Below are 118,917 nucleotides of genomic sequence, written 5' to 3'. Positions count from 1 at the left end.
TAGTCTACATAACTTGTTTTAAAAACCACCCACAGCTCTAGTTTCGTCCGTTTGTGTTGAGTCTTTTAAAAATAGCTATCAATAATTGACGGTTCTCTGTGCAAGCAGTTCTGAATTGAAAGATAGACTCTCGCTAAATTATATTTATTTTTCATTCAATCTGTTGGAGGCCCTAAGGGACACGGAGTGTGTCTCTGCTGCTTCAGACACGTTTTAATAAAAGCAATCTGGGAAAAATATGACAATCTCATATACTGCCTCTGACAAAACGACAAGTGCACTGCACCCTCCCCATTAAAGCTTTAAGTGCTATTCATTGAATACATTACTACAAGGTGTCACAAAGAGTAGCATCAGCAGCAGGGAAATGTTCCACAAAACATCACACCCTTGAAGGTGCAGCCTTTCCTTCTCTTGAACGAATGCTCCCCTGCAATCAGTTGCCCAAGTGTGCAGTCCTGCTACCTGTGTTTGTCAGGATGCTCAGTAATCATCGGAAGATTGTGTTTTGGTAATGGCTCTGCATTATTCATGCAGTTTGTTCAACCCCAGGACCATGATTCTTGATTACCTCCCCCTGAGATGGGGGGGGGGGGGGGGGTACTAACCCACACAAATACTGGAGTTCTGCGGTTGCAGGATAATTGCCTTTTCCATGAAACTCATTTTAATTTTCCATCAACGGAGTCAGCTGCAAAGTCTACAATGGCTGTTTTCTTATTTAACAGAAGATGAGCCTGCAGCAAGCAGTCCATTGGGTCACGCGTCGAAATTGAAAAAACACATTTCTAAAACAGCATGTATTGTTGCATATCTGCTTATCAATTCATCTATTCAAATTACAAAGTGTAGAACAGAGGAAAGTGCCTTTTCCCTCACTGTAAATGGAGTCATAACATCCCAGTTTCTATAAAATCAAGTGAGGTGGCTACTTTTTTGCTTGCATTTCCTATGCTTTACTTTACCATGCGTTTACAGAGCGATAGTACAGTAAAATCAGGGGAATATAATCTGGCGTTTTTTATAAGTGTAGGAAAACATCAATCAGAGTTTGTTTTACTTCTCTTAATTAAGAGCCACCTTTGTAATAGCATGCATACGCTGAGCACTATAATTACAAACAGCTGTATGCATATGTGTACATCCCTACACAAGCTAGCTACTAATCACTGTCACAATAAACAACGCGAGACACTAGCCTTTAGAGATGGAGCAAGAAGGGTGGGCAGGGGAATTGCTTTTGAAATAAACCGGTCCTGAAATTTGCTATGCAGCCATTAAAGACTTGAATCACTAGAGAAATCTTTACTGAAGATGTCTGGGGACATTCTGAAGCTAGTGCAAAGGCAAAAACAATATATACCAATGTAACTGTATAATACTTGGAGAAAATGTCTCTTCTTCTCCTTAACAAAGTTGTTTCTTGCTGTGGTTTATTGCATTAGAAAGGTTGTAATCCTCTGAGTTACAGGTCTCTGTTGCACTGTCTGGTCCCATACAACGGTTGATGATCCTATTCCAAAGGACTCCTGTAAATACTGTGATCATGTATAATTGCTGGAGTGTCAGTTAATGATTGCCAAGGACACTAGATTTAGTCCTGCTAAGATCAGAGAGAATGGGAGGTGTTTTCTGTGGGGACTGAAAGAAAACGCATTGAGCTCTGCAAAACGAAGTTTTCAAATGTATTATTACTCCACGCAGGGGATGAATCCTGAGCAGCAGGGATATTACAGGAGACGGCTCGTACGTGTGTCACACGTTACACTGTATCGTTGCAAAACGTGTCCGATTGGCAGGAAGCTTGCTATAACCATTTAGCACATGCATTTCTGGGGATGTATAGGGGTGTCTGTCTGTCCTTACATTTGTCCATCTGTATATCATCATTTTTGCTGTTGCTATTTAAATTCTTGCTGTCCACTTCTGACACGGAAAATAATTTGAATGCATTTTATGCATGCCGCACAAAGTGGAGTGTAGCCTCTTCAATGTTTTGTCCTGAAGGTCAAAAGAAATCAGCCTGGATATGCACAAACATGTGCTGGCAACATTCAGTGGGAACTTTCCAAGGATGTGGCAATTCTGCCAGTCCTTCCTGTGATGCTCAAGGTCAGGAATCCCCTGCAGGGAAGTAACAGGCAGCAGGATCGCCATTCAGGGATGAAGGTTGTGAATAATTCCTGAAAAAAAGCTGAAATTTTCAAAGTAATGTTGATGGATTTGAATTGGATGGGTTTACAGCTGGGAATACTCTGTCACGCTGTCATTAGCCAGGATTCATGAGTCACTCAGGGTGATTATGTCTAATCCCTCAGCAACGCACTCCAAGCACCTTGTATTGTAAGCACTCCAGGGCGCTCCTGAGTCCTGGTAAGTGTTAGAGCTTCACCCTGGAAGGAGTCATGCCCTGAGTGCAGTATCTATCTCTGCAAATAACATTTGTCTCTGTTATATGTAAACAGTCACTCGCCCAGTACTGGTGTGCAAAGTTGCAGCATCTTCTGCAAAACCAGATTCAGAGTTCTACAGAATAGCACTTTAATCCTGATCTACTTCTGTCATGACCTGCTGGTTTATGGCAGAACCACTAACTTGTGTTAGCTGTTCAACTTAAGCAATGCTGGTGCAGATGAATGTCATCTTCTCCCTCTCTTTCCAGTGTGACCCTGTCTTGCTCTTTCCTTGTCCAGTGTGAAACAACAACAAGTCCTGTCACAGTCGTTTGCTTAAAGCGTTTTGCATTTGCCTTTTGCAGCGCCTCTTTCAACGGAAACAAATTACGCCAAACGTCACAGCGCAGTAAATTTCCATTTGATTGAATTAACAGGTTTGAGTTTGCAAAGGCTGTTGTTTCCCGGTTAAGGCAGTATCCAAGGAAACATACTTCAGCTGGTTTTTACTTCAAAGACTATACCATAGTCATGCAGCATGCTTATGGTATTTGTAAATGTACTATAAACATATGATTCCTGTGTAACAGCTGTGCTTAGAAAGCTGGGCTTAGCCTTTATAAATATGTACTGTGTCTCCCTATACACCCACGACAAGACTGATAGCTCTGTTTACCCAATCAGTCCTAATGTGGATGAATTGGGGTCTGATACCACAAAGACAGAGAGGCATATTAAACAAAAGTGGAAACACATGGATCTCAAAAGGAGAACCAGTCTAGCGTTCTGATTGCTCTTTCCATTAAAGAGGGAATGCCTTAAGATTAAAGCTTTCTGGGGAAAAAAACCGAAACATTAAAATGGGTGTCATGAACTTATCTGTTTTTTTTCTATTTATCATGTTAACCTCACCTTAACAGAATAGCACTGCTGGACCATATAAGAGGAAGACGTGCTTGACACACCAGCTCCCAAGCAAACACCCTAACCGCTGTGCACAAGTGCTGCAAGACGAGGTGGTGTTGCTGTGTTGTTTTTCTATTTTATATGTTGCTGTGCTTTGTGTAATATTATCTTTAACTCAGTGTAACGGCAAGCTTGTAGAAAGTTATTGATAAGGACACATGTGTGTGTGTGTGTGTGTGTGTGTGTCTGATACAGGATTGTGAGTGAGTTTCTATTAGGAAATTAGAAGGACCACAAGAGAAAAGGTACAGGAAGTTACCAAGCTGTACTGGAGAAGAGTAACTAAAAGAAAGAATTGTTGAGGAACGCTGTCACCACAGGTTAGGTATAACAGGCTTGTTTAGAGCTCTACTGCTAGACCAGAGGAGGAAGAGAAGACTATCGCACTCTGTGGCTCTCATATTGGTAATCATGCCTTTTTTGTATTGCATGCTGTTCTGGAAGTCTATTAAAGTATTAGTATTAAACTGACTAGTTGTTGTGTTGAGCGAATCACTCTGGGTTAATTCACAAGACTCACACCAGTGAGCAATTAACACAATGAGTCGAATCACAAATGCAGTATCTAGAGTGTCTAGCAATAAAACAGGTGTCCACTCAACATGGCACCACATCACCAACAAAAGAATGCGGCAACATTTACTCCTTAAAATGCCCTTCCTGTTTCTGCCAACACTACAAGAAACGAGCGTCAGAAGAAGCAAGGAGAAATGGAGAAGACAGGTTGTAAATTATTAACGCTGCACCAAAAAGTGGTCTGTCTGTGCCTTATCAATGCAGGGAGCCTGTCAGTTCACATCCACTGTGATACAGCCACTGGTTAGGGAGAACATTAACACACGAGCCAACAACGGCACGAAGGACTCCTGAGTTACGTGAATACAGGTTGATCTTTTGCGGCAGTGATGGTAAAGGACTCTCAGCTACAGGGCTTTAATGAGATGTGGTAGGGCAAGTGTTAGTGAGAACTGTTTCAGCTCTTATTCCCTTCCTGTGTTTATAGGATAACCTCCCCCCCCCACACACACACACTTCTCACAATCATTGCAATGCAGCAAGACTGAACACAGACTCCATGTTCAGACGCCAAGGGGATTTCAGACTTAGCTTCAGATGAGGAGCTGCTCTGGCCTCAGTCCCATCCTTTTAAATGTACTCTAGGTGTATTATACAGGGAGGATAAAGCAAGCTTACTGTCATGTTGTTCTTTCAAATGCAAAGTGGTATTATACACAAACAAAAGAGGCTTTTTGAAAGCAAAAAGTATCCCCCCCCCCCCCAAACTAATAGGAACTCTGCTCCAGGCGTTGTCTAATCAACATCAGCTTACTCTTTAAATCCCTCTCGCTGTAAGAAAGGGAGCAGGATTTTATACACTTACCTCTCAACGTTAATACAAAGCAATCTCCCAGCTGTGTGTAAAAACCAAAGACGCTTCTGACAGGTCTTTGAGTTCACAATGTACAGCAAAATATAAGCAGTGTCTAAATACGTATCTAAAAAATAAAATCCTGTTTAATTGTGCTAACAACAACAACAACAACAACAATAATAATAATAATAATAATAATAATAATAATAATAATAATAATAATAATAATAATAATAAATGAGTTATAACAGTTATTTATTGCCTGTCTTCTGCCTAAACGTTAAGGGTTTTCAGGGTATCAAACCTTTTGCTGTTTGAAGTCATGTTTAGCCCTTTATTTCATGCATATGATACATATAGTTAAAATGATATATTAATATGACCTAGTGTTTGTAACAATATTTCTTTTGAGTTGTGGGATCTTGTGTCTGAAGGAGTAATTACTGCTTGCCGAGGGGTTTTCAGTGCTGCTTATTATGATCATTTTTCATTTCTGCTATAAATCAGTTATACTTAAAATGCCTCCCCCTGTCCTGCGTTGAAAACAGTCATGTTCACCGTGGGATTCTTCCGCATTCATTCTGCTTTTATAAGAAAAGGCTTATCTCTGGAACAATGCAGATTGCTTATGTTTTCCTATAGTCTTGTCAGCAGCAATTATGCAGCAGAGAAGTCAATATTATGCAGATTTAAAAATCATTTATTCAGAGTCACTTCCGTTGTTGATTCGAAATGCAAGCCCTGGAATTACAATGCATTAAGCCACAACGCATCATGTGCTGTTTAGGTTCAAACAAAATAAGCTCTGGCATTGTGTGCCTGCTCAGGATGCATTTGCAGTGGTGTTAAACTCTGGCATTGTGTGCCTGCTCAGGATGCATTTGCAGTGGTGTTAAACTCTGGCATTGTGTGCCTGCTCAGGATGCATTTGCAGTGGTGTTAAACTCTGGCATTGTGTGCCTGCTCAGGATGCATTTGCAGTGGTGTTAAACTCTGGCATTGTGTGCCTGCTCAGGATGCATTTGCAGTGGTGTTAAACTCTGGCATTGTGTGCCTGCTCAGGATGCATTTGCAGTGGTGTTAAACTCCGGTTCTTTGAGAGCGCTGTTCCTGTCCAGGTACGCCTATATTATGTAATTGATCCCGAGCACCATATGTAATCCAGCCCCGGTCCTGGAGAGCTACTGGGTCTGCTGGTTTTCGTTTCAATTGAGTTCTCCGTTACTTAATTGCACCAATTATTGGCTTAATTAGTCAAGATTAACAGGTGTTTCAGATCTTTAGCCACAGATGTAAAGACACCTATATAACCTGTGGATAGGGGCTCTCCAAGACCAGGACTGGAGACCCCTGATCTAGACCATTCCATTGAGGAAGAAAGTCCACTAAGTACACTCAACTTCATATTAAATAACACATGTCCGAGTGCATGGGTGCTAAATAAAATATCTGTTCATTTAAATCCAATGTGGAACGGACTGTGAAATGAGGAAGACTTGGATCACTACCTGTTGGCTGTTCTGAAAATGCAGGCTTTGGGGTAAACCTAATGAAAGTGGTGAGTGAACGACTCTGCCACTAACCAGTGCTGACTGCCTGAGGAAACTTTTGTTTAGCTCTGTTACTGGTGCTCTCCCTTCCATTTAAACACCATCATGCTGAGTCAATTGGAATACCATGTTAATGACTGCATTCACATTTACTGACACTTGTATGCTAATACATAGTGTGGGACTTCAATAAACCAGGACACTGTAAGCTCCAGCAATCGAATCTTCATAAGATTAAGAATGGTATTTGAATGAAATAGCCTGGATGCCTGAATTATTTATTGAAAGTTCGTCTGTTGAAAACGTCTGATGAGCAGAGAGGAAAGGAAACGTCATGTGACGGGGGGCCCTGGTAGATTGAAAGGAAGAAGTTCATTGATCTTTCATCTGCAAGGCTGGGATGTGCAAGGCTCCAGATTCATCATGTTTGCAGTGACCTTGCTGCTATTCACACTACTCTTCTGACAGCTCTATTTTGCCATCTGTTTGTTATTATTTGCAGCATTTACCAGCTTTGTCAGGATGAAAACAAATGTGTAGGTTGGAGAGAAACGAACCCAGGGCATCTCTGCAGGGCTCTGCTACCTTGATACAACAGTTCAAGGTCAAATGCACGTGTGGTGTACTGGAAGCAGGTGCAGAGTGTATATGGATAAAGTTAGTCCAGTGTTTGAGTTAACTAGTTCATCTTCTTTATTCTCCAACCTTCCATAGTCTGGTCGATGGGCCTGTGGAAATCTTGAACGACAGTGCAAAAGAAAACCTAACACATTTACATGTAGCACTGCAGTATTTACTGTAGGACCCTATTAGCCTTCGCTGGTGAGTTCTTTAATGACATTTTGGAACCTCATTTAATTAATAAAGCTTTGTGCATAGTCCCATTGATGACACATTTCTGTCTCAACGTTGTTCAGTTTTGCTGGGGTTTAAAACACATGAAAAATAATCTTGTAACCACAGCAATGAAAGACCCGATTTTCTGTGACAATATAAGCGTGTTAATTGTGCACAGGTTGAGGGAATCCAAGCCTACATAAATGTCTGTTTTTGCTGTATTAAGGGCTAGTTTTACCCAGTAGTCTGTATCCAGATATATGATATCATTTTGAAAACACCTCTGTGTGTGCAAGCTTTGAAAGAAGATGATGAATCACAAAGATAGTTTCCCCCACAGGACCAAAAAAACAAGCATGTTCCCCTGAATCACGCTGACGGGTTTATAGTGAGGTTAAAAAAGCAGTTCTGTGAAGTGGTGCCAAAGGGATGAAACAACAACCTTCTCCTCTCGCCTTAAGGAAATAGCAAATCACTACAAATAGGGTGTTCTAGCTGGTCAAAGCGATAAGGTTAACTCTGATTCTGAGCTGTGACTAAGGAGTGGCAGTGGTGCTCATGTGTGGCCAATCTGATCCTCTGAACAGAGTCACCTCACAGAGCAAAAAAAAAATAACAATGCAGGTAATGGAGCAAACATTGACTTGTATTACTAGCACTGAAAACGTCAAGCAGTGTGTTTCCACAAAGAATTCTGTTTATTTATTTATGTTTCCATTACAATATCTGGTTACTAATATACTTGGTGTTCAGTGAGTAATGGCAAAGAGACAAAGAACAAAGTAGAATGGGAATGAGGGCTGCAGAAACGTTAATAAAGTTTACTGCTAACCTGGTCTGCCTGCTCTCAGCTGTAGGATTTCAAGAGTGCTTACTCCTTCCCAATGAATGTGGATGTGCTATGGACCCAGTTTTCAAACCTTTGTAACTCACATTGACTAAATCAAATAATAAATCCCTGAAAAAGCTAAATCAAATTTTTGACTGACGGTTAATTCACTGTAAGTTACCTTGTGCCTGTGAATTAGAGCGATTAACTGCAGTGTGTGGTCTGCACTGGACTTCTATCCACCCCAAACCCCCCTCCAATTTCTCTCTAATTTGCGGTTTGGATATTGTATTACATGTTTCAATCCTAAAGGCTGCCAAAATCAATTAACATTAATTATGCATTGCTGCTAAGCTCATTGTCAGCTGTCTCGCCACTTGTATACGTTTCATGCAGTTTCCCACTAGCTCACTGCCACTGGCAACCAGTGTGCTCTTTTTATGATTTATTGCACTTTGTCACTTTACTGTAGTTATTTTCATTTAAGCATGTAGCAGTGTGTGCATAGCAAGTGTGTGCATAGATATAGAGGCACCTTGCTTCACAAGATTTTTAATCTTTCTAACTTGGGCAGCGTGACTGGCTTCTATAAAGCAAGGCCGAGGAGGCTTGATGTACTTTACATACAGTAGTAATTACATTGCAGCTACCCTACTGCTAGAAGTATGTTTTCGAGTAATTTCGAACAGCATAAAAATGTTCATTTTGTAATTCCTCAGTTTTAAATAGTAACTCCAGTTTCATCAAAACAATTGACATGGATGTCTTTAAAAGGACAGGCAACAGGATGTAGTTTAATCGCTAATAGGAAATAAAGTGCACGTCACATTACCTCCCTTGCAGCTTGATTAGCAATCTCTTTCAAAGATGATTGAAAGGTCACACCAAGGAGAAGGAGAATGTTTGTTTTGTATTGTTTTTTCCATCAGTGGTCAGAGGTGAATATCAGCTGATCAATCATTGTTGTCCTCAACAAAGCACACTTTAATGAGCTTAATTGATCTTAATCTACAACCTTTATTTCAAGAAAAGGCAGTAAGATATCGTTGTGGGAAAGCAATAACGGTATTTATTTGGCGCCTTTCCCAAAGCTAACAGTTAAAACCCTGCAGGAGCTAGCTCTCCATAGTGAGAGGAAACAGCAGTCGCCTTGCTGCCAATGGCTAGTTATCTTCTGTTTAGGGCACATGCTATATATGTTGTGCAGAGTCCCTTACACATTGCTTTCCTGTTATTTTAAAAGAGGACTTCATAACTTAGAGTAAGCAGTTTCAAATGAAATGTTCTTACATGTAATTTTGTGTTCAGGTGCTTTGATGTCTCTGCAGTTCTAGCTGCATGCCAGAGACATTTAATGTAGGCTAGATGAGACAAAGTGTTTTTAAATTAGCGAGTGCCAGCACCATCTAATGCACAGCAGGATGTTGTCTGCAAAACTAAAGGAACCGTGTTTGCAAAGTAGCATATTGCAAAATGGCACCGGGTCTTACTTCTATAAAGAGACATTGGCTGAGCTAGCCTCGGTTACATACTGTACATCTTCGCCAGGAAACTTGCACCTAAGCAAAGGGGACAGAAAAACAGCAACAAAAGATATTATATATATATTTATATATATATATTATATATCTATATATATATATATATATATATACATATACATGTTCTGTGGAGCATAATCGTATTCATTTCGGTAAAAGGAAGGTTCCCACGGCTCCAGTTCTACTTTGACATGAATAACTTCCAGTTCAAACCGGGTGCAGTCAGCAGTTCTTCAAGACCTGTCATATACCGGGGTATAAATCTTCCTAATAGAGCAATTTAACAGGAATATTTGTTCAGCTGAGTAATAACTCCCATGCCGGTCATTTATAGGAAATATGATTTGCCATGCTTAGTCCTTTTGAATGAGTAGCCTTCCTAAACACTGTTAACGCTTTGTATGCAGTGTTCAAGGGCTACCAGCGTGTTTCCCTTGGCTGTCACACAGCATTTTTGGAAAGCACTACAAGCAGGACTCTACTGCAGTAATCAGCACAACAAAGACCTAGCTGGTTTTTTTTTTTGTTTTTTTAAATCAAAACCTGATGATATTTATAAATATAATTTAAAATTAATGATTTAACAACAAGAGCTGTTTTGGTCACATACAATACATTATCCATATTGTTTGGTGTATTTATGCTAAACAAAATGTTACACATTGTAAAAAAAAAAAAAAAAAAGATTCTGATAATTTCTTATTACAGATTATTATTCAAGCAACATCATTGTCTTCTACATGAATTGAAAAGCTCCCTCTAGCTTGAATTCAGCAAGGCATGAGCACCCTCATGGGATTAAACTGCGCCACTGCAAATGAAGTGTCACCATGAAGATAAAGCAAGGACGAAGGCATTATAGTTTATTAATTGTACTAATTTAAAATCATTTCTTCTCTACAACACAGGATACATTTATACATATATATGGTAAAACGGTGCTTATAATTCACATCGCGTCACAAATGCTGAATATGATTTAGTGACATGACTATTGCAACATCTTTATATATTCAGTAAATGTACTACTGTGTAAGAAATTATACCCACAAAACGCACTAGTACTGTAGAGTAACATAACAATCCTTTTACTAGATACCAATCTAATCATGTCAGAAAGTGAATGCATTATTTAAATGGTTAAAAGATTATAGCAAGGGTTATGGAAACAGGAACAGGGAACTAACATTAAGGCCAGGGCTCATTAGCATGCTTCTAATGAAGAAGCAGAGGTGCCGTCTGGATTCAGCAAGTCTATTCATTATTGCTTCCTTTCATCTTTACATGTTCAGCTATACAGGGTTTCACTGATTTTTTAAATTATTTTTTTTAGTTGAAAGATGTTTCAAAAGCACCTCAGTGCATTCAGTGAGATATGCAAGGTGAATAAACACTACAGTTCATAGAGTCCGGTAACCACTGCACATGCAGTGAGTGACCCTGTGCGGATGTCGGAGATGAACGGTTGCCTTTAGAAATTTTCCTTGTAGAATTTGAAGCCGGCTTGCTCGCAGTGAGCTTTAATCATCTTTGCAAGAACAGGAGAGCCACAGAAAAACACGTGAACCTTCCCCTTCCTTTCCTCAGCAACTTTCTGAAAAACCTGGCGTGGAAAAAAAGAGCACAGATTTAAAATAAGAAACTCTTCAGCTGTTATTACAGACGCCTGCCTCCTCCCTCACTTTGTGGATTTAATACTGTACATACTTCTATACCTATTGTACCTCCTCCAGTGCCAAACTGCCACATTTCACACATGTGCTGATCTTGGAGATATGGTCACTGGAATTGTGGAATAAGTGACTGTAAACAGAAACAGCAGTAAACCAGAACGAGGCAGCTGTTCCCAAAACGTTATTGATCCAGAGGAAATATCCTGCAAACCAATGCCGTTTTTTGATTGATACTGTAGACTACTGAATCAGGGACCCCTTGCCAGATAAACCCCACCCCCCCCCGGGTTTGATGAACTCTGCTAGTCCCCTACCTTGCTCCAGTCTGGACGTCCCGGCTGGGTTCTGGTCCTCAGTCCTGTGATGGAGTCTCGATTCTCTTTCTTTGCCAATAGGTCCAGAGCCATCTGTAAGCCAATGGCTTTCATGTCATTCTTACAGAGAGCTGACGTCATGTACATGTGCATCTCCAAGAAACGACCTGCCGTGTTAACAAGAGGCACAAAGAGCAAGTCAAGCAATGCAGACACAGTCAAAGATGCTGAAGGGCTCCACTGCATCCTCTTTAAATATTATCATTTAAATCCTCAACGATGCTGTCAATTCAATCTTTACTATCAGCTAAGCCCATTAGCGGGGTCAATATCTGCAATATTCCTGCCAGTGTTTTTGGCCGACCTGGGTGACTTATTGATCCTGTTTTTGACATCATTAAATACGGTTAAGAATACAATAGAAAAGAGTCACAATAAAGCAGGTTTGTGATGCTGGTGGTATTTAGATATGCCATTGTTTATATAATTAAGATGCATCCAACATGTTGTACAGAATGTCAGGCTATTACCAGGTGGATTTCGAAACTCAAGCCAGATTCTCCAACCCAGCTGAACTGCTCTGTTCCCAATATCTCTTAGGAGACTGTCACTAACCTTCAGGTTCCTCGTCAGCTTGGTCCATTTCCAATTTGGTCAGCAAACTCACAAACCACTCAAATGATTTCTGATCCCGGTTAATCCAGATGAAGTCAACCTAGAAACGGTCATAGAAGCCAGTATAATTTGGAGCAAACGGAAGGCAGTGGTGATAGGAGACTTCTTTCCAGTTTTAACAATGATCTTAATTAATAGCTGAGAGTAGCTGAGATGTGTATTTCAGCTCATAATAACCAAAACCCTGATCAAACTGCTATACAATGGAAATCCTATTACCATCCCTGAGTAGGTATGCATTACATATTGGCTAGTTTTCCATAAACCCTTGACCCCCTTGTTAGCAGTGAATTATATTTTTTTAAGCTACAGAATTTAAAGAATTAAGTCTTCTCTGATCAGCTCGAGTTTGATATTTGTGAAACTGCATTACACAGAAATCTTTCCTGCATTAAAGATTTTTTTTATTCCATCAAAACACACTCAAGCAATATACATCCTTCCCCATCCCACTCCCCGAACTGAAGACACTGTAATACAACCACATCCACAAGAGGGCAGTCTTTACATTGTGTGTTATTATTGCGTCACATGTAATTCACCTGCATTTCACATTTATTGATTGTTTTTCGGTTGGTGGGAACCTTCTCTACATTCACATACAAGTTTATTGACAGATTTACGCCTGCTTACCTTTCTGAGCTTCATTTCATTGTCCTTGAGATTCTCACACCAGGAATAGTTACAGTTTGGGCAGTTCAGTTTTCTCATTCGATACCTGAGTAAGACACAGAATAGTGAACAGGGAGATTTCTCTGTTTCTCTAATCTTACCATGCTGCATCTGAAAAACAAACTTTGAAACCAAACTCGAAAACTCACAACAAAGGGGCAAAAGTGATTTACAAAAGTGGTCTTCAATTAGCATCTTCTCTGCACCCAATACACCAGCTGAGTTTGAATATTTGGGGCTCTGCGTATGCATGCAGTAAACGAATGAATGGAAAACTTGGTGTTTTTTTACCTGTACATGATGCTTTGCAGGATAGAAGCAAAGGGGGTAATGCCTATCCCAGCTCCAATAAGCACAGCATGCTCAGAGGTGAAGATGCGTCTGGTGGGTGTCCCATACGGGCCGTCGACGTAACACTGGACAGCAAACAAAAACCATTCAGTAACGATAATAATAATTACAATACCCGCAATGCATGAGGAGTCAATCATCTTACCTTTATATTGCAGAATCTGTGATTCTCATTTAATTTGGTGGAGAGCTAAGATGAAAAAAAAATTCAAATCAATGCTGTCAAACAACTTCTATAAGATTCAGTCATTTTATAGCAATGATTCTGTTACACGCAAGAACAAGGGGAACACAGAGAAAGCATAAAAAGTGAGAACATCTCTTAATCTTACAAAACAGGAACAAAATCACTAAATTGTTCATTACTAGTTTTGAAACTTTTTTTTTTGCAAAAACATAGTATGTTCCAGTGAGCCCAACATGTGCTTAATTTACACCTCTCATCTGAGCACCCTCCCCCTGCTCTGAACTCCTCACCTCTCACCTGAGCACCCTCCCCCTGCTCTGCACTTCTCACCTCTCACCTGAGCACCCTCCCCCTGCTCTGCACTCCTCACCTCTCACCTGCGCACCCTCCCCCTGCTCTGCACTCCTCACCTCTCACCTGAGCACCCTCTCCCTGCTCTGTACACCTCACCTCTCTCACCTCTCTCACCTGAGCACCCTCCCCCTGCTTTGCACTCCCCACCTCTCACCTGAGCACCCTCCCTCTGCTCACCTCTCTCACCTGAGCATCCTCCCCCTGCTCTGCATACCTCACCTCTCTCAGCTCTCTCACCTGAGCACCCTCCCCCTGCTCTGCATACCTCATCTCTCTCACCTCTCTCACCTGAGCACCCTCCCCCTGCTCTGTCTGAATGATGCCCTCCACAGCCTCGCTCTGAGGAAGCCTGCCGTGCTTGTAGGAGGTCAGCTCAATCGTGTCGTCCTTATTGGTCGCCACTGACCCATTGAAGCCAGTCGAATTGAAAAGGTGTTCCTGTTGTGGAGTGAACAAATAAATACATGAAAACACAAACCTGGCACTGGATATTTCAAGGGGATCTGTAAAATCTTTATTAAACAGTAGTAGCTTTCAGTCTGTTGTCATTTGAGTGTGAACGAGGGTATGGGTTTGAAAAAGGCAGCACTAACCTGAGTGCATTTTTGATGTTGCCTGTTTCTCAGATTGGTGGTTAATCTCTTGGGCTTGTTGCTCATTGGCTCAGGCTGTCTGAAGTACTCGTATAGACTGTTGGTCCATTGGCCCATTGATCGAATATGAAGCCATAAAGAATCTTCAAATAAATGAACAACGTATTTATTAAAGTGAGCTGCACCATAAGGTATGTATTTTTCTGCACACTGTAAAGGAGTATTTTTACTGTACCGTGTTGCTCTGGAGCACTGCTGATGGTAAAAGGATGCCATTCATATTTGGCTATAACTGGAATGTTTATATAAACATAGTCACCAGGTTTGTAGTTAAAAAACACCGGTCTCCTAATTACCAGATGAGTCACCTAAAAAATAAGAGGGGAAAGAATCAGCCTTCTTTTCTGAACTGCTTTATAAATCCAATGTCCAGGCATACGAGGAACCCCTGTTAAAAATGATCATTTTCGAAATGCATCTCTTATTAGAACTAGCAATCCATTTGCAAATCTTCTGCTTTTTATACTTTAATTGGGGGAAATGCAAATACTTCAAACAACATTAATACTGATGAGAAACATTGTATATGGTAAAGGACATCCGATCTGCAGGCTTCTATGTACATTTATCTGGATACATGAGAAATATGAGCCTGGTGTTCTATTGCTGTTCTCTCCCTTCAGGTGAGGATATTTGTAAGTTTAATCAGAAGTATAAAACAGCAGGTACAGTGCAGATTGTTTGGCATACCTTTGATGGCAGCAGGTTGACTTCCACGATGTAAAGGCCACCCATGCGTGACACAGCTATACCCACAATCTTCTCCAGCAGAAACACGAACCCTGGGACACAAAACCACTTCCAGAAGTTCGGCCCGTGGATAACAAGCAGCGCCCACACCCAAATATAGCAGAGATGGGTCCAGTAGAAAATCTAATGCAAAGTATATATAAAGCATGAATATAGAAGAACATCACTAGCATCCCAATCCTGTACATTCAGACTGAGCTCCACAGTGAGCCGATGGAGTGATAGAGCAGTTCAGGTTAACTCATGCACCGGATAAACAAACTATTTCCTAGCCTGGCCTGCAGGCACAGTGACAAGGGAAGGCATCAGTGCCACCCTTCTAAAGTTTACTCTACATTTGCACGGTAATGTCGCAGTATGTCTGTGCTCTCTCATGCTTACACTATGCATTTACCACTTGTTTAGCCATGCTTTGTTTTTGTTTATTTTACCACGCTTTCCATAGATCCCACTGATGTATCGTGCCTGCCTCTGCCTTGCCATGATTTCACATGCTTTCATGCTTTATATATTACTACGCTTTGCAATGCTTTGGCAATTTTTATAATGTATTTGCTTGATTAGCTAAGCTTATGTATTCACCTCAAAGTGTCCACTCCTGCGGACAAATGTGCTGGAACAGATTAGCATCATACAGATGAGAAACTGCAGGATGAATCCAGTGATGGAGGCAGTGCCATACACCCAGCCTATCCCAGGCCTTGTTGTAAACAGATACTCCCACAGGTGAAAGCTGCTCACACTCTGAGTCAAGAGCACTTAATAGGAAAGGGGAACATTGCTTAAAAAAAAACAAACAACAACAAAAGCAACTTTCTTTCCAAAAGCTAAATAAAAACAGACTTGTACACAACTCATTAAAATTACATTAAATATGAGTCAACTATTTCCTATTGAATACATTTGAAGAAAGCAATATGAATTTGTTGTTTACTGTAAACTTTTTGGCTGGATGTAGAATCACTACAGTAACCACTACAATAATAATGGAACTCTCTTATTCAAATAATGCACTCAACCTCTGACCTCTGGTCTCAGGCTTTATTGACTCGGCCGTTACATTGTAATCTTGTAACGCACCACAGCAATGCCATTAACCCTTAATTGTATTTTTTTCGGATTCTTGTTGAACTTGTTTCTTTTTGTAGCGGAATGAAGAAAAAAAATACCACAGAAGTATATTACAGAGATTGAAGTTTCCTTACCAAAATTAATGATATGAGCTCCTGTGTGCACAACCGTCAGCCCAAACATAGCATAGCCCACCAGCTGGTGCAGAATCACATACTGATCCAAGGGAAAAACTCTCACAACCCACGTAGCTCTCAACCAAGTCAAGCATCTCCGCAGCATGAGGATCTGTGCAAATAGCAGGGTAATGCAATCATCACAAGCCGTGCCATACATGGGCAGCAATCAGGGAATCACTCTAAAGCAGGGCAGTGCAGAAATCAAAAGGGAATGAACTGGCCATTATCATTGTGCCAAAGGAAGTAAATAATGCCACTATATTTATATATATATATATATATATATATATATATATATATATATATATATATATATATATATATATATATATATATATATATATTTTTTTGAAATTGTTCTTATCCATTTATAGTACTGACTATGTGCTCTTATTGGAATGCACTCTTATAAGCAGACATTTTACATGTTTACTGCTCTGTCGAATTCACTCGTACATGTAATTATCTGCTGTATTCTAACTGCTGTTATTTGAATTTGATCTTACTGTCTACTGATTTTACTCTACTTTAAAACCTCTCTTATCTGTAGTGTGATATTATCTCCTAATGTGATATTGTGTAAGGTGATATTTTGCAATGTGATACTTTGTATTGTGATATTTTGTAACAACTGTAGGTCGACCTGGATAAGGGCATCTGCTAAGAAATAATAATAATAATAATAATAATAATAATAATAATAATAATAATAATAATAATAATAATAATAATAATAAATGAATGTACTGTTTGTTTGTTTAAATACAATGCCTGATATGTGTTAATTATTGTACACTTTAGTTGAATTTTAGTTTTAGCAGTACATGAAAGAATGGTGCACCCAGCCATGACTCTGCACAATAAATTCAAAGACAGTAATGTAATGTGGAAAACAACCCTCCCAGCTATATTCCTAATGGTATATTTGTGGTGATTATAGTGTGTAAAGGTTAAGACACATGTTACACACATGTACAAACACTGGGGTTTACTGATCAAAACAGTGGTTGTTAGACTATATTAATCCTGCTGGTGTCTTCTGCAGGGGTGATATACAGTACTGACTCTATTAACGTTAATGTTCATGTGACAGGGTCGCACCACGACCCAGGCTGTTACCGGCAGGAAAGAGACCCAGAAACAGAAGCTGCAGTTCAAGCGCTAAAGCACACATTTATTAACACAAAACAGGAACAAACAAACTGGAGAAAATCAAGATTCAAACAAAACCACACTGTATCCAAACACTGCTGTCAGACTGGGCATTCCCAATTCACTGGACAGTTACAAAGAGTTTAACCCAGAAGTTACACTCACCCAACTCCCTCTTCCAGAAGAAGGATTTCTCCTCCCTTAAATACACGTGGCTACTCCTTAATTAGCACTGAGTTGGCCACACCTGCGAATGGCCATACCTGTGATTGCTGGCAACCGTATACCCCCCCCCCCCCCCCCACACACACACACACACACACTATGTACAGCAGCAGGGCTTCTGCACTGCCACAATTAACAATACAAAACATAATGAGATGGGGTCTTTCAAAAATCAGGTTTATACATTTCCGGCCGGCAGTATTAAGATCTGGCACAGTTTAGATCATTAAAACAGAGCCCATTGTCTTGGTAAGGAACAGGCTGATCACTCACGACTATAAAAGTGCAGTTGAAGTTCAGGCACTGTCCGCAGCCCTTTGCCACCATGACCCAAAACCCGGAGGTGGTGTGTCTGAGTGCTGCGAAGGTGAACAGCAAGATGTTCAAGCAGATGTAGCAGCACATGAACAGCAGCTTGCGGAAGTTGTTCTGCCAGTACGCCTGGGTCAGGTATCGGGGCGTGTGTCTTCTCTTCTTGTGGATGTCAGGAGGCTTCAACCAGTTAGCAGCACTGTGGAAAGAACCATTCAAACGATCAAGGGAAAGGACAAGAACAGCTCATGTAGATCAAACTCATTTAAGACCCCACCCACCGCTATCAAAAGGGGATATTACACAGCAACGACACAGCTGCTACATGTGCATTATTTGATTAAGAATATATTTAAAAAAAAAAGGAAATGTAGGTTTGAACTTATTGTAAGATATATCCTGAAGGATAGCCAGGTTTAAACACTCCATCAGCCTTACCTTATTGTCAGGTTTTCCATGACCTCAGGAAAATTCTCCAGTTCTTCTTTCAGCTCTTCAAAAGTAATGGAGCCACTGTTATCTTTGTCAGCAGACTCAAAGAGCGCGAGTGTCAGATCGTCAAGTTTCTCCTCAGGCAGAGAGATGGCACTCTCCCTCAGGCATGACTTCAGAACAGTGCGCAGCTCATCCGGGTCGATCGAGCCACTGCCTGAAGTAACATTAACAACACTACAATGAAAGTGAACAGCTGCATTCTTTCAATAAACCGTATTTATTTCAGTTCAATTCACACAGCACTGATGATCTGTTAACTCAATCAAAATACAGAATGCTTCACATTTGCTCTCTTTGTTTCATTCCAAAGATGCATTTTAACAGCTGCAAAATGAATTGGGCCCATACACAACCCTAGGGAAAAAAAAGCAACTCATTACAATAATCACTCACTGGCCACCAGAGGTCACTAGAAATAATGCAAGTGAACCATTAACATACGTTATTTGACATTGCACTTAAAATTCGTCTTTTGTTTTAATGGCATACAAAAGAAATGGAAAGACAACTCTGCAACAAAAGACCCTGCTCTAGCAATCTGCAGTAATTAAAGGCATATTCCCCTGGACACTTTCAAACACTAAAAGGCAGTGACCGAGGGCCTACTGCAGTTAGTATATACAGAATAAACTTGTCTTTTTCTTGTCATGTTCAGGGTGCTGCAATACCCACACTGAACCCCTATGTAGTAACAAACAGCTTGGAATGTTCATTTTAAGGATAATTTAAGCCTGTATTATCCCAGATAACAGTGCAGAATGCATTTGGTACAGTATCTCTTTGAAATGAGCTCTTTATCATGCCCTAAAACTTGAAGACCCTTACCGTCTACATCGTAGACCTGGAAGAGAAATCTCAGTTTGTCTGTTTCATTTCCATGGATAAGAAGGTTCAGGGCCTTTAGTAATTCGTCCAGACTTATCGACCCACTCCCATCTGAATCGAACAATGCAAAAAACCTTTCTGCAAAGAAGGACTGAGGAAAGACAACACAATGTAAACACAACACCAAGAAAAGACATCCTGTCAAAAGGTTCGTCAGAGAACTTTACTAAGATTCTTTAAGTAGTGCATATTATAGGTATGGGTGACTATTACACTTTACTCCTCCTGTTCATGCACTGAAAGAATTAAAAAATGTGTGAGCATTACTGATCCAGAGATGTAAAAAAAAAAACGAAACAATGTTTAAGCTGATACCTTTTAATGGGCCAATATAAACGTTGCAAATATCCATGCTTTAAAGATCATATAGGTCCTGTCTACAGGTAAAAGTGACTATACTAATGAGATCCTCCCAGTATCATTATCAGAGGTACCATGCCACCCCCATGAGTAAGTCCTCTGACCCTTAACAATTTTGCTGGTTAAACTGCAAAAGAGTAAGGGTAAGGTTTTTTTGCCTATCCAGCTGAATGCAACAGCTAACTAAACAACTGTGTAAAAGGTTTTGTTTTCGTTGATCACGAGCAGCTGTTTGCAGTTCATTAACAGAACAGTCCCCTCTTTGTTATTGTGAATAGTCAGCAGTGTATTGCTATTCACACACACACTGAATGACAAACACTGAAGCTGATGCCAAGTTGATTCTAGGCATTTTGTTTTATTTTTTTCTGCAAAGAGATTATTATTGAACGAGACGAATGGAGATTAAGTAAGTTACAACTTGCCTCTTTTACTTTAAGTGCTGTTTTGAATTCCTCCAGGTCGATTTCTTTATCCTCTCCAGCAATGCTTTCAAACTGCTTAGTGATCCACTCCAGCCACCTGGCATCTTCATCCACACTCATTGTGTTAGAGGTATTGACACAGAATCACCGGCACAGTTAGCTTCAGTTGTCCAGAATCAGAAAGTTTGTAGAGAGCAAGGTCCCAACTTCACACACAGACAGACAGACACACACCTCAGCGTGTAAGATGTTGTTGTAAGGGACTGTTTTAACTGATATGTAAAGCTCTTTGAGATACTGTGGTAAGAAATATCCACTGCTAAATTGTTATTTTTAATCTAGATTTACTTGAAAGCAGTGGTGAATCCAGACCTACATTCAAACCTGCCATTTGTATTTGTCCATCATCACATGTTAGCACTGACAACCTTCACAATAGGCCTGCTGCATCCAATACAAAAACCGTCTCATCACGCTGAGATTGCTATATATACATATTTTAATTTGCAACCATCAGAAACACATGTGGGATCTTTTATTATCACACAGCTATTCTAAACATCCTCCTAAGAAGAAATTGTCTTTAGATGCCTTGAACTGTGATTACATCGGTCTGATGTTGCCATGGGGATGTCAGGACCAGAAACCAGAAACTATGATGTAAAATAATTTAATGTCACTAATTAACTCAGTTAATTAAATACTTAAATACATGTCCTCCACTTGTCAACTAAATACAATGTATTTGTGGGTTTGTGTGTAACTCTGTCAGGCTAAATAAGCAGTGGTTATATTTTGCAACTAGCTTTAATACAATTGGAGAAAAGAACATCCTGTTCATTTTTTTTTTGTTAGCTTCTCATTTCGAATCATTAACGTAATTTTTTTTTCCTTTAAAAAATTTAATTAATGAATTACAGACTAAGGTAAATACTTAAAAAAATGTGCCCTGTTGCGTCTTCTAAAAGTGGGAATAAGACATTGGTAAAGAATATCCCTAATGTTTCCTATTGAATTACTTTCATATTTCCAGAAATAATATTGTACAAGTTATTAATCAACAATCACAAAGCAATGTGATTATATCTGCACATGTGTAAAACTGAAACCCACCAGTCTTTTCTCAAACAGCATTTTATTACCAGAATGTAATTTGTAAACTCAACTTTCTCATGCAAACCACGTTTAAAGATATGTACTCTATTGGCCATTCGTCATCAGTGTCATGACTGGCCTCAGTTTCTGTTTAATAGAGTAAGTAAATCATGAACTTACCTGAGGCTTTGGTGCCGGGCGTATTCCTTTTTTTGTTCCTACAAGATCTCTCTTTTTCTAGCTGAAACTGGCTTTGCTTGCTGAGGTTCTGCCTTCCTGGCCTCACAAACACATAGATGAATTATCAATGTTCCCACCTGTCTTGTTAAAAAGGGATTACAATGATCACCTTTTATTTCATTTTTTCCTTTTCAATATAAAAATGACTGTGTCACTGCAATATCTTATATATATATATATATATATATATATATATATATATATATATATATATATATATGGGAATTACCTATTATCCTGTAACTGTAAACTTTAATTGCAAACTGTATGATTATTAACTTACACTGTAGGAAATGATGCACAGAAATTGCAAAAAGTCAGACAGTGATAATACTTGCATTGCATTGCTGGCTTATATATATATCTACATTTTAGTATTTAGTCTGGATGTACAGAACATTTCATTTACTTTAATCTAAACTTGTCTCCATAGAAAAGAAAAAAAAACACATAACAGATCTAAAAAAAAAAATGAAATGAACTTACCTGTCATTCTTTACCTTCTTATATTTCTTAATTTGCAAACCATTGCTTTGTAATTATTGGTAATTATTGTTTTATAAATGCTATTATTTTATTATTATTTTAGTGCCTTGTTGTTTTATGAAAGAACATTCTGCTTCAATTAGCAACAGAATAATGAGCTTAGTAAGGCATCACTAAGACTGTAGCCATCACAGAACATGTGTTGATGACACGCTGCAACCAATAGCACAGTTAAAGTGCTATTTTGCAAAGACCTTCAGTTGGGTTTCTAAAGCAAGCGTTTTTGTAATAAAAAATAAAAAAATCTTTGGGGAGTGTGAGAGGGAGTATTTGATTGGCTTCCTTACCTGCGATATGCTAATCATTGTCATTTCTTACCTGACCAATAACCCTTCAAATTATATTTGTTATGGCTGCTTCTCTCTTGTAATTTATTCAGAAATTTTTATTTTCAAGTTTTTGGTCAATGGGATAAAGCAGGTACCTGCATCGGTGGTTCAGTTTTCAAAAAAGGTTGCTGATTTCCATTGAGGAGTACCATAACGATGCAATGGAACCGCTGGGAGTGGGCAACGCCAGTTTGCACAGGGTATGCCAGGTGTGCGGTTCTTTAACTGAAAGACATTACATGACATAGGAAACCACATACATTACACAAATGTAAACTTGCTGGAAAATACATTTGAAATCCTCACTGAGATAGGTGAGCGCTGCTCTTCCAATGCAAACACTTTTATTTTACATTCAATGGAGATCCTAGATCATGAGCATTTCACAGAATATGTACTGATAAAAAAAAAAAGGAGTCAGTGATGAGTGTTATTTCAAGACGAGAATGGTTCAAATTGACCATCTTAACAAAAACTCAAAGGTCTTGAAAAAGTTATGCTGTCCATAAATCAACCATGTTATGTTGCAGCACTTGTGGTGTACACTTGGTAGCATGTAGAAACACATCTTTGAATGTTATCCAGAAAGAAATTAGCAAACCAGTATTCTGATACAAGAATAAACTGTTCTCATTTAACCAATTAAATGGTCAAATATCCAAGACTAGACTCACAACCTTGGTTAAGTATAGATTCCCCAAGCAGCACAATAATAAAAAAGGAAGACAACTCATTTTCATAAAACCTTTGCTTTGGGCAGAATTGTGTTCGGTCCATCAAAAACCAACACAGAACTTCTGCTCGAGCGATTTCAGTTACTGCATTGCGAGCGTTCGGTACAACAAGCACGTGACAGGAGTTAAATCAAACGGGTTTTAGTGCGTGCATGTACAGAAAGAAGCCCGCCAAAATGACTGCATTGTAAGTATGTTATATATATATATATATATATATATATATATATATATATATATATATATATATATATATATATATATATATATATATTATATATATTTGTAGGTGCCATACCTTGGCTGATCTTAAAAACAAATGATCCCTTATGCCGTTTTTTAGACGAGGCTTATTTGTCCAGGCAGCAGAGTTAACAATGTGACCAAAACGATGAACGTTCAAATTGGGTTGCTTTAAATTGTAACTACTGGATTGTAATAATTAATACAACAATCAAGTCTGTATTGGTAGTTGTTATGAGAGTCATCATATACTGGGAGTATCTGCATTGAACAGTAGATGGCGCTAGAGTGCTATAAAGACGTGAATGAAAACGAGGGAAGGGGTTCTGCTTGCAAGATGTCTATGGACGCTTAAATGTTTTTTTTTTTTTTTTTTTTTTTGTCTAAGTTCAGTTATGCATTACTTTCGTCACAGCAATATACAGTCCCTTTGCAGTCCCGCCCTGCAAGCGGATAGGCCGCTATACGGTCTGGGCGTGTGAGATGGGGTTTGATACCTTATCTCGTATCTGTGGTTAGTCCACGGTGACGACAGTCCAATGGGTAGTGACCGCCCCGACGCTGTCATGTTTGAATGAGCTGCAGCACAGCGGCGGAGAGGCGGTTGTTAAAGAGCCCCTCAAGTCTTAACACGGGTCTGCTTTGCTGCTAAATTAAAATTCAAGCTTGCGCGACCAAGATGGACATGAAGAAAAGGATTCATCTAGAGCTCCGGAATCGAACACCGGCAGACGTGAGAATTTAACGAAGCTGTTTAGTTGTCTGTATATCTAAATGGAAGCTATGATTGCTGCCCTTGGTTTGACTACAGCCTGGGTGCGAAATGTGGGTGCCAGGAGGCGCACGCGTAGAGCCCGTTGAACCGATCTTGAATGGGTTTATAAATACAGAAGCTGATCAATAAGTTTTTATAAATATGGAGAGTCACTGTAATTTACAGTGCAGAAGCAAGGTCGACTTGCTTTTAAAAATACGTTTCGGAATATCTTCTATTGCGTAATAGTTTACTCGCTGTGTTATGTATATTCTGGCCAAAACTGGAGTCTCGACACATTTGAATGTTGTCCAGACAGTGCGTTCTTGCATTGGTTCGTGTACTTTTAACAGTGCGATTATTTCAAGTTTAGGGCTGGATAAATCTTGTACAGACTGATTATTTATTATTGTTTTGCAATTTACAGTACGTGGGAAGTATTTGGCGTTTTTGTAAATAGTAATTGAACAACGACTGTAATTTACCGACGAGGAGAGAGCGCATTCCCTGCTCTGTAGTTGTGCTGTGGAAATATCTTACGCCATACTGATACTAGAGGCTGCACACAGGATCATGTCCTTTGCGTTGTTGCTTCGTTTTCTAAGAATGTATCAGCTGTATTGTGGATTTATCAGGACAGAAATGACATGGTAATCCATCCAAGGGAATGAACGCTGTGAACAGGGAATATACACGTATAGAACGTGGAAGTCGCTTTTTATTTTGGCAGTAATTCATTATTTGTTTTAAAAATATGTATGTATATAGTCGCGCATGTCGTGTCCTAGTTTAAATATTATGCAAACAAGACACGTTTAAGGCTGTGTGTTAGATGTTAAGCTTTTTGATCGTTTAAAAAAGTCACTTAAAGCTGTGAACTTGTAGTTTTTCGTCCATGCTGCTTGGTGTTGCTATTTTTTTCCCTGCAGGGCCCTTGTTTTAAAGTGGCTGTTTTTTGCTTTCTCTACATCAAACCTAATTTATGCAGAATTGGAATGAATATTAGATTACAGCAAAATAATTAGTAATGCAACGCACATAGTGATTTGATATACAAACAAGTTTTGTGACTATTTTTATATGCCAGGCTTTCTTTACCACGTTGACTTTTTTGTGATCAAGTCTACATGCATTCTCTGCAGGCTTCATTTTAGAGTTTTGTTTTTGTTAGTGTAAGTGTTATTATGGATGTTCCCATTTTATAAAGGTGCACTATTCTGGCATGAGAAAGTAAATACATACATATAAAAAATGTGTCACTCTGTGTCAGAAGTTGGAAACAACAAGTATTTGACACAATTTCAGCTTGCCAAAGTAAACTTCATTGAGATTTACTTTTGAGCAGACTCTTACAGATTCATCTCTAGCTTTTGCTTTGCTCTACATGAACCAATTATCACATTTGTTGGCTTTATACCTTCAATTAAATTAATTCTGATCACACATGCAACCTCTCCTAGAGGGTATTTTTAAAAAAGTATTTTACACAATACTTTTATGATGTATGTTGAAACAGTTTAACTGTCCAAAATCATTCTTGTCATATTGAACAGGTTATTGGCAATAGAACAGCCCACACAATGAACAGCAGTGCGGTTTAGAAAGACATTTTTCTTGCTGTTTCATGCAGAATGAAATAAGTAGCAAGACTGGATCAATTCTGTCTACAAGGGTGGGGGCATTTTGTTTTAACATCTCCTGTTTTGTCTTCCAGGTTAAAGAACTTGTTTTAGACAACTGTCGTTCAAATGAAGGTAAAATCGAGGGCCTTACAGATGAGTTTGAGGGACTGGAGTTCTTAAGCACAATCAATGTAGGCCTGACATCAGTGGGAAACTTGCCGAAGTTAAACAAACTTAAAAAGGTATGATGGGATGGTGCTTTAATTGTCATAATTGGTCTAAATGTTTTTAGCTGTCAAGTACACCATTCATCCTGTGTCTGTTTGTTTTGCAGCTTGAGCTCAGTGACAACAGAATCTCAGGAGGACTGGAAGTATTGGCAGAAAAATGCCCAAATCTCACACATCTCAACCTCAGCGGCAACAAAATAAAAGATCTCAGCACAATAGAACCTCTGGTGAGTTCTTTGTCCCTCTTATTGTGTTTAATGTTTATTATCCCACAGTGTGTTCTTAATTATACATTTTTACTGTTTCAGCACGCACGGGTATTTTGCATGTTGAATAAAGTCACAGCAACATATTTAACCTTCGAGGTAGTCTCTGAGCAGACATGATCAAAGTGGAGCTACTGTTATGAGGCAGAATGAAATTGACCACTTGGGGTGTGTGTGTGTGTGTGTGTGTGTGTGTGTGTATATATATATATATATATATATATATATATATATATATATATATATATATATATATATATATAGTATGTGCACCACCCAAGTTCACAACTCTTTCATATAAGTGCTGACCCAAAACGGCATAGAATATAAAAGAAAACAGTTTCTGTTTAGTCATCAACTACGTTGAGTAAAACACAAACCAAAGCCCACTTGTTTGTTGTTTGCAGAGACTGGGTGGGGCGCACACTCAGAGTGGCTCAATTGTATCCTTGGTTCATTTTAGACTTGATGTTCATTGTGAACAGTAACACATCCTGGGATAGAGATATATAGTGTGTGTTATACACTTTTTAGAAGGTTAAATATTTAAATTAGATGAAGAAATTACAGAAGAAAACCCCCAACTGAGTGGCCGTGTCGAGGCAGCAGTTAACTGTAATGCATGTTCTTGGAGGTACATATGTTACTAATGTAACCTGTCTCTTCTGCTTTACTTTTAGAAAAAGTTAGAAAACCTTAAGAGTTTAGACCTTTTCAACTGCAAGGTGACAAACGTAAACGACTACAGAGAAAATGTTTTCAAGCTCCTTCCTCAGCTCACATACCTGGATGGCTATGACAAGGAGGATGGAGAAGCACCAGACTCGGATACAGAAGCATGGAAGGATGAGGATGACGATGGTGTGTAGCTTCAGATGAAGGTTCTTGCCCTGGCTGTAGATCAGGTGGAATGTTCTGTGTTCACTTTTGTTTTTCCTCTTTTGCAGAGGTAAAACTGTGTGAGGAACAACCAAACTCAGCTAACAAGGTGAGGTTGCTGAAGACAGTTTACTGTCAAAAGTCATACACCATGGCAAGACTGAGCACAGCAACAAGACACAAGGTAGTTATACTGCATCAGCAAGGTCTCTCCCAGGCAGAAATTTCAAGGCAGACAGGGGTTTCCAGATGTGCTGTTCAAGCTCTTTTGAAGAAGCACAAAGAAACGGGCAACGTTGAGGACCGTAGACGCAGTGGTCGGCCAAGGAAACTTACTGCGGCAGATGAAAGACACATCAAGCTTACTTCCCTTCGCAATCGGAAGATGTCCAGCAGTGCCATCAGCTCACAATTGGCAGAAAACAGTGGGACCCTGGTACACCCATCTACTGTCCGGAGAAGTCTGGTCAGAAATGGCCTTAATGGAAGACTTGTGGCCAAAAAGCCATAACACTGACGTGGAAACAAGGCCAAGCGACTCAACTATGCACGAAAACACAGGAACTGGGGTGCAGAAAAATGGCAGCAGGTGCTCTGTACTGATGTTTCAAAATTTGAAATATTTGGCTGTAGCAGAAGGCAGTTTGTTCGCCGAAGGGCTGGAGAGCGGTACACGAATGAGTGTCTGCAGGCAACAGTGAAGCATGGTGGAGGTTCCTTGCAAGTTTGGGGCTGCATTTTTGCAAATGGAGTTGGGGATTTGGTCAGAATTAATGGTCTCTTCAATGCTGAGAAGTACAGGCAGATACTTATCCATCATGCAATGCCATCAGGGAGGCATCTGATTGGCCAGACATTTATTCTGCAGCATGACAATGACCCCAAACATACAGCGAAAGTCATTCAGAACTATCTTCAGCGTAAAGAAGAACAAGGAGTCCTGGAGGTGATGGTATGGCCCCCACAGAGCCCTGATCTCAACATCGAGTCTGTCTGGGATTACATGAAGAGAGAGAAGCAACTGAGGCTGCCTAAATCCACAGAAGAACTGTGGTTAGTTCTCCAAGATGTTTGGGCCAACCTACCTGCCGAGTTCCTTCAAAAACTGTGTGCAAGTGTACCTAGAAGAATTGATGCTGTTTTGAAGGCAAAGGGTGGTCACACCAAATATTGATTTGATATAGATTTTTCTTCAGTTCACTCACTTTGCATTTTGTTAATTGATAAATATAAACTATTAACATGTCTATTTTTGAAAGCATTCTTGCTTTGCAGCATTTTTTCACACCTGCCGAAAACTTTTGCACAGTACTGTGTGTGTGTGTGTGTAATATAATATATATATATATATATATATATATATATATATATATATATATATATATATATATATATATATATATAAATAAATGTGTATGTATGTAACCCAATGCAGTTTCCAGATCTTTACATTTCAATATTTAGTCTGGATGTACAGAACATTTAATTTACTTTAATCTTGTCTCCATAGAAAAGAAAAAAAAACACATAACAGATCTGAAAAAAAAAAATGAAATGAACTTACCTGTCATTCTTTATCTTCTTATATTTCTTAATTTGCAAACCATTGCTTTGTAATTATTGGTAATTATTGTTTTATAAATGCTATTATTTTATTATTATTTTAGTGCCTTGTTGTTTTATGAAAGAACATTCTGCTTCAATTAGCAATAGAATAATGAGCTTAGTAAGGCATCACTAAGACTGTAGCCATCACAGAACATGTGTTGCTGACACGCTGCAACCGATAGCACAGTTAAAGTGCTATTTTGCAAAGACCTTCAGTTGGGTTTCTAAAGCAAGTGTTTTTGTAATAAAAAATAAAAAAATCTTTGGGGAGTGTGAGAGGGAGTATTTGATTGGCTTCCTTACCTGCGATATGCTAATCAATGTCATTTCTTACCTGACCAATAACCCTTCAAATTATATTTGTTATGGCTGCTTCTCTCTTGTAATTTATTCAGAAATTTTTATTTTCAAGTTTTTGGTCAATGGGATAAAGCAGGTACCTGCATCGGTGGTTCAGTTTTCAAAAAAGGTTGCTGATTTCCATTGAGGAGTACCATAACGATGCAATGGAACCGCTGGGAGTGGGCAACGCCAGTTTGCACAGGGTATGCGAGGTGTGCGATTCTTTAACTGAAAGACATTACATGACATAGGAAACCACATACATTACATAAATGTAAACTTGCTGGAAAATACATTTGAAATCCTCACTGAGATAGGTGAGCGCTGCTCTTCCAATGCAAACACTTTTATTTTACATTCAATGGAGATCCTAGATCATGAGCATTTCACAGAATATGTACTGATAAAAAAAAAAAGGAGTCAGTGATGAGTGTTATTTCAAGACGAGAATGGTTCAAATTGACCATCTTAACAAAAACTCAAAGGTCTTGAAAAAGTTATGCTGTCCATAAATCAACCATGTTATGTTGCAGCACTTGTGGTGTACACTTGGTAGCATGTAGAAACACATCTTTGAATGTTATCCAGAAAGAAATTAGCAAACCAGTATTCTGATACAAGAATAAACTGTTCTCATTTAACCAATTAAATGGTCAAATATCCAAGACTAGACTCACAACCTTGGTTAAGTATAGATTCCCCAAGCAGCACAATAATAAAAAAGGAAGACAACTCACTTTCATAAAACCTTTGCTTTGGGCAGAATTGTGTTCGGTCCATCAAAAACCAACACAGAACTTCTGCTCGAGCGATTTCAGTTACTGCATTGCGAGCGTTCGGTACAACAAGCACGTGACAGGAGTTAAATCAAACGGGTTTTAGTGCGTGCATGTACAGAAAGAAGCCCGCCAAAATGACTGCATTGTAAGTATGTTTTATATATATATATATATATATATATATATATATATATATATATATATATATATATATATATATATATATATATATATATTTGTAGGTGCCATACCTTGGCTGATCTTAAAAACAAATGATCCCTTATGCCGTTTTTTAGACGAGGTTTATTTGTCCAGGCAGCAGAGTTAACAATGTGACCAAAACGGTGAACGTTCAAATTGGGTTGCTTTAAATTGTAACTACTGGATTGTAATAATTAATACAACAATCAAGTCTGTATTGGTAGTTGTTATGAGAGTCATCATATACTGGGAGTATCTGCATTGAACAGTAGATGGCGCTAGAGTGCTATAAAGACGTGAATGAAAACGAGGGAAGGGGTTCTGCTTGCAAGATGTCTATGGACGCTTAAATGTTCGTTTTTTTTTGTCTCCCCTAAGTTCAGTTATGCACTACTTTCGTCACAGCAATATACAGCCTATCAACTCTCAGTATAGATAACTGCACCCTTTTATACAAGTAATTACTTTAAATTAGTAGCATCTAACCATTATACAATATGCTTTAGATATCTTAATGGTGCACTGTCACATTTATTTTCTTTTTAGTAGGCCACGGTTTGTTGAACAGGCTTGATTTGTGATTAGTGCATTGGATAAGAAGATTTATAGAAATATTAGCTGCACAGCAGAGAATGCTACTTACAAGTTTTCATTTTAAAAAATGTACAAATTTGCAACGAGACAACATGCAATTGCAGTAGCCTTTATAGTACAAGCGAGGTAGGACCAATAGCCAATCCCAAACTAAAGTGTGCATCCATTTCACGTTAATTAAACTGAATGGAAACCGGTATAACCCTTTCAAGTCTATTTCTAAACGCCCTTTATTCATACTAAGTTTAATGCGTTAAGCAATTCCAATATTACTTGGGAGTACAAATCCATATAACGGTAGCACTCCAAATGTGAGAAACAACTTACAAAAAAAATAAAAATACAATAAAAGGTGTAGCATTCTCACTCCCAGTATTTGACATGAATATGGTACGTCACTCTGGGTTATAGAAAATGTTGTGCATGCAATATAAAGGGGTGACTGGCTTGCCGTTCTCTTCGGGCATACGATTACTGAGTGATAGTGGTAAGCAGTATCAGCGTTGCGCACGCCATGCACGCAGTCGCTCCGTTTTGTGTTTCAGCAGCTGCAGTGCAGGGCCGCCAGAGTGACACACCCAGCGGAAAAACATGGTCGTGACCACGCTAGGAGATCCAAAAAATGGCTCCAATTTACTCTCAAAGGCGGGCTGAAAACACAGTCCACCGCGAAATCAACAACCGAAGACTCCTTTTCACAGCATCTGCTGGAACTTTGTTGAAATGTCACGAAGTTAATTCAAAAACTGTATGACGTTATTAAAACAAGAGACGCCATGCAATGCGTTTTCAAGCCAGGCAAGGGAGCAACCGAGTGCAGTGCATTTGAAAACAGTAACTGTTACGCACTCGCGCTTCTTCACATTCTCCGTGCCTTTAAAAGCGGCAGCGGAGCTCAGCAGAGAAATGACCCGAGTAATAGGTAATGTCAATTCATTTTTTTTCGTACATTAAATTAAAATAATGACTATTTTACTGTTTAAACTGTACTTTATTGCGGACAAGATGGCGCTGGTTTGGTCAGGTGACCTTGTTTTTCTTTGTCCTGTTTTTTTGCCAACAGTTGGAATGCAGCTTCAATGAGAAGCGGAAGCGGAATCTTTTGCGTCGTGTTCTTATTGGTTGGTTTCATTTTTAAATGTTTTTTGGCAGTGTGGTGGCTTGTGATTGGCACAGCTTCGTGTCACACATGCAGTTTTGAAGTTACTTCCGAGAAGAAAGTGAAGTGTTTTTGAGACTTGTAAAGCCCGGCTGTAGGTTGTTGTTTTTGCCAAATGCTGACGTTTACGAAGGGATAGTATGACACGCCTGTGAGCAACATAGCAACAATGTAGGGAAAATGAATAATTCCCCCAAATTATTATTATTACAGTTGTAACTTTTTAATTATATGTGCGTTATGGCATTTACATGGTTTCAGATATTTTTTTTGAGCAACTATTAAAGATACACAGGTTTTGTAATATTTCTGTTTACTGTCATTCTAATTAATACTGCTAAATTGGAAAAGCGCAAGAAATACACAAAAGGCATAATTTACTGTAACAAATTGCAAAGTAATGATTGCTTTAATGATTTGACTGCATGCAGATGTTTCAGTATTGTGCTGGACTGATTCATTAACTGACTGAAGTGATGCTGAATAAAATGCATGTCAAGCAATTTTGTGTTCCATCTGTATAGTCCTGTTCACGAATTATAAAATGTATGCAACATGGCAGTCCGACTAAATCGACCGAATTACGAATATACCTGCGTGTGGAATAAAAAAAAAAAAAAAAAAAAAACTACCAGATGGAGTAAGAACACTGAATTGAATGAAATGGGTCGTTCAAAAGCGACACATTTACAGTGTAGTCTTACCACAAAGGTCTTGCTGTTCGTTTCTCGAAACTCCACGTCAAATTGAAAAATTTGAAGTTGCTATTTTTTTCACTGGAGTAAGGTTTCAAGGAGAAACGGATCTGGTTTGTTGGAGTACAGGGTCAAGGTTGTTCAGTAACGCTACAGACATTTTGAATGTTATTACACACGATGTTTTTGTTGCTTTTATTGGATTCTCTTCCACACAGACATGGGGCTTGGCTGATGTGTGTTGTGCAAGAGGTACTGGCCGCTAAATTGTCATTTTTTGGGTTGTTTGCATCCCATCCCAAAATGCGTGCACAGATGCAGTCGTGCATTTTTGTATTGAGGTTCGGTTGTACGAGACACCGGCAGTAGCCCCTAAGCGTACAAAGCTGATCAGTTTTGGGGAATTTGGTTACCAAATATATAACCGAAGAGAGCGGAGCAGGATAAGTTGTGCAAAAAACACAAACCAGTTTTATTTTAAAAACCATACCCTGCATCTCCACTGCACCTAGGCTGCTTTTTATCTAAATGTTTGTTATTGTTTTGTAGTTGTGAAGCACATTTTTGCTCGGTATATTATTTGCAATAAGTTTACTACGACTGAAACAACCACATGGTGTGAACTCTTTTTTTTTTTTTTTACAGCCTTCCAAAGTGCCATAGATTTTACATGGCGTTACTTCAGCATGAAACCGCTACAACTGATGTGTGAGAAGCATGTTACAGCAGAAGCGTGTCAATGGCATAACGTGTACACAGCAATATAAATAATGTGTGTTATTAGTTTCCTTCAGGAAATATCCCTGTGGGTGTACTTCCATTTGAGAATCATTATTGCTGGCACAACACAGCTCGTATAAGAAGGGAACATTTTGAATAGTCCAGCGTGCAAGGATATTTGGTGGCACGCGTTTGCCTAATTTAGGTGACAAACCTGCCATACCATTATTTTGTAGATTAGATGCAGGTTGTAAAGTACATTGTATTACTTAATATTCCAACAAAAATAACGTGGATGAGATTATTGATGAGAGACCGACCAAAATAATAACACCGTGCGTAATAATAAGCTGACGTCGAAGCACAGGCATTCTGTTGTTCAAGTAAAGTAAAATATTACCTCACGACGACTGTCGTGGATATGAAAGTGTAGTGAAAAAGAAACGTTTCATATAATACCATTACAATTCTGTCCTTCATATTTAATATTTCTTTATACAATAATTATAATAGTCACACCTTTAAACAGGCCAAAGCAATGGCGCTTAAATATGCACTCCTCTCACTTGCTCAACCTAACCGGTTATCTTTGCAGTCCCGCCCTGCAAGCGGATAGGCCGCTATACGGTCTGGGCGTGTGAGATGGGGTTTGATACCTTATCTCGTATCTGTGGTTAGTCCACGGTGACGACAGTCCAATGGGTAGTGACCGCCCCGACGCTGTCATGTTTGAATGAGCTGCAGCACAGCGGCGGAAAGGCGGTTGTTAAAGAGCCCCTCAAGTCTTAACACGGGTCTGCTTTGCTGCTAAATTAAAATTCAAGCTTGCGCGACCAAGATGGACATGAAGAAAAGGATTCATCTAGAGCTCCGGAATCGAACACCGGCAGACGTGAGAATTTAACGAAGCTGTTTAGTTGTCTGTATATCTAAATGGAAGCTATGATTGCTGCCCTTGGTTTGACTACAGCCTGGGTGCGAAATGTGGGTGCCAGGAGGCGCACGCGTAGAGCCCGTTGAACCGATCTTGAATGGGTTTATAAATACAGAAGCTGATCAATAAGTTTTTATAAATATGGAGAGTCACTGTAATTTACGTCTGCTTTGAAAACTTTAATGGTGTCACACTGTTGCACTCTTTGCGTGATAGTGGTCGTGAGCTTGATCTCCATTGCTAGCTGTGCACACAGAATCAGGAGCCATATTTGTAACTTTGTAGTGTTCACGAACGCGCCCTTTTTCTAACCAGACAACACTGCAGATTGGTGGAATATTTTCACTATTATTTTTTAATGAATAACATTTTCTTTAAATCCGCTTGAGCTCTCTGTATTTAATTATATTTGTTAAATAAAAAAAGCGGTGGCACCAGTGTATAAAATGTAGAACTTAGACGGGACAGAGCCAGTCTACGACCATGGCATGAGATCTGCAGTAGAATTTAAGGAGGCATGTTGCAATGTTTTTTTTTTTTTTTTTTTTTTTTTTTTTTTTTTTTTTTTTTTAAATGTCTGCAAACATTGCTTTTTTTACGTTATAGTGCAAGGAAACCGTTAATTCCGTTAATTACGTAAGTTTGTTTTGTGATTCTGCCTTTATGAACCTCCTTAAGTCTTTCGGTTATGTTGTATTACAGTACTTTCATACAGACAAGCAATTTCATATTTAGACTATGCCCGTTCTCATTCCTTTTTAAGAAACATCGAATGCTAGTTTTATCCCCCCACCTTCTCTTTTTTATTACTTTTATTTAGGGCATATAAAACATGTATGGAAGCATATGATCATTTTAAAATCTTAGATGCAACAACTAAGTAAATATTATACAGACGTGAGGGATTTGTGTAGAAAGTAATGGAGCGCTTAGAGTAAATCTTTATTGTACAAATACTGCTAGTTTATTTGTATTGAATTATTTTCAGACTCGGCTGTGTTATCCGAGGCAGCGACTGTAGCGCTGGTGTTGCCTCGCTTTGTTATTGCAATTGCAGTCGATGTAAGGCTTGTTTTCAAGCGGCATGTTCTAAAACTTAAGAAATCGCAGATTTGTTTTTCTGATTTCGTGAGGTTTTTTTAATCGACCAAATAAATAAGTTGTTGTAAGTTTGCGTCTTGCTGGACAGATCAGAGCAAGCCCTATTTAAGAGGACAAGCCGCCATTTTATTAAACTGAAAAAGGAAAGCTACATTCAAATGAATTCAACTAATTAACTACTGATTAAAAACATTGGGTGCAGGTTATTGTCATGACGTCTATTGCGATTGTAACCCCTTTGATGTTGTAATTGCTTCTAAATTGCCACAATAACGCCTTTTGAATAGGTAATAAATTACAAGAATGGCATGTTCGCTCTTTAATAAAGTGTCATTATTTTGGTGTCCCGGATCCCCGGGGTTGCGTTTGGTGTTGCTGTAGGGTACCCAGTGCAACACTGCTGTGTAGTCGGCCATTTTGTCTGTGTGGCGTTGTCATTGGGGTGAATAAAGAGCTACAGATTTATCATTGAGTCTGGAGTTTAGTTTCACATTGGTGGGGGTTATTTAAACATGTCGTATTTTTCGTTCCAGGTGTGAAATGGAGTGCAGAAGCAAGGTCGACTTGCTTTTAAAAATACGTTTCGGAATATCTTCTATTGCGTAATAGTTTACTCGCTGTGTTATGTATATTCTGGCCAAAACTGGAGTCTCGACACATTTGAATGTTGTCCAGACAGTGCGTTCTTGCATTGGTTCGTGTACTTTTAACAGTGCGATTATTTCAAGTTTAGGGCTGGATAAATCTTGTACAGACTGATTATTATTGTTTTGCAATTTACAGTACGTGGGAAGTATTTGGCGTTTTTGTAAATAGTAATTGAACAACGACTGTAATTTACCGACGAGGAGAGAGCGCATTCCCTGCTCTGTAGTTGTGCTGTGGAAATATCTTACGCCATACTGATACTAGAGGCTGCACACAGGATCATGTCCTTTGCGTTGTTGCTTCGTTTTCTAAGAATGTATCAGCTGTATTGTGGATTTATCAGGACAGAAATGACATGGTAATCCATCCAAGGGAATGAACGCTGTGAACAGGGAATATACACGAATAGAACGTGGAAGTCGCTTTTTATTTTGGCAGTAATTCATTATTTGTTTTAAAAATATGTATGTATATAGTCGCGCATGTCGTGTCCTAGTTTAAATATTATGCAAACAAGACACGTTTAAGTCTGTGTGTTAGATGTTAAGCTTTTTGATCGTTTAAAAAAGTCACTTAAAGCTGTGAACTTGTAGTTTTTCGTCCATGCTGCTTGGTGTTGCTATTTTTTTCCCTGCAGGGCCCTTGTTTTAAAGTGGCTGTTTTTTGCTTTCTCTACATCAAACCTAATTTATGCAGAATTGGAATGAATATTAGATTACAGCAAAATAATTAGTAATGCAACGCACATAGTGATTTGATATACAAACAAGTTTTGTGACTATTTTTATATGCCAGGCATTCTTTACCACGTTGACTTTTTTGTGATCAAGTCCACATGCATTCTCTGCAGGCTTCATTTTGGAGTTTTGTTTTTGTTACAGTGTAAGTGTTATAATGAATGTTCCCATTTTATAAAGGTGCACTATTCTGGCATGAGAAAGTAAATACATACATATAAAAAATGATGATGAATGTAATTAATTGTTAACCCTGTTCATTTCAAATTGCCTGAAAACAAAATATCTGTGGGTGGAGTTTAAGATAATTGATAGGGGAATAGATTTTGAAGGCATAAAAAAAGCTGTCTTGGTATTTAGTTTGTTAGGCAGAACAGCAAGAATTAGGAGAACTCTGGTAAGAGTGTTTATTCATTTTATGTTTTGCTATATTTCAAAACCTTTTTGTTTGGATGACTCCATAAGGTTAGGCTAATACAAAAGTAGTCAAACGCTTGCTTTCCAATTCGTTGTTCCAACCTTGTCCTTAATTATTACATTGAACCAATAGAATGTGCAGGCAGGTCATTTTAAAGTACTTGAGCTAATCATGTGACCAGGTAAACCTGGAGTGGAGTGGCCCTCTTGGGAACAGAGTCACCAACCCGTTCATTTTTTTGTTTCCTTGAAATGAGTTTATTGTACAATATTTATGCTGTGAAATGATTACATATATAGTGATATTTCTATCTGATATATTGCAAGATTATTGGTCACTGAAACAGTGAGCACTGATACAAGCATACTTGAAATAGGAGGTCAATAAGATAGGTTTGCATGAGTGTTAATGCATCATTCTGGCATGGTTCCATTTGAAGATATCAGTCTGTACTTTAGACATCAGTGGTTTTAAAGGAGCTATATAAAACATAATGCAAGCAACACTCTGTGTCAGAAGTTGGAAACAACAAGTATTTGACACAATTTCAGCTTGCCAAAGTAAACTTCATTGAGATTTACTTTTGAGCAGACTCTTACAGATTCATCTCTAGCTTTTGCTTTGCTCTACATGAACCAATTATCACATTTGTTGGCTTTATACCTTCAATTAAATTAATTCTGATCACACATGCAACCTCTCCTAGAGGGTATTTTTAAAAAAGTATTTTACACAATTTCAGCTTGCCAAAGTAAACTTCATTGAGATTTACTTTTGAGCAGACAAATGGGGACATTTTGTTTTAACATCTCCTATTTTGTCTTCCAGGTGAAAGAACTTGTTTTAGACAACTGTCGTTCAAATGAAGGTAAAATCGAGGGCCTTACAGATGAGTTTGAGGGACTGGAGTTCTTAAGCACAATCAATGTAGGCCTGACATCAGTGGGAAACTTGCCGAAGTTAAACAAACTTAAAAAGGTATGATGGGATGGTGCTTTAATTGTCATAATTGGTCTAAATGTTTTTAGCTGTCAAGTACACCATTCATCCTGTGTCTGTTTGTTTTGCAGCTTGAGCTCAGTGACAACAGAATCTCAGGAGGACTGGAAGTATTGGCAGAAAAATGCCCAAATCTCACACATCTCAACCTCAGCGGCAACAAAATAAAAGATCTCAGCACAATAGAACCTCTGGTGAGTTCTTTGTCCCTCTTATTGTGTTTAATGTTTATTATCCCACAATGTGTTCTTAATTATACATTTTTACTGTTTCAGCACGCACGGGTATTTTGCATGTTGAATAAAGTCACAGTAACATATTTAACCTTCGAGGTAGTCTCTGAGCAGACATGATCAAAGTGGAGCTACTGTTATGAGGCAGAATGAAATTGACCACTTGGGGGGTGTATGTATGTATGTATGTATGTATGTGTATGTATGTATGTGTGTGTGTGTGTGTGTGTATGTGTGTGTATATATATGTATATATATATATATATATATATATATATATATATATATATATATATATATATATATATATATATATGTACCTACATGTGGAAAGATCTACTTGGAAACAGTGAGTCTATTGGATATTGTCCTTTCAGGGGAAATAAATTGCCCATGTGCACCCCTAGTGGAGAATTATTTGGCCTCATTGTGAAAATTTAAGAACAACACATATATATGTGTGCACAGCCCAAGTTCACAACTCTTTCATATAAGTGCTGACCCAAAACGGCATAGAATATAAAAGAAAACAGTCTCTGTTTAGTCATCAACCATATTGAGTAAAACACAAACCAAAGCCCACTTGTTTGTTGTTTGCAGAGACTGGGTGGGGCGCACACTCAGAGTGGCTCAATTGTATCCTTGGTTCATTTTAGACTTGATGTTCATTGTGAACAGTAACACATCCTGGGATAGAGAGAGAGATAGTGTGTGTGTTGTACACTTTAGAAGGTTAAATATTGAAATTAGATGAAAGTGGGTCAAAATTACAGAAGAAAACCCCCAGCTGAGTGGCCGTGTGGAGGCAGCAGTTAACTGTAATGCATGTTCTTGGAGGTACATATGTTACTAATGTAACCTGTCTCTTCTGCTTTACTTTTAGAAAAAGTTAGAAAACCTTAAGAGTTTAGACCTTTTCAACTGCGAGGTGACAAACTTAAACGACTACAGAGAAAATGTTTTCAAGCTCCTTCCTCAGCTCACATACCTGGATGGCTATGACAAGGAGGATAAAGAAGCACCAGACTCTGATACAGAAGCATGGAAGGATGAGGATGACGATGACGATGACGATGGTGTGTAGCTTCAGATGAAGGTTCTTGCCCTGGCTGTAGATCAGGTGGAGTGTTCTGTGTTCACTTTTGTTTGTCCTCTTGTGCAGAGGTAGAGGAGGAGGAGGAGGAAGAGGAGGAATATGACGAAGAGGCAGTTGCGGGAGAAGATGAGGAGGAAGAGGACGAAGAGGAAGGGGAGGAGGAAGAAGAAATCAGTGAGGAAGAAGTAGGTGTTCCTTACTCAAGTATCTGCCTGTATCCAGCATGGTTATTTGTGGGATCCCTCGGTTGCCATGAATATTGATTTGACGTTATCACCTCAGTAATATTGCACACAAGTTGGTAAGTTGCATCACATTCAGATATATGCTTCAGGTCACGCAGCCCTGTGGAGGTAGTTGTACAGTATTGTTGCTTATCTTGTGTGTGTGTGTGTGTTTTTTTTTTTTTTTTCATATGCACTGTGCCAAGTCTAACTTCATTATCACATTTTACAAACAGGATAAAGTGTTAAGTAATCATATTAAATGTAAAAGTTTTACTCAAGACAGGTTTTTTTTTTTAACCACGATGTTTAGGTAGTTTTCCTAATCTTGTAAATACGCATCCAAGTTTGTTTTTGTAGACATCTGGTAATCTGGTTTCCTTGAGGGGGAATTTGTAGGTATATTAGCAGCCTTGGCCACGCCTCGCTGTTGGGCATGTACAAAACACATGGACATAAGAGATAAACAGTTAACTAGTTATCGCTGAGCTTCGTCATTAATAAAACAAAATTCAGACTTAATACTTGAAGCAGTAAGTTTAAATAACTTTTATACAATACAGGACATAATGTATAGGCTGTGAGATGAGTATTTTTGAAAAAGCTTACAGTTCTCATTTGGGTTTGCATATCCACAAGGTAATTTCATGGCTGGCCGAACTGCTCACGGAAGCCTTTGGAATTAAATGTGGCGTATGTTGGACTAGCGAAATGAACTGATGAAAATTCTGGCTGTTTGTTTCCTTGTAGGAGGAAGAGGAGGAAGAGCCCGTAGACGGTGAAGTAGACGATGAAGATGAAGATGGTAAAACACATGTCCTCCGTTTTATACGTGTGAAATGTGATGAAATGTGCTCTGTTTTATATGTGTGAAATGTGATGAAATGTGCTCTGTTTTATACGTGTGTTGGTGTGTGGCATGCTACCTACTGATGCTGCTGTTAGTGTTAAACAGAGGTACGAGGAGGCCGTTCTAAACAGGTTCCCACTATTGCAGGAGTACCAAAATGCATAAACTATTGCCAAGAGTTATTGATTGTGCACGTTTCTATCAGTATTCATCTCCTGGATACAGAAAGTGCTACACAGTAAAATAATGTTCAGTTTGCTTTCTGTTTAATTATTTTAAAGGTAGCTGGTATAGGATGGGTTATGCCATATATGTAACTGAAAATATATCATCTGAATATATTCTTGTTTTTTTTTTTTTTTTTTTTTTTTTTTTTTTAGAAGAAGAAGAAAAAGGTGAGAAGAGAAAAAGAGACCCCGATGACGAAGGTGAAGAAGATGATTGAATCAGTGCCCGGATAGCAGTTCCTATTGTGATTCGATTCTTTTTACCTTGTATTTTTCCCCCCACATTTTTCTTGGTTGGAATGTGAGATGTTTATTGGGTGGGTGAGAGGGAAATAGGGAGAAAAAAAGAGAAAAATAATACTGCCGCTACCTTTGTGTGTTAATTTTTCCCAAATCCAGATATTGCATAAAATCTGCTGAAGACTGTAGTAGTAATATTTTCTTGGAAGTTGGAGTGGTCAGTTCAGCCATTGTAAAGTTTTTCTTTGCTGTAGTTTTATGCCTAAATACATATGCCGATTGCTGATGACTTGTGTAAATAACCATACCAAAACGTCTCTATTTTAATGTAAAATGCTGGTTTTCAAAATACCCAACATAGTTTCTTTTTACATATTGTGTTCATCATCAGTAAATTCTATGTACTGTTTAGGCATGGAAAGGAATCTCGTTATCCAAATCTCCATAGGAACATGCACAGAAATCAATTTTTTGTAGTTTGTGAAAGTAATGTCTGCCATTATCAGAAACAAGCAGATGCATTTTCTCTGCTTGGGTAGTTTAGATACTTGTGTTTTTTGTAAATAGTGACCAAAACTTTTTTTTTTTTTTTTAGCAATTCTAGGCTGAAATTTGTAATTTTTTTGAAAATGGCAGACATCACTTAATTTGCAAGTGTAATAATGAAATATAATAAAAAATATTAAGTTAAACCATTTTGAAAATACCTGTGTACTATTTTGGCCTATAAAATACAATTTGAAGTAGGTAGAATCTGTTTTTTTTTTTGTGTGTGTTTTTTGTTTTACATATATAAACGGAGAGTATAGAGGCAGATCTGAGCATGAGTTTGTGTTTGTTCTTGTTTTCATAAATTCAATGGTATATTACTAATGCAGAATTGTATTTTCTTATCTAGATAGTAGTCAGTGACTGACTGAAAAATGCCTCATGAATGTATAGTTTTACTTTCATATTCTTTATGAAGTTTGAGTGACTTGTATTACCTGTAAAAAGATAAGCCTTTGCAACAGTTTTCTGAAGAGCCAAACTTTTAGTTTTGACTGTTTTGTTTTGTCATTTCAAGATTTCAATAAATCTTTTTTTTTTGTGTGTGTGTTCTACACCTTATGGCTCATTTGCATCAGTAGGCCTCTAAAATATTCTCTCTTTGATTCTAGGTAGACAATTTTAAACTAGAAAATGCTACGATGCACAAGAGTTAGAGTGCAAGTACATCCTGGAAGAGTTATTAAAAGGTTCATTTTGAGTGAATATATATATATATATATATATATATATATACACACATACACATACACACCATGGTGATCACAGGTTTTCTGATCACAGAATGACTACAGGCAAGTTCATTAATAATGGATCATAGCTTACATCTGCACAGTAATACAAATCTGCCATGTGGTCATTAGATTGTGCACATTTGATTCAAACAAATACTGGATGCTTAAGTCTACACCACTAGTGTAAATCATTGTACTCAGTCTTCTAGTCATGCCATAACTGCAGAATGTACCAGTGTAGTTGTACTATGATGCAATATAATCCTCTCCAAGCACAAGAATGAAACCTGGAAAGTAGAAATCTGGAGTGTGTAAGGATGGAAATGCAACTTACATACTAGCTTTGATTTCTTAATGGGTCATTTTTACAAGTCCGTACAAAGCTAACTGCAAGAAGGCAGCATAAAGCACAAGGAAAACATGTTTAGTATTTAGTGCTTTAAAAATTTAATAACGTTTTGTGTGTGTTTCACAAGCAGACCTGTGATGTTGCACAGGGGAACAACCAACTGTACTGCTGAATGAATGGCAAACAGCTGTTGTAGAATAAGCAGGAGGGTTCTGCTTAACATTAACAAAATGTTATGTTCTATTGTTCTATTAACAAAACCAACGCAACAACCTCCAGAACAGAACGTCTGCCCTTGGTCCTGTCCAGTGCAAGTATTCTTTTTCTGAAGTTATTTCTGAGATGATTGAAGTAAATAATGGTTTAAGAACAGTCCCTCACACTTTGAAAATTGCAATAAAATTTAATTTTTAAAAGTACGAACTGTTGACAATCGGCTGCCAAGTGGTAATAAAATCAGAAAGTCCAGAAAAATAACATCAAATGCTTCCACTGATGACAAACAGATGAAAGCAAAGCTAAGATTCCTATAATATACTCATAACTCTACAAATCCTCTTACTGTATTAAAACATTCATAGTAACTCAATAGGAACCCATTTAAATCCCAGGACTGTGTGTATATTACAGCACCCTTGTTTGCATGATGTGTCTATTAATTTTTTTTTTTTTTTTTTTTAAAAAGATAGTAAAAGATCAATATACATTGTAAAATAGTAAGTAATTTAGGTAACAGCCGACCAGAATTTAAATAAAACATTACACAGTCACTAGTACACAGTTTATTAGGAAATTCCTTAAGTATAATGGCAATTTTTTTTTTTTTTTTTAATTAAAATATTTTACTTTGTCCTTCCAGCATTTGTTGTAGTGAGCTACACTTCCAGTTTTGTTATAGTGTCGCGCCCTCTAGTGTCACACCAGTGTATAGCAAGAATATTAAAAGCAATAAAACGAGATTCCCTGCAAACAGGCTACCACATCTCTGGCTTGACAACGAAATACCTCTCCGGTTATAAGCGAGGGGTAGCCACAGCCTCAAGCATTCATTTCTTAGTTAAAGGAGGGGAACTCAATTCATTAAAACCTCTCCAGTGCTTTCCTGAGTGTCACACCTGCTCACAGCCTCACTCAACTGGGGTCTCCCCCCTGCAGTGTTTCAATCTTCCTGGACGGGTGGTTTTTGGGGGTACGAGCCTGTCTACCATATTTTGAGATACTATTTAAAAAAATAAAAGAACCCTTGTCTTTCTCACTTCCAGCAGCACACTAACTTTGCATCTGATTTTTACTTGTACTTTAACTTCATGTTTGGATTGTGTATGTAAAAGCATCATATACTATGTATTAAGAATTTACACCAAGTAGCTAGGAATGGTGCAATTGTTTATGACTCGAACCACATACTGTAATTCGGATGGTAAAAACATTTATTAATAGTGTAAAATGCACACTTTGATTAGTCATTTATTTATTCATCCACAAGCTGAACCAGGATTCTCCTCCCTTACATAAATTTAAAGAGCTGGCTCGCGATGTTAGTAGGTGTTGAGAAAGTTCCAGCCGACACAAAATGCATCCATTCTAAAATACGCATTTCCACAGAGAGGTGTTGCCATTCCCTGATCAACAGCTGTAAGCATTTAGAATAGTGGGATTCAAATACTTAAGGAATGCATTAATAACATGAACAGCAGAAAACATTTTTAAAAAGTTATAGCACTTGAAACCACTAATGCAAACATAGTGGGGGGGCACTGTTTCTCTATGAAGTGAATTCTGGGTGTTCGGCACACCCCAACACAGCAGCAGGAGGGTTACAGATCTCCCTGAAACTGAACTGGGACACCTGAACTGAAATTAAATTAAGGGTTATTTATTAATACGATTCTAAAAAAATTTAAAAGGAGCTTTTGTTAAAATCCAGTTTGAATACAGAGCCATGCCACAGGTCACTTGGCCACCCTGTCACCTTGCTTCAAACACAGAACAGCATCTAGGAGATTGTCGAGCCGCGGTGCACACAAACACACACAAACTGCGACTTTAATCTCACACCTGTATCAATGCAGGACCCGCTCACTGAAAAAGGAACGTCTTGTTGTTTCATATAGTCTTTAGAAAGCAGCTAGAGAGATTTAACTGCCACTTTAAAACATACCATGGTAATAATAATCATGATGATAATAAAATCAGAGCAGTGACCAGGGTAACAAATCGAATGAGATGTGCTGCAAGGTACCAAGGTTTAGAAAGGGGGTATACTGCAGCTGGAAGCCCAGGCTGTGAGTCTAATGAAATCACAGCTTGTTTGTTTAAAATAGACTCAACCTATACTGAGCTGGAGCAGCACTTGGAAAGAGAGAGAACTGTAATAGTCTTATATAATGACTGTGGCTCTTCCTCATGTTTCCATAGTTTTAGTAGGAGGTGGACTGCAGAGAAGCTGATATCGGAGGCTAGTGGAATTGCTGGGCAGCAAACAGATACCCTCGACTCATTCAGACAGCACTGCTCCAGTGAAGAGAGAGAGGCAGGTGTGCATGAAGCTGGTTGGCAGGTCTGGCTCGTGTTCAGTGAGAGGTCCAGCTCGGGATTGCTGCTCAGCGTATTGTGCCATGTCCAGTGAGGTCACATGGTTTTGGGACTGTTCTTCAGGTTGTTCAGCTCCAGTTCCAGCTGTCGGATTTTAATGTCCTTTTGCGAGAGCTCGTCCTTCAGCCGTCGGAGCTCATCCTGCTGTCGGAAGAACACACGCAGGAGCTGGAGGGGGGAGTAAGGAAACACAGACCAAAAGGGATTCAAGAGGAGGGCAAGCAACACACTTTAAAATGGGTGTTCAGGAGGCCTCAAGTCAGGGGCAGCTAAAGCTGAGCCTTCCACTCCTGGTCTTTGTTCCAACCCTGTTCTAAATTGTTTCATTAAACCTCCAGCCAGACCCTGAAGTAATTAATCATTTCATTTTTCCTGTTAAATCTGGAGTGAAAAGGTACTACCCAGTTATAGCAAGAGCTTGTTCACTTTCGTTACAAATCAGCAACCTCAAAACACAAGCTCCTGTTTCTACAAAGTAGGACTTTTTGTCTGGCAGAGCCAAGTGTATAAAGCACTGTAGTTTGTTTCACTCTGGGCATCCGTACAGGAAGACGAGTAGTCCGAGCAGGTCATACTCACCTCATTCTCTGTCCTCGGTGGCACGTTTTCCAGCAGGTCGATTCCGTTCACCACCACGCTCCTCTTTTCTTTAACAGGCGCTTTGAAAACTAAGTTGGACGGCTTCTTGTAGCCCTCCTTCAGCGACACCAATACAGGATCTGCACAAGTCAAAAAGCACACTGGGTCACGTTGCTGTTTAAGAATATGCTTTTATATTTACAGCTTTTATATATATATAAAAAAAAAAAAAAAAAAAAAGTCACACCCTTTCATATTGATACCCAGTTTACAAGTATCTTGCAAGCCAAATTAAGGAGCTTTAACCAATTAGAACTAGTCTCCTATTCATTAAATAGATTCAGCTCCTGTTCCACAGCACCCCCTCCTGGGAGCCGCAAAGCACTGCACCTTAGTTTCCTGTTGGCTGCATGCAGGACTAGAGTTTTCTTTTTGTTGCATTTCCTAATGAAAATCTCCATTGAATTGCATGCAATTTTTTATGCACTGGAAGATATATAAATAGACATATGAATATAGTACAGTATTTTATATTATGCATCAGCCTGCCGGGCAATGCAGCCGAAACAGATCAATCTATATTTTATGATCTAAGGATATAATTCTCACTTTTGGCTTTTAAATCAGCATCCCTGGTTTTGTTTTCAGTGGATGTATACAGACAGTGGCAATACAGGGTATAGGCACCGCTGCTCTGTGATCTGCAAGTGCGGTTACAAAATGACGATTCACATTGATAATCAGGGAAATATTCTCGTCTACCTCTGTTGATCCCGCTCAGCCATTCACCAGCTGAGAGGGCTGGCTCCATGCCTGGCGTCATCGGGTAGATGTCCTCTTGGTAAGTTTCCGACTAAAAAGAAACCAGAAACAAAGAATCACACAGCGCCCATCAAGTGGTCGTCAAAAAAATGAATTGCATTGCAGGGATGGATCATTCACTTGTGCAGTCTTCGATGTGAATACACCCACAAATGCCCTCGATCAAAGGCTGTCAGATTGGTGCTCTCTTACCCATCATGACTGAAACTCACCATCACTTTAGAACGCGGGCTGGATTATCAAAGCTCTTTACTCCAAAAATCAATTGCTTTTTTCCCCCTCCCAGAAACAGAAATAAATGTATCAAACCAAACCAGAAATAAAACTATTCAAACATGAATTATGGTTTTGAACAGGCTCCATTTTTAAAAATATATTTCAAAATGTGTTTGTTTTAGGATTGGAGTTCCCTCAACCCACCTTTCCAAAACAAATTGCACTAATGATGTAGAGTAAATAATGGATCCCTAACACGTTTTAAAACCACCATACCTGCTTATGAAAATGAATAAAGAAAAAATACTATTGCATATAAATAAAAAAAATGAAGTCAGGCTTGTTTATCCTCAGATCCCACAGACCCCAATATCAGCAGCGGGAGATAGTAGCAGACCTTGCCTCTATTTCTATCTGAAAAAAGCTGCCAGATCAATACACTTAAAAGGGTTGTGTTGCTTTAAATCTCTTATTCTTAAATGATAATACAGAAGACAATACTAGGAGTGACAATACTGTAAGTGGTGGGAGCAAAGAGAATGGAGAGCTCTCTTTCTCAACCTTAAATCAGTGGGTAGCGTGTAATTTGGAGTGCTTATTCTAATATAAACTCACATTCTGTCTGTTTACTGACAGCTGCAAGGCTACTTGAGCCTTCTGGAGTCTGGATAAGAAGAAAACTGCTTGCTTTTTCTCTCTCTCTCTCTCTCTCTCTCTCTCTCTCTCTCTCTCTCTCTCTCTCTCTCTCTCTCTTCACAATAATCAGGTGTTCAGGATCTGAATATATAACAAAGCCCCGACTCCCAGTGGAATAAATCATTTCATAAGCTATGCAAGATAGCAAGATATTGATCAAAGCATGAAGCCCCTCGTTAGTCCAGTTCCTGCATGGGGTAGTCCATTTGCTTAGGAACAACATGAGACATAGCAGTAATGGGGTGCATTTCATTAGGAGCACACTTACAATAACATGTAGAATGTATGTGCTGTGCTACTCTTACAGGAAGCCCATTCTAAAGGGCTGCCTTGCTGAACTTGCCTGGCGATTTGGACTTTGCTAAGACTGGCACTCCTCCTCAACACACTTTCATTATAAATGCTATTAAAAAAACAAACATTCATTAAAACAGTCCTGTAAATAGTGAGCATATGGCTGGTTTCACAGACCCTGATTAGCACTGGTCAATGTTACCATAGGTAAGACAGTCCAGGATTAACCAGTGAAACCAGCCTTTCATAACCTTTTTGAAAGGTGCCAATAGAAAAGAACCACGTAGCCCATTATTTATACATATTTAAGACACAACACAAGGGACCATTAAGCCCATTCCCAGCACACCTGTGTGGACTCACCCTTCTTGGCACGATCATGGAGATGGGCTCGATGAGCCCCTTCAGAGTGAAGAGTTTGTAGAAGCGGAACACCTCACAGGCCGACACATCCAGCCCGTGCTTCGGCATTACACCTGCATAGGGGAAACTCCTATAAGAACCTTCAATATGAGGGCCAATTACAGCAGCTTCCAAACTGAGCCTTCCTCTGCAGCAAGCGGACACCCCCAGGTCAGGATCATCTGTGCTGATTGGGCTAATGCACCATTCCAGCTGAAACAGCAGCTTCAATTTGACTGCAGCAATCAACATCAATTCAAATGCTGTTTCTTGAATTGTTGGCTAATCAGCACCAATGACCCTCTCCTGGGTGTGAGCATCTGCTTGCTATGAGGGAGCTCTGGCTGCAGAATCAGGTTCTCTATCTGTGCATTGTCAAAATATAATAATAGCATATCTGTCACAGCTAAAGACACACAACACTTAATAGAACTTTAAATGTAAAACATCTAGAGGAATGATCTAAATGCAGATGGGAACTATTCATTTATTGTACAGAGCAGTTTTTATTTTGTTAGATAATGTAAAATAGAGCCCTGTGCACTTAGATCTGTCATATTGCTAATAATCCATTTCCATGCTCTGATTAGCATACTTTCTACCACTCTCCCTGTGGTTTGAACACATTTCCTTGAGCACTTATTGAATATAAAATATCATTGATTAACAGACACCACAAGGGCTCAATCGAAATTGTTTTCCACTGGCCCTGCCGCTGACAGACTTTCACAGATCCAAGATGCAGAACATTGAGTGTACTTGGGGCTAATAGAAAGGTGAGTGCAGAACAAACCCAGTCCCTTCTGTGGCGCGGGGGACCTGAACTCCAGCAGGTACTGCAGGTAGGGCTTCTCCGTGCCCATCTCGTAATAGCGGATATTCCCATCGCCCTGACAAACAAATTCAAAAAACAAAAGTGAAGCTCACGGTTTATTTTTGTATGAATCTCCATCAGACCTATGAGTTTGAACTGCAGGGCTAAACAGTGTCTGTAATTTTTCACTATAACACCCTAGCAGTTTCACCCATTCCAGGTTTTACAGCGAACTGGATTAGCCACAGTGTATAGGCAACAAGGTCAGGTGTGTTCTATTAAACGCAAAGTAAAACCAGGAATGGATTATACTGCTGTGCAATGGGATTCCTAGTTCCATCCCTGTATACATTTAAAATGTTTGATTGTGTATTTCAAAAAACACTTTGTTCTGTTGTAGTAAGATAAATATGAGTTTATATCATAGTAGATATATTAGTATCAATAAAAATGACATGGTTGGGAGGTAAATATAAAAATGCATTTTTGTATATAGTGATAAGTGTTTTTTATTACTGGGTGATTCTAGTAATGACAGCACTCTAGAGCTCCCTGGCACTCTGGCACAGAGCGATATTCAATGGTCTGTAGTTGAGTTTGTTGTTGACAATCTGTCTTTAACGAGGTTCCCGGCTTTACCTTTCCAGCCAGGTACAGCATGTGTGTGTCAGCGTCATAAAAGGGGAAGAGCAGCCCTGACAGACCGTCAATCTCCTCCTCGATCATCGGCGTGGTCAGGTCCTCCTGCATGAGGGGGTGAGGCAGAGAGAGGAGGGATGATTGGAAGAGCACAGCAGCGCAGAGAGAGCAGTACAGACTCAAAGAGCCTCCTAATTCAGGATTTCACTCTCCAGATGACATACAGAGAGATGACAGAGCCCTTTGTTCCTTTTGTTCTCAGTCCTACTGTTTGCTCAGTTAAATTCCCTTGAAGTTCTGTGATCACACCTCCGGCTATTCAGTCCTGGGCCTCTCATCTCAAGCAAAGGCAACCAGCCGAGCTCAGCTTCAGACAGAAAGAGGAACACTCCTATTGCATAGCTGTTTCATCCACTATGAGTTTAATAAGACACACCTGAGCCTGTTACTCACTAATCAAGCTTGTATTAAACTTTTGCTGCCCAGTGTCCAATATCTGTGACATGGAGATGCAACAGGATTCTTATTTCCATCCCTGCTTTGCAATACTATTCCCCACGCCATACCACCTGTGACTGATTTACCATGGCACTCCACACTATACTTTTACAACAGTTCACAATATTCAGTTTACAGTAAGGTCCGCTCACCTGGTCCCAGAGTGCGATCTGCCTGGTGTTCCACCTGGACACTCCTGTGGTCAGCAGCCTCTTCATATTCCCCAGGAACACCACACGGTTCACTCTGTGGTTCTTGCAGTTTGCTTCCTGACGAAAAAAAAACAAAACAATACAAAGCACAGAACGCGACTGATGAGTGAATGCAATAGCGCTATACATATCCCCTACCATGCTGTGGCTGTGGCTAATGTCACGAAGTCTTATTTAAATGTACACTCAGAAATCGGCAATGGTCACTTCGATGGGAATATGGAAGTGTTTTGATGTAGAGGAGCCTCTGGATGCAGGAATGTGATAACTATCGTATCCCTCACACATTGAAAATGGAATCAGTTTTTTCTTTGCAGTGTAACACACAGACCAGTGTTGGAGAAGCTGGTACCTGCAGCACTCTCCCAGAGCGGGGCTCTATCACCCTGAGCTTCTTGTCCTTGCAGCTGGTGGCCACTAAGCTGCCGTCGGTGTTGAAAGACATGCAGAGGATGACATCAGAGTGGCAGTCGATCATCTTCACAGGCTCGCCGATATCCAGGTTCCAGATGAGGATCTGATGCAGGAAGAGAAGTACAGTGCAGTGCTATAGAGGGGCAGGGTCACACAGTCACAGCTCTGTGAGCTGCACGGGTCACTGCCCGATTTCAGTTTTAGAAAAAGGAATAAAACGGTTTAGAAGCAAGTCGGTCTTAACCCTTTACTGCCCAGGGTATTTTGCCATACCTATGTATTGTTTATTTTCCCAATGTAAAAATATATTGGACACTGGACAGCAAAGGGTTAAACCATGTAGTAAAAACAAAAAACAATTGGGCCTTTTGGCTCAAAGGGCCCATTCGCAAAACTTTAAAAAACGGTTTTAATAAGCAATGTTTTTTTTTAGGATTGATTTTATAAATGCGTTTATAAACAGGTTAAACCGAGAATACACTTTTAAAAAACAGTTTGAAAAAGAAGAAAAACAGTCCTTAACAAAACATTCCTTTAAACAGTCTTATTTTCTTTTGGGACCATTTACTCCAAACTTAAAGGCATATAACATCAATACCAGGAAGCACATTTTCCTGCAATCCTAATTTCTGGAGTTAGTTTAGGGTGGCATAAGAAAATCCAAATCACAGTCTGTAGCATAGCCGCTTTTTAAAAATATATTCTACTAAATCTGCGCTGATGAGCTCGGTTATTACAACAACAAGTCCTTATGTGCTTGAAGTTATGAATCATTACGTGAGAAAATTGTTAATTTGCCTCACTGAATACGATGACCTCACCATCCTTTTCCAGTGTTAACTTTTCCAAGTCATTAATCATATACACAGCGGTTACAATGTCATCTGTCTATTTTGCACTGTTGCTGGAAGCTGGGCCCAGAACCTTCATGATTTCTGTATTATTGTTTGCATTGGTTTGGGCCAAGTGCTTTCTCAATTTATCCAACTTTTTGGCTAATAAGCTCCTCCAGGAAGACCAGGGACTGTTCAAAATACACGTATCAGTGATGAAATGAAGTTGCACACCCAGCCAGTGCTGTTACCTTGTAGTCGTACCCAGCGCTGAACAGGATGTTGTTGCCGGTAGGATGCCACTCGATGAGGCCCACGCGCCGGCTGTGTCCGTACAGCTCAAGAACCGCCTCTGCCATGTTCCGCTTCAGCCCCCCCTCTGGGATCTCCCATATCCTCACCTTGGAAAAGACAACCAGAACCCAGTGAGCCGGGGACTGTATTCTGCTCACTCATTATCACAGACTGGGCCTGTTGCTAACGGTCATGACGGAGCAGCCAAGCCATACGTTACCAGTTTGAGCAGTCAGGCAGGCAGGTGTGCCGAATAACAGAACACGCTTTTAACTGAAACGGATAGCTGTGGTCACGCCTCTGATGTTGTAGGGCACACACACACATGCACACACATACCCACGCACAACAGGTTTCAGATAGCTTGTTTTGTTTTGTCGCACCAAGCTGCCTCTCACAATGCCAGCACACAGAGCGAGGGTGCAAAGAGCATTCACACCCCTTTACAGCTCCAGCAGCACAGATCCCATTCATAAAGAAGGGATATGTGCTAGCGCTTTGTTGAGCCTCTCGTGAAGTATTCTTGTTGGGTTTTGGAACCATGCCTCGATGGTGAAAGTTTGAACTGTGGCCCTGCAGAGTGCCTCCTGCCTGGGGAAAGCCTCTGCATGGCTCGCCCAGGGCGGTGGAGAGCCAGTTTTGACTGTGTTCTGTACATACTGAAGCTTCTAAATGGACTGATTTTAAAAGAAGCCTTTGGAAGCCATTGTGGGGTTATGGTCATATTTTATAATAGGGGTATAATAATATAGTGGATGAAGTGTGGTAAAGTGTGATAGTTCGTCACTGGCAAACTTGTTCTTAATGTATCTGAATGATCAGCTCTACTGGACGGGCACTAGTTCCAGTGCCTTTCTCATGCTTCACTATTCCCCTGACTGTATTTCTCTTAAGAAGCCTATCGTTTTTAAATACCACCCTTTATGAAGCTGTAGTTTCCTTCCAATAACGCAACACAAAGTGAGGTCAGACATTCCTAAGAAGAATCAAGTCACTGAGGCTGACTGGGAAACAAAGCGCTGTTGTGGCCAGCTGTGCCGGTTATACAATACCCATGCTATATAAAGAAAGCTGCAGCAGCAGCAGCACAAGAAAATGACATCATGAAGAATGCACATAAACTGGATCCCGCCAGTCAGCAATGAGAGGCGTAGATGCATCTCACTGCTGCACTCTCGTCTCTTAATGCAAATGCTCTCAGATTATAGAACAGTGCAAACCAAAGCTTCACAAAATATTCAAACTTGATTTTCATACCCAAGCACAGGAAAGATCAGGGGTGAGTATGACACAACAAGGCTTGAAATAGAGTGGAACAGCTGGCTGTGTGTTCGTGTCGACAGTGCAGGAGACAGAGCGCTATTACTGTATCTGGCCCTGCGTTTGAATCAACACATGCAACTCTCTTCAGTACAGCTCTAACCTGTAGCATGGTCATCCAGATCAGCACAAATAAGAGCTTTATTCATTGTGATCCCAGTCGTTATCGTCTGTAACAGGACTCCATTTGGCATCCTTTATACTTTAACCTCTATATTGTCAATAGCCTGTTCAGATCTTCCAAAAGTTATAAATGAATAACTTCCCTGTTTCAATTTCAATTATTTTTAGCACGCTGGTTTCAGCTGGAGCACAGTGAGTTCTCTTTTCAAAGGCATGTTCTCTGTATCTGGGTTAAGAGCTTGTAAACTCACGACGGAGACTTCATCCCATTGCTAAAGACTGGCAGAGGTGCATGCTGCAGTATCTAAACATGGGCATTTCATTTTATTATATTTATATATATATATATATATATTATATATATAATATATATTCATATATAGATATATATATATATATATATATATATATATATATATAGAGAGAGAGAGATAGAGAGAGAGAGAGAGAGAGAGAGAGAGAGAGAGAGAGAGAGAGAGAGAGAGAGAGAGAGAGAGAGAGAGAATATCCATCCATTATTGGCCAATATTCCTCATCTTATTTCTTATTGCTGGAAGGGTTACACACAGTAGTATCATGGTCTTAATATTGAATCTCCTACCAGTTTAATATCCTATTGGCTGTGTGCTGTTTTGTTCTCTTGTTTCTGCTTAGATCACTATTCACCAGGCTTACTTAACTAACCTAAAACGTGTGTTTTTTCCACCGCTGGGTCTGCTTGTGAAAGCTGTGTTTGTGAAGTGAGGTGGTTTGGATAATGACCACTAGGAGTATGCAGCTACTCACCGAAGTGTCCTCTGAACAGGAAGCGATGATGTTGTCCGTGAAGGGGTTCCACTTGATATCCAGGACGTTCCCCTGATGGCCGCACACTTTCGGGTAATGAGGATCAATCCGTCCAGTCTGAGTGAAACACAGAGACACCCACTCAGCGTCACGCAGCTCAGAGAGTGTGGACAGCGCACATGAACACCCAGGTATTTCAATCTATATTTACATGGCTCACAGCAGCAGAGTGAATGTTACCATTGTCTCTGGAGTTAAAACAAACCAAGATCCTTATTCAGAAAGAACACTCAAGTGTTAATGGTCACTTAAGTGTGCTTTCTCAATATGCAATCTGCACTTAAGTGAGCACTCAATGGTTGCTTCTGAATGTGGCCTGCTCGTGATACTCCGGTATTGAGTTAATATCGATTTCAATCAGCCCTTTAATAAAAGCATGTGTGCTCTACTCAGCTCAGTCGAAGCTTCTGCTTCTAGTTTAGGGTTTATAAAGGGAAATATTACCAAGATTCTTACAATTGTAGCATACTTCAGTTATAACAAATGATACCGTACCACAGCCAGTATACCATGAATCATTCACTGCAAATAAAATTAAGACAAAATGTGGGGAAAAAAATTTGGAAATGTTAAATAAGGTTGGGGAAGAAAACACTGAGCTAATAAAGGAACTCTAGGAATCAGAGCCATGCTTACCACAGTGAGGAGCTGTGATATCTTCTGTAGGTCAGTCACGCAAACTAAGTCATGATATGATGAATATTTGATAGCAATTCACCCACTGGCCTCGAGTGTAGCCCTGCTGTCCACATTAAGTGTCTGGAAGAAACCTTCCACAGCACACTGCTGTCAGCGCAAGCACAGCAATGATCTTCCCCTGTGCTTCTGTCAGCCTGTAGCCTGCTCTCGATTCACAGCGCTGCGCCTTCCTAGCATTGTGATTGCTGCATGAGAAAACTGTCTGTAATTGAACAGCACTATGCTATTGATTTTTTTTAATGGCGAGCTGTCTGTTTGTGTCTGCCAGGTTTAATATTCCCCATTTAAAAGCACTAAAGAGGATATTCTGCTTCTAAAATATAAATGATGTACAGGCTCACAACAGCTACTCAGGGACAGAGCTGAGTTTCACAGATTCTTGTTGCTGCAGTACATTGCTGTATAGTACTTTGTAGTGGTAATTACTGACAGACTGCAGTGGGCCCGAGATGAATGCTAAGCCCACTGAGTAATTGTGCAGAGCGATAAATTAGTTCTTGACAAGTGTTTTTATAACTAGGGAAGCCGGAAAGTTGTAGCTCTTATTAAAACAGTCAGTTTTCAGTTTATCATTTCCTTTTCTTCTTCATTAAGTATGTTTAGTGGTTGACAAGTTTCCTGTTGGATCCTGGTTCTCCTTGGATATAGAGCTGTTTTCTGTTTTTGAATTCTCACCCTGTATAGGTAGACAGAGAGATACTTTGGGAACCTGTTCTGTGCCTCCTCCCTGGTAAAGTCCCAGGTCCCAGGCCCAGTCTGTGCTGTCTCTACCTCTGATTAAAAACACAATCATCGCACATCGACTGCAGGTGTGAGGAGCCACAGGAGGACTGTCAGCATCGCCACAGGATATCACCTTAGCAACCACTTCATTAACAGCCTGCCACTCTACAGAGAAGGTTTGAATTGCAATCTGAAGTGCTTAGGGAGAAGGGTGGCACAAACGCTATCAAAGATATTGAGGCAGAAACCTGTGGCACCAGGAACTCGCCAAGATCTGCAGCTACAAGTGGGATGCACTGCATAGAAGTTATTCTCTAACTAAATGGAAATGTTTTGAACTTTTGAATTCTCACTATACAGCACCATTACTATTTAGCAGGTAGATACTGATATAGTCAACGGATGGAAAAACTCACACATTAAAAAATGGCTTCTGTTTCAGGAACTAATTACCCTAAACAATAAATGCATGAAAAGCACAAATATCTTCAAAAGCATGCACATCTTCATGCCTAAATTTCCTAGTACTGGCTCCCCTGCACACTCGCTGAGCTCGTACCCCACTGGCTCCCCTGCACACTCGCTGAGCTCCAACCCCACTGGCTCCCCTGCACACTCGCTGAGCTCCAACCCCACTGGCTCCCCTGCACACTCGCTGAGCTCCAACCCCACTGGCTCCCCTGCACACTCGCTGAGCTCCAACCCCACTGGCTCCCCTGCACACTCGCTGAGCTCCAACCCCACTGGCTCCCCTGCACACTCGCTGAGCTCCAACCCCACTGGCTCCCCTGCACACTCGCTGAGCTCCAACCCCACTGGCTCCCCTGCACACTCGCTGAGCTCCAACCCCACTGGCTCCCCTGCACACTCGCTGAGCTCCAACCCCACTGGCTCCCCTGCACACTCGCTGAGCTCCAACCCCACTGGCTCCCCTGCACACTCGCTGAGCTCCAACCCCACTGGCTCCCCTGCACACTCGCTGAGCTCCAACCCCACTGGCTCCCCTGCACACTCACTGAGCTCCAACCCCACTGGCTCCCCTGCACACTCGTTGAGCTCCAACCCCACTGGCTCCCCTGCACACTCGCTGAGCTCCAACCCCATTTACAAGTTGATCATACAGCAGGGGACAGCAGGATTCACATGATTTAACATCCACGCAACAGCATAGCAATACTGTAGCAATGACCACGATAAGAACAAATTAAAACAGCGACATTGCTTCTTCCTTAGCCTCACTAAATCTGAGAATGTGCCTCTTTGTTTTTTAAAAACATATTTTCACAATTGAAGCATTTAGATGACGAATCATACTGTATATGTGCATTCCAAGCATTTTTTTTGTTATTTTAAAGAATGTAATTGCTTGAAACAATGTAGTGTTGTGTCAGATACCCACATTCCTACAGGCATTGCCCCTGTATGTTTTTTGGTCTTAATGATTCAGCCGCAGTGTATACAGACAGACACTGTGTAAGCACACAATACGTGTCTATTCAAGAGCCTGTGTCTGTTAGAGAAAGCAGACAGGGAATGGCTTCAAGGTAAAGCAGTCAGCTCCGATAGACTCATTTCCTCCAAGGATGCATCGCAGCTTCTTGCTGGAGGACAGGAATAGACTCTTAGCAATGCTTGTGTGAGGAGCAGCCTGTCCTGGGGGTTGGATCGTGGTGCCCCCTGCATATTAAACGTTAACAAGAAGGTTTGTTTTTGTTTTTTAATGATTTTTGTATTTGTGTCTGTGCCTGTGTTCTGGTGATTATTATGTGCAAGGTGAACTTACAATTACAATTGCATCATGCGTTGGGTACAGGAGCTCACACACTGGCTGCCTGCTCATTTAAATACATTAGCAGCCTGCAGTCCTCTTTGCTGTTTCACATACATACCCTAGAGGGAGCTACATGCCACACAGAGCACTCAACTTTTAGATTGGGATGAACAAACACAAACAAAACAAATAGTCCAGCGCCTGTATAAACAAAACAAATAAATAAACAATGCATCATATTTTCATCAGGTAGATATTTTTAAAGCTGCATATTTTTTTGTGTTGACTGGTTGTTTTTGATCGATACAGCAGGTTTTCAGGGTTGAAAATAAGACTCCTGTTGCATAGCAGCTTCACCCATTCCAGGTTTTACCACAAGCTTGTTTCGCTGCAGGGTGTCTAGGTAACAAGCTCAGGTGTGTCTTATTAAACTCAGGGAGCTGGAGGATGTATCGGTGGAAGTGTTGTCCATGCACAGAGAGTGTTGGATCCTATGTCACTGAAGGGAGTGGCGGTCATTCCTTATTGCAGAATAGAATTTGTGATTTTCTGGTCTCCACCGAGCAGGGGTGTCGTATTTAATGTTTGTTTAGTCTGTTTGTCTTTTAAAATAACTTATTCAAATTAGACAAACAGACAGATAAAACTAGACTAGATTAATATGATTATGGATTATATAGAGGGGTATTTTAAAACTATGATGGCTGGTGATTGACTAACACGATTTCAAGAAGACCTTTTTTTTTTTTAATTCTCATGCCCTTTTTATAAGATTATAATAGCATTAATAGGGTCCTCAGTAGGCATTACCAGCAAGCATTTCGGTAATCTTGCATTGTGTCAGTTATTAATGATTAATTGCAGTCAATGATTAATCACATTAAGCTAGAGAAGTGAAAGCAAAGACTGACATTGCCTGTCTACACAGTATGAATCTGTAGCTTATTTATATATATATATATATATATATTATATATATATATATAATATATATATATATATATAGAGAGAGAGAGAGAGAGAGAGAGAGAGAGAGAGAGAGAGAGAGAGAGAGATGTTCGATTTTGTGCAAGGCCTCATCTGGTATCTGACCAGTAGGGGTCACTGCGGTGCAGTAAAGTGTACCTACCCCAGCCAGTTTTCCTCCCTAGACCGCTGGATTCCGAATGCCAATGCAGATCATCTTATGGGTTCCCAGGTAAGATACAGTAGTAGAGCCTGCTGGGAATTTTAACTAGCAAGCTCCTGATCACACGGCTCACCCCGCACTCTACGGCCAGCGCTTACCTAGGTGAGCTACGTGGATGTATGCTTGTTTTAATAGTGTCAATACTTATGTGTTTGGTTTTATTTCCCACTGATTTCTTGGTGTGTGACGTGAGTAACTATCACCGTTAATCTTGAGGAAAATATTTTTTTAAAATCCATAATCCCTTTTCAAGACCTGGGGGTTTTGTCCGCTCCACAGGACAATGGTCAGCCTTGTATTCAGTTGTTTTATAGTGAAAGGGCAGCGAAACTCAACACAAAGACCCATTTTTCTTCTAATTTTCAGCGATAAAGAAGATGACCTTTTGTAAATAAATTAAGTCTTGCATTTACTACTTAGGTTTTCTATCAGTTTCTGGATCTGGTTGTAAGTTGGATGAAGAGAGAAAACGCTGATGCTGCATTAGTTTAGTTTGGTGCAAATGTCAATATGCGCAGTCCTAGGAATGTGAAAGAGTGTAAAAATGGACTGCACTGTGGCACAAGGATAAGCACTGGAGTACATGAGCTTAAAGCTACCAGGATCTCTGTCGAAAGCAGAGGAGCGCTTACACAGTATCTGCAAATATTCGTTCTGTGAGAACTCAGCCCTGCTGCCACAGCTGGTTATAATACAAATCATAACCATTAAAAAAAGATAAATAAATCATTATTGTGAAGGATAATTATTTACAAATGGATTTGTCATTAATAGAAACAAAAAGGATGTTTAAAAAAGCACAATTTTTCAGAAATGCTTAACGTTGGGTAGGGTAGGGTAAGGTAGGATAATCGCTCTATCAGCATGACTGCCACTGCAGATACGTTTCAGGCTGGATTTTAATTACCGTGACGATGTGAAACAGACTCAGCAGACATTACATTCTGTCCTGCTATTTCACATTGGTCGGCTGTGAAATGAATCCGTCTTATCTCACTCCCTAGCAATGCTATTTGGCAACACGAAATGACCGATTTCTGGTCTCTCTTCAAGGGACCATGTGGCCTGTGGAAAACGAGAAGCCGTGAATCTAACAGTCTCCATCTTAGAACCATTCCTTCATTCATTCAGAGGCTAGAGCTTTTAACATGGGACTACTCTGAAGAATTACTAGTAGCTGCTGAATCCAAGGATTTGCAACAAATATAATAACAGTAATTCCTTTTTTTGCCAGGATGTTCTATACTATTTCACTGGCACACAGTCTAGTGTCAGTACATACAGTGCTGCTTACACATGCAGCTGTGCTCGGGTCACAGGTCATACCAAGTCAGGGAACAATGTACCATCAAACAACACAAACTCCTCAGGGAAATATGAGGCAAAATCCTTGTTTTTACAGATTCCTTCAACTACCCTCAAAATATTATTTTGTATTTGAATGTCTTTAAGCTACAATATTCACTTTGTTTTAGTTTGGCTTGCTAGTCATTGAAATTCTTTGTTTTTATTTAAAAAAAAAAAAAAATGTAAATTTAAAAACCTCTGCAGACCAAGGGTAAAATAAAAGGAAACCGCACTTAACTTAAAGAGGGCAAGTTAGGTGAGTTTCAACAGCTTGTACGCTAGACGATGGGGTTGCGTTCTTCCTTGAAGGTAAAGGAGTCCACCTGTAAGAGCCTCCTACTGTGTCAACTCTCTGTTTTTGCTCCACTATTTATTCCACTTTGCCAGCACTCATCATGTCAGGCTTCAACGGTATAGAAACATTTACTTACGAATTCTTGGAAAAGCACAGGTGTGTGGTGAAGCAAAGCAAAACAAACAAGACAGAAGAAAAAACATTTCACATTTCATTGGATGGGGGTTCTCAGTCAACATGTCTAACGTCAGGGGGGCTTGAGTCAAGAAAGTGTGGGAAGCCCTGGTATCGGTGGCAGGAGAATACAGTGATGGCATTTCCTCATATTAATCCCCCTCACTGATGTGGTCACAAGACAGCACAAGGGTATCTCAAAGCAGAGCTAGTGTTACATGAAATGGGATTATTGTTAGAAACTAACATGTATAATTAAACATTTATTTACATGCAATCATTTAGCTATTAGCAGCACAGTGCAAAGATGAGACACATGGAGTAATCGTTTACAAATGAAGGGAGGTGTTTGGTCCTACTGATCCAAAAAGAAGACTACATTCTAACAGTTGATAACATTTCATTTTTTTTTGCATTTAAAAGATGGTTGGAAAGCAGGCATACATTTTGAACTTGCTAAAATACAGTTCAAAAGCTCATTGACTCAAAAACGAAGCAACGCTTGTTAACTGATCATCCAGCTTCTGAAGCAGGGCTAGCTGAATCTGGCTACACGGTGACTGCGAGTGGCAGGGTATTGAGCAGCAGAGCGGGCCGTGGTGTCATTGAGGGGAAGGGCTCAGCAGTGTGCACAGCCTCACCCCAGGACCTGCCTTCAATGTCACTGTTTAATATTGAATGTAATACAGGACTCAAAGCACAATCCCCTTCACTGACTGAGCTGCATACATCCCACTGTATACACTTGAAACTCATATTGGTTTCTGCAGTGTGGCCAGTGGATTTAAGCTGATACCAGCAGAGGTCCAATTTGCAGTATTAAATCCCCGGATTAATGTGCATTGCTCTCTGGTAATGGCGAAACCTGGGCTGCATTTCAAAAGCCCTGCAAGGATAAGAAAATGCACTGCCAGCAGCAATTTACAAGCGATCAGATACTGTAGGTCTCCCTGAAAGACACCGCTGGTTAACTTTGAACATTGCTCAGCTTCCTTCGGACTTTCTGACCTGCATTAGTACAAGTCCATTGGAAATCACATGCATTGCAACACAATGGGGTCTATTCAACTGACCTAAGCAGGGGCTGGTTTTCTCAAAGTCACTTTCTTTTAATAATCTTCATGTTTAGATCAAATGAAAGGGTCCCAATGCATGCACCAGATCTTTATATATGTATAGACTTGATAAACACTGCAGTGCAAATCTGCAAATTCCCTTACATTTTGGCTAGATTTGACTTGTTTTTTTTTAAGACCCTTTTTATAAAAGATGACTGTTTGTAGCATGACGAGTTCTTGTGAAGCAGCGCCCCCCATGCATTTTTAAAGAAGGTGCAGTAGGGGTTTAAAAACTCGCAGGATAACTGACTGAGCTGGACTTTGCTGAAGTATGAGAGTGAAGGGAGTTCTGAGTATCCAATTGGTGCTTCCATTCTGTTTTCTATTTCTTCTGAGCTTAAACCCTCCCCCCCTGGTTTGGCAAGGGGGGGGGGGGGGGGGGTAGTTTTTTAACCAACTATTTTCCCACAATTAACTGAGTCACGGAGTTCAAGAACCGTCCCAGAAAAAACATCAAGAGATGTGCGTGAAGCCGTAATACTGTGACTAGACTAACCCCCCTTGAAGTTGCTACAGCTTACCACTTACCTGTTGGGGACAGTTGGATCTGAATTCTCTGCACACCACTGCAGAAAACCACCAGCACCAAGGAGACAGGGTGCAGTGCACCATCTTGACTAGCAGTTATCTAAACTAAGATCACAATTCAACACAGTTGCTTCTCCACAGTTCTCATTGTAAACAATACCGCCCCCCACAGTAGACCCAGAAATAGTTACCAAGAGGTTGGTCTTTTCCCAGAAACTCACTGAAAAAAGGCTATTTGCTTTTCTTTTCTTTTTGTTCTCTCAAGGATTTCGACTAGAAGAATATTACTGTTCAAGCCCTGCTCTGTGTGCCCTTTCGTGCCAGCAGTAGCAGCAGCAGCAGCAGGTTGGTTGCTAGGGGATGATGAATTCTTACTTGTTCCACCGGGATGACTAGAAAGGAGCCTCCGCCAGCGCTCTCCGTTACTATGGCGAGGAACTTGGCATTGACGGCGCAGAAGTGGTTGTCGTGGACATTCTTGGTGATGGGAATGCCTTCGAAGCAGTGCTCCCTGTTGGCCACTTTCCCATAGACGTTTCGAAACTTGGAGCTCCGGTACTGCGGACACCAAGACATCTGTCAAGCAAAACACAGACAAGACAAAACACTTTAAGTAGGATACCCCAGTGAACACACACACACACACACACACACACACACACACACACACACACACACACACACACACACACACACACACACACACACACAGTAAACTTTATAAATAGGATACCCTTAATGAACACACACACACACACACACACACACACTCACACACATACACACACACACACGACACAGTAAACTTTATAAATAGGATACCCTTAATGAACACACACACACACACACACACACACACACACACACACACACACACACACGACACAGTAAACTTTATAAATAGGATACCCTTAATGAACACACACACACACACACACACTCACACACATACACACACAACACACACACACACACACACTCACACACATACACACACACACACGACACAGTAAACTTTATAAATAGGATACCCTTAATGAACACACACACACACACACACACACACACACACACACACACACACACACACACACACACTTTATAAATAGGATGCCCCCAATGAAAAGGTCACTCACTCTCACTTCAAGACAATCAATCCATCCTGTTTCATTTACACAAACTAGTCTCTGATGATGGTATCAATGTGACTTTTTCAAACTACAAATTCTTTGTTCATCTCTCTCTCTCTCTCTGTCTGTGACAGAATGATATGGAGCAAAAAGCTTTGAGGGTGAAGAAGTGCAATTGGCCCATTGATTGTGTCTGGTACAACCAGGCACCCATAACTTCAAAATTCTCAGTAAGAATTCTCATGCAAAACTATAAGAAAAGGAGTCAAGCAGACGCACGTTTCGGTTAGCAGCACCTTCTTCAGTGTACAGCGGAGCGCTACAAAGTGACACACCACTCAAGAGGCCAGCCTCTTGAGCACATCTGGAATCTGAACCATCGTCATGGTTTCCTGACAAAGCGCAGGTCCACTAAACTCTGATTCAACTTCCCTGGGTTGAAGTCTTGTGGTCGACTCCCATTCTTTCTGCCATGAGAAATAAATCTTGAAACCGCAACCGGAAATCCATTTCATCCAGCCCCCGGTGTGTCACGCTGGACACACAAGCCACATGCTCACCGGTTGTAGCTCACTGACATTACTGTGGCTAGTGCCTGGTCAAAAGTTATTCATTTACTTCAAAACCAGCAATCCCAGTTAAAAAAAACTCAGAAGAACACATGGCTTAGATTATATTAAGATTTACGTTTGTAATTCACTTATAGTTCAATACATCTCAAACAACCTGGTGCTTGGTTTACTGTTGGCAGGGATGGAAATAACAACCCTAAATGCATTGTTTACCTGGATTACCTGTTGAGTGTGGCTAACGACAGTATCCTACTGCATTCTATATAGATGTAAATGGGACGTAGAGCATTATTTGGACATTATAAATGTCTGGAGATGCGAGTGCTATTTTGTGTGCATTGGAAAGCAGTGCAGGTTGACAATGAATATTTTGAGTTGGTCGGTTCAAATACCTGTTATGGAATGGCCCCACAGGACCAGAAATGAATGCAAAAGTTTCAAAACCGTGCCTGATTAGATCCTGTCTAACCAATTCAAGTGATGCAATTTATTCCATATACTCCTGCCTAAAAGAATGAATAAAAAAAAAAAGAATTACCAATGTTTTCCTTAATGTTGTATGTTCTGGCCTGTCCTTACTAGACCAAGGTTATTATTATACCCTGAATCCAGCCTGGCTCTCTGCTGTTGACACAGCTCCCATGACTGGTGAGGTCACAGGAACCTCCAGCCCCCAGCATATAATATCACACACTGCCCACCTAGATGACTGCTTGGTAACAACACAGTCCAGTAGTCCAGCGAGCCAGAATACTACAGGGCCTGAAGAAGAAGAAGAAGAAGAAGAAGAAGAAGAAGAAGAAGAAGAAGAAGAAGAAGAAGAAGAAGAAGAAGAAGAAGAAGAAGAAGAAGAAGAAGAAGAACCCCTGGTAATGAGTCATATCCTTGACTTGGGCCTTGAGAAGACAATGACCACAGATATCAGTGTTACCCATATCAGATAATCTTACTGGACTCTAACTGCCCTTCTAATACAGCACAGCAAATTCAAATCCACACTGCAAAGAACAGTTACAGCACTGAATAAAACAGCATGTGTCCAGAGTGTGTGAAATGGTGCATGCTGTGGATCCAATTCAACTTTTAAGCTGCAGGGGCATTGACTTATTAACTGAGTCCATGTGCAGTAAAACAGTGCTTAAATGTGAAGATTAGCTTTGGGGTGAATAAGTAACTGTTCTGGGTTATTCTGCAGCATGAATCAAGCCATGCATGTTACGTGTACTCTGAAGGAGGCATACTTGTAACTTAGAAACCCTGACTGTACTGAATCCACCATTGGAGAAGCGCTGCAGTCAGACACACCTCATCCTACGTCTATACAATCTCTCATACAGTAACACTAAGTGTAGAAAGGATTTGTATTTTAAAAAGCCAAATGCATATTTAAAGCTGCAAAACATTATAGCCCCGGGTTATTTGCAACACAAAACATTTCAAGGATGCGCTTTCCATGTGCAATTCGAATGATAAACTGAAAATATTTTTCAATGCAGAATTTCTTTTTAAATAAAATGATTATTTCCTTGTTTTGTGAAATACCAGCTGCCCCTAAAGCCCCAACAGTTTCAAGAAGTATTTTCTACTTCCACATCAAGTGCTTCTAATTCTTTAAAAATCCATTTGTTTCTGCACCAGCAATGAGGTCTTCCTGAAGGAAAGTTGCTTGCAATGATTGAGTTTTGCGTTACTTTCGAAAGCCCTACCAGAGCAACTCTGCTTACCTTTCAGCAGTGCAGAGTGCAGCCGCACTCCTCTCTCATTACAGATGTTTCCAAGGAACTAAATCATCTCCCTCTGGAGCCCTGTGGTACCAGCCCTTCCCCTCCAGTCACTCGGATAGCTCCCTCCCTCGGCACAGATACAGCTTTGTTCCTGCTGCAGCAACTACGTCTGGTCTGCACTCCTGACAGCTGAAACGATCTGCTCCTGAACGCCTGCTGATGCCAGAGACCAGCCACTGCTCTCATTGGCTGGAGCTCAGAATCAGACCTTGAGTCAGCTGGCTTTCTTGGAATGCCAACAAAGCAAAATCCTACTTTGCATACATCAGTTTACATTATTATTATTATTATTATTATTATTATTATTATTATTATTATTATTATTATTATTATTATTAATAATAATAATTAATAATAATAATAATAATTCCAGTTAGTTATACAGGTGGCTCCACTGAGTTTCCAGTGCCTCTGCTTCCAATGCGCCGCAGAAAAGCTTGCACACAGAACCAGGCCTTTTTGTAACCTGCAGCACTCAGTGCTATTTTTGGAGCTCTCTAAATAAAATACTTTTTAGAGCACGCAAAAGAGCAAACCCGTGGTTTCAATAATCAAATAAGAATCGAGCTGTTTTTAGAAATCTTCCCAGCATGTCTCTGTTATATTACGCACAAGAGTAGATCTGTATGAATCTGGCTGTTAAAAGATTAAAGGATAACTTATTGATCACACCAACGCAAATGGGTGTGCACTAGAGTAGTACAAGTTCATCAGTTCATTGTCTGTGAGTGTTCTGTAATCTTACTATACTGGAGTGCCCAAGCCCTCCACTTGTTTGAAGTGCACAGCCAGTGCACTAAAGCATGTGATTCTGCATTACAGAGCTCATTACAGTGTTGAAATACATGCTAGTACAGCTTTCAGGTGCCCTCTGAGAAAGAAACCAAATCCCACATACCCATCCCCATCACCGATACCAGATATGAAATGAACAGCTGAGGCTCGGCTCGGTTAATGCAGTACGCTGCCTCTGAGGGCCCTGGGTTCAAAAAACATATTTTACATGCCTGTATTAAATTAAGATAGCTAATCAATATGGATTATTACTGGGGGGCACAATTCCAGTCCCTACATTTCTTACTTTTAACAAGTGCGATTTCTTTTCCTTTTAGGTCTTAATCAGCTAATTATTTGATGATGTCTAGAAAACTAGGCAGGCTCCAGACCCTGAGTATTTGATTGATGCCCCCCCCCCCCCCCCCCCCCCCCCCGCAATATTAAAATGCAACCCGCAGCAGTGAATCGCTCTGGTTTTCTAAGCTGTGCTCTCATAAGAGGTTTCTGGCACAGCCTTGCTTTCCCTACCCAGTATCCTGAACTTCCACAGCCCACTTTTCACTCAGTTCTGTCCTTCCCAGCTGCGTGGCATTGTCTGGCAGGAAGCTTCTCCGAGGGCCGTTCCATCCGCTCCCCTGACCGCTGCCCAGCAAGCACTTCCTTCGAGGACAGAGGAATATCAGCACTTTCTGTCGGTGCCAACTAAGTGCTCTTTCCATAGCACCCCCCCCCCCCCCCCCCCCCCCCCCCCCCCCCCCCCCCCCCCCCCCCCCAGAAAAACAAACTGCAACTCGCAGCAGTCATTAAATAGATGTTCTGCTGGCTGGCCAGGCTGTGAAAGCTAAGCTAAACTGGCTTTTTAATTTATGGCAGCCTGAAGGAGTGCAAACCAATGCTTTAAAATCAATGTTCTTACCTCTGGATTTTGAAGCAGGGGTTAGCTGTCCCGGAAGGTTTCCTGGCTAGGAGGGTCCTGGCAGTTAAACATACCAGCTCTCTTTCATACCGCAAACAGCAGAGGGGAAACGTACCCATTATACCAAATTGTGTGATTGATTGGTTTTCAGATTAATGTCAGCTGGGGGCTAGGCTGAGAGCACCTAACTCATTGGGTCTGAGCCATATTGGGACCCAGTCCTCTAGAGATGAAAGGCATGAGAAACTGTCGAATCAGCCTACTAGGTCACCAAGCCCCAAGCACAGAGTTATGCATCCCTAACCTTGAGTGTCAGGGATTAGAGGCTCTGTGGGATGAGTGGTTTCTTCCGGTCATGAGCGCTAGGCTAACATCTGGGTGGCTGTCAGGAGAATAACAAACATGAATATATATGTGTGTGAATGCTAATAATGTGGCCTATAGTTGTTACAGAATGGAATTTCATCTGGGAATTAAAAGAACAGAATTCCGGGCAGGTCTGCTAACTAAGGCCCGTTCACATGGGAAAGCAGTGGGAATATGATCCAGAGTCCAATACAGCCAATTAAAACATAAAGGCCTCTCTGCGCAGCAGCTGTCCCAATAATGCATGCTTCCAGGGTACAAACTGTGGGATACATCCAGTCTCAACTGCCGTGCTTAATTGGGGTCTAGAAGAATCTAAAACCATACACATCCTAGCTGGCTCTGTGTGAATGCAGCCGTGCTGTAAAAGTGTCCAGTGATCTCCTATGTGACCAGCCTTCTTCTGAACCACCTCTGAAGACTTGCTCAGCACGTGATTAAGGAGATCGGGGGAGCCTGGTGGTTTGTTCACCTGCACTGTGGGCACTGATCTGCAGTAATATCTGTGGCCGTGCAGCGACTTTCTGAACTGAAAGGAGACCAAGCACACAAAGAACACAAGCTGGCCCTTGATGACAGTGATATGGTATTGCAATGCAAACACTGTAATACACATCAACCGTACAACTTCCTGAGGACAGTAAGTGCCAGAGTCTGTGTTTTAAACTGCATGCTTTACTGTGTGTCTGCAGAACATTTCCGTTCCGTTTCAACACACGTGAAACACTGACATCCCCAGAGGTTCCTTATTTTCTATATTTATATTGTTGCATCCAAGAGGCACATTCCACTGGTCTCACTAGAAAAGCTGGGAAGAATCAGAGTGCTTTATTTATCTGTTTATTTTTTTACTCCCATGGGATCAGTTTAGTTGATTAATTTTTTTTAATAGTCCTGGCCCTTTGTTTAAAAACTTGCAAGAAAAAGAAAGAGAGGCATGGAACAGTTCAGTTGCTGTAGTTTGACCAAAAGCTGTAATCTGCATGGAAAGGGTATTTAAACTGTGCCCTACAGTAAAAGAGCACACTTAAAAAAGCCAATGTTTAGTAAAGCTGCCTCAATGAGGTGAGTATGAGCATGTCTCTCCTTTCCAATACTGGGCCCTTTCCAAAAAGTTCCAACTCATCATTTTTTTTTTTTTTTTTAATGAATAAAATAAGAAATACAAGTTTTATATTTATGAAACGGTTCTTTACTTTTTGTTAATGAACAGTTTCAATAATATCAAACTTTATTTTATTTATAAAAACTAACCAAAATGTTGTTGTTTTTTATTATTATTATTTATTTAAATACTGTAACTCATGCTTTCAAGCTTTGTGAATAGAACCCATTAGGAAATATTTAAAGACTGGAATAAATGCTCTGAAAATACACCCCCATAATGTTCCATAAAAAACGTAATACTGTTGAAAAGAACAGGACAGCTCACAGCCAGGGTCCATAAACTGGAACCTACCAGCAGGTGATGCAGCAGCAGGTCTAATCAGGAGTACTTAGCCCAGCAGACTTCCTCTAATAAATGTAATAATGAAAGCAGCAGTGGAACTCTATTAAATGTGCCAGACTGCACTTTCAATCAGGACCTTCTTTAAAAAACAAAATTAAAAATCAATCATTTCCACGAAATGAAGTAACTGGAATTCGTCAAGGCTCTAATAATTTAAGCAAAATAAATAAATAAATAAATAAAATGCCCTTGACAACAAAATAAAAAGAACGCACTGAGATTGCTCTTCTATATTGATTGCGTCTGACTGCTGCACAATAAGTCTGCAGCACTGGGACAAAACATTAGGAACCCCTGTCAATAGGCATATGAGTCACCAGGTACATGGACTGAGCAAGCAAACAGTAAAATGTTTCAGTTGTTCTTGAGATGTATATCACCATTGATCAGTGCTTTTATCACCTTTTTTTTTTTTTTACTGTTCTTTATGAAAGATCAGGTAAATGCAGTCTCGGATCCAGAAGCACCTGCCAACCAAGTCCCATAATCAAAGTCTGGCACATCTGCTCTCTTGTCTATCCTGACTGAAACTGACCACTGACCTAACAATAATACTATAACGATGATGCAGTGAGTGGGCTGCAAGCTGCATGTGCTCATGACTGGAATCTGATCTGGCTGTAATGAGAGCAGGCAGCATGGTAACTGTCTGGTTCCGCTGGAGAAGCAGACTCATCCTCCAGCGCATCTAAAAGTGGTTTAATTAAGTCCGCTGAGCACCACAGTGCACGATTAGCAACACTTCATAACGATGGAATAAGAACACAATAAGAGCGATCAGGGTTGAGGAAATCACATTGGAACCTCACGGGACTCCTAGGTCCCAGTCTGAGCTACTATATGAACCAGTGCTTGGAAATTCAGGCCTGAGATTGGCTAAAACCTATAGCCCTCCTCTCCAGTCCATATTTACTATATATATATCACACGTTTAGAAAATGTTTTTTTTTTATTTAAGCTGCTCCATGTCCCGCTGGTTTTTATTTATTTTTTAGTCTGATTTAACCCACCAGGCAGTGAGTATTTAAGCACAGATTCCTCGCTCAGCTGGTTGTTATCTTCTAATCTGTCTAACAGGTTTTGAAAACGAACGCTTACTCGGGTGCGTGGCGTGATGTGGCAGGTTATGGCCGGTTTGTGCAGCTGCTGTAGAAGCCACTGGGGAAGTGCCTCAGAGTCCTCTTAGCAACAGCAACACAATATGTCTGGTAGTTCTCGTGGCTGATGGTTCAGGGACCAGCACTGTGCAAAAGAGTCGGGCTGCATTTGCAGGGAGTATTGCGAGGCGGCTTTCTTGTACTCAACACACAGCTACTACAGGAGGGGGTTCATTGCATTAATATCATAGTACTTCTCTAATTACCATGCTTTTACTAAAGGCTTTACTACATGTTTAAATGATCTGCTGTGATGTACTATATATATATATATATATATATATATATATATATATATATATATATATATATATATATATGTGTGTGTGTGTGTGTGTGTGTGTGTGTGTGTGTGTGTGTGTGTGTGTGTGTGTGTATTTTATTTATTTATTTATTTATTTTGCCCCATATTTTGCTGAAAATGGTAAAAAAAATTCTAATAATAAGATCATGCATTGAACATGACATGCAAAACTGTTTGCTCAGCTAATTCTATATATGTGTGTGTGTGTGTGTTTGTAACACATTTCTGCTTGTCGCTGTGGTTTATTAACAGTTCAGCAGACAGACACATCAGAGGCATGCGTCAGTGAAAGAAGGCCCCTGCTGCCCACGCTGATGCTTTCATGTGTCCTAGAAGTTAAATGCTAGAGTGTCTAGAAGTAACAAAAAAAAAAAAAAAAAAAACCCTTATTAGTTCATATTTAAAGAATGATGTGTAGGCTTGTCTAATTAAAAATAAGCCAGCAGAGCACACTTCAATGGGAACTTATTAAGGTGAGTAGACTGGTTCCCATCTGGGCCACATTAACAGAGAAGTGGCGTTAAGTGCTGTGCAGTAAGCTGGATGTGTCAGGCAAGCACGTGCAGCTCCTTTCATTGTAGAAAAGCTGCTAATGATATTACAGATCTATGGAGGAGATATTGAGGGGGAATCTAAAATACATTCCATGCCATCAATGTTTATTCCTTATTACCAGCTCTACTTATCTAATCATCATCGGGCAGCAGCTTCACCAGATGCAGCCATGCCCTGTTGTGTCTGTGAATCGAACATTCGAGTACTGTAGCCGTGTGGCAGTGCTGTAATACTGTATGCTGTTACCGCATTGCCATGCAGTTTCAACATTAGTAGTGAGACGTGAGAAAATAGCACTGTAGCTAAAATCAAAAATACAATCTTTATGAGGTTGCCTTTCAATTCCAGCTTGGAGCCAGCTGTTCATTTCAATAGACTTCCTGAAGGGAATGTGCAAATCTGAAATGCCTGCTCACTGAACTAACCTAACGGTGTCTGGAGCAGTGGGTGCATTATACTGGGCTTTTTCGTTTGCACATTTGTGTTTTCTGCCCATGGTGGTTAATGAGATGTAAAAAGTTATTTTTAAGCTGATTTGGATTAGGCATTCACTTTTAACACATGTGAAGAGCTGTGCCAAACATTGCAGATTGCCTTTGATTATTAACTTGCCTAATCCCCTCTGCTTGTATCGTTAAACCCCACTGAGGAGCAAAGGGAAGCTGCTGCCTGGCCAGGGCTGTTTCAGTTTCCTACCATCTGCTGGGAGCGCCCTGCATACACCCAACCCCACCCAGCTCCTGCGATGCCCACTTCTATATCCTGGCTCTATGCACAAAAGGGTATTTTTATAATGCTGAATGCAAGATTTTCTTAAAACTAATTGTGTGCATTTGTAAAGGTTTACATTTAAAAAAGAAAGTCTGCTAGAGTCGGGTGAAGACCTTTTTGCTCAGACCTTTTTGGCTGTCTTATAGGATACTATTATCATGGAAAAGTGTTGTGAAGCTGCTCCCAAAAGGTACATGTCACCTCTACTGATATGCCCTAGGTGTAAGTGAATTGAGTCAGGCTAGCTCTGTAAAGGTACATGTCACCTCTATTGATAGGTCCTAGGTGTAAGTGAATTGAGTCAGGCTAGCTCTGTAAAGGTACATGTCACCTCTATTGATAGGTCCTAGGTGTAAGTGAATTGAGTCAGGCTAGCTCTGTAAAGGTACATGTCACCTCTATTGATAGGTCCTAGGTGTAAGTGAATTGAGTCAGGCTAGCTCTGTAAAGGTACATGTCACCTCTATTGATAGGTCCTGGGTGTAAGTGAATTGAGTCAGGCTAGCTCTGTAAAGGTACATGTCACCTCTATTGATAGGTCCTAGGTGTAAGTGAATTGAGTCAGGCTAGCTCTGTAAAGGTTGTCACCTCTATTGATAGGTCCTGGGTGTAAGTGAATTGAGTCAGGCTAGCTCTGTAAAGGTACATGTCACCTCTATTGATAGGTCCTGGGTGTAAGTGAATTGAGTCAGGCTAGCTCTGTAAAGGTGCATGTCACCTCTATTGATAGGTCCTGGGTGTAAGTGAATTGAGTCAGGCTAGCTCTGTAAAGGTGCATGTCACCTCTATTGATAGGTCCTGGGTGTAAGTGAATTGAGTCAGGCTAGCTCTGTAAAGGTGCATGTCACCTCTATTGATAGGTCCCAGGTGTAAGTGAATTGAGTCAGGCTAGCTCTATAAAGGTGCATGTCACCTCTATTGATAGGTCCTGGGTGTAAGTGAATTGAGTCAGGCTAGCTCTGTAAAGGTGCATGTCACCTCTATTGATAGGTCCCAGGTGTAAGTGAATTGAGTCAGGCTAGCTCTGTAAAGGTGCATGTCACCTCTATTGATAGGTCCCAGGTGTAAGTGAATTGAGTCAGGCTAGCTCTGTAAAGGTGCATGTCACCTCTATTGATAGGTCCTGGGTGTAAGTGAATTGAGTCAGGCTAGCTCTGTAAAGGTGCATGTCACCTCTATTGATAGGAAGTGAATTGAGTCAGGCTAGCTCTGTAAAGGTGCATGTCACCTCTATTGATAGGTCCTAGGTGTAAGTGAATTGAGTCAGGCTAGCTCTGTAAAGGTGCATGTCACCTCTATTGATAGGTCCTAGGTGTAAGTGAATTGAGTCAGGCTAGCTCTGTAAAGGTGCATGTCACCTCTATTGATAGGTCCCAGGTGTAAGTGAATTGAGTCAGGCTAGCTCTGTAAAGGTACATGTCACCTCTATTGATAGGTCCTAGCTCTGTAAAGGTGCATGTAAGTGAAAGTGAATGAGTCAGGCTAGCTCTGTAAAGGTGCATGTCACCTCTATTGATAGGTCCTGGGTGTAAGTGAATTGAGTCAGGCTAGCTCTGTAAAGGTGCATGTCACCTCTATTGATAGGTCCTGGGTGTAAGTGAATTGAGTCAGGCTAGCTCTGTAAAGGTGCATGTCACCTCTATTGATAGGTCCTGGGTGTAAGTGAATTGAGTCAGGCTAGCTCTGTAAAGGTGCATGTCACCTCTATTGATAGGTCCTAGGTGTAAGTGAATTGAGTCAGGCTAGCTCTGTAAAGGTGCATGTCACCTCTATTGATAGGTCCTGGGTGTAAGTGAATTGAGTCAGGCTAGCTCTGTAAAGGTGCATGTCACCTCTATTGATAGGTCCTAGGTGTAAGTGAATTGAGTCAGGCTAGCTCTGTAAAGGTGATGTCACCTCTATTGATAGTCAGGCTAGCTCTGTAAAGGTGCATGTCACCTCTATTGATAGGTCCCAGGTGTAAGTGAATTGAGTCAGGCTAGCTCTGTAAAGGTGCATGTCACCTCTATTGATAGGTCCCAGGTGTAAGTGAATTGAGTCAGGCTAGCTCTGTAAAGGTGCATGTCACCTCTATTGATAGGTCCTGGGTGTAAGTGAATTGAGTCAGGCTAGCTCTGTAAAGGTGCATGTCACCTCTATTGATAGGTCCCAGGTGTAAGTGAATTGAGTCAGGCTAGCTCTGTAAAGGTGCATGTCACCTCTATTGATAGGTCCTAGGTGTAAGTGAATTGAGTCAGGCTAGCTCTGTAAAGGTGCAGTGTGCGCAGGGATTGCATGTGACTGTGTGGCTGTAGTGCTGAGCACATTCAATACTTCTCTTTTCAGTTGTAGTTCCCGATCCATGTTATAAGCGCTGCAGGCTGGCTTCTCTTTTCAGTTGTATTTATGTGCTTGTTGTTTTATAGTTGTTTGTTTGACTAAGGGCAGAGTTTCCTAGATAATCTGATGTTTCTTGTTTGTTGGTACAATAGCTTGATTTAAAACAGAATTTTTTGTGACACAGATTTTCAAGATTGCTGTTATCGATCAGTAAATTCCACCATACGTTGCTTGTAACGCATCAATGGAGCCAAAACCATTGCACATGTGTCCCAATGCTGTCTTGTTAGTTCAGTTAAATCAAACAACTTGCACCGGACAAAAGCTGTCATCTTCTAACTCCATTACACTGTCTGTTAATTAAATTGATGGTTAGCAGGGTTACATCACGCTTACAGCTCGGTCACATGCTGCATTGATTTTGTTCCCATGCTGTCAAAGTCGTTGGCTTTTAAACACAGTGAAAGAAGCGGACAGATGCTCCCACACAAAATCGATTTGAATCTTGGTCTTGAATTCATAATGTGTTATTTTTGCTGTTTTTTACATGTTCATTATTGAATTACATTTGCTTTTTACACAAACTGTTATTTTTGAAAAAAGTCTGTTTTGATTCCAAGTACCCTAATTTCTTGCAATGCTTTTAATGTAAATAGCTTGTCTTGGCAATTAAAGCTGCCACTAGACTTTTTTCTAGACTTGCTAATTGTTTTTTCTTTTTTTTTAATGGTTTCCTAGCTGGTTTGTTTAAAGCATGAATGCCGTTTGAACTACAGCTGCAAATGTTCAAGCACAGCATGCCCTCACACATGGGACAAATCTTTCAGAACAGGAACGTCACATCTACAACACATTGTGCATAAACATTTCCAAATGTTAATAGCTTTGAGCCCTAATCGGTGTTCCAGGTCATGGTGCGTATCTCTAAATCCAGAGTACCTAACTGGGCAGCAGCGTATTTGAGCAGTATTTCTTAAAAATAAAATAGTTTGTCCTATGCAAGCAATATACAATGATCTCATATCTTTACTTTCTCAAGAACTTCTGTACTCAAGACCAGTAGGCTAGTCATCGAATCACATACAGGCAGTTCACAACAGGAAATAACGAAGGATAGATAGCTAACAGTGGAGCTAACCGCTGTGCAATTCTAAAAAAAGGAAAGATATTAAAAACACGTGGTCAGTAATGTGTGTGACGTGTTACAGCATACTGTCCATGTGAGGTCCTGCTGTAAGTGAACGTCATGCATGTGTGACTCCAGTCATGCCTTCAAGAAGAGGGATGGAGCCCACTGATTTCGGCCGCGTGAATGAAACGACAGTGCAACTCTTCCACTGTACATGCAGTACAGTAAACGTCTGGTTTAAACTACTGGGATAATGGTTTTGTTTATCCCCTGGGCCATTATAAAATTCCGTCTGTTAATCTGTAAAAATTAACTACAAAGGATGTTTGAAAGGCAGCAGCAAGACAGTGAATAATACCAATTCTTCGTTCTGTCTGTACACAGAGAAGTACCGTTACGTTTAGCTTTTATCAGCATTTACAAAACTATGCAATTCTTCAAAAGTGTTTTAAAGAAACTTGGTCAGGATTATATTGGAATGCCATTCTGTTACTCTGAGGAAACCTTTTTGCCAATCACAGGATTAGCTCCTAGACAGCACAATGAATCTGCAACACACAGTTTAAACGCCCTAGTCCTGATCTTGCAGCATGCAGGATCTGAAAAACAAGCCTGTGTCTGAGGCACCTGATTACTGCTCTCTACCTCACACTGAGCTTTGAAAACGGTGAGAGGTTTGCAATTGCCTGTGCTTTTGATCACGTTGCTTCCTCCTGCCTCTCTGAATGTCTCCAGAGGGACTCCATGTCTCGACGGGACCACACCTGTGTCCTGAAGCAGAGGGGGGAGGGGGGAGGGAGAGAATACCCGGAAAGTGAAGGAGCCCTGTGAGTCGGCTCCTCTCAATGGCTGAAGAGATTCCTGGAATTCCTAAGGGGTTGTTGCGGAAACAAAAACAGGAACCCAAACTATCGGACCTACAGCTGCTTCTGCATTGTCTAGAGCACTGCACTGATTATGGTTGTTTGTTTTCCTCAAAGAGATTTTCAAAGCCTTTCCTTTGCCTCCTGTGATTATCAACAGAAATGGGCTGTTTGACTGTCCAGCCCTGTGGTCTGTTGAGGGTGGCTCCAAAACGTGTTTTTGGGTTGAGATTTAAACTTAATTAGCTTATTGTAGATACATTGCAGCTGCCATGCGTTTACGGTACTTCTGTTTTCTTAATGTTTGGTTATGATTCTTGATGTTTACATCATCCCGTGTGCAATTTGTCAGCTGCTGGGCTGTGAAAAGGATTTTGCCCTTGCTAACGCTGCTGTGTTATGATGGTTACAGCATTCTGTGCACTCTTTATGGGCGGAAATGCATTATAATTCATGAAGTGTTCAAATGGCTTTAATTGAGAAACATACTGGAGATCTGCTACAAAAACCTCACATCATGCTGCAAGCAAAGGCTGGAACTCAGTTTTACAAACTGACAGCTTGATGGAACAAACGATCATCTCCATGGTGACCGGTTCTTCTCAGGGCCACAGTTCAAGCGCCATTGCATAGCCAAGTTTGAATCACAATGCAAAAGAAAACAGCTGTAGGAATCAAGCATGTGCCAAAAAAACAGAGACCGTCTTTAAAAGCTCACCCAGTTAACAGCAACAGAAATTGGGCTCTTTGTTTTTATTAATACTTAACCTGTAGTAGTTTATATACGCAGTAAGGCTGTGTGCATTGGTTTTATAACCATGTTAAACACACACACTTTGCCAGGGCTCTGTGAGTGAACTGGATGTTTCCAGAATCAAATAATAGGCTAATTACAAGACTTATTAACAGAGTAACACACTTAAAAGTTAATTAGAACGAATTACATGCGGATACAGCAGCTTGAGAAAATTGAGGGCAGCAAGTGGATCGCTGTGCAAACTTCTCTGCAGAACATGCACAAGTCATCTGTTAAAACTAGTAACGCAGGAATACTTTGTCAGTGTCACCTTAACACAGAACCAGGTGGGGAGGAATATCTGCCAATGGCCCATCTCTTGAGAGGATGCCTGGACAGTTGATGAGAATAAGTGCACTGGCCTACATGACAGGGAGCCATGAGAATGCGAGGTGCTCCTTCACTCCAGTATACCCTGGGATATTCCTAAAGAGATCAATCAGTATAACTAATGGAGCCTCTGAACTGCCGGTGTGGTGCTTTAGCTTAAGGTTTCGCAGACCTAATCTTGGACTGATGTTACCTTAGGTTCAAGACCAGTGTTAAATAAGAGTGAAACCACCGAAACTACTACTGTGAAACTACACCTAACTGTTCTTTGTTTTAAACCAACAACAAGTTTACAAACTGCATTTGGCAAGATGAATGTGGCATTATTGACTACAGATATTCATTTTTTTCATAAGCCTGATGTCAGAGAAGCCATGATCTTGATTATAAAGTCAGTTGGACACTAAAAAAAAGAGAAAATTGTAAGAGTTAGTCATGCTTTCTGATGGAAAGGGCAGGTCTGTGTGACAGAGGGATGTCTGTCCACACAACAGCTTGATGCAGAGTAAACCGAATATCAGAGATGAACAAAAGCACAGCAGTGTCTGTGCACCCCTCTGTGTGGGAGTTTACTCTCTCTGTCACCCCGCCAAACATATCAGCAGGCTTATCAGAGCGGGCATGTTGAATAAGGAGGCAACAGGGCTCAAATATCAAAAAAAAGATGGTGTGACTGGGTGTCCCGGCTAGCACAGAACAACCCAGACAATTCAAGCTGTGCATTTCCAACAGTGCTGAACCCTTACCGAGCGTTAAGATCCTCAGGCTGTTAGCATCATGCTGCAACAACCTTTACATTGATCTGGTTTAGAATCCAGTCACAACCTTTCGCAGAAGATCTCAGTGTGCGGAAATGGCTATTATCTTTTCATAGGATCCTATGCTGTTCACTGCGAGCTGCTGCAATCAGATCGGCCCAGAGCGTCCTCTCTCTGCTCTTGCACCGCTCAGCTGTAAATGATCAGCTGGCGCTCCACCCTGTCAGGGCTTGTGCTACTGTTCCCTTTACCATGGTACATGTAAACCCTCCTGATTGCACAAGCCTAACCCCAACTCTAACACCAGCTCTGACTCTAACCATTGCACACAACTGGATGTTTAGTGCTGCAGGCATGCTAGGGTTGCAAAGTGCAAAAGATAACTATTACTGTGAAAATCCTCTGCAATAACCCCCTTCCACACTGGAATTTACAGTATTTGTGAAAGGAAGCCTCTCAGACGCAACACATACTGTAAATGAAATGTCTTCGAGCAGCCTGGGAGAGCTAAGAATGCACTGCAGGGAGCAGATGTTCTCGTTAAAGTTGCTTTTCTGTGATATGAATGACACTGTTGATACAGTTTTAATGGAATATTTCCTGCGCTGCAACCTTTGACCGTTGGACATTATAAAGTATGAAACGGAAGTGTCAGGAGAAGGCATATGTTCTCAAAAACATCTGCTTCAACAAATTTTCAAATGGCTTTTAATAAACGACATAAATGACTTTTGCAGAACTACACTCAAAGGTCTTAATCCATTCCTTCAAATGTCCTCAGAGCATTCTGTTTAATTTGTGTAAGTGATACCAGTGTAGTTTGAGGGGAAAACATATTCTTACACTAACTTTCACTAACTTACATTTTCGGAGGACATGTGTTTTCTGTGAATTAATAACACCTACACTAACATAATCAATGGGAAGCTTTCTCTTCAGAACAAAGAGATGTAAAAACACAAGATGGAATGAAAAACTAAAGTGGCATTCAAGCAAGTGCTAAGGCAAAGACGAATATCTGAAACTAGCAAGAAACTAAGCTGCAGGAAGTAGTTCTCGCCAGTTGTTTTCGCCATTATTTACAATGATTGTATTCCTCTTATGAAAGTTTGCCTTTGCCTCAGTGTTGATTCTCTAACTTTGCTGAATAAGTGCACCTAGCAGCACTAAGCAGTATGAAGTGTCAGAATAATCTCTGATGAGAGACGTTCCTACACATGGTTAATGGCACACGCAGCTGGAAAGAGAGCATGCTTCATTAGATTCATTCAAAGCACATGACTCAAAAAGAGGAAAAACATTTTAACTAACAGAATGGAAAGTCAGGAAAAGAACAGTGAAAGAACGATAACTGGGACAGATTTCTTTTCCCTGTTCAGAAAAAAACCAGAGAAAGAACTGGAGGGAGTGAAATGAAAGGTTCCTTCTTGTAATCAAAGCTCCATTCATTGTGAAATACTCACAAAGCAGGAGCGCACTTTTAACACCTCACACACAAACCAAGCAGGGTCCAGACTGAGAGAGTGTGAACTGAGGAACAATACAAACCCCTGGCTGAAGAATTTCAACAGCCCTGTTTGGAGACGTAATTTTGTTTTTATAGTTGCTGCTGCAGAAATTGTATGAGAAAATTTTAAAAAATAAAACTGCTGTTCTACGCTCTTGTATTTGTATTTCATATTGTGGAGAGGACTACAGTGCACACAATGGATTGCAAGCGCGTGGGCTGCAAAGAGAGGATTGCATCACCCGCAGCACAGAGGTACCGGCATTATCTGTGTTGTAATGCCTCTGGGTACAATCTGTGCCTCACAGCGCATCTCTTTATCTGCTTCAGTTCCAGTCTGTCCCTCCAGCACAATGGCCCCTCTGCTGGAGGAACTGTGTGAGGTCATCGCAGCCTTCAAACGTCTCATCTATAGAATGGATAACTTTTTCCCTTCCCAAATTCTCCAACAAAAAAAAAACAAAAAAAAAAAAAACACTTAATACAACCTTCCCTTTTGTCAGGCCCAAGTTTTGCAATGCAATTAAAATGAGTTTTGTCTCTGGGTTTTAAACACACACAAATCTGCAGTTTCAATACAGCTCACCCAGTGTGAAGCACACAGTAGCCAAAATGCCCAAAGCCCAATGGCTGGAATGCAAACCAATAAGGATTTGCATTTTTAAAAGCAGTTGACATCTGGGATAGCGAGAGAGAGAGAGAGAGAGAGAGAGAGAGAGAGAGAGAGAGAGAGAGAGAGAGAGAGAGAGAGAGAGATCCCACGTGTATTCAGGTTACAATGGTAACTGTAGTATTAATGTTAGAGATTCCATGATTAAGTGTGTGTAGACACCAGGATAAATATTCAGCAATTCAGCACTTAATTTAATTTGACCCTTCTGTAAGCTCACCATGTTCAATTTGCATGCCGATTTTGCATATCAATATTTTTTGCCTGCTTTTAATTTGCATTTACCATACGTCACAATTACAAACCAAAGATTTTAAGGGGGAGATGGGGGCGACACACCTTCATTTGCATTGCACAGCACTGAAGCATGGAACTCAGGTACTGTATACAATATCCTAAATGTAAATTAAGATGGAGTTGTTTTTTCTTTCTTCAAACAAAAGCAAAGGCAATTACTGTTCTGGTGTCTGTCTCGGACACAAGAACAGATTGTATAGGGCACAGTATACTAGTGGTTTAATCGTGCCTGGTTACAACGTGCTTGCAGTCATGAGATACGACACTCATGAATAGCACCACACAGTCCAGCCTTAACAAGGGAGGAGTGTACAAAAGAACCCCGTCCAGTCTACCGCTGGACACTTCCTGCAATCAAGACAGGAAGTAAAAGACATGCCAGAGGGGCCTGAGGACACTGGGTTAGAACTTACTGGATGTGTAATTGTGTCATTTTATCTGTGTAAAAATACTTCATCTAATACCCCAGGCAGGGTCCTGTTTTAATGATTCAAACGACGCCAGGGTTTAGACCATCGGACCCCACTGCCTGGAATAAAGCTGAAGAACATCTACAGCTGCAGCCAGTTGTGACACATCCTCTGCTGTCACTCACAAGATCCCCCACCCCCCCAGTCCTGCCCCCTTGCTGGTGATCCTTCTGCCCGTCTTTGTGGAAGGTGACCCCTCTTTGTCTGTCTTTGTGTGTCTTTAACATGCCCGCTGGGTTAAGCTCCAGATTCCATTCTCCTAGGACATTGCTGCAGAGACTAGCTGGAACTGTGTGCACTGACAACAGAAGTGTGTATGAGAGATGCATGTCAGCCTGGTCTCCAGGGAGAGCGGTTCAAATGAAAAGTGCTTAAGGTCCTTTGTTTCTGGACAGGGCAGCAGGGGTCACTGGTTTGGGATGTGCAACACCTAATCACTAAAACATTATCGCAGTTACACACTCACATTAAAATACACAGTGCAAATAATAGCATAAAATGGTAAGGACTCTTTTAAGATATGTTTTTTAAAGACTTATTTTAAGGTTCTTTTGAAACCTGATAATACATTTGTAACCATCTCTTAAGCAATCAAAAGGGCCTGTAACCTGAACGCTTGACTTAATTTACCAAAATGAACTTTTAAAAAGTCCCTTAAGAAAACATGTCTATTAACAGTTCTGTTAACTATTCTGTGAACAGGACCCTATTTCTCATTTTAAAACTGCTTGTATCTTCTCCCAACCGAAATCTAGCCTAAGGGAAGATTGTAGATTTAGACAAAGTTTCCACAAAACATCTGTGTGAAGTTCCTGCTTCTCCGCTGAAATATCGCAGTCCGTTTTATTGTGGAGCTGAACAGCATATATAATATAAAAGACTAGCATGGCATCAAAACCAGCTTCCTTGGCACCCTATGAAATATTTCTGCATTTGCCAGCTGGGTTTGTACACTGTGCTGAAGCTTTTCAGATCTGTGTTTAAAGTTCCTGCTTCACAGAAAAGCTCATTAATAAGGATATAAACCAACCTCCAAACTATGCCTGAAACATGTTTCCTTTTTTTATTAAAAGGAAGGACTGTTAACCCTTTAGCCTCTGGAAGTGTCTCTTTCCAATTCCTGTGGTGTGTGTCCCGTTGACCTGTCTCAGGAACGCCCTGTTTCTATACAGCACACACTTCTCCCTTTTAAAATCTCACTGATGCACGCTGTCCTTAATTTCCGCAGAATCGTTAGTTTTGCAGATTCGTAGAATTGTGTCGTCGTTGCGGCTCAGGGTAAATGGAAGGAGGTTAGGGGTTAAGGACGCTGGCTTCAAGAGAAGAATAAAGGTTTCGTGGAGCCAAGCGCTCCTCTGATCCCTCTGATTCGCAGGCTGTTGCTGGCGGTGATCTCTGCGGCAGCTGGCTCGGTCACGTAGCGAGCATGCTAGCTGCCAGGTCTCGCAACTTTAACACAGCAGCGCAAGAAGCAGCAGCCCTCTCTCAGTGTCCAACCCCAGCCTGCTCGACAGGGTGAATTTCAAATCAGTTACACACATAGCCCTGGAATCTCAGCGAACAATAAATCACTGTTCATCAGCCGTTGAATGGTACATTATCATTTAAAGCTACAGCGTCCGTTTTAAAGGCAGGGTTTCTATAAATCTTACAATTTCTAGAAAAGTAACATCGTTTTTTTTTTTTTTTTTTTTGATGTTAAACTTATTTTAATGCAGTGCTATATACACGAGATTTATATTTATCTTAGGTGCAAAAACGTTTTGAGGTCGTCAAAAGCTATTTACTATAATAATATTTTCTTTATATAGCGCCTTTCATAATGGACCATCATCACGAAGCGCTTTACAAGATACCAGACTAATGTGTGTGAACTATGCATCAGCTGTAGAGTCACTTACATGCTGGGATCTGAACAGGGGACCTCGTGGTTTTAAGACCGTTTCTTTAAACGCTGGACCACACTGCCTCATATAATGCTACACATTGCCATTAGTGCAATTTTTTTTCTGAAGGTAAACAACACACCAATTAAACGAATGCAAAACTCCTGTCCGAAAAACAATGTTCTAACGGTGAATTGGAGTAAATAGCTATGATAATTTAGCCTTAAGTGCAAAAGCCCCTATAGAGTAAGAAATTACAGACATGTTCCATTTTCTTTGAGATGCACTGTATAGCTCAGCTGGATGTCTGAGTTTACTTGTAAAAGCTGCAGCTTGCTCGGCTCTTGTATTAAATTCAGTTACTATTTGCAATGCATTTATTTTAGTTTATTTATGTGCCCTGCTGTGCCTGTCTTTGTATACAGCGGATCCTATTCACAAAAGCGCAGCTCGCACTTTATTTATTTACTGTCTGTAAACTTACTTAAAGAATTACTATGAGCCTTAAAAAGAAACGCTTAAAATGAATCTAAAAAACACTAGTACAAATTGAAAGACTGAATGCAACGTTGTCATGGTAACGATGCATGTGACCCGATTTCAAGAGCCACATGAACTCTGACCCCAGGACCAGAAGGTGAATGACAATGACCTTGATGCCCCTGACTGTCATTACATTTATCTGATAAAGGCTTGAGTTGGCGTCCCTCATTCCCTGAGTTGACTGCATTGCATTACCCGCACCAGAAGGTCTCGAAACGTTTTTGCAGCTACAAATTACATGTGTTGCTCCAGGTTAGTCTTTACACTGTTTGCATTTTAAATTTATAATAATAAAAAAACAAACAAACAAACAAAAAAAAAAAAACTGTCATTTTTAGACAGGGAAACAGCTCGTAGGTAGGAGTACAAAGATTTTATTCATTGATTTTCTGAACTTATTTCACCCGGAGAACTGCTTTGAAATTAAAGCATCTTTTTTTTCAAAGAGTCTCGGGGGACACACAGAGATAGTAAACAGATGGCACCTCGAACACTGAGCACAAATCAAATCCCATTTAAAACAATTAGGAGGCACTCGGATTTAGTGAGGTCTGTTGGCTGCAGCTTTGGTTCTTCCTGTGGGATACTAGAGCTGGACCAGTCCTGGACCTACAGGGTCCAGGCGTGACCCCTTCATTGCTAATTATCAAGTGATACTCAGTACTGTATTCTAATCTGATACAACAGATATAGGGAGATCACTGATATGTGAACAATGACTTCTGTTTATTGTATGGGCGAGATTCCCAAAGCTATGTCATCATTAGCACTTTTTGTTCCATAAAAGGGAAGAACAGTTAATGCAAAGTAGTTTTAAGCTGTTTGCTTATTTGTTTTAGAAATGCAGTTATGACAATGTGGTATAAATAGCTTTATGAATCTAGTGCTATGTGAATAATATAAACTACTTTAAAAAGGGCCCTGCAAAATACCACACACTCAGCCCAACCTCAATATCTAACCCATCTTCAATATGAAACAGACACTGCACTTGATATGCAATACACTTGCTACAGTGACTGTATATAAGATGTGTGTGTTCCATATATTAGTATACAGTATATAGTATATTTTCTGAATGTTTTAAGCCAGACAGACACTGATTAGAACCTGCCATTCTAAAAAAAAATAAAAATAAATGGAATGCTTAAGAAAACAAGACCCACTCTTCAGATATAATTGCAGTTGTGGTTTTCTAGATGAAAAGCATATGTGTTGTGATTTGTCTGAGAATGAGTGCTGTCACCCTGCCATTGTGTTCCCTGCACTTGAATAGTGTTTACCGTTAGGATGGTGATGTTGACGCTTCCATAAAGAAATGCAAACTCTATCCTCACTTAACCCTGTGGAACCACACAAAATCAAGTTTCAAAAGTTAGCAAGTAAGGTTTTTATATTCAGTGGAATGGACTTGATTGTTCTGCACGGGACGTCAATTCATAAGAGACTTTGAAACAGCAGATGAAAAGGAGCGCAGGGCTGTACGGGAGGTGAGGATGGTTCTAAAGGTCTGTGACACTGTGATCTCTGTCACATTAGCATGCTAGCTCCCTCTCACAGGGAACAGAAGCCCCAGCCCAGGGCAGTGCATGCTGACACACATGGTTGTTATTAATCCCTCACTGTGCTCGACAGACACAAGCCAGCAGCCTTCGAGTGCATTCAAACACCTGCCCGGACAACTGCAGGTCAAACACGAACCAACCTGCACGCCTTCCGAGCAATCAGGACCACAGGCCTGGAGGAACGGTCAAAACAAAATCCTGAAATGCAGGAGAAAGTTAAGAGTCTGCATTTGTCTCGTCCTTGCTGGCACCGCCTGGGTCTGGCCTCTAGGATTTTCTGTTTCTGTACACAGTGTTTTGATATCTGATAGGAATCATGGGGATCATTGGGTTTGTTCTTGTTTGCACACTGACTGTTCTAACCTTCATTATTCCTCCCTGCCTAAGTGGCTACTTCACTTTGCAATGGAACTACATTACCGCTATTGAATGCTAATGCAGTTCACTTTTGTTTTCGACAAAGAGCTTGTTTTTCAAATCCCAGAACGCTCCCCTTTTTAATTAATAAGACAAACTTAACACATGACCCCCTTCCGGGGTTTGTGATCTGCAGTGACTACCCTCACTGTCCACTGTTTATAGCTTGATTAGTGCTGGAAATCTACAGTACAGCATAATATAGAAAGTGATTGCTCAGGTCTAAAAAGATTCAGATATTTGCAATGCCATAAAGAAAGTCATATCTGTTTTTCGTTAAAAAAATTGTAGGTCACGCTAACATTATTGTAATGAGCTAAACAGTAACAAATCATTTTCTCACTGATGCCAAACAGTCACCTTCACTGACCAGCATCTACTAACATAGTTCTGCTGTGCAAAACCCTCTTCGACAGGGAATAAAAGTTTGTGAGTCATAGAAATAGCATGCCTTCTAAAGCAAGAGAGCCAGCAGCATCGGAGAAGATGTTAAGATAACAGCTGCAGCAGGATCTAAACACCACACAAATACACAAGCTACTTTTGCTACTGTATCACCAGCAGCAAGCACCACACCTAACACAACCTGTAAGCTGCCTCCAACTCTACCTCATGCACCACTCCACCCCCCCACCCCCCCCATCCCTCCTGTCTATTGCAGTGCCGACAATTCAAAAACAACAAGCAAGAAGCTGCTGCTGCTTACCTTTGTGACAGTCATGCAGAGACACTGTGAAGAGGCTGGCGTTCCCAGGGGCAGAGCACTCGAGTTGTGGGGGTGATTATAGCAGGCTTGCAAGGGCCTCTGAACCAAAGGAGTAAGCGCCTGGGCTGGGTGGCTGCTGCTGCAGGAGTTGCTGCAGTGAAATAATCAGCGTCAGTGTTACTACAGCGGGAAGAGAGAGAGCCAAAGCCAGGGCACCCCCCCCCCCCACAACACAACACACACTCCTCCTCCCCTCCCAATCAGATTAAGCCGGTCTTAATGTAGCTTACTGATGGCAGGAATAGTGATGTCAGTGTGCATGTATAATAGATGAAGCCTGAACTGAGGAAAGCAGGCTCTGGCAGAAGAAGGCAGGAAGAGGGGAGAGAGAGAGACAGAAGAAAAGGAAGACTGAAGGGGGGGGGGGGGGGTCCAACGGTTTATTTCCAAAGCTGACCAGTCCAGTAGAAGAAAGTGGTGAGCTGTTCTGCCTGTGGTTTTTTGTGTGTTCGCTGCGTGTGTTTCTATTTCTGTCTGTTCCTTTGTTTATCACACATAAACATCTGTGTGTATCAGTGTGTGTGCGCCTCGTGTGTGTATCAGTGTACATGTGTGTGTGTGTGTGTGTGTGTGTGTGTGGGGGTGTGGGTGAGTGTATAATTGTGTGTGTGTGTGTGTGTGTGTGTGTGTGTGTGTGTGGATTTAATTTGCTGTGTTGTAAGAAAGTGCCACCAGCCAGGAGCAGACAATTCCTTAGTTGGTTGTGAAACCAGCAGGTTGCCTATGAGACCTAAACTTGCACCTGCTATTCCAGAGGTATTTACATCTGCACACAGTGGGTGGGCACATCGAGGTGTGTGTGTACACTTGCTTGACTCCAGTTCTTGAACAGTATAGGAAAGCATGCCAGAAAGACCTTGTGAAGTATGCATACTGCAGCGGGTTACAGGAACAGCCCACCCTTGTCTCTTGTGTTTTCATCATGCTCACCCGTTCCCTCTATATTTCTATTTGCTTAGTGCTGTCCTGGTCTCTTGTGTTTTCCTCATGCTGGTCCATGCCCTCTATATTTCTATATGCTTAGAGCTGTCCTGATGGGGCAGATTAAGATTTGCACATTTCAGTGGCCTGACTGTGATTCCTCCAAGTCTCACACTCAGTTCATAGTAATTAAAGCATTCATAATGACAGCGTGTGCCCACCAGCATTGAGGCAACTGTCTGCAAGATAACAGGAAGCTTGGCTGGAATGTTAATCAAACACTTCTGCAGCAATTTAAAGGTCTAAACTATTTACTTTTACATTAACTTTTCCTCTGAATTGGTAAGTCTTTTGTGCAAGACTAAAAGAAACTAAAGTCACATTGAAGACTTTTTCAAGTGTGCTAGTGTAAGCCACTTGTGAATTTTTTGGGTCTTTTTTTCCCACCCCACAAACCCCACAAATTCATCTTCTGTCCTCCGGACTGGTAAGTGTGTGCTGCGGCATTTTCATTAGGCATTTCTGATTGGGTAGAAAGTCAGGGATAAAACTGTCGAGAAAATGAAAAAATAAAAAAACAATGTGGCGAACATCCTCCTGCATCCTCCAGTATTGCATCCTGTACACAACAAAATAGATTCCTGGGTCACACTTATACACTTATAGTTATTCATTGGTATACTTCATTATACAACCACTCCCCATCCCATCTGATATCAGTACAAGACATGTACTTGCCTCTCAACTGAGCAGGTTTTGAATTGAGTGGTAAGATGTTCCTCTTTGAGCCTGAAGGTTTGTAATTTATGCCCAGCCCTTGCCTTTCCATTCAATCCAATGGGCTGAGATGCCAGCTCATTGGAAAATGAGGCGGGGTTCAGAAGGGTGCAGCCTTCAGAGGAGCCCTATAAACACAGAGTACTGCTGCATCTGGCTGTGCTCTATCAGTGAGCTAATGAAACGTAGTCCAGCAGACCACACTGTGCTAGAGAAAGACACTTTCAAAGCACAGTACATCTTTATTTTAATAAGGAACTTTGCTAATTACTTTTTTTTTTCTCAAATACAAAGCACGTACCTTAGGGCACCCAGCAACTCATTCAGTCAAGTCACTGCTGCCATTTGCACCTCTGTGAGCGTGCATGTGTAATATGTGCAAAGTGTCTTACTGGAAGAGATCCTTCACACTTCAGTGTCTTACTGGAAGAGATCCTTCACACTTCAAAGTGTCTTACTGGAAGAGATCCTTCACACTTCAAAGTGAACCTAATTTTACAGTTCACCTTTTGTTATTTATATAGAACATTACCATGAATATCAAACTGTACTATTCTTTTCGTTCCTGTTCCTCGGACAATGGCCCTCTTTGTTTCGTAAGGCTATTTTGGCTCATGACTCTGGTATCTCTTACGTTCTCTTTGGCCAGGAAAAACGTGTGCTGCTGCAACAGATGTTGTTTTATTTCCTTGCTGAAGATTCTGCTTGTAGATTTTACACATCCCAGATTTGTTTAAATTGTTCTATGCCTTTTGATTTTTTTTCTTTTTTTTTTTTGTATTGTTTTTGTTTTTGTACTGGAGCAAACTCTTAGAGAAAATCTAGCCCAATATATTTTACTTAAGTCATTTTTAAAGTAGGCTTGTATTTAAAAGAATGCAATCTTGTTCAGTAGTGCGGGAGTTTTAAAGCCTATACACCACTGAATCTCACGCCAATACACAAAGCATCTAGCATCACCCTCCGTTCTTCTTACAGAGTCTGGCACTGCCATTAAAAAGTTAACTTTTCGACTTCCTTTTTGCTTTAATAGCACACAGTGCCACTGGGGTGTTAACGATGTAGCTGCAGTGTCTTTGACTGAGATTTTACCTTTCCTTGGTACACAGTGCAGCCGGTGGTCAAATGTAGTAACTGCATCAAGGATTTTAAAGTTAAATATTAAATTCCTCCATACAGCACCCCCAGAGCAAACAGACAGATCGTTTGAATGCACCCTTTAGAACAAGACACTTCACCCACTGAATTTCGAATTTCAAATAGTCTAAACATGGAATTGTAGCTTCCGAACTATACCAGGGAGACAATTCTCTTAGTTTGGCTTTCAAAGTGAAAAATGCTTTTAAACATTTTTTAATAGGCATTACATTACATAAAATAGACAATGTATTTCCCTTAAAAAAAAGTCATATTATTGCTAATGATACTTAAATGCACAGTATTAGAAACATCAACACATTGACTTGAGAACTGGTTTTGCTTTAAAAAAAAACAAAAAACTAGGTAGCGCTAAATAAAGTACCCCCCAAAACTCTTTTGAACAATCAGCGATATTCCTTGACACTAGAGGTTTAACCCATGCCTGTCTGTCTGGACTAGCAGGCACAGAGGGAGACACCAGCCATGGTTCTGTGCTCTGAGGATAAGGGCTTGCTGTTGTTGTCTGATATACCAGGAGAAGTGGTTGGAAGATAAAACTGAGTAATCAGTTCAGATCCACAGAAGCTTTCAAGACATCTGACCAAGTTGCCAGCTTTGAAAGAAAAAAAATATTTCTGCAATGCTGTTCTAGTTTGCAATAAATATAGAACAGGTGCAAGCACGAGCCAGAAGCTGTGCCATGAATATTCTCCAGAAGCTGTGCCATGAATATTCTCCAGAAGCTGTGCCATGAATATTCTCCAGAAGCTGTGCCATGAATATTCTCAGCAGGGCACTCTCTGATTCCCAGCCTCCAGACACCTGCCCTCCACTTTTCCTCAGCTCCAGTCACTTTTTCAGACATTAACATGCAACCATGAGCACATACCTGTCCACGTGAGAGTTTTATATTAGGAAGCACCAGATCTTCACAGTGTTTGGAATTGACGTTCTCTGTGAGGAAAGCTGGCGCGCCGATCTAGAATAATAAATACATTTATTAGACATTCAATCCTGGGCAACAGCCCCATCTAGGGGTCTTCAAAGTGTACTGCACGCGGATAAAAGCTAGTTTAAAAATCCCTAGACAGAACGTGGTGTAAGCATGCATTTGCTATGCTAGTTTCAAGAAGAAATAAAAATACGTTGGGTATAATTATTGTGCCACGTACTAATTGATCATTAGTAATTTATAGTGTCAGTTTAATTTTAATCACAGATCTGTTCTGGTGTTTTGCGACTTTCAGCCTAGGGATTATATAGCAGTGCATGTGGCGAGGCGATGTCCGATCTGCTTTCCGACCGTGTCTCACCATCTGTCCTCCCGTTGGAGGCGGCCTAGCGCCCGCTGCACCAGCTGGGTGTTTGTTGCTCCCGTCAGCCGGAGCTTTCCGAGCCGCTCACTGCTCCTCCTGCTGCCTCGGCCTCTCTCCAGAGCCTGCGCCTTGGGTGAGTCTGTCTCGGTGTCAGTGACAGTGGCAGTCATTGTTTCTGATCCGAAAATAAACACCATGGCCAGCAAGTATCTCTGAGGTGACCAGTACTGTCCTCTAGCTCATCCTTCGTCCCCCTTTCTCTGCTGTGACTGCAGTCAAATTCCAGGGATGAAAATAAGGCTCCCATTTCATAGCAATTTGATCCATTCCTGGTTTTACTAGAAGTTTAATAAGACACACCTGAGCTTGTTACCTACACACAGTGGCTAATCAAGGTCGTATTAAAACCTAGAATGGGTTCTCTTGTGAAGGTTTCCCTGTGCCTGTCCTCAACAAGAGCCGAGCGTCGCCGCATCAGGAGGAGTCCCACAGCGGGCACCCTGAGGCCAATGACAGGTCTCTACAGGTGTGCGCTTTTACACAGCTCCAAATTACTCGCTTCTGCCATGGTTTTAACCTGGTAAGAAGAGGTGTAAAGGTTTGGAGGGTCAGCAATTACCTTAGTTCAAGGCGACATCCTTACATCTTATTATAATGTTTGCACTCGCTTAGGATCCAGATCCTGCCCAATTCCACGCTCTTTTCTTCATTTGGTAATTGTGATATTTTGAAATATCACTGTCCTGGTCACAAAAGCAAAGTTTGTGGGGAATAATAGCCATTTTCTATACTTTTGAGGCATAAGCAATTAGGAAATAACACTTACTACCCAGGAACAAAAAAAAAAAAAAAAAAAAAAAAAATGGTTTACACGCTGTTATTATTATTATTATTATTATTATTATTATTATTATTATTATTATTATTAAAGCTGCAATCAGTTCACGTTGGAAGGTGCTATCTATGGTTGGCGGTGCTGTGTATCTCGGCTTTGCCTCGTGTCAGACAGCACCCCCAGGCGTGCGGATATTGAACCACATCTGAACACCCTGTGGTGCTTTTAATGTTTTATCAACCAATAGGACCTTTCTTTCAGCGAGGTTCAATGAAATCATTTGGTAGCAATCATTTTGACCACTCGGTGGCAGTGCAGGTTACAATTTAAATCAGTGTGCATATTCTCTACGCTAGTCTCCCACAAGCACTAGAACACAGTGTGTGTTTAGCTATCTCTATACCGCCGCTTGTCTGTTTAATTTTCCCTGATGTTCATGCTGTTAGTCATGAAATGTTATTGCTTTGCTGTCTGAAGCAGAACAACTATTTCTGCCTCACTTGTTTGTTTATTATGTCTCACTGAGGTATGCTACTGGCCCGCTACGTGGGTGTAGTTCTTCTTGACTGAAATGCTTATTACGAGCAATGCTGCAAATAGCATGCAGTCACGCTTGAGACAGCGCTGTGGCCAAAAGTTTCGCAGAATTTTAGGATTGAGGCTTTTATTTTATTATTTATTTTTTAAATTATATGAACATAATTGTGATCTTTTATTTAACACCGTGTAATCAAAGACACTACAAAACGATATCGCAAAACTCTACCAGAAGCCATAATAATAGTACAGTTCAGTTTTTTTTCAATTGTTGTCAGTTTTTCATTAAGTTTGAAGCAAGATTAGTTAATTCTATAGGGTGATGCAGAACTTTTGGCTATAGCTGTAAAGCATTTTAATAGGGTGCTTGTGTTGCGATGCAGGTGAACACACAACTTCCTGGTTATGTTATCCACTGCCATGTCTTTGTTATAAAGCAACATTGTTTTATGAAGAAGAGAAGAGAAACAGATATTATGCTAAGCCTTTGTTAAGCCACTTAATCGGTTTATATCTCATATTGGAAAGTTCTGTCCTCGCAAAGGTCATTTGAGCTGAAACCCTGCTTCTGCTGTTCCTGCTATGTTGTCTTCTTGGTAACCCGAAAAGATTTGCCTTTGTGTCTGAACTGGAATTTCAGAAAAACAGACCTCAGCCCTTTCCACTGCCTCACACCAGTGTAGCATAGCCACAGAATCTGCCCTCTAAATCGCAGTTACAATGGAATTGTAATATAGAGGGGATGGGTTACTTTTCAAATTGAAAGTGACTGGTCGAGTGGGGAATGTTATATGCATCTGAAACCTGAGGAAATCAAGTCCCGAGTTCTTATTTTGTATTTCACATTGCAAGAAAAGCAATCCGCTAGTGGCCCAGCGTGTCTCACAACATCTGAAGTGGCTGTGGTATTTTCAAACACGCACACACACACACACATACACACACACACACATCCAAACCATAAAAAACCCCTGACAACTGGAAAGTACATTAGGAATATGGAACTGTATGCAGCAGTGTGACTCTCATTTCATCAGAGAAACAACAGCACTTGCACCAGGGGAAGCTGTCAGCTAGCTGTCTCATTTCGTGTCCTTAATTGTCGCTTTTTAAATATTTTACGATAAAACTAGGATCACAGTATAACCCTTTTAATAGAATCAGTTTACCCTGATGATAGAATGCAGTAGCTTTCAGGAGAAGATTTAAACACTGACAATACCGCTACACATGCTTCAATATATATAAAAAGGGCCAAACAGGGATTGAAAACCTTTCTTTGATAGTTTTATTTATTTTGCGAAACTTTGCACGACTAGTTTGCTTAATACCCAGTAGCTGCAGAGCAACACTAAACCCCTGCTTCTCTAGTCACAGGCTGCCAAAATCTTTAGCATAAACAGTGCCTTCCATCTTTTCCTGTTTTTCAGAGCCAAATCTGTCAACTTCGTGTCAGTTTTTTTTTTTGGAATTTGGAATTTTAAATGTATTCCACATGGAACTGCTCATGTTAGGTTTAGTGTGTTACATTGAATATACTGTTGTGTGTGTGTGTGTGTGTGTGTGTGTCTAGGTTGTCATAGACTGGCCATTTAGCAACGCTGACCTAGACATCCAGGACAAGAAACACCAGATATCCTGAGTGTGTGTCGTGTCTGCCTTGGGGTCTTGCGTCAAGTGCTTGAGTCAAATTTGAAAGGTGCACTCCAGCTCCAAAAATAAAGGGAAAAAAAACTTCAAATGTTTTCCATTGTTACAGCTCATAGGTGTAGAACGTCTTTCTCCTGGATTGACCCTGATCTCTGTAGGAGGAAACCCTAGATGGCCCTCTGTATTTATTATCCACTGACCTAAAGTGAATGCGTTGATGAACAACCCCTGAGGGTTCGTTAACTTTTACTTAGACAGGGGGGAGAAGGTTTTAGATATGAAGAATTCAGTGCAAAAGTCCCAAATGTGCTTTTCATGCTATGTAAGTTACATGATTAATAACATGCCTGTACACAATGTTAACCCATCCTATAGAAGTTAGATGGGTGCCCCTCGCCAGATATTCAATGCCCACCTCTTCCCAAAAAGCTGCAGGCTTTTGATGCCAGGGTCTGACACTGCACACCTCTTGAACTCAGAACCTGGCATGATCCAGAATGCAGAAGCCATAACCTGTAGAAAGCACAGGCAGGCAGTTCTGTATAAATGGAATGGCCGAAGTGGTCAGATTGTCCAATGCACAGACAAGAATTTTTGTAATTATTTGATGGAAGCTTTCATGTGAAAGTCATAACTAGGAATGTTTTTAATTAGCTTCAAAAGTTATTTAAAAAAATGACACTTTTTAAAATTATGGAATGGAAAAAAAAAAAAATGTATATATTCTCCAAAAGTCCTGAAATGAAACACACTGCATTAGGTTTTTCTTCTGGAGGAAATCTGCCCCACTGTCTTCATGCTTCATCTATGAAGGAGGTCCAGTATAATCAGTCTTCCTGCCACCACATTGTGGCTCATCAGTATTGTGGTTCTGATAGTCTACCTCTCTGGCTTGTCGTACTTTTAGGGAGGGAGGCTGTCAGACTGTCATCCCTAAAGCTTCTCGGGAGAGAAAGCAATTTCGGAGCCCACTTAGAATCTTCAACTTTAATGTGTTCTGTTCATGAGGCAACATCTCTTCCGAAGCGACCGATAAACCCTGAGGAACGTCCGCTACTCCCTTTCCAATCGATGAGTCCCAGTGTTTGGCACTTACTGGCTTTCAGCGCCTTCTCACGTTTTATTTACAAAGAAAAGACTGTTTCAATAAAAAACTTAAAGCATTGGAAACATATGTCAGCATAATCCCTCAATGGAGAGGCTTCTTAAAGGTCTGTGTGTGTTTGTGATGCATGTCTCCCTGTGCCATGTTCATCTAGACGGATTTCAGGCGAGTTAGTTCTTTCACAGAGCCATCCTCGTAGACACAAAAAATAGCACCCCTTGTGGTTTCCTACTGTTGGTATGTACTGATGCATTATGTTAGTAATGACAAAAAAAACTCTATTAATATAAGAAAATGGGTATTATCAGTGGCCTAAAGCAAAAGCTACCGACAGAAAATTATAAGGAGATGCACATATATGTATATAGGTTCACATATTGCTATGCCTTTTACAAATCATTCATCTATAGCTTCACAAGATAAAAATGTATATCTACTGTATGAGCAAACTGTTGTCTGCCGTACTCTTATCAAAATAAATATTTTTTTGCAGACTATATAAATAGGTATGCTGTAAAAAGGAAAGTTTAAAAGGAATAGGGGTGTACAAACTAGAGGGGAAATTCTGACAAGGGCGCTTAGGAGGCCAAGAATCCCTCTCTGGGGCTCCCATAACCACAGGTAAGATTTTCCAGCGGTTGCAGTTGCACATGCCTGGGATGGGGTGGTGGAGCCAAGCAGATCAAGCAGACGTGTGACCTGCCGTCTGGTGTCTGCAGAGGCTGCTGAGTGACTCCCTGCCAGCAGACTCTCCCTGGGATCGCACTACCTCACGCTCGCCAAGAACAGCAGTTCAGCCTAGAAAACAGCAGCGTTCTGTTTCGCAAAATAGACTCCGCACTAATTGAGTTTCTTAATGAACTGTGCTCATAACCCCCTGCGCAATTTCAAAGGGGGGAATTAAGAATATTTCACATGTTTTTCACTTACTTCTGAGACTTCAAAGAAAACGGTTTTGTAGGAGTGGAAGGATCATTGAAGGATTTGAAAGCGCATGCTGAAATTGTTTGTTACTAGTCTTGTAACCCTAACAGTAGAATTTTCTTTTGGTGCCAGTTGGCATGAAGATCTGTCCCTTATGAGTGTTAAACAGCAGACACTCGCTAATCTGAATCAGTGGCGACTAAACGCAGATTAGGAATTTATTTGTCCACTGATTTTAGTCAGATTTTAAGTGCTAAAAATGACTTGTGTAGTCTTTGTTTTCACAGAATTATATTTGTATAATTCATGTGGAAAATCAATCTCTGCAGCTGCGGTCATCAGCATGCGTTATGCAATCAGTGGGTATAGTAGACTACCAGGGAGAGTTATTATTAACAGCTTTCTAATACCATACTAGGGCATCCAACTAATCTCTGTCAACAGGAGTTCTTTAAGGTCTCCAATCCCAGTTCATACCATGCCCAGCTCTTAGAAAAAAGCTATGCTATCAATGCTGCATAGGAGCTGCATTATCTGCAAGAATATCAATAGCTGCTTCCTCCTGGATCCACTACGTACCCTCAATGCCTGCATTGGGAGATCTTTAGCAGGTTGGGAGATGAAATCATTAGGGAATGACATTTGACAGAAGGGAAGGAAGCTGTTCTATCATGAAAGAGTAAGAGCATGGATTCATTACAGTTACGAAACTCTCTAAGTTGTTAGAAATGCTTCCTGGATTACCCAGCAAGCCTCGCTCGGTTTAGATGGGTATTGCGCCCACAGGAAACTGTGAAGCATAGTAAATATTGCATAAACAGGGTCTGGAATGCAGTGCAAACAGTAAATCACACTTCAGCATCTGCAATAATAATAATAAGAAAGTTAGCAGTCAGTATGTATTTACAGTTGAAATACACCTTGTCAGCAAGCGGCTGTTTGGCATAAATTAGCCCTAAATCAGCCAGTTATTATTTATTTATTTATTTATTTATTTATTTATTTCTTCGCAGGCACCCTTATCCAGGGTGATTTAAAATTGTTACAAAATATCAAAGTATTGCATTACAGAATATCATAATACAGATAAGAGCAGTTATGAAAGCACAATAAGATTACATTTAAGTAAGAGCAAAATAACTCAGAGCAGTTATAACTTGTAGTAAATATTTGCTTATATGAGTAGTCTAGTAAGAATGTGTAGTAAGTATGATATATGGATGATTTCAAATAAGAGCAAATACAAAAAATATGAGTATAGTTACCTATAAAAGTAAAATCAGCTACAAGATACAGTTATGGTTAGGAGCAGTAGTTGAATCTGGCAAGGTATGGAGCAGTTCAGTGCAGGTACAAGCTGATGCAAGAACTGGAACAATTAGGTGCCATATAGTCCAGTAGTTGAGAGTAGGTTTATAGATGCTGTCTGAACAGGGGTGTCTTGAGGAGGCGCTGGAAGGTGGTCAGGGACTGGGCAGTCCTGATATCCGTGGGCTGGTCATTCCACCACTGAGGGGAAAGGTAATGATGTTATTCTTTGCTTCTTTGGTTACTTTTCCAGTTTTTTCTAAATTTTTTATTTAATTGAACGTTGTTTATAAGACAGACGATCCTGTTCTTAAACCTTAAACTCAGGAGCTATTTAAAGTTTTGTGGGATTCAAAGATATTCATGAAACTGTTTTAGACTGATAACATTCGCGTTCTTAAACTCTGTGAGTTAAAGATTTCTGAATAGGGCTTTCTCTAAGGGAAGTGTAAGGTTAGAGAGTGTTTTGAAAAATAAGATCAAAGCCTCTTATGAAACAGCCTGCAAAGGTTTTATGACTAGTTTGAGATACACTTGTAGTGCCCTCAGGCTAATGTATATTAATGTTGCCATGCTGCCTCCGTGACCTTGAAAACCAGATGTTGTATCACACAAGACAAACAAATAATCAGATTCTTCAGCTTGACGTGAGGGATTCTTAAAGAGCATTGGTGGTAAAAGTTGACTTTGTGATTTCAGTGGCCTGACAATGGCCGTGATCCACCTGCATCAACACACATATGGGCCAGATTCTCAAAAGCTATTTACTCAAAATTGTCGTTAAAGCATTTTTTTTCCTTCTTAAAGGAACAAATGCCGTAAACACAATTCCAAAGCAAATAAGAAAAGCACTACGAGGCAATTTACAAGCACCTATGTGAAATGCCTGGGTCTTTATTTGGTGTGTATTTTTTTGAAAAAAATGACGATTTGGAGTCAAGAGCATTGAGAAAGTTCATCGTTTGGCACTGCAATGAAAACAGCATGTGAGGTTTTCCTGCCTCCTGAGTTTCTTTTCTACGCACTCCAAAGCAATCCTCACAAATCACACAGCCGATTAGACTCATTCCAGGCCACGCTAGCACACTGAGATCAGACTGGCATCTCTACCCATCTAGCACAGTGAGATCTGACTGGCATCTCTACTCATCTAGCACAGTGAGATCTGACTGGCATCTCTACCCATCTAGCACAGTGAGATCTGACTGGCATCTCTGCTCCTGAGTTCATTACAGAGGGCCTGGTTTGCTTTCAAGTGTAGCTTGAGCAATTGGAAAAGGATGAGATGTGCTTTAAACTGCGCTTGCTTACAGGCTGGGTCCCAGGTCTGCAAGTAAAGCTTTTCTCCAGAGGATGAAGTTGGTACTCATCAAGAAGAGTAGAAACAAGCTGACAAGGGCAAGCACTGTACAAAAATAAATGCATAACTCAACCCCTAATCACAAACAGAGCAGCCATGGAATCGCTATGAGGCTGCTGTGAAAGAAGCTTTCAGCCTAAAACAGCTTCATGAATATCAAACTGTATTTTATTCATAAAATTAATTTTGTGACTATGACCCCAGTGCTTCTAGGAAATCCAGTTTTGTTCAATAGCTTTGTTTTTATTATCTATAATCCATAAATACAGACAGATTATGGTACTGTGTTATGCCTGCTTGCCTCCTGAATCCAAGTGAAAATGTGGCTCCTGTTTCTAACAAGTGCTTTTCACCACTTTCCATTCTTCCAGGTTTGGCCCGGATTCTGAATGGAACTCCATCCAGAAATCTGGAAAACTCGTCATGAGTCATCATGGTCCTAGTCTGTTTCTTTATTTTTAAATTTTTTTAGAAGCCCATTGCTATGGTAACTTGTTTAACAATTTTAGAAAAACTAAAACCTAAACTAAAAAAAAAGTAATTGCAGTATTGAGCAGTGTTTCGACATTCCTTGATGTGGCGTTGAATTACTGGAGTGAAATACGCTCTTAAAGGGACGGTACTAACAAAAACTTTCCCTACAACCAACCCTATTTTAAATGTCGCTTTTAATCAGGTGAAGCCTATGCTACCACACTGTTGAGTCTATCCCACCTGACACCACTAATTAGTGTGCCGCAAAGGGAAGTTCATGTTTCAGGTGGGGTCATAATAACTGTGGCACTAAACACATCTACAGAAAAGTGTAATGTATCTTTCAAAAAAGCAGTTGAGAAATAAGGTTCTTTATTTATTTTTCTCCCCTAAAATAACAGAAACTTTGCAAGCCTTTTAAAAGTTTATTTTTGTCAGTTCCAGGAAGTAGAACTGTAATTGTAGTTGAAAACTAAATTACAGGCCAGGCACTCTGATAAATTAGATTTTGAGGATAGAAACCTAATGGCAACATTTCTTCAAGGAATCCTGGCATTTACCGGTTTGAAATCAGCCAGTTTATATTATCTTTGTTACTGTTATAAATACCTTTAAAAACAATGTAAACATTGCATTTGAGAATGGGTGTAGTACAAACAAACTGTTGGCAACATCTTTAAATAACTGTTCACTTGAAATTTTTGGAGAAATTTAAAAAACAAATATTCTAGAAGGGGAAAAAAAAACATTGAAGTTCCAATCCTTTAAATGAACAGCCAGGCAATTAATTCAAGGGCTTTTATTGTTCAATTGATTATTTTAACATTAAAGGGTGTGTTTCTGTTTTAAACAAAAGGACTAAATGCCTTGAATTTGGATCAAGAAACGTCAGACTTTTAACTCATATCAGTAGCTTAAACAGACGGCATCCTATTCACTATTTACATAGATGTATCAGCCGAATGGTAAGTCAAGCATTTTCTTTTTGCACAAATCAGTGAGTCAAATTCCAGATGAAATAAGAAACTATAGCCTTTATAAAACCCATAGGAAAAAGTCAACCAAATAACATTTTTAAAACAAGACCGATCATCGGCTATGTCATGTAATAGACTATACTGCTGGAAAGTGTTACAAGATAAACCGCAGACTTTTACTTTAACTAGAGTCATCAGCACGAGCCTCATTGATTCGAGAGTGAATAAATCTTTGAATCACCAGCCTGCAATCTTCTTAAAAGCCTTTCTTTGCCTCTTCGAAATAACAAGAACTGCTCCTCCGCCTCACATTGATGAACAGAAATGCCTCGCCAGCAGGGCCTCCGGATTTAAAACAGCACAGTTTGGGAATTTCTGTAGTTATTATGGAGACTTATCATGATTGCTCTGCATGCTAATAAATTGTGGTTGGATTCCTGACATACCTGTGAAATGGGTTTCTTTGTTCTTGTCTGCTGGAAAATGTAATAGTCCCGTGTTGTGATTCTCCCTGAAGTGTAAACAAGACTTGAGAAGAAGCAGCCATGACACTGAACAGCAGATTGAATACAGCGCGGCGCTTCAGATGTCTAGCACTTTTACTAGGCCTGTTGTTAATAAGCATACACCCATAAACTAGTTTTATGTTTAAGAGACAAACACAAGCTGCTGTTGTGAGACCTGTCTGATGAGAAATTGGAGACAACACCCCTGCTGGGTTAGCTGTGGCTGAGTGGCTGCATACTGTAGCAATGAACAGAGATTGAGGGAACTGAATCTGTTTAGAACAAAGAGGAGCGAGGGACCGGCTTGAAATCTTAAAAGCAGCCCACAAAGTTAACTCAGAGGAGCTCAGAAACCAGGACCAGAGTACATAGCTGGAGAGGCAGTAGAGGCAGTGTTAGGACAGAGGTGAGGAGACACTGCTTTATCCAGGGAGAGGCGAGGGATACCCAGCCATATTGTTGGTGCTGCTGTAAATCACTAGGACCCGTAAAGACCCAAACCCAAAGTTTTGAGATCCACCATCTACAAGGACAAGCACTGGTGTGTGGGATAGCCTCACCGCATATGTAAATGTTCTTATTTACTTTGTAGACTCTTCAAGATGAAAGCATCTGGCTGTTTTCTAGTTATTCAAGGTAGTGTGATGGTTCCCAGGGCGCGTTTGCACTGCAGGAAATACCAGCTCTGCTGATTGGATCACTTCATTAAATGAGCCCAGAGTCTTGAGATTGCTTTTCCACAGGCCTCAGGATTGCCACGACGATTCACATCCCAAAGATAAACACAAATATTAAAAGGGTCAGTTGTCCTGGCATCTAAATAACATTTTAACATTGAGTTGCTGTATATTCGTCAAATGGGGTCAGCAAGCTCCCTTTATTTATGAAAAAGCAGGACTCCATGAAGTCAGAAGGAATGCAACTTTTCATCTCCTTCACACAAAAGATGATTTGGAACAAATGTGCTGGATGTTTTAGTTCCTGTTCCAGTTGCACATTTAATCACTGTGCAGGAGTGAGCCGAGGTACTGTAGACACCCTCTGTACAGTAAGGAGCACACACACACTGCAACCAGAGCCTTCCCTTCCTTGAGCAGATGAGAACTCAGGAAGACGTTTTAAATAAGTGTTGCACTTTCAGACCAAATGCACAATTAAACACATCCTTCTTGTTTAATAGCAAATAATTAATGGGAGAGAAAGGCTAAAAATGTGTCATTTTTTAAATAACTGAGTTCTTAACGACAGTTGATCAAAATCTAAAACCGTTTGTTGTCTGGGTCATTAAAATATTTTCTTTTAAGAGGTAGACCGTTGAATCTGGATTGTTACGTGAAAACAGTCTTAGTGAGAAAAGTGAGGACAACAAAGTAGTTATACTTTACATTGAGTGTCTCTAACTAGCTAAGAACACAGTATTACAAATATGGTTGTGTCGTTACAAAGCAGCAGCATGATTTATTACATGCGGACCTCTGCTCACAGTGTTTTTACACATGGTAATAAGGCCCAGATAGAAAGCAAAAGCTGGATTAACACAGACTGGTAGCCTGGAGTGAAAGAAGCTGGCGCACTCTGTACTGTGTGGACAGCAATGGCATTGCAAAGCACCAGAAAGTTCACTGGGTTCAGTGAGAGCGCTAAAAAGGGATCAGAAAGATGATCTCAAAGCAAACACTTCATTAAAAATGAATGAGTTGATTTTGCGGAGAGTAAACATGTTTAAAAGTCAGGAGAGATGGTTAAAGGCCACCTTCAAAAGAGAGTTACAGTGTTTCAGGACTAACTTCAACATCCCTCCCTCAGAGTCTTGTTAACATCTTCCACCACTGCCTTCAGGGAACTTCAGACCAAATCATAATAATAGTACATTTTGAAAGATTAGTTTATTAAACCTACCTCAGAATAAAAGCAATTGCACATATCAGTTTAAAAATGTGTCTATCAGAAACGTGCTTGTTAATAATGTGTTTGTTTCAGGTTTTGTCGGCTGTTGAACGTTCAAAGGAATAGCAGGTTTGATTGCCACAGTGACCATGGTACATATAAAACCTGCCATCTTTCTTGGAGGCCAAAGCTGCTGATTTCCAAGCTATGTTTACAGTCATGTGTAACTGTATTCCATAAATAGTGTCTGAAGGAATTTCCTTTTGAGAATGAAGGAGCCCACAGGCCTTCTTTACTTCTGTTTTTCTGTGAGTTATGCTACAACGTTCACTGAAGAGTTTAGCATTAGTTAACTAGACAAGTAAACCACACAGAAGTAAGGGGAATTGTGTTCAAATCAGCATAAGCACAGAAAAAGCATGTCAGACTGCAAAATGTCTATGCAAATGCACATGCATGATGGGAAACCATTATATTTTTGTTATAAGTTGGTGAATAAAATGTAGTCACAGTGCATGTATTAATTGTGCATTTGCATGAATTTCCTGGGACACAATGCATGTATATACGTGCCATGTATTACACAGTGCTGGTGAATGTTGTTAATATCTCATCCTTGGATTGTTATTAGCTGTAGCGAATGCCCCTTCACTTTCGTTCTGTTTGACTAAATGCATGAGACAGCTAATAGCGGGTCTCTCCATTGTTTAAATGAAGAGCTTCCTCCCATGTTAATAATGTATAGGGTTCGGAGAGTCAGCCCAGTGCTGGTAATCTAAGGAGGTGGTATTGCTATTCCATATGCTCCCACTGAAACTGTTATTTCACATTTATTTAGTCTCAGCTTAGAGACTGTTGCCCCAAGACACTTTGCTATTTATGTCTTTTGATGGAAATCTTTTTTTACTACTGGACTTTGCTATACATACAGTAATTGTACACTGCATCCTGTTCTTTAAATTGATAAGCCATCTGCATGTGGTCTGTAGTATTACATTTTTATTGAAAAACAGCTACAGCAGCATCAAGTTCCAAAGAAATGAAGTCGTGAAACTGCATGTGTGACAGTTTATTATTCTTATTTTTAAATAATTATTTAAAGACATCATTAGGAAGGGATATATCCCCGAGTGGCAGAATGTTCCTATCATGATAAATCACAGAGAAGCATGGTAAAGCATGGTAGTGTGCTGCAAAAGCGTAGTCTACTGTAGATCAACTCATCAATTTTTTGAAGTTTCTATCGCTGTTATGCTTTAGCATACAATATACAATTTGTGTAATATTAGCTGAACGACTGGAGGAAAGTTGACACTGAGATTGCATAATAGCTGTGGTGCGTGCTCTCTGACAGAAATTAAGCTTGATGAAATTCTGCGGAAAGACTGTCTGTGCTGTTGAAGGAAAATTGATGCTTTTATAAATGATGGTTTCTTTTTCATACCACACTGGCTGCGTCATTGCCTGATAGATAAATGAGTTGACTGCTGTGGGGTAAAGCAAGCGACTTTGTTAAAGCAGTAATAAAGACAGCACAGGAACAAGAGACAGAGAGAAGGGGAGAGGAGCAGCTCCTCAACACAGGAACAAGAGACAGAGAGGGGGAGAGGAGCAGCTCCTCAACACAGGAACAAGAGACAGAGAGAAGGGGGAGAGGAGCAGCTCTTCAACACAGGAACAAGAGACAGAGAGGGGGAGAGGAGCAGCTCCTCAACACAGGAACAAGAGACAGAGAGAAGGGGAGAGGAGCAGCTCCTCAACACAGGAACAAGAGACAGAGAGAAGAGGGAGAGGAGCAGCTCCTCAACACAGGAACAAGAGACAGAGAGAAGAGGGAGAGGAGCAGCTCCTCAACACAGGAACAAGAGACAGAGAGAAGGGGAGAGGAGCAGCTCCTCAACACAGGAACAAGAGACAGAGAGAAGGGGGAGAGGAGCAGCTCCTCAACACAGGAACAAGAGACAGAGAGAAGGGGAGAGGAGCAGCTCCTCAACACAGGAACAAGAGACAGAGAGAAGGGGAGAGGAGCAGCTCCTCAACACAGGAACAAGAGACAGAGAGAAGGGGGAGAGGAGCAGCTCCTCAACACAGGAACAAGAGACAGAGAGAAGGGGGAGAGGAGCAGCTCCTCAACACAGGAACAAGAGACAGAGAGAAGGGGGAGAGGAGCAGCTCCTCAACACAGGAACAAGAGACAGAGAGAAGGGGAGAGGAGCAGCTCCTCAACACAGGAACAAGAGACAGAGAGAAGGGGGAGAGGAGCAGCTCCTCAACACAGATGTCCATGGATAATCTGTACACTTCAACGACTGGTTTCACAAACCCCGAATATCACTAGCCCTGGATTACTTTACCTAAATTAACATTAGGTAGTCCAAGATTAGTTCTGACCGGGTCTGTGAAACAAGCCCATGGCAACTAAAAAAGTTTACCCTTATAAAGTATACCATTTAGCTTTTCCTTAACTTGAACCACATATTTACTGTGCTATTTTTTAGTTCTTCATCATGCATACTTGTATGTGTGATTTTCCATGGTCGGCTGTGCTTTATTATGCATTAATATGCTATTACTGCAGGTAGCTTTTACAGTGTACACAGTAAAGTTATAAGGGTATATATCCTTAGGGTAAGGGAACCCAACTGCCCAACTTTGGGAATTGCATCCATTATAATTTTGTTTATATATTTTTAATCTATCAACCTGTCTGCAGATTGGGAGACCAAAGCACTGCCTGCTCTGCTAGGATTGGAGAGCTTCAGCCTTGTTAGAGGATGGAAAAACAGTTAGAGGAAACACTATCCCTCAACCACTTGTGTGAACGTATTCCCAGAACAAGTATTCACAGCACAACTATATTGTCCTTTTCTTAAATATTCCGTATCCACATGGTTTCAGCAATTGTGATTAATGTTGCAGCGTCTGGATATCTGGAAATAGTGAGAGTATTTTGACTCTTACCCTGCCTTGGCCCTTTGTCACATGTAAAAAGGAATTATACATTTCTGGCTGATTTATCACATGTCGTTTCGAAAGCAGCATTTAAGAGATTCTTCAGTCATGAGCTCTGGTCCCAATATACTGGTAAAAGTTATTATCATGCGTTTGGCCAGGGATTTGAAGATAGTCCTGCCTCCAACCCTCCAGCTAGGCTTTGTGTTGTCAAAGATTTTTGTGTAAATGGTTCTACTGCTGCTTTACCACCTGTGCAATGAAACTGAAATAATGCTGACACATTCAATCCTCCCTTGAAGAAAAATGACTACCTTGAAGAAACCCTAGCCTAGCAGAACCAATAGCACTACCAGCAATGGCAAAACAATCAGTTTGGAACAAACATTGGCCAGCTGTCCTGGTACATTCCTGGTGTGTTGGTACTGATATGGTACCATGGTAACCAGCGTGTGTTACTTCATGTGATTGGATATCAAAACATATCAAAGTGTTACCAACATTTGGCTGCTGTTATCATTTGGTATGGGTTGGCCTATACCAGAGCCATAGCCACAGTTTAACATTGAGAGTCCTGTACAATACAATGCTTCTCATCTCAAGAAGCTTAGCATACCAGCAAAATATTAGGAAGGATAAGCCCCGCCCCTGACATTATGCTAGTCATTTAAATGGGTTGCTAAAAAAGAGCTTGCTGGTGTGTTTTGAGGCAGATATAATTTAAAAGGAGGCTGCTGAAATAATATTTTTTATAATGCAGCCTTTAATTACAGAGTCAAACCGAAAGGCCGTCATCTCATGACTCTCCCGCTAGCATGAATCCCCAGCCAGCATTAAAGTTTTTTTTAAAGCAGCATCTTTTGAAAATGAAAAGAAGCGAACCTAAACTTGTTGAGTTTTACTTCTGAACACATTACAGTGAAATAGTGTCCGTGGCAGCATTATTAACAGGAATGCCCTCTGAAGCTCAGCTCGGGGCAGAGGAAGCCTGTAGCAACTATCGACTTTCAGGTGTGACTTGACCCTGCAGTGATTTAGAGTCTCTCTGCATCTTTGTCCAGCTTTACTTAGTACATCATTGGGTACACAATACAGAATAAAACAAATAGCATTTAGCAAATTCATTTCAGGTGTGCTTTTTTGTTTTCTTTTTGCTTTTCATATTTTGGAAAAAGTGCAAAAGCAATGGCAAAATACAGTAATTCTCCTCAGCCTAAACCACTAGAACATGCTGTCTGCTCCTATATTTTTCTGCAGATCTTACCAAAGTTTTACTGGTAATCTAGAATCAACAGAAATTTAAACTATGCTGCTGTATTGCATCTTCATAATACAATCTAAAGGTTAATAGCTAGTGTATCTTAGTCCATTCCCCCTTCTAAAAATGTGCAGTTTCCCATGATTATACAATACATTTACTATAGTTTACCATGCTTTGCCATGTTTTTTAATATGCATTACCATAATGCTGTGTGCTTTACATCTCCTACAATGCTTACCTATGATTTACCATTCTTTCACTATGCTTGGCACATCTCTCCATCTGTTCAAATCCTTACAGCTAATAACAAACTTCCACCTACACTCTCTGGGACCACCAGAGGCTTATTATAAAAATGAGTCATTGCTTATACTTTTACTTTTGAGTCATTAAACACATGCTTCCTTGATTGCTTGGGACCTGCAGCCCTGCCTCCAAGAAGAGACACGTTCTCCTTGGCTTCCCACGTTGAGGTCATTTCCTTCCAGCTGAGTGAGTCTGCCTGCAGGTGCTGATGCTGTGCCCCAGTGAGCCTGTCGCTGGGGATGCATGCTCTGTGTACAAGTGCACGGTCTGCTCAGTGCAAATAATACAGCATTACAGTGCATACGCTGGATGATAACATTAAGCACTCAGTAATAAAAGTCAGACTAAAACTATAGAAACATCTTCTCCTAGATGTTCAAGACAGTAAAACACTTTTGTCAGAATGTTTCTGTAACAAGGCAGGGACTGGATGCAAACCATCAACCTGCTCACCTTGCATCTTAACCACTATGCAAAAGAGCCAGGCGCAATGGAGCTCAGAATTGGCGATGCTCCACACACCACTGCCCTTTACATTTGTCATCTAAGTTACTCTACTTCTTTTCTCATCTTTTTCGAGATGATGCCTTCAGCTTCCTGCACATCTTTACATATTTTGCTTGCTGTACCTGGCCCCCCATTAACTTTGAGTTCATTTATTCGTTCAATGTGAGCTGCTAAATCCATGCAGATCATCGTCCTTGCAGCACATTGTTTAATCCTGCAAACAGGCGGGCAGTCTGCAATGTAGTGTGTGCAGTCTGGTGACAGTGTGAAGAACAGCCCTTTGGTGGTGCACATTTTCCACAGAACCTCCTACTTCCTCCAGATATAGAGTCCTTTGCAGTAAATGAGACGTCAATAAGAGAGAGCTTTCTAACTGAGCAGGACTAGGACTGGCACCTTGCCTCAGCCTCCTTGCAATTCGACTACACTACTCCACGCACATGGAATACTACAGGGGTATCATTGTAGTCTGGGCTTGCACCTTGTTGCCAGGTAAGCCTCCATCCTAGCAACACCCTCCACTGCTTCTGTGCAGTGTGCTGTCTGTAGAGATCTCTTATGCTGTAGCATGTGAATATGAATAGATTTAAGAAACAGACAAGAACAAACAAGAAAAATAAAAGTAAAAAAGCATCAGTTTTTGATTATTGGAGTTTCCGGGGGTGGGGTGGGGATAATGCCCGCTGATGTGAAAGCTCTTAAATGCATGTTTGTCTTTGCTGTAGGCTGTTTTTTTTTAATTTTATTTAAAGGACCGAAACAGTAGAATATTGAGGAATTCTCTGCTAATGAAAGCAATCTCATATTGCCTTGCAGAATCATTCGAATGTTAACTGTGCAAAAATATAGCTCAGAAGTTTCCAACAACTGCAAGCTGACACCGTATGGGCTACAGTATAGTAGTGCCTTTTAATCATTCCAAATCAGCCCATCTAATGAATAAGTATGGCCTCTCAGTCAGCTCTTACAGAGCAGCTTTGTGTGCAATCATTTGACCTACAGTGAAGACATATATATATATATATTGCGTTGCATGCATAGTTATATGTTTTTAATCATTTATTCATAAAAAAAGAAACAAATTGTACTGATATATAACTCTTAATGAGAAGTTTGATGAACACCTAGTCACTACGTTTTAGACTCGTTGTACAGGTTTTGTAGGTGTCTAGGTGAGGTGGAATGGGGAAAACGAGACATGTGTGTGTGTGTGTGTGTGTGTGTGTGTGTGTGTGTGTGTGTGTGTGTGCGTGCGTGTGTGCGTGTGTATGTGTGCATGTGTGCGTGCATGTGTGTGTGCATGCATGCGTGTGTGCGTCTGTGTGTGTGTGTGTGCGTGTGTGTGTGTGTGTGTGTGTGTGTGTGTGTGTGTGTGTGTGTGTGTGTGTGTGTGTGTGTGTGTGTGTGCGTGCGTGTGTGTGTGTGTGTGTGTGTGTGTGCGTGTGCATGTGTGTGTGTGTGTGTGTGTGTGTGTGTGTGTGTGTGTGTGTGTGTGTGTGTGTGTGTGTGTGTGCGTGTGTGTGTGTGTGCGTGTGTGTGTGTGTGTGTGTGTGTGTGTGTGTGTGTGTGTGTGTGCGTGTGTGTGTGTGTGTGTGTGTGTGGTTGTTTGCATTTTAACTTTTCTCCGGGAAAATAGTTTAGAACCAAATGCAGGTGCTTCAAAGCTTATACTGGAAAACCACAATGAGGAATGGGCTCAGATTGTTACCCCTGCCTTGTTATGTTGCCAGAGCTTTGAGCTTCAGTACAATCAGATTGAGTCTCTTGGAAGCTTACTAAGCTTCCTTTAACTAAAAGTGCTCAGTGCATGATATCTGATAGGCAGTAGACATCAACCATTTTTATATTTAAAAAGAATTTTGCATCTGGAAAAAAGTTTTGAAAAGTTTTTTGTTTTGTTTTTCTTACTGGTATTATTCACTTGGATGTGTGACACAGGCTTTTTAAATGGTTCTGTTCCAAGAAGGAAAAGCACAATTAGTTGGATTCCAGAGTGCTTTTTTTTTTTGCAAAGCGGTTTCTCTAATGACGGTTTGTTTTTGCTGCACTGAGTTTTTTCACAGATTCCGTGCAGTGTTTGTTATCTGCGAAAGCTCCGCTGGTTCCAGGTTAGTTTCAATGCTTTGGCCTGTATTCCAGTGTTTGTTTTCTTGGTGAGAGTCTGGGCACCCTTACCCAGTCCTCTTCAGTGCAATGCAGCTGTGGCAAGACTACCATAGCAATGCAATAGCTGCAGCGATAACATCTGAATAGTCTGACATGCAGCTCCATGGTCATATAGCAGCACTGGGCAGGGTGCTGCCGTGTCAGGACCACTGGGTACTATCTGTGCCAAATCACTTGTGTTCCTCCAGGACTGGAGGAGTCCCAGAGCCATCTGTAGCTGCATCCCCACGGTGCACACCTGCCTCGGGAAACCATTTTCAGCTAGCATGCTCTTGTAAGGCTTGTCTTCCCCTCTCTGTGTAGGAAGAGGGTTCATTCAGGTCTCAGTGTTGAAAAGGGTTTGGTAAAGCATTACCAGTGCAGGTTCATGAGCTGCAAAGCCAGTGAGGGGAGTGCTTCTGTGAAGTGATATTTTCTAACACTGCAGAGGTTGAAGCATGTTCTTGTGCTGTAACCATGCCTACAGTAACCGTTGTTGGACCGAAGAAGAATTCCTGTGTTTTAATTTCAGGTCCCGGTTCAGAGCACAAGGGCCGTCATGTCTGCTACAGGAAAGCATATAGTCTGGGACCCATTACAGAGGATAAATTACAGGGGGGAAAAAAGATCAACTTGGAGCCACCTCTTGTGCATTGTAGAAATACATCATCAGTAAGAAATATCACAACGAACAAATGGGGTATTTCCTACTGTATAGCCACTGGGGGCAGTGTTGGGGGCAGGGGGTTAATGGTGTTCCAAATGTACTGAGACATGATTCTGAGAGCTCCGTTGAGGTCACAGGGGTGTTCTAACTACATGAGATATACATTCGTTTTGATAACTGTCTTACTGCATTCCAAGTATGAAGTGTTTGTGGACACAGATTTAAACTGTTCCCGTTGAGTAGGTATTAAGTAGTCACAGTAATGCTGAGGCAGCAGCTGGCACAATAATATGGTTGTGAAGTGTCTTTGGTGCCAATTTTGCTAGAGTGCTTACTTAGGCAAGGATAAAAAAATAATAATATAGCATATAGTTTTTTGCAAGCTGGCCAACTATTATTCAAATCCTTGCACTGCAAGAGTTCCCTGAAAGATCTTGGCTCATCACAGTGACATTGTTTTTAAGAGCCCTTCATAATATATAAATCAACTTACTGCAATAGGGTCAGGGGTCTGAATGGCTGTATAAAAATACCTTTGAACAAAAGCAGTATAAGTAAGTGTGCAAGCAGGGCTGGTATTCTTATAAGAAACTATTGAGTTCAGTTTGTATATGTTGTTGCAGTAATATCTGTATGTCAGAATCAATTGAATACACGTGCTTTTCATTTCACAGTAGCATTGTTTTTAATGCATAACATTCTTAACAGTGCTGTAAAGTTGGAATAGTGATGAACTTAAACAGATTTTACTATCTTAACCCTCTGCTATGGAACCTGCAAATCCAGGGTTTGCAGGGTTTGCAGGATTTTAAATCACTTGTTATTGCGACGTGAAGGAACCCCCACGGGCCACCAGGTGGTGCTATGCTATGTTTATTTTCTTGGTTTGTATAAATCCACAACTTCTAACAGGATAATAGAAATGGCCTGTGATTTGTTAAACAGACGGACGGACAGACAGACAGATGTGTGGCTGCAATATTGTTTAATGATGAACCAAAGACAGAAACATGTTATTTATTTTATTATCCAAAAATGTGACATTATAAAAACAGCTTTTTCAGAACACTAACAACTTTAAATGGCATGCAACAAAACTGTAATCGCCTGCATTTGTGTTCAAATAAATCTTCAAAGAATAGGCAAAGAATAGGCAGCTTTTCAAATTACATATATATATATATATAATATATATATATATTATATATCTATATATATATATATATATTTATTTTACTGCTTCTTTCGCTTCTTTCAGTTATTTTCCATGTTTATCCCTGACACCACAAAGAAGATATTTCCCTCAAAGCAGTGAGGCTTTTAAAATCCATTCACTTGCCACTGTTTTGCTGCCTTTTTCCCTGTTGCAGAGCTGTCAGCTCTTTGTATTTTTACTTCAGTTTTGGAATATGCAGCTAGGCAACACATAGCTTAAACGTTTTGATTGAGCTTCCTGGTACATACTCACTTCCTGGTATATAACCACTTCCTGTTACACAATCACTTCCTGATATATAATCAGTTCCTATAGAGTAGCTGCAAGCACACCATGTGACTTACAGCACAGCCTATCATGAGGATACAGCAGTTTATTAGTAGTTTGCAGTTGGATTGTTTCGATTTCCTAAATTACTTAGATTAACAGAAAAATAAGGATTATTTTTTTACATTAAAGTGCACTGTTTTAATTTAGCTATTGAAACATGAACGGCAACAGTATCTGAAACATATATATATATATATATATATATATATATATATATATATATATATATATATATATATATATATATATATATATATATGAGACAAGCTGGACAAGAAGCTTGAGGTTTATTTATCTAGGCAGTGTCCTTTGTATATTCACAGGAAACATCCACTGAGACTGCAGATTCTTATCCAAAAACCCCCCCGGGGGGGGGGGGCACTGCGAATGTTAAGCAGTGTTGCCACGTTCATATTTAAATGGAAACTTCAACACTGCCAAGCTTTTTCTTTTTTTCTTTTTTTCTTTTTTAACTAAAGCCACTTTGAGACTTGCCATGCTTAGAATGCAGTCAGGTTAATTTTCATTTAAAAAAAAACAAACCCATACGATCTTCAAAGCATTTGTGTTATGTTGGAATTGGAAAAATATTGTAAAACACATGTGAGAGGTTGTGCATTTACCAAGTGGGTGATAAAAGACACATGTGAAATACATTATGTCTGTGAGGATCGTGACAGCTCTCTCTCTCTCTCTCTCTCTCTCTCTCTCTCTCTCTCTCTCTCTCTCTCTCTCTGAGAGTTTGTGTAGAGATCTCAAGTCTACTGAAATGACTGGTCTACACCCCCTTAAAGGTAGACACTATAGTCACAATATGGACAGTCAGAGTGTCAGGGTTTGACAATGGTATCACTGTAGCCCTGGTGTTCACTCTCTAATTGTGTTCGTCACCTAGCTAGGCAGCAGTGATTTAAACAGAACCAAGCCCTGGTCTTAATAACGAAGCAGGGATTTATTTGAAAGGCATTGAAATAGCAGACCTGTCGATGCAGTAAAACCCACAGACCTGCATTTCATGTCCCTCCTGATTGGAGTGTTATGGAATATAAATGTCTTATCTTCAGTATTTTAAGGATATGTCAGTGTATGGAATATATTTAGGTCTGCTTTATATATGCATATTGATTAATTGCTCCAAATAACATGTTTGCTTTTTGAATACAGATATGTTATTTTAAAGTGTATAGATGCCGCTTTATTTGTATTGATTCTCATTATCATTGTAGGTTTTCATGATCCTAAATGACGTTTTTGCAAAGCGTTGAGGTAGTTAGTCCTACAATAATAAGAATTGATCGGTGGGTAATTTTATGTAATTTTTTTAAATAGTTAATAACCTTCACAATGCGATTGATTGGTAATCTAACATGCATGTTAAAGACAAAGTCTATGTGCATGGCTCATAGTTTCCAGCAAACTCTTTATGATGGACCACAATCATCTCACTGTGTGAGTCATCCTTAACCGCTAAAGATGTATCACAAACCAGGCTTGATTTCCCCCTATAGAATTAACTAATTTCGAATGAAACCTGCTGAATAATGTTAACATATTGAATTGCATCGTAGTTTCTGTGATTACATAATGTTAAGTAAAATATCTCAATTATGATCATAATGTTTTTATTTGTATTGATTTATTTTTTTTAATTCTGTCTCATTCGTAAAAGTCTAGGTGATGCAAAACTTTTGGCCAGAGCAGTATAATGCACTTTGGTGAGCCATGGTGTTCCATTGTTCATTCAATAGGGATAATAAAGACTGAATAAACAGCTTTCGCTCTATTACACAGGGGTTAGGTGATGTCAAGGGGCTTTGTGTTTGGCTTGTGTTTGAACTCCCGGGAACTTGTCTTGCAAGCTGACTCAAATGAATGGCGCATGAAACCAGAAAATAAGCAGCCAGCTGACAAGCTGTGGACCCCTGTGATAAATTTAAACAGCCTGGTTTCTTTGAAAGCTTCCTCACAATAATGGGCTTGCATCACAGTGGTAGAGTCAACTTTACCAAATACAGTGGCACATTCACTCACAGTTCCCAGGGGTATTTACCTGTATGTTTTAAGGCATGTTTGGCACAAGTCGTCCTGGAAGTTTGATTGAATTGTGCCGTGTACTATAGCAGGGAAAAAAAAAAAAAAACATCTTTTGATTGAATTCACCCCTAAGCTGTGAAACATTCCATCAGGAAGGGCCTTTTTTGTGTTGATTTGACATGCGTGTTTCCTACTGTCTAGGCTAAAGTCAGGAGGAAATGAAAAGCCTGGGTTAGGGCACTCAGGGTCAGGGAATCAGGCATGTGAAGCAGCACTTTGAATTGCCGTGCAATTACACTGTAATAACCGGGCAACTGGCAATAGTGCCTGCTCTTTCTCACTACTTACTGTATGATTACATGGAAAATGCCTTGTCTACATCATTTTGTTGTAGCTACCATGTAATAACACAGACCATCGGTTGTTACCTAGTTATTACCATGTTATTACATGGTTCTGCCACATAAACTGCAGGGAAGACGAGATGAAAAGAAAAGGTGCTGCTTGCAGTGGTGGAGGGGGTTAAGTGGAGTGCACAGACGCTCGCCCTGTGTTCCTGATGTAGACGTTAGCCAGAGTTTAAGCTCCACTTGTTGGTCTCTGTTCTTAAGACACTCGTAAAAGTCAACACCAGCAGCTTGGAAGCAGCCCAACCATGACTTCTTCAGAAAGGCAGTTTTATCAGTAGCTTCTTTGGAAGATGGCTTCTCTCAGCAGAGGAGATAAGCAGGGAAGTGAAAGAAACGAGTCAATCTGCAATAGGTGTGAACTGGAATGACCCTCATTAGGGTTAAATAAAAAAAAAAGTTTGCAATGGCGAACTTTTGTCATGCCGGTAGATGCTTTGCAGTGCCTTCTGTGTGCTGCTGCGCTGTTACAGAGTCATACCATTCCTGCACTCAAAGTTGATTTTATTTATTTATGTACCATATTTAAGCTGGAAAACCCCATTGAGATGTATCATCTTGTTTACAAGGGTGCCCAGGGATCAGCGCTGTGCAGGACTAGGGTTACAGTCGGGAGCTCACAGAAGCTGAAGGAGCTGATTTCACTGTACAGCCTTGGTTGCAATGGGTCCAGTGGAAAGCTCCCAAGTTAAATGAGTTAAAGAGCCTGCAGTTGTTTCTCTTTCCTGTTCATTCTATTGCCCACACATCTTAAACCTATTTGAAAGAATACGAAAGCCAAAGTAATGGTCTCAGAAATGCCAAGTAATAGAAGAAAAGTGCAATTATTAATACCTGGACCATGACACTGCAAGAGTGAGAACACACTGCCTGCCATTCTCAATAGTAGCCAGACACAGGAGGTCTGGCTCATGCTGTGAGGGCATTATCCTTTGATTCTTTGTTCCAATTTAAGAAAAGAAAAGCACAGCTTTGTTGTCACTAGCTTGGTCCTGTTTGAGTATGCACAGCAACAGCAAAAGAGTTATTCTGAACATTTCCAAAGATTTAATTACAATGTATTGTGAGAGAAATAGAACAGCGCCTGTGTGGATAGTCTGCCTATGTTTTCATAGCTTTTCAGTCAGAAAGGCCAGAGCCAATTGATGATAAACAGATGCTCCTGACAGGTAAATACATCTGTTATGAAGCAGCCACCCATGGTACAAACTGAAAAAGGCAACAAATCATCCTGATATATTTTTTTATTATTATTAAAATGTGATTTAAAACCAGGATGCATAGGAGACCAGCTGTATAAAGGAATTCCTCTTAAATATATAAATAACAGTTTTCATTTGATAAAATAAAGAGTTTTTCACTCCATACTCATACTGTTTTTCATCTGGAGGAAGGAGGGGAGCCAGCAGACAGCAGACTAATATTAGATGAGAGTTTCCTGATAATGACTGCATCACACCAGCAATACAAACTCACATTCCATCAGCCTGCGCTGCTAGGAGCAGGAGAGCCATAAATCTTCAGGTACTATTGGCAGCTTGTACTTCCCCCCCCTTTCCTGCATGTGTTCCAATAAGAGCAATGAATGAAACCTGACCCACACTCCTGGCAATAAAGGTGCTTTCAGTGGGAGCAGTCCCTCGAGTGCAGGCAAAACCGTAGCCACAGTGCTGGAGCTCTACAGAGGACACTGGAGCCCACAAAGAGGCCAGGGTCCACGGCTGGCCTTGCCAGCCTAGCCAAAGCTAACAGTCTTTGCCTGAAAGCCGCTTGCATGAACAGCCAGACTGCTATCTGATCAACTCTTCCCCGCCGGCTCCAGCTCCCACAGTTGTTGAATATAAACTGAAGTTAACATCTGCTGTTGGGTGAGGACCCTGCTTTCTGCTCATGGATACTGGAGAGTGTATTGAGAATGGCCGTCCATCTCTGGTGTCAATGCAGAGTGGAGCCCTGTAGAGTAGGGCTCATGACTCATTGCTGTACAGTACAATGCCTTGCTTTTAGGGACATGTACAGTATCTAAGTGTCCACCTGAAGCTGCTTAATAACTCACAGTAGCTATATTATTGTGATACTAGTAGGGAGTACATTTGCAGCCCCATCTTTACCGTGTGCATCATTACCAATTATAATAATGAATCAGTACATTTAGCATAAAGGTGTAAAATACGTGGAAGCAGTCAAGTTACAGTAGGAGGTGTTTTCTGCACAGATACTGTATTCGGTTATGTTCCACTAACTACGAAACATAGCACTCAGACTGCTTAATGACATATGTAGTTGTTTCAATACTGTCATTTTCAGAGTACAACAGACAAAAATCTTGCAGAATTTCTGCATGCTATATGCTGTGTGCAGGTTGCATGTGCAATTGGAGGTGCACAGTATAATCACACTGTGGTGTTTGGACTATCATAGTATACAAGGTGTGCTCGTTATACAAGAGTGTCAGTCAAGGAATGTAACTCAAGGAGGCTCAGCATCCCGCACAGGGTGGGGATTATACACAGGGATCTCTTTATACGCAGAAAATCCAACAAATCAATTGCTGTGGCTTTATTGTCTGTTACACATCATGTCATGTTTCTACTTCCAGGGGGCTCCGACTCTTTCAACATCGACACTAAAGAACCCAGAATCATCCAGGGGTCCAAGGAAGCTCAGTTTGGATACACGGTGCAGCAGCATGAGGCTGGGGGACAGAAATGGTAAGACGTGATTGCAGGAGCGTGCAATCATGCATTCAATTTTGAATGAGTGTTTGAAGTTATGAGTCACGGTACAATCATGCCTCACAAGCTCATGTTGATCAGTGCTGTTATACAATCCTAAAACACTGAGGATTGAAAAGAAAAAAGAGATACATCAAAATAAAAAGGAGCTCTTGATGAGTGGAATTCTACTGCTGAGTGTCAATGGGGAGGAAGCATGTGTGTCTGCAGCTGAAACTAGACAAAACAAACTGGTGAGCCAACCGTGTCTGGATTGTGATGCGTGCACAGCAGTCTTAGCAGCGAATGCCTTAAACATTCACCCAAGAAGCCCACTTTAGTGTCCAGCTGCACTTGAGTACATGTACAGGACAGTGCAGCTTGAATAAGAAGGTCAGCCAACAAGCCCTGGGTGAAACACACTTTGTGTAATGTAAACAAACTGGTCAGCCAACATCCTGGATTGGAAATTCTAAACTTTGGAAGAATGTAGTAAACATTCAGGAAACCAAGGAAATATAGTTTTAGATCACTGCGGATTTAACCTTTTCATGCATGGCGACCTCATATGGAGACATTTTTTTTTTTAAATTCTAGTCTTTATATGGGAAGATATGTAAGACGCAACTGCATGATGACCCCATATGAGGATGACCTAACCCCTCCCCACACACACACACACACACATATCAAGCAATGGAAATAAAAAATATGTTTATTATATGTCCAAAACTACTTTTCTTTCCCAGCTGTTTTCAATATTTCATGCATAGAAGGGTTAGTAATGTTTTAAGGAATTATATAAATGATGGGGGATATTTTCTGGGTCTCTTCTCAGAAACTCTGCTTAAATCTGGTTTGCATTACATCTCAGGCACCAATAAAGCCAACGAAAACAACCTCAAAACCTTTACATTTATATTTATAAATAACAGAATGTTTCAATATAAAGTAGCATTGACCCACATTTGTAAAATGAGTTCTATCTGATGCTCTCTGGGTCTGATTGCAGAACTGCATGCCTGCTGCACAAGTCTAAGCCATTTCCTGCATACAGAGACTGAAGAGGAAGCATGTTGCACTGCGCGCATTCATTGATATATAGCTTGTGTTTTCAATAGGATGGGAGAATCTGATAACTGTTACATACCAGGTATAGACATTAAAAAAGAATACAAATCTAATCAGATTGAAATATTGTGTTATTTTTTCCATCGTCACAGATTGTTTGAGGAAAGGGTTTAAATTCCTATCGTTTCTGGTGTACTAGATTACTTCCTGGTGTTTCAGGCAAGTCTGTTGGCATAACAAACTTTTGGCAAAAGGCTATTTAAGTTATTTGTCTTCTTCTGAGGTGAAAGACTGTTATGCAAGACAGTGAGACAAGACAGAATTTCTGTCTAAATGATAATGTTACAAAATGAGAAACAGCAACTTGAGGGTGCTTAAGAAACCCTGAATTATATCATGTAGTTGTTTACTTCTAGCTTTGTAAAGTCAGAATAGAATGCATGAGGATATTCAACTCCACATCAGTCTGAGATGATGCATGAAGAACGAAATGGGAGTAGCTTTCAATTGAAAACTGTAGCACGCACCTTTGAGGAACAAGAAGACTGAATAATGTAATAATGTAGTAAATATTCACCCAAGAGTCCTTGAACGAAACACCACATTTATAATAACAAGCTTGTCAATGAATCAATCCTGGGAGGGAAAAGCATAATAGATCAGAATGCAAGTGGCAGGGGGATCATTTCTCATGCATACCTGTGGCTTTGAGTCCATTCCAGGACCTGGTATTGCGCAAGGATGAAAAAATGTACGAGTTAGTGAGATTTAGTGAGCTGGAAATTGACCACAACACTATTCCTAATTGCCAGCTCTATGTGCTAAATTAGGACCTGGAATTTGACAGTGGGACTGGTAAGTCAATTGAAGTCAGCTTCACCGGTAGCTGGGCCATCAACTGAAAGATCAGCTAAGCATTTCAGTCTGATTTAGAGCTACAAGCCTCTGGCAGCTGGATGCTGAAATCCTGCAGCTGTTTATGAAACAGAAATAGCCTTTTATACAAGCTGTGAAATGAATCATTTAAAAATTTTGAAGGGACTGTTTCACAACAGTGTTGCTCAATAGGTGTGTGCTTCAAAGCAGTGTCCTGTGTTGTTCATATTGCAGAAATATATTTTTGATAGTTTTATTCACGCCTCATGAGTCATAAATCACCTGGGGAATAAACTTTCTTTTCCTAGCCAGGAGAAAGAGAATCTCTATCATAGGCATTGTAGTGAGAGATTTTGTTTAGAGATTTTTCCATTTACTAACTCACAGGTGCAGCAGGGAGTTAAATTATGGTTGCACACCCCTAGTGCTCAGACTATAGAAATTCAGCGTTTAGGAGTCTTTTCAGAAGCAGCCTCATGGTTGATCTTTTATTTGCCATTCTGAGTCCAAGTCTGTCTC

At 40.4% G+C, this 118,917-nt stretch overlaps 4 protein-coding genes across 8 annotated transcripts; 2 read left to right on the top strand and 2 right to left on the bottom strand.

Moving 5' to 3' along the window:
- Positions 1 to 10,531: 10,531 nt before the first annotated feature.
- On the bottom strand, positions 10,532 to 20,363 carry LOC121299303 (NADPH oxidase 5-like). Its single transcript, XM_041226982.1, has 15 exons — positions 20,222 to 20,363; positions 19,377 to 19,527; positions 18,495 to 18,705; positions 18,018 to 18,255; positions 16,323 to 16,476; positions 15,700 to 15,875; positions 15,058 to 15,240; positions 14,543 to 14,675; positions 14,308 to 14,450; positions 13,319 to 13,363; positions 13,114 to 13,238; positions 12,784 to 12,868; positions 12,091 to 12,190; positions 11,476 to 11,642; positions 10,532 to 11,091 (listed from the first exon to the last, which is right to left on the bottom strand). The coding sequence occupies exons 1-15, from the start codon at positions 20,339 to 20,341 to the stop codon at positions 10,960 to 10,962; spliced, it is 2,163 nt and encodes a 720-aa protein (XP_041082916.1). The 5' UTR covers positions 20,342 to 20,363; the 3' UTR covers positions 10,532 to 10,959.
- A 3,578-nt stretch (positions 20,364 to 23,941) lies between these two features.
- On the top strand, positions 23,942 to 31,284 carry LOC121298539 (putative acidic leucine-rich nuclear phosphoprotein 32 family member C). The gene is made up of 6 exons (XM_041225664.1): positions 23,942 to 24,141; positions 25,877 to 26,026; positions 26,119 to 26,241; positions 26,961 to 27,141; positions 27,228 to 27,308; positions 31,229 to 31,284. The coding sequence occupies exons 1-6, from the start codon at positions 24,088 to 24,090 to the stop codon at positions 31,282 to 31,284; spliced, it is 645 nt and encodes a 214-aa protein (XP_041081598.1). The 5' UTR covers positions 23,942 to 24,087.
- LOC121299088 (acidic leucine-rich nuclear phosphoprotein 32 family member A-like) lies at positions 31,246 to 42,052 on the top strand. 3 transcript variants are annotated; one of them, XM_041226608.1, is made up of 8 exons: positions 31,246 to 31,605; positions 31,747 to 31,804; positions 37,924 to 38,073; positions 38,166 to 38,288; positions 39,211 to 39,403; positions 39,490 to 39,608; positions 40,398 to 40,452; positions 40,878 to 42,052. In XM_041226608.1, exons 1-8 carry the CDS (start codon positions 31,460 to 31,462, stop codon positions 40,940 to 40,942), a joined length of 909 nt encoding a protein of 302 aa, XP_041082542.1. In that variant the 5' UTR covers positions 31,246 to 31,459; the 3' UTR covers positions 40,943 to 42,052. The 3 variants fall into 3 exon arrangements, with proteins under 3 accessions (XP_041082542.1, XP_041082543.1, XP_041082544.1); XM_041226609.1 differs by lacking the exons at positions 31,246 to 31,605; positions 31,747 to 31,804 and adding an exon at positions 33,988 to 34,149; XM_041226610.1 differs by lacking the exons at positions 31,246 to 31,605; positions 31,747 to 31,804 and adding an exon at positions 36,280 to 36,298.
- A 933-nt stretch (positions 42,053 to 42,985) lies between these two features.
- Positions 42,986 to 86,498, bottom strand: LOC121299095 (coronin-2B-like). 3 transcript variants are annotated; one of them, XM_041226629.1, is made up of 13 exons: positions 86,426 to 86,498; positions 86,136 to 86,286; positions 62,413 to 62,613; positions 54,134 to 54,250; positions 51,862 to 52,011; positions 50,716 to 50,880; positions 50,304 to 50,420; positions 49,654 to 49,758; positions 48,994 to 49,090; positions 48,162 to 48,274; positions 46,533 to 46,623; positions 45,771 to 45,910; positions 42,986 to 45,359 (listed from the first exon to the last, which is right to left on the bottom strand). In XM_041226629.1, exons 2-13 carry the CDS (start codon positions 86,148 to 86,150, stop codon positions 45,228 to 45,230), a joined length of 1,443 nt encoding a protein of 480 aa, XP_041082563.1. In that variant the 5' UTR covers positions 86,151 to 86,286; positions 86,426 to 86,498; the 3' UTR covers positions 42,986 to 45,227. The 3 variants fall into 3 exon arrangements, with proteins under 3 accessions (XP_041082563.1, XP_041082565.1, XP_041082564.1); XM_041226631.1 differs by lacking the exons at positions 86,136 to 86,286; positions 86,426 to 86,498 and adding an exon at positions 66,829 to 66,852; XM_041226630.1 differs by lacking the exons at positions 86,136 to 86,286; positions 86,426 to 86,498 and adding an exon at positions 65,464 to 65,640.
- Between the last annotated feature and the right edge of the window lie 32,419 nt (positions 86,499 to 118,917).

The sequence above is a fragment of the Polyodon spathula genome, chromosome 24 (genome assembly GCF_017654505.1).
Source record: "Polyodon spathula isolate WHYD16114869_AA chromosome 24, ASM1765450v1, whole genome shotgun sequence".
In the NCBI taxonomy this organism is placed as follows: Eukaryota; Metazoa; Chordata; class Actinopteri; order Acipenseriformes; family Polyodontidae; genus Polyodon; species Polyodon spathula.
This window is presented reverse-complemented; position numbering and strand designations above follow the sequence as displayed.

Bases quoted from the DNA above. Each gene is read 5' to 3' on its own strand.
- LOC121299088 (XM_041226608.1), top strand. From the start codon at position 31,460: ATGCAATGCGTTTTCAAGCCAGGCAAGGGAGCAACCGAGTGCAGTGCA. The intron at 38,074-38,165 runs GTATGATGGGAT...TTTGTTTTGCAG, and splicing joins AGTTAAACAAACTTAAAAAG to CTTGAGCTCAGTGACAACAG. The intron at 38,289-39,210 runs GTGAGTTCTTTG...CTTTACTTTTAG, and splicing joins TCAGCACAATAGAACCTCTG to AAAAAGTTAGAAAACCTTAA.
- LOC121299303 (XM_041226982.1), bottom strand. From the start codon at position 20,341: ATGAGTGTGGATGAAGATGCCAGGTGGCTGGAGTGGATCACTAAGCAG. The intron at 18,256-18,494 runs GTAAGGCTGATG...TTCTTTCCACAG, and splicing joins ATGGAAAACCTGACAATAAG to TGCTGCTAACTGGTTGAAGC. The intron at 16,477-18,017 runs GTGAGTGATCAG...CTATTTGCACAG, and splicing joins TCAACTGCACTTTTATAGTC to ATCCTCATGCTGCGGAGATG.
- LOC121298539 (XM_041225664.1), top strand. From the start codon at position 24,088: ATGGACATGAAGAAAAGGATTCATCTAGAGCTCCGGAATCGAACACCG. The intron at 24,142-25,876 runs GTGAGAATTTAA...TTTGTCTTCCAG, and splicing joins GGAATCGAACACCGGCAGAC to GTTAAAGAACTTGTTTTAGA. The intron at 26,027-26,118 runs GTATGATGGGAT...TTTGTTTTGCAG, and splicing joins AGTTAAACAAACTTAAAAAG to CTTGAGCTCAGTGACAACAG.
- LOC121299095 (XM_041226629.1), bottom strand. The intron at 54,251-62,412 runs GTAAGAATTCAT...TGTTTCACTCAG, and splicing joins TAGTCATCCCGGTGGAACAA to ACTGGACGGATTGATCCTCA. The intron at 49,091-49,653 runs GTAAAGCCGGGA...TTTGTTTGTCAG, and splicing joins TGCTGTACCTGGCTGGAAAG to GGCGATGGGAATATCCGCTA.